Source organism: Stomoxys calcitrans, chromosome 2, assembly GCF_963082655.1.
Source record: "Stomoxys calcitrans chromosome 2, idStoCalc2.1, whole genome shotgun sequence".
Lineage (NCBI taxonomy): Eukaryota > Metazoa > Arthropoda > Insecta > Diptera > Muscidae > Stomoxys > Stomoxys calcitrans.
Window position 1 is genome coordinate 25,292,052 of NC_081553.1, and position 115,000 is coordinate 25,407,051.

General features: G+C 38.4%; 5 protein-coding genes across 5 annotated transcripts; 4 read left to right on the top strand and 1 right to left on the bottom strand.

The window, feature by feature from the left end:
- Positions 1–23,424: 23,424 nt before the first annotated feature.
- Positions 23,425–25,083, bottom strand: LOC106091795 (UDP-glucosyltransferase 2). Its single transcript, XM_013258457.2, has 2 exons — positions 24,810–25,083; positions 23,425–24,737 (listed from the first exon to the last, which is right to left on the bottom strand). The coding sequence occupies exons 1-2, from the start codon at positions 25,048–25,050 to the stop codon at positions 23,425–23,427; spliced, it is 1,554 nt and encodes a 517-aa protein (XP_013113911.2). The 5' UTR covers positions 25,051–25,083.
- Positions 25,084–32,542: 7,459 nt separating this feature from the next.
- Positions 32,543–34,228, top strand: LOC106091794 (UDP-glucosyltransferase 2). Its single transcript, XM_013258456.2, is given in 3 exon segments — positions 32,543–32,828; positions 32,881–32,974; positions 32,977–34,228. Coding segments are annotated over 3 exon segments (1,560 nt in total). The 5' UTR covers positions 32,543–32,575; the 3' UTR covers positions 34,190–34,228.
- Positions 34,229–39,350: 5,122 nt separating this feature from the next.
- Positions 39,351–45,837, top strand: LOC106091792 (UDP-glucosyltransferase 2). Its single transcript, XM_013258454.2, has 2 exons — positions 39,351–39,602; positions 44,510–45,837. Exons 1-2 carry the CDS (start codon positions 39,353–39,355, stop codon positions 45,835–45,837), a joined length of 1,578 nt encoding a protein of 525 aa, XP_013113908.2. The 5' UTR covers positions 39,351–39,352.
- A 575-nt stretch (positions 45,838–46,412) lies between these two features.
- On the top strand, positions 46,413–50,581 carry LOC106091796 (UDP-glucosyltransferase 2-like). The gene is made up of 2 exons (XM_013258458.2): positions 46,413–46,662; positions 49,254–50,581. The coding sequence occupies exons 1-2, from the start codon at positions 46,413–46,415 to the stop codon at positions 50,579–50,581; spliced, it is 1,578 nt and encodes a 525-aa protein (XP_013113912.2).
- A 22,504-nt stretch (positions 50,582–73,085) lies between these two features.
- On the top strand, positions 73,086–75,659 carry LOC106091793 (glycerol-3-phosphate dehydrogenase [NAD(+)], cytoplasmic-like). The gene is made up of 6 exons (XM_059362471.1): positions 73,086–73,182; positions 73,244–73,628; positions 73,695–73,883; positions 74,733–75,070; positions 75,139–75,231; positions 75,553–75,659. The coding sequence occupies exons 1-6, from the start codon at positions 73,142–73,144 to the stop codon at positions 75,581–75,583; spliced, it is 1,077 nt and encodes a 358-aa protein (XP_059218454.1). The 5' UTR covers positions 73,086–73,141; the 3' UTR covers positions 75,584–75,659.
- Positions 75,660–115,000: the final 39,341 nt, after the last annotated feature.

The following is a 115,000-nucleotide window of genomic DNA, read 5'->3' on the forward strand; positions in this document are numbered from 1 at the left end:
TTCGCCGACAGTGAGTTGTGCTAGACCCTTTGTTGGAATGGAATTGGTCCAAATCGAAACATTTTTCGATATAGCTGCTATGGGGCATAAGGTATGCATTTTCCCCCGGATTTTGATGAAAGGTGGTTTACACATATACCCGAAGTGGTGGGTATCCAAAGTTCGCCCCGGTCGAACTTAACGCCTTTTTACTTATTTAATCTTGATGAGTTTGAGTTCGCCAACAGTAGCCGGTTGTGATTATCCAAATATAATGCAATCATACTTTAACGCCTGAACTCAATAATGGATAATTTTATTTTTAAAGCAATTGCCTTTGGTGGATTGTAAACAATATAATAAGCTATCAATAAAACAAACAGCATGTAGATGTCATTTCTTGCTTTACCGATATACTAGTGTGAACTTAGTAACACTTCGTGACAGCTACCGTGACACTTTGTACGGTTTCCGATCTTTATTTTTAAGTGTTTCGAATGGAATGACTAGATTTGCATTGCACCCATAAAAATATACAGCCATAACAAAAGTATAAAAATAAGTTGCTTTTCCCTTTTATACCCTCCACTTTAGTATGGGGGTATACCAATTTCGTCATTCTGTTTGTAACACATCGAAATATGCGTCCGAGACCCCATAAAGTATATATTCTTGATCGTCATGTCATTTTAAGTCGATCTAGCTATGTCCGTTGGTCCGTCCGTCTGCCCGTCCGTCCGTCTGTCTGTCGAAAGCACGCTAACTTCAGAAGAAGTAAAGCTACCCCCTTGAAATTTTGCACAAATATATTTTATTAGTGATTGTGATTGGTTGGGATTGTAAATGGGCTAAATCAATCCATGTTTTGATAAAGCTGCTTTATAAACCGATCTTGTGTCTTGCTTTTTTGAGCCTCTAGAGGGCGGAATTCTAGTTTGATTTGTCTGAAATTTTGCACGTGGTGTTTTGGTATCACTTCCAACAACTGCGCTTATATATGTTTCAAATCGGTCCATGTTTTGATATAGCTGCCATATAAACTGATCTTGGGTCTTGACTTTTTGAGCCTCTAGAGGGCGCAATTCTTTTCCGATTTGACTGAAATTTCGCACATGGTGTTTTGGTAGCACTTCCAACAACTGTGCTTAATATGGCGCTTATCGGTGCATAACCTGATATAGCTGCCATATAAACCGATCTGGGATCTTGACATCTTTAGCCTCTAGAGGCGCACTTCTCATCCGCTTCGACAGAAATTTTGTACAACGGCTTCTCTAATGACCTTCAACATAGATGTTTAGTCTGAATCCATCAATAGCTTGATACAACTCCCATTTAAACCTATCTCCCGATTTTGCGTCTTGAGCCCCTACAAGGCGCAATTCTCATCCGATTAAACTGAAATTTTACACAATGACTTCTGCTATGTTCGGCATTCATTTATGGTCCGAATCGGAATATAACGTAATATAGCTCCAATGGCATAACAGTTCTTATTCAATATTCTTTGTTTGCCTAAAAAGAGATACCGTGCATTGAAATCGACAAATGCGATCCATGGTGGAGGGTATATAAGATTCGTCCCCGCCGAACTTAGCATGGTCTGTTTTGTTAAAAATTGTTTTGTTTATTCAAGTTTTATGGCTGTCAGTATGTCATGACCTCTTTCGTATATGGAACTAACAAGGATGTGCCTTCTATAAATCATTTTGTGAGGCAATTCTTTTTTGTGCATATTTTACTATTGGTCATGTGTTTTTGTAATATACATAATATATCCCAATTGTAAATAAAGAACGTATACACAAAAATATTCTATTTTGTAACGATGAAAGAAAAGGTCAAAGTTCGATAGGATTTTGTAACAATTTACTGTTATGCAATTATTCAATGTGAAATTATTGAAATTGAATAAAGTATTCAATAACTCAAATTGCAGAAGCAGATGATTGAAATGTTTCAAACATGTCAACAACAACAAAAAACTGCAACAGAATCAATGAAATTTTGCACTTTAAAAGTATTTAAAGCCTACATATGAAAAAAAATTTGATTATGTCAAAGGCAAATTAATGGGCATCGAGAAACTTGATAAATCTTTATACCCATCGCCGAAGGATGGGGGCTATATTCAGTTAGTCTTTCCGTTTGCAACACATCGACATATCAATTTCCGACCCCACAAAGTATATATATTTAGGATCGTCGTAAAATTCTAAGACGATTTAACGATGTCCGCATGTCTGTCCGTCCGTCTGTTGCAATCACTCTACCGCCTTCAAAAATTGAGATATTGAGCCGAAATTTGGCATAGATACATCTCTTTGATGAACGCTGGTTCTTGAACGGGCCACATCGGACCATATTTGGATATAGCTGCTATATAGACCTATTTTTCGATAAAGGGTCTAATGCCCATAAAAAATTTGTTTTTCATCCGATTTTGCTGGAATTTGAAACAGTAAGTAGTTTGAGGCTTCCCGACACAACTGACCCAAATATGGTTCAGATCGGACTATATTTAGATATAGCTGCTATATGCACCGATATGCTGATAAAGGGTCTGAAGCCCATAAAAGCTCCATTTATTACCCGACTAGCTGGATCGGATCCGCTCCGCTGCGCCTTCTTTTACTTTATATGGAACAAAATTTCCTTGGATTAGTTGTTTTCGATAATTGCAAATTGCAAATTTTGCCCATGAACATTCCACTAAGGAACAGGGGCAAACTTCTCACATATCAATGAGTGCAGTCCGATTCAAATTTAAACTCAATGATACGGAGCCTACTTTTTATAGCCGAGTCCGAACGGCGTGTCGCAGTGCCACACCTCTTTGGAGAGAAGTTTTACATGGCATAGTACCTCACAAATGTTGCCAGCATTAGGAGGGGAAAATTTTCTTCTGATGGTCTCGCCAGGATTCGAAGCCAGGCGTTCAGCGTCATAGGCGGACATGCTAACCTCTGCGCTATGGTAGCCTTCTTTTTTCGATAATTAAAGAGCTTTTAGTGAAATACCATGCTGAGGTGTACTCCATTCTTAAAATACTTTATTTCAGCCCAATATTCTCGTGATGTCTGATTTAGGGGTGTTTTCGGGGGTGAGGTGGTCCCCCAGACACTTGGCTCTGAAAAAATATCAGCATCGTGCTCTTCTCTCAAATGCCATTTATTTAAACCCCATATTGCCACTGGCTTAAGAGGAGTTTACAGGATGAGGCGTCCCCCAAACACCTGGCCCCAAGACTGGTTATCAAACTCGTTTTCTAATCTCAAATACCTTTCTTTTGAGACACATATTGGCATGGTCGAAAAATGTTTATCCTGTGGGTTGTGTTTTGGGGAAGGGGTGATGCCTAAAATACATGGTGCTACATTTGAATATCAAATTCGTATTCTACTCCCAAATACCTTTATTTAAGCCCCATATTGCGATGGTCGCTAAAAAAATTGCTGTTGTGGGGTATTTTGGGAAAGGGGTGGATCCCCAGAAAATTGGTCCCAAAAGTGGGTAGCAATTCCAGCTCTGCCGCCAATACCATTCATTTAACATCACATTGACATGGTCCACGAATTTAAGTTTGGATGTAAGGTGTACTCCATTCTTCAAATACTTAATTTCAGCCCGATATTCTCATGATGTTTGATTTAGGGGTGTTTTCGGGAGAGGGGTGTTACCCCCAAACTAAAGGGTGATTTTTTTGAGGTTAGGATTTTCATGCATTAGTATTTGACAGATCACGTGGGATTTCAGGCATGGTGTCAAAGAGAAAGATGCTCAGTATGCTTTGACATTTCATCATGAATAGACTTACTAACGAGCAACGCTTGCAAATCATTGAATTTTATTACCAAAATCAGTGTTCGGTTCGAAATGTGTTCATTCACCGTTCAGCGATGAGGCTCATTTCTGGTTGAATGGCTACGTAAATAAGCAAAATTGCCGCATTTGGAGTGAAGAGCAACCAGAAGCCGTTCAAGAACTGCCCATGCATCCCGAAAAATGCACTGTTTGGTGTGGTTTGTACGCTGGTGGAATCATTGGACCGTATTTTTTCAAAGATGCTGTTGGACGCAACGTTACGGTGAATGAACACATTTCGAACCGAACACTGATTTTGGTAATAAAATTCAATGATTTGCAAGCGTTGCTCGTTAGTAAGTCTATTCATGATGAAATGTCAAAGCATACTGAGCATCTTTCTCTTTGACACCATGTCTGAAATCCCACGTGATCTGTCAAATACTAATGCATGAAAATCCTAACCCCACAAAAATCACCCTTTATAATCCCTGAAAATATATCAGCAACGTGCTCTATTCTCATATATTTGAACCACATATTGCCATTGGCCTCAAAATTAGATATCCCAAATACCATTCTCTTATGCCCCTCGTTGAAGAAGCCAGCAAATATGTTCGGTTTGGGGTATGGGCCCTAAAAACTATGAATATCGAGCTCCACTGTCCTGAAGACCCAAATTGTTTTGGTGAGCAAATACGTCCTACTTGGGGGTTCTTGTGGTGGTGGGACGTCCCCTAGGCAGTTGGTCCCGAATGTGGATTTCAGATTCATGGTCTACTCCCAAATACCCTTCATTTGAGCGCCATTTTTCCATAGTCGGCAAACATGACCGGTTTGGGGGGTGTTTTGTGGGATGGGACGGCAACTCAGTGACTTGGCTTTGAAAATATATATCGGATTCATGTTCCACTCTAAAAACCCTCTTATTTGAGCCTCATATTGCAAAAGTCAGCAAATACTTACTATTTGGGTATTGTTGTGGGGTGGCCCCATAGACACTTTTCCCGAATATTGATATCAGATTCGTGCTTTACTTCCAAAGACCATTCAGTAGAGTCCCATATTGCTATGGTCGTAAATTTTTATTCTTTGCGGTATGTTCTCGAGGATGGGCGGCCCCCCAAACACTTGGCCCCACATTTGGATATCAGATTCCTATTCTACACTCAAATACCTTTTATTTAAGCTCCATATTGCCATGGTCAGTAAATAAGTCATGTTTGGGTGGTGCTTTGGGAAAGGGGTGGACCCCAAGAACTTTGCCCAAATTTGGATATCAGATTCGTTTTGTACTCGCAAATATATTTCATTTAAGTCCCATATTGCCATGGCCGGTAAATATGTCCGATTTAGGGGTGTTTTGGGGGTCGGGGTGGTCCCCCAAACACTTGGCCCGACAATAGGATATCAGATACGTTTTCTAATCTAAAATACCTTTCATTAGAGTCAAATATTGTCGTGATTGGTGTATATATATATTTGGTAGGTTTTGGAGTGGGGCGCTCCCCCCCCCCTCCCCCAGGAACCCCATCCAAAATTTTAATACCAAATTTTTGTTTATAGGTAGCTTTAAGAGAGCACACAAAATTTCGCGTAAATCGCACCACCCATCTTCGAGATCTGGCGTTTCTGAAAATTAGGAAAAGGGGGAGGGTCCGCTCCCGCTTCAGATATAAAAAACTGTAGTACCCCATTTTCACCACGGGTTTATCATGACCATCAGTGAAAATTTCAAGAAGATCCGTTCAGCCGTTTCTGAGTCTATAAGGAACACACAAACAAATAAGTCTACAAACAAACACACATTGTTTTTATACCCTCCACCTTAGGATGGGGGTAAACTAATTTCGTCATTCTGTTTGTAACTACTCGAAATATTCGTCTGAGACCCCATAAAGAATATATATTCTTGGTCGTCGTGACATTTTAGGTCGATCTAGCCATGTCTGTCCCCCTGTCCGGCCGTCTGTCTGTCGAAATCACGCTAACTTTCGAAGGGGTAAAGCTAGCCGCTTGAAATTTTGCACAAATACTTCTTATTAGTGTAGGTCTGTTGGGATTGTAAATGGGCCATATCGGTCCATGTTTTGATGTAAACTTATCTTGGGACTTGACTTCTTGAGCCTCTAGATTGCGCAATTCTTATCCGATTGAAATTTTGCACAGCATGTTTTGTTATGATATCCAACAACTGTGCCAAGTATGGTTGAAATCGGTGCATAACCTGATATACCTGCCATATAAACCGATCTTGGGTCTTGACTTCTTGAGCCTCTAGAGGTCGCAATTATTATCCGACTTGGCAGAAATTTTGTACAACGGCTTTTCTCATGACCATCAACATACGTGTTTATTATGGTCTGAATCGGTCTATAGCCTGATACAGCTCCCATATAAGTCGGTCTCTCTATTTGACTTCTTGAGCCCCAAAGGGCCCAATTCTTATTCAAATTGGCTGACATTTTACACAGGTCTCCAACATATAATTTAATTGTGGTCCAAACCGGACCATATCTTGATATCGCTCTAATAGCAGAGCAAATCTTTTCTTTTAGCCTTTTTTGCCTGAGAAGAGATGCCGGGAAAAGAACTCGACAAATGCGATCCATGGTGGAGGGTATAAAAGTTTCGGCCCGGCCGAACTTAGCACGCTTTTACTTGTTTATATAGTTTAGTTTAGTTTTAGGTCACCAGACATCCGACCCGAACATGGTTCGGATAGGACTATATTTAGATATTGCTCACATATAGACCGATCTCCTGATAAAGGTTCAGACCCTTTTTTTCACCGCTTTCTTAAAAGCTTTATTTTTAACCGATTTCGATGAATTTTGAGACAGTGAGTATTTGTACGCTTTCCAACATCCGAGTCAAATATGGTTCAGATCGGACGGGAAGCTTATAAAATCGTTATGTTTTATCCGATTTTGTCGAAATTTGAAATGCAAAATTCAACAGTCACTTATATTTATTAGACCACTCAATGTCCGTGCCGAATTTGGGTACATAACTTATCCAATTTTTACCGGATTGTGATGAAAGGGGGTTTATGTATATACCCGAGGTGGTGGGTATCCAAAGTTTGGCCCGGCCGAACCTAATGCCTTTTTACTTAATTGGTTTAATGTTTTAAATAAGAGATAAATAACTTCAAATAAACCATTTGTTGACTGTTTTTTTCTTCTCTTGAGGGAAATGAAACATTAATCTTTTTTAATAAGAATTAATTATATTGAGAATGTTTTTTTTTACATTTTATTTATTTATCATTATATTTCCATACATAGTAACAGCCACACATTTTCCTTGCTTTCGATATGAAAAACGTTTCATGGCCATTCCTCTTGTATTCCCATTGCTAATGCTTCCTATCGCACATTATGATAGCCATAAATCATCCAATTGGCTTTATTTAGTCTGCCATTGAGTGGTTTATCGATTGTGTTGACCGAAAAAGTCATGCATGTAGATATTTGAAATGTAATTGTTAGTATACTACGAACAAAAGATTTTGATTTATGATTATAAGCCTATTCAATTCACATTAAATGCATTAGTTTGACTCTTTGTGATGAGATTTTAGGAAGATAATAAAATTCGGTGGAACTTGTTTGATACCCACCGCCATAGTATGAGATATGCTAATCTAGTTATTCCCCGTTTGTAGTATAAAGCGATCCCCCAACGTTGACGAACCACGCAAATGAAAAAAGGACCATGATATGTGGATCTGCACCTGGAATGACCGCACTCTTTATAGAGAAGGTGCAGTATACGCGATGGTGGATGTATTAGAGAAGTATGGGTTGCCCAAAAAGTAATTGCGGATTTTTCATATAGTCGGCGTTGACAAATTTTTTCACTTGTGACTCTGTAATTGCATTCTTTCTTCTGTCAGTTTTCAGCTGTTACTTTTAGCTTGCTTTAGAAAAAAAGTGTAAAAAAAGTATACTTGATTAAAGTTCATTCTAAGTTTTATTAAAAATGCATTTACTTTCTTTTAAAAAATCCGCAATTACTTTTTGGGCAACTCAATACAAGGCCGATATTACCGCCATACAGGAAGTACGATGGACTGGGAATGGCGTTACTACAATACCAAAAGGTGACGAACTTTACTATAGCTGCAATAACACGAGGTATGAATTTGGCTGTGGATTTGTGGTTAGTCGGAGACTAACACACCTTGTTTCAAGTTTTACTCCAGTGGATGAGAGGCTAGCCACAATCCGCATAAAAGCCAAATTCTTCAAATTTGTGTCTATGCCGCGACGGAAGACAAAGACGAGCAGACCAAGGATATTTTCTACGAGCGCCTAGAGAGAGAATATGACCGCTGCCCCGCCCATGATATTAAAATCGTTCTGGGAGATTTTAATGCGAAGATAGGGAAGGAAGACATATTTGGTCCAATAGTCGGAAAGTTTAGCCTCCACGAGATAACGTCCAATAATGGGTTAAGGCTGACAGATTTCGCCACGGCAAAAAACATGGTAGCACCAGATTTCAATATAAAAATGTTCACAAAGCCACATGGCTGTCACCCGATCAAAACACGAGGAACCAAATTGTTCACGTTGTCATAGATGGAAGGCATTCATGAAGCGTGTTAGATGTACGATCGATCCGTGGAGCGAATATAGATTCGGATCATTACCATGTTGCAGTAAAGGTTCGCACCCGTTTGAACATGGCGAGAAAAGTACGATTTGACACTGCACGGAAGCTGGACATTGAAAAGCTGTAAACACAACAGATGGCAACGGCATACTCCACTCGACTGACCCAACTGCACTCCTTATCCCCATGCAAAATGCCACTAAATCCGTACTTGGGTATCGGAAGCCTCCCCAAGAAAGCCTTGGTACGACCAAAAGTTTCGAGGTGATACCGAAGCCAAGATTGCGGCATACAAAGCAACCCTGCAATCAGTAGCAACGCGCCAAATGAAGGAGAAAGGTATCGGCAGAAGAGGAGAGAGTAAAAACGTCTATTCTGCAGAAAGTAAAAGTAAAAGTGTGCTAAGTTCTGCCGGGCCGAATCGTATATACCCTCCACCATGGATCGCATTTGTCGACTTCTTTTCCCGGCATCTCTTCTTAGGCAAAACAGGATATAAGAAAAGATTTGCTCTGCTATTAGAGCGATATCAAGATATGGTCCGGTTCGGACCACAATTAAATTATATGTTGGAGACCTGTGTAAAATGTCAGCCAATTCGAATGAAAATTGCGCCCTTTGTGGGCTCAAGATGTAAAATAGAGAGATCGATTTATATGGGAGCTGTATCGGCCTATAGACCGATTCAGACCATAATAAACACGTATGTTAATGGTCATGAGAGAATCCGTCGTACAAAATTTCACGCAAATCGGATAATAATTGCGACCTCTAGAGGCCGCAGAGCGATATCAAGATATGGTCCGGTTTGGACCACAATTAAATTATATGTTGGAGACCTGTGTAAAATGTCAGCCAATTCGAATAAGAATTGCGCCCTTTGTGGGCTCAAGATGTAAAATAGAGAGATCGATTTATATGGGAGCTGTATCGGCCTATAGACCGATTCAGACCTTAATAAACACGTATGTTTATGGTCATGAGAGAATCCGTCGTACAAAATTTCAGGCAAATCGGATAATAATTGCGACCTCTAGAAGTTCAAGAAGTCAAGTTCCCAGATCTGTTTATATGGCAGCTATATCAGGTTATGAACCGATTTGTACTTTATTTGACATAGTTGTTGAAAGTAACAATAAAAAACGTCTTGCGAAATTTCATTCAAATTGGATAAGAATTACGCCCTCTAGAGGCTCAAGAAGTCAAGACCCAAGATCGGTTTATATGACAGCTATATAAGGTTATGGACCGATTTCTACCTTACTTGGCACAGTTGTTGGATATCGTAACAAAACACGTAGACCGATTTAATCCATGCTTAGCACAGTTGTTGGATATAATAACAAAACACGTCGTGCGAAATTTCATCCCAATCGGATAAGAATTGCGCACTCTAGAGGCTCAAGAAGTCAAGACCCAAGATCGGTTTATATGGCAGCTATATCAGGTTATGGACCGATTTGAACCATACTTGGCACAATTGTTGGATATAATAACAAAACACGTCGTGCAAAATTTCATCCCAATCGGATAAGAATTGCGCACTTTAGAGGCTCAAGAAGTCAAGACCCAAGATCGGTTTATATGGCAGCTATATCAAAACATGGACCGATATGGCCCATTTACAATACCAACCGACCTACACTAATGAGAAGTATTTGTGCAAAATTTCAAGCGGCTAGCTTTACTCCTTCGGAAGTTAGCGTGCTTTCGACAGACAGACGGACGGACAGACGGACGGACATGGCTGGATCGAAATAAAATTTCACGACGATCAAGAATATATATACTTTATGGGGTCTCAGACGAATATTTCGAGTAGTTACAATCAGAATGACGATATTAGTATACCCCCCATCTTATGGTGGAGGGTATAATAAGGGACCTCCTTTTTATAGCCGAGTCCGTTCGGAATGCCATGGGGTATTCGACCAGCAGGTATAAAGAGAGTGGCTACTGCGTTAATGGTGTCTCGGAATTTCCACTCAGCAACTACCACATTTGAGGAAGTGTCAAAGAGTTGTTTTAAGTCTCCCGCCATCTGACCCAAATGTTGTAAAGATCGGATGATATTTAGATATAGCTGCCATATAGACCAATCTGCCAATTATAGGTATAAATCTGAATTTATTTTATTCTTAAAGCCTCCCGACATCCGACTCAGATATGGTCAGGTGATCAGATAATATAGATATGGTTGCCATATAGACCGATGTTTTGTCAATCCAACACATCGAAATATCCATTTCCGACCCTATAAAGTATATATATTCTTGATCAGCGTAAAAATCGAAGACGATCTAGCCATATCCGTCCGTCTGTATGTCCGTCTATCTCTTGAAATCACGCTACAGTCTTTAAAAATAGAGATATTGAGCTGAAATTTTGCACAGATTCTTTTTTTGTTCATAAGCAGGTTAAGTTCGAAGATGGGCTATATCGGACTATATCTTGATATAGCCCCCATAAAGACCGATCCGCCGATTTAGGGTCTTAGGCCCATAAAAGCCACATTTATTGTCCGTTTTCGCTGAAATTTGGGGCAGTGAGTTGTGTTCGGCTCTTCAATATCTTTCGGGAATTTGGCTCAGATCGGTCCAGATTTGGATATAGCTGCCATATAGACCGATCGTCCGATTTAGGGTCTAAGGTCCCATAAAAGCCACATTTATTATCCGATTTTGTTGAAATTTGGGACAGTGAGTTGTTTTAGGTCTCTCGATATCCTTCGTTAATTTGGCCCAGATCGGTGCAGATTTGGATATAGCTGTCACATAAACCGATTCTCCGATTGAGGGTCTTAGACCCATAAAACCCACATTTATTATCCGATTTTGCTGAATTTGGGACAGTGAGTTGCGTTAAGCCCTTCGACATCCTTCGTTAATTTGGCCCATATCGGTGCAGATTTGGATATAGCTGCCATATAGACTGATCCTCCGATTTTGGGTCTTAGGCCCATAAAAGCCACATTTATTATCCGATTTTGCTGAAATTTGGGACAGTGAGTTGTGTTAGGCCCTTTGAGATCCTCCTTAAATTTGGCCCAGATCGGTCTTGATTTGGATATAGCTGCCACATTGACCGATCCTCCGATTTAGGGTCTAAGACCCCATAAGAGCCACATTTATTATCCGATTTTGCTGAAATTTGGGACAGTGGGTTGTGTTAGGCCCTTCGACATCCTTCGTCAATTTGGTGCAGGTCGGTCCGGATTTGTATATAGCTGCCATATAGACCGGTCCTCCGATTGAGGGTCTTAGGCCCATAAAAGCCACATTTATTATCCGATTTTGCTGAAATTTGGGACAGTGAGTTGTGTTATGCTCTTCGACGTCCTTCGGCAATTTGGCTTAGATCGGTCCAGATTTGAATATAGCTGCCATATAGACCGATCTCTCGGTTTTTGGCCCATAAAAGGCGCATTTATTGTCCGATTTCGCCGAGATTTGGGAAAGTTCGTTATGTTAGGCTTTACGACATCCGTGTCGCATATGGTTCTGATCGGTTTATTTTTAGTTATAGCTTCTAAAAAGATAAATATTTTGGTCTAAATCGGAACATATTTCGATAAAACTGCAATTTACTCCGGATTTTGATGAAAGGTGGTTTCCATATATACCCGAGGTGGTGGGTATCCAAAGTTCGGCTCGGCCGAACTTAACGCCTTTTTACTTGTTTTCTTTTTTTTTTTTTGAATTTTATATGTTTGTTTTTGAAAAACTTTCCTATAGCTCTTAAAAAATCATTCAATATCCGAGCCAAATTAGATCAAGATTAGGTCATATTTCTATATAGCTGCCATATAGACCGATCTGCCGAATAGACCGTATAGACCGAATCTGGTCAGATACAAGGCTATGAAGTCGCCGGGGTCGGAGTCGAGGTTCAAACTGCACAACTCTCGTCAGATTTGGATATAGCTCCCATATATATGTTCATCCGATGTGGATTGATATTGCAATAATATGCCTATTTCTTAACTGATTTTCATGAAATTCGCCATGAAAAGATATTTTTGACTCTCGGCGTTGTTGTTGAAATCGGTTCACAATATCTTCTTTTATGACTTTTGCTATGTATACCGATTTCTGTCGAAATCACTTCAGATTTAGATATACCTTCCATTTATATTTTTGTCCGATTTTGATTTACACTGCAATAATTTGGGTGCTTGCAAGCGCAATATGTAGGAATTTTGGTCGAAATTCGTCATTTAAAATTTAAGTAAATTTGTATTTCAACGACATAACCTGCATATCAGATGTGGTGTAGAGTATCATAAGGTCGGCCTTGCCCGACTTCAGACCGTCCTTATTGGTTGTCACTGCGGTATCACAATGGCCCCGGGCTGTCCTCCAATAATAATTGATTTATTCCAATGAAAGAAAAGTTTATGTTGTTCACTCATCTCTTAGAACATCTTTTGACAACTCATTAAGGTTAAAGTTGACTTCAAATTGAAATATTTTCCATATCTGTACAAGCCTTTTATCTAAACTACTGCCCATATGCAAAGCACTCACTATTCCATTTTCAAAGAATTTTTTTGTATTTTGCCCACAACACACTTAATTATTTATTGGAATGTAAATAGCTTCACGTAATCGATTACATTGGGAAGAAGCTCCTTAATCACAACACCCACATCAAATGCCAAATATAAACTAGCATTATTAATATACTCTTCTTAATGGCCAATAGCCTTAACAACAATATGAAAAAATGCCAACTATATATTTTTTAAACACGATTACGATTTTATTGCACTAAATTCTTAAGTCATTAATTTGAGAATTCAGAAATCGTTTTTAATATTTTTTCTATTTTACAATTTTGTTTGTTATATGATTTTGCATTTTACCCAAGTTGTATATCAATGGACTCTAGCTAATTTATGTTAAAAGCAATTATTGACATTGGACGAAAACGGATACATTCTTAGCTAATTGAGTTCCTTTGCATGAATTTCGATGCTAACTAGCCAAACCCAGAACATTTTCCTGCTCATACAAAATGCCAACAACATAATGATTATAGTTAGCCTTTATAAGCTGAATGGCTATTGTGTCATGTCGACAATATTCCGGTTTACTTTTGTATTCTAGTTTTAACTACATAGCAAACGTTGTGCATACCCTTGACAATGATCACACTTTAAGTTGAGCCCTTCCACCTACCTGCTGGAATGATTCAGAGATATTACAACATTGTATTAAAGACAGTTTTTACTATAATTAATGTATTTGGGAAAGATTGTTTGGTTATTTTATTCATCGCATCAGTAGAGCGAAACAAGTAAGAACGTATAATGTTCTGCCGGGTCGAACTTTTGATACCCAACACCTCGGATATACATATTAATATCAAGTCAGGTGAAAAATACACCATTTATGAAACCTTTGGACCAAACTCGAAAGGAAAGTAGTGAGACCATAACAAGTAAGTGCGTGCTAAGTTCGGCCGGGCAGAATCTTACATACCCTCCACCACTGATCGCATTTGTCGAGTTCTATGCGCGGTATCTCTTTTTAGACAAATATAGAATATTGAATGAGAACTGTTATGCTATTGGAGCTAAATCAAGTTATAGTCCGATTCGGACCATAAATGAATGCCGAACATTGTAGAAGTCATTGTGTAATATTTCAGTTCATTCGGATAAGAATTGCGCCTTGTAGGGGCTCAAGAAGCAAAATCGGGAGATCGGTTTATATGGCAGCTGTATCAAGCAATTGATCGATTCAGACCATATAAGACACGTATATGAGAGAAGCCGTTGTACAAAATTTCAGCCAAATCGGATGAGAATTGTGCCCTCTAGAGGTTCAAGAAGTCAAGATCCCAGATCGGTTTATATGGCAGCTATATCAGGTTCTATATCGATTTGCGCCATACTTAGCACATTGGAAGTGATAACAAAACACCTCATGCAAAATTTCAGCCAAATCGGATGAAAATTGCGCGCTCAATTGGCTCAAGAAGTCAAGATCGAAGATCGGTTTATATGACAGCTGTACCCGATTATGAACTGATTTGAATCATACTTCGCACAGTTGTTGGAAGTCAAAACAAAACGCCACGTGCAAAATTTCATTTAAATTGGACGAGAATTGCGCACTCTAGAGGCTCAAGAAGTCAAGACCCAAGATCGGTTTATATGGCAGCTATACAGGTTATGGACCGATTTGAACCATACTTGGCACAATTGTTGGATATCATAACAATACACGTCAAAATTTCATTCCAATCGGATAAGATTTATGCAATAAGCTCAAGAAGTCAAGACCCCAGATCGGTTTATATGACAGCTATACCAGATTATGAACCGATTTGAATCATACTTCGCACAGTTGTTGGAAGTCAAAACAAAACGCCACGTGCAAAATTTCAATAAAATCGGATAAGAATTGCGCACTCTAGAGGCTCAAGAAGTCAAGACCCAAGATCGGTTTATATGGCAGCTACATCAGGTTATGGACCGATTTGAACCATACTAGACGCAGTTGTTGGACATCATAACAAAACACGTCGTGCAAAATTTCATTCAAAGCGGATAAGAATTGCCCCCTCTAGAGGCTCATTATAATGGGAGATCGGTTTATATGATAGCTTTATTCATATATAGACCCATCTGGATCATATGGGGCATGGAATTTGAAGAGCTTTACACATTTAACTGTGCAAATTTCAGCAAAATTATTCGAAATGCTGGGGTGACCAATTTTAGGGGCCTACCAAGAGGCTCCCGGACCACATAGGGCCTTGACATTTTGAACATGATTTCGATAGCACCTCAGACCAAATAACATATTTTTTACTAGTTTTTTTCGATTTTCTTCCACTGTGGGTACCCATAAAAACCCATCCCCGAAATTTGGTACCTAAGGCAAATGTATGCTTTCCAATTAATTTGGTTTGTATAAATTTGTTGCAGAGTCCATGGTGGTGGGTCTCTGGGATTCCTCCCGGCTGAACTTAGCACGTTCTTATACCCACTACCATAGAATAGTGGAATTATTCATTTAGTCATTCCGTAAAATTCGAAGATGATTTGACGATATCCGTATGTCTGTCAGTTGTAATCGCGCTACAGCGTTCAAAAACTGAGGTATTAAGCTGAAATTTTGCACGGATACGACTTTTTGTTGCACGCAGGTAAAGTTCTTGAATGTCCCCAATCGGATTATATTTGGGACATTCAAATCGGACTATATTTGGGACTATTCTATTGTCGATTGTCTGATTTTGCTGAAACTTGGTTCAGTGAGCTGCACTATGTCCTCGGATGTCTGAACCGAATATGGTCCATATCGGGTTGTATTTACATATAGCTGAAATATAGATCGATATGCCGATTCAGGATCTTAGCAGCCACATTTATTATACGATTTTATTGAAATTTGGACCAGTGAGTTTCACTAGGCTCCTCGGTATCCGAGGTTATTATGGTTCAGGACTAAGACTGTATCTAGATATATGTGCCATATAGACGGATCTGACGATTTAGGTTATTAGGTCCATAACATGCACAGTGTGTTGCACTATAGTCTCGGATATCCAAACCGAATATGGTCAAAACAGAACCATTTTTGGATATAATTGTCAAATGGGACGATCTGACTATTAAGGATCTTAAACTCATAAGTGAGGCTCTCATAGCCAAGTATGATCTCTTTCAGACAATATTTAGATATAGTGACATGTAGACCGATCGGCCGATTAAGGGTGACCTTACCAGGACGGTAAGGTCGCGAACAGTCTTGCAGTGTAAGAAGGAGATTAACGCCTTCTCTGAGGTGGGAAAAATCCGCATCGTTTGGGTGCCGGGCCATAACGGAGTAAGGGGAAATGAAAGGGCAGACGATTTGGCGGTGAAGGCCAGAGGACTGCCGTCAATAAACTTGGTTAACCCGAAGCCTTAGAAAGCTTATCTGATATCCAATTGTCAGACCGAGTGCTAGGGGGACCACCCCAAGCCGTAAAACACCCCAAAATCGGACATATTTACAGACAATGGCAATAAGGGACTCAAATGAAAGGTATTTGCGAGTAAAATACGAATTTGATATCCAAATGTGGGACCACGTTTCTGGGGTCCACCCCTTCCCCAAAACACCCCCCAAGCAGGACTTATTTACTGACCATAAAAGATATTTGAGTGCAGAATACAAATCTGATATCCAGATGTGGGAGCAAGTGTTTGGGAGGCCGCACATCCCCTGGAACATCCCCCAGAGAAGACAAATTTACGGTCATAGCAATATGGGGCTCAAATGAAAGGTCTTTGTAAGTGAAGCACGAATCTGATAGTCATATTCGGGAAAAGTGTCTATGGGGCCACCCCATCCCCATAACACCACCCAAATTGGAAGTATTTGCTGACCATTGCAATATGAAGCTCAAATAAGTGGTATTTTTGAGTAAAACACGAATCTGATATATATATTTAAAAAGCAAAGGCACTGAGTGGCCGCCCCATTCCCCGAAACACCCCCCAACCGGTCCTGTTTGCCGATTATGGAAAAATGGAGTAGACCATGAATCTGACATTAACATTCGGGACCAACTGTCTAGGGAACGTCGTACCATCACAACAACCACCCCCCCCATAGGACGTTTTTGCTCACCAAGATAATTTCGGTCTTCAAGACAGTGGAGCTCGATATTCATAGTTTTTGGGGCCCATACCCCAAACCGGACATATTTGTTGGCTTTAGCAATAAGAGATTTAAATGAATGGTATTTGAGATTACAAAATGAATTTGATATCCAATTTTGAGGCCAATGGCAATATGGGGTGCAAATAAATGATATATAGATATATGAGCATAGAGCACGTTTCTGATATATTTTCAGGCCTAAGTGTTTGGGGGACTACCCCACTCCCCAAAACACCCTTAAATCGCCCATATTACTGACCATGTCAATGTGGGGCTTAAATGAAAGGTATTGGGGGGTAGAGCAAGAATTGATACCCACTTTCGGGACCAATTTTCTGGGGGTCTGCCGCTTTCCCACTGAAGCGCAGAGGTTAGAATGTACGACGCTGAACGCCTGGGTTCGAATCCTGGCGAGACCATCAGAAAAAATATTCAGTGGTGGTTTTCCTCTCCTAATGCTGACAACAATTTTGAGGTACTATGCCATGTAAAACTTCTCTCCAAAAAGGTGTGGTGTCGCACTGCGGCACGCCGTTCGGTCTCGGTTATAAAAAGGAGGCCCCTTATCATTAAGCTTTAACTTGAATCGGACTGCACTCATTGATACGTGAGAAGTTTGTCCCTGTTCCTTAGTGGAATGTTCATGGGCAAAATTTTCGTAGCATGGTATTTCACTAAAAGCTCTTTAATTGTCGAAAATAAATATTCCAAGGAAAATTTTGTTCGCACTACCAGAAACAACTAAATCCATAATTAATTCATAAAGCCCTTCATTTAAATTAACATCATTAAGACATTTTGAATGCATTTAAGCAACCTTTGCAATGACCTTTAAAATAATCCATACACTCACAATCGGTCGTTTATCAGTTAACACACTTTCCTATGATTATATTTAAGACCAAGAGTCTTTGTTTCAATGTGTGTGTGTGTCATGAACCACTTTAATCCTTTCACCTGTATGCTAATTCCTAAATAGTCCAAATCCTTTGAAAACTATGCCATTCCGTAGAACTCACCCTCATCGACAGTGCACAGCAGATGCTAAGCACACATTTGAAATTTCTCTTTATCTTTATAATTGTTCATATCTGTTGCGGAAGCACCATTGTTTTGTAAAATTCTATCGAAATCATGAATCGTAGGGTTTTGTGGGCAAGTTTTCATTGTAAACTTCTGACAGCTGACCTAATTTATTGCACAAACTTTTTGTGGCTTAACCAAGATCACATGCAGATTATGAGAATGAAAAGAATGTGCTCGTCATATGGTTACATGGAAAACTTGAAATTAGGACTTAGAGAATGGTGAAAACAAGTATCAAGGAAAGGCTAAAGTCTGGCGGAGAATATATTGAATTGATTGCATATGTGTGCACATATATGGAAGCTATGTGTGAAACCAGCCAGATTTTGATTTTGCATAACTATTGAGATATCAATAAAATACTTGCACCAGAAGTGGGGCCTCAATCCAAGGATAGTTCACTGGCTCTAAAGCAGCGTGATTAGACCCACACTTACTTACGCCTCAGTAGTGAACTTTCTATGGAGAAAAAATGCAACATAAGGACCATAAAACAGGTTCAGAGAACCCGTTGTCTTGGCATAGGGGGATCGATGAGGACCAAGCCCACTTGGGCACTGGAGACTATTCTAGATATCCGGCCCATTGACGTGCAGATTAAATGTGAGGCAGCCACTACGGCTATGAGACTTAAGACGATGGGAGAATAGCTTGATGATGTTAGCGGCTTATACCATGGCCGCTTATACCATGGCGGCTTATACCATGGCGGCTTATACCATGGCGGTATATCGAGCCGAATACCTTACCTCGAGATCGGATACCTTAGACGACACTTGAGGTCGAGTGCGAGTCACTGCTGGCGAGTCATTGCCAGCGACACATTCTTGGACTGACGGAACCCTAGTATTCTCATCTAGAAGATCATGTGACACGGATGGATCAAAGCTAGAGGACAGAGTGAGCCTAAGGGTCTACATTGAGAACCCAAGATCTGTGACTGAGATCTGCTTTAGACTGCCTGACCATAATACAATCCTGCAGGCGAAGATCCGGGCGATCACGGAGTGCGTGAGGTGGTGTGGTGCAAACGCGAGGACATCGGGTGTGAACTTCTTTATGGACAGTAAACTGGGCAATAATTAACCAGGACGAACGGCGTGCCGCAATGCGACACCTCTTTGGAGTGAAGTTTTACATGTCATAGTACCCCACAAATGTTGCCAGCATGAGGAGGGGGAAACCACCGCTTAAAATTGTTTCTGATGGTCTCGCCAGGATTCGCACCCAGGCATTCAGCGTCATAAACGGACATGCTAACCTCTACGCTATGGTGGCATCCTCTGGACAACGCATTTCTGAATTCCATATTGCACATGTATGTTGAAGGCCATGGGAGAAGCCGTTGTACAAAATCTGTGCTAAATCGGATGGGAATTGCGACTTCTAAAAGCTCAAAAAGTCAAGACCCAAGATCGGTTTATATAGCAGCTATATCAGGTTATGGATCGATTTGAACCATACTTCGCACTGTTTTTGGAAGTGATATCAAAACACTATGTGCAAAATTTCAGTCAAATCGGATGAGAATTGCGCCCTCAAGAGGCTCAAGAAGTCAAGACCCAAGATCGGTTTATATGACTGCTATATCAGGTTATGGACCGATTTAAACCATACTCGGCACAGTTGTTGGATATCATAACAAAACACGTCGTGCAAAATTTCATTTCAATCGGATAAGAATTGCGCACTCTAGAGGCTCAAGAAGTCAAGACCCAAGATCGGTTTATGTGGCAGCTATATCGGGTTATTGACCCATTTGAACCATACTTGGCATAGTTGTTGGATATCATAACAAAACACGTCGTGCAAAATTTCATTCCAATGGGATAAGAATTGCGCACTCTAGAGGCTCGAGAAGTCAAGACCCAAGATCGGTTTACATGGCAGCTATATCAAAACATGGACCGATATGGCCCATTTACAATACCAACCGACCTACACTAATAAGAAGTATTTTTGGAAAATTTCAAGCGGCTAGCTTTACTCCTTCGGAAGTTAGCGTGCTTTCGACAGACAGACGGACGGACGGACAGACGGACGGACATGGCTAGATCGACATAAAATGTCGCAACGATCAAGAATGTATATACTTTATGGGGTCTCAGACGAATATTTCGAGTAGTTACAAACAGAATGACGAAATTAGTATACAACCCATCCTATGGTGGAGGGTATAAAAATAATTGGTCTTTTTGGTAGCTATTGGATTGCCCAAAAAGTAATTGCGGATTTTTCATATAGTCGGCGTTGACAAATTTTTTCACAGCTTGTGACTCTGTAATTCCATTCTTTCTTCTATCAGTTATCAGCTGTTACTTTTAGCTTGCTTTAGAAAACAAGTAAAAGCGTGCTAAGTTCGGCCGGGGCGAATTTTATATACCCTCCACCATGGATCGCATTTGTCTAGTTCTTTTCCCGGCATCTCTTCTTAGGCAAAAAAAAGGATATAAGAAAAGATTTGCTCTGCTATTAGAGCGATATCAAGATATGGTCCGGTTTGGACAACAATTAAATTATATGTTGGAGACCTGTGTAAAATGTCAGCCAATTCGAATAAGAATTGCGCTCTTTGTGGGCTCAAAAAGTAAAATATATGGGAGCTGTATCGGGCTATGGACCGATTCAGACCATAATAAACACGTATGTTGATGGTCATGAGAGGATCTGTTGTACAAAATTTCAGGTAAATCGGATAATAATTGCGACCTCTAGAGGCTCAAGAAGTCAAGATCCCAGATCGGTTTATATGGCAGCTATATCAGGTTATGAACCGATTTGAACCTTATTTGACACAGTTGTTGAAAGTAAAAATAAAATACGTCATGCAAAATTTCAGCCAAATCGGATAGGAATTGCGGCCTCTAGAAGCTCAAGAAGTTAAATCCCCAGATCTGTTGGTATGACATCTATATCAGGTTATGTACCGATTTCAACCATACTTGGCACAGTTGTTGGATATCATGACTAAATACTTCGTGCAAAAACTCATTCAAATCGGATAAGGATTGTGCCCTCTAAAGGCTCAAGAAGTCAAGACCCAAGATCGGTTTATATGGCAGCTATAACAGGCTATGAACCGATTTAAACCATACTTCGCACTGTTTTTGGGTATCATAACAAAACACGTCGTGCGAAATTCCATTCCATTCGGATAAGAATTGCGCACTCTAGAGGCTCAAGAAGTCAAGACCCAAGATCGGTTTATATGACAGCTATATCAGGTTATGGACCGATTTGAACCATACTTGGCACAGTTATTGGATATAACAACAAAACACGTCGTGCAAAATTTCATTCTGATGGGATAAGAATTGCGCACGCTATAGGCTCAAGAAGTCAAGACCCAAGATCGGTTTATATGGCAGCTATATCAGGTTATGGACCGATTTCAACCATACTTGGCACAGTTATTGGATATCATAAGAAAACACGTCGTGCAAAATTTCATTCCAATCGGATAAGAATTGCGCACTCTAGAGGCTCAAGAAGTCTAGACCCTAGATCGGTTTATATGGCAGCTATATCAAAACATGGACCGATATGGCCCATTTACAATACCAACCGACCTACACTAATAAGAAGTATTTGTGCAAAATTTCAAGCGGCTAGCTTTACTGCTTCGGAAGTAAGCGTGCTTTCGACAGACAGACGGACGGACGGACGGACGGACGGACGGACAGACGGACGGACATGGCTAGATCGACATAAAATGTCGCGACGATCAAGAATATATATACTTCATGGGGTCTCAGACGAATATTTCGAGTAGTTACAAACAGAATGACGAAATTAGTATACCCCCCATCTTATGGGGGGTATACTAAGTTCATTCTAAGTTTTATTAAAAATGCATTTACTTTTTTTTAAAAAAATCCGCAATTACTTTTTGGGCAACCCAATATATCCAAATATAGATTGATCTGAACCGTATAGCACACGGATGTCGATAAGTCACTGTGTCAAATTTCAGCGAAATCGGATTATAAATGCGTTTTTTATGGGGCCATGACTTTGAATCGAGAGATTGGTCTATAAGGCAGATATATCCAAATCTGGACCGATCTGGGCAAAGTTGAAGAGGGATGTTGAAGGGCCTAACATAACTCACTGTCCCAAATTTCGACGACATTGGACAAAAAATGCGCCTTTTATGGGCCCAAAACCTTAAATCGATAGATCGGTCTATATGGCAGCTATATCCAAATCTTGACCGATCTTTGTCATATTGCAGAAGTATGTCGATGGGCTTAACATAACTCACTGTCCCCAATTTCGGCGACATCGGACAATAAATAGGCCAAAATCCTAAACCGAGAGATCGGTCTATTAACGAAGGATATCGAAGGGCCTAATTAACTGTCCCAAATTTTGGTCAAATCGGACAATAAATGCGCCTTTTATGGGCCCAAGACCTTAAATCGAGAGATCGGTCTATATGGCAGCTATATCTAAATCTGGACCGATCTGGTCCAAATTGAAGAAGGATGCCGACTGGCCTAACACAACTCACAGTTTAAAATTTCAGTATATTCGGTCTATACGGTGGCTATATAAAAATATAGTCTGATATAGGCCATCTTCGAACTTAATCTGTTTATGGATTTCAAGAGGCAGAAGTGATTTCAACAGACAAACAGCAGAAGGACGGACGGACATGGTTAGATCGTCTTCGATTTTTACGACGATTTATACTTTATAAGGTCGGAAATGGATATTTCGATGTGTTGCAAACGGAATGACAAAATGAATATACCCCCATTCTTTGGTGGGGGGTATAAAAAAGGCATAGCAATGCGGATCCCGTTCAGCTGGTCTTATATAAACATGTAAAAACATGGTATAGACCAATTTGGCCAATACTTGCCACGGATATTAGAAATTATAACAAAACCCTTTGTGCAAAATTTCAACTACATCGGTTTACAATTGCGGCTTCTAGGGTCTCATGATGTCAGATCGGGAGATTGGTTTATATGGGAGCTATATTCAAATCTGAACCGTTATGGCCCATTGGCGACCCCCATGACCTACATGAATAACAAATATTTGTGAAAAATATCAACCGGACATCTTTATTCGTTCAACGGCCATCGAGATTTCCACAGACGGACGGACGGACATGGCTTGATCGACTTAGAATGTCATCAATATTTCGAGGTGTTATAAACGGAATGACCCCCCACCCCCCATCCTATGGTAGTGGGTATAATAATTTTTAAAAACTTGGCAATAATAATTTTGAAATTTTCTTAAAAAAAGTAGCATTTTAATTTTTCTTAACTTTCGATTTCTTTGGCTTAGATTTGCAGCACATATTTCTCAAGCACCTAACAAAACATGCCATTAAGGCTATGAGAAGGAACATGCCCATAGCTAAAAGCAAATAAACATCCAAATTATGATATTCCAAAAAGCTCAAATCCTGGCCGGCATTACGCATATAAGGTGCTCCTTCATTGCGTATGACATACTCCACCCAGTAGATGGCAGTCTCCAAAGGTGTTAAAGGCTGATCTCTGAATCTCTTCGACAAACGCTGAGCTGCTTCATAGTACTTGGGATTGTTCCATAGCTTCTCTATTGATTCCTTAAAGTTTTCTCTGGTCAAATCGTCCAAACGCAGCTGCAAAGCATATCCAGACTTTATGGCATTCTTTATGTTCATAAACTGATCAGCTATGACGGGGAGGCCCAATACAGGTTTCCCATGGAATATGGTCTCAGTTGTGCTCAAATAACCGCCATGGGATATAAAGAGCTTAACATTGGGATGGGCCAAAATGGAGGGTTGATTAAACCATTTTCTCACCAACACATTATCGGGTTTATTTGGCAGATTTTCATCTTCAAATTTCCACAAAACTTTCACTTTCAATTCGCGAAATACATCCAAAATTTTCTTCAGTGTTTGCGGAGGCAGATCTTTGCTTTTAATATTCGAGCCCATGGAAAAATAAATTGCACCCTCTTTGGCATTGTCGAGGAACTCTTGTAAATCCCTGGCCAAGGGATTAGGCTTTTGTTTTATATGTAGACCACCCACCTCCACCATATTGGGCACATAGGGTCTAGGTGCTCTCAGAGTGAAGTGATCATTGAGCAACACCAAGGAGACATTTCTGCGGGCCTCGTCAAACCCTATTTGGGCATTGGGAAAGTATTTCTTGTACAGCTGCTCTTGATGAGGTAACAAGAAGAAGTTGAAGCACAAACGATCAATAAATTCGGTGCCAAAATTTATGGTCCTTTCGATGAGTGACATATGATTGCCATATGACAAACTCATATAGGGAATGTAGGAGAGTGGCAAGGGATTGCCCACCAAATAGTCAATGAAATGTATGGTGCCAAAAGTGGCCACTGATACGATGGGGGCTTTGAAAACTTCTCCCAAGCCCAGCAAAGCATCGGTTCCCAAGACCTCGACGATGAGTAAATCAAAACTGGATTCTTGCACAAGTTGTTGCACTTGGGCATTTTCAAAAATATTCGATACCACCAAACTGCCAATTTTAGAAAATTGCATGATTTCTTCAAAATAGGATTTGGATTGACCCTCAGCAGCTTCAGTCATCATATCTGAAAATAAAGGATAAGAAAAAAAAATTATTTCTTTGTTAAAAAAAATAATCTCATCAAACACTTGCAAACCTTCAAAAACCTTGATATTCTCCATAATTGGCACATCTCGAAAGTTTTTCAAAGGCTCTTTTTGGGGGAATGTAGAAATTGAGGTGACTTCATGACCTCTTTCAGCCAAAGCCTTCAGTAGGGGTTCTATAAATATATACTGCGATGGTCCTGGATAGGGAAAGACAGACAGTATTCTTGCTCCTTCGATCGCAAGACTATTCAAAATGGCTGCACCAATGTAAAAGGCAGCAAATTTCATTTTGCTTTTGGCAGTGAACGAGTGTAGCGTTCGATAGGCAACACCAAACTGCCCTCAAATGCTGAATTTCTTGCTTTCAGTCTGTCTTTCTTATCTTTGGCAAACAGTTAACAGTTTTCAATGACTAAAGTGCATATTTCGATAGATTTTCTTTTCAAGGAAATTCAAAAGATAACGACCTCTCTTAAAGTTACAATGACTTGCAGGTATGCTTATCATGGGTATTACTAAAATGACCTATGAAAACTTATCTGCTTTGGCGGTTTTTGTATTTAGACGTTCAACAGCATAGTAACGTGCTGCGGTTTATTGGCCTTATCAGCAATAGTTTTTACTCAACTACTCATAAATGATATGAATGAAATGAGGAGTAACAAGTAAAAGCGTGCTAAGTTCGGCCGGGCCGAATCTTATATACCCTCCACCATGGATCGCATTTGGCGAGTTCTTTTCCCGGCAACTCTTCTTAGGCAAAAACAAGTAAAAAGGCGTTAAGTTCGGCCGGGCCGAAATTTGGATACCCACCACCTCGGATATATATGTGACCTTTCCTCAAAATCCGGTGCAAAATTCATACCTTATGCCCCATAGCAGCTACGTTCCGATTTGGACCAGATACTAATAAGTAAATGTTATTGTTGAATTGTATATAACAAAATATTGTCTTTTAAGTAGTTATATCTAAAAATAAACCAATCTGAACTATATACCACACGGATGTCGAAAAGCATAACATAAGTAAGTGTGTCAAATTTCAGTGCAATCGGATTAAAAATGCGCCTTTTATGGGGCCAAGACTTTAAATCGAGAGATCGATTTATATGGCAGCTATATGCAAATCTTAATCGATCTCGACCAAATTGTAGAAATATGTGGAGGGGCTTAACTTAACTCTTTGTCCCAAATTTCGGCAACATCGGACAATAAATGCGCTTTTTATGGCCCCAAAACCTAAAACCGAGAGATCAGTCTATATGGCAGCTATATCCAAATTTGGACCGATTTGAGCCAAATTGACGGAGGATGTTGAAGGGTCTAATATAACTCACTGTCCCAAAATTTCTCAAAATCGGATAATAAATGTGGCTTTTATGAGCCTAAGACCCTAAATTGGAGAATCGGTCTATATGGCAGCTATATCCAAATCTGAACCGATCTGAGCCATATTGACGGACGATGTCGAAGGGCCTAACACAACTCAATGTCTCAAATTTCAGCAAAATCGGATAATAAATGTAGCTTTTATGGGTCTATGACCCTAAATCGGAGGGTCCGTCTATATGGCAGCTATATCAAAATCTAAACCGATCTGAGCCATATTGACGGAAGATGTCGAAGGGCCTAACACAACTCACTGTCCCGAATTTCAGCAAAATTGGAAAATAAATGTGGCTTTTATGGGCCTAAGACCCTAAATTGGAGGATCGGTCTATATGGCAGCTATATCCAAATCTGGACCGATCTGGGCCAAATGGACGGAGGATGTCGAAGGGCCTAACACAACTCACTGTCCCAAATTTCAGCAAAATCGGATAATAAATGTGGCCTTTATTGGCCTAAGACCCTAAATCGGCTGATCGGTCTATATGGGGGCTATATCAAGATATAGTCCGATATAGCCCATCTTCGAACTTAACCTGCTTATGGGCAAAAAAAGAACCTGTGCTCATCATCAGCTCAATATCTCTATTTTTGAAGACTGTAGCGTGATTTCAACAGACAGACGGACAGACGTACGGACATGTCTAGATCGTCTTAGATTTTTACGCTGATCAAGAATATATATACTTTAAGGGATCGGAATTGGATATTTCGATGTGTTGCAAACGGAATGACAAAATGAATATACCCCCATCCGTCGGTGGTGGGTATAAAAAAAGATAACAAAAAGATTTATTCTGCTATCAGAGCGACACCACGATATGGTCTGACCACAATTCAATTATATCTTGGAGACCTGTGTAAAATGTCAGCCAATTCGAATAAGAATTGCGCCCTTTGGGGGATCAAGAAGTAAACTAGAGAGATCGATTTATATGGGAGCTGTATCGGGCTATAGACCGATTCAGACCATAATAAACACGTATGTCGATGGTCAAGAGAGGATCCGTCGTACAAAATTTCAGGCAAATCGGATCATAATTGCGACTTCTAGAGGCTCAAGAAGTCAAGCTCCCAGATCGGTTTATATTGCAGCTATATCAGGTTATGATCCGATTTGAACCATACTTGGCACAGTTGTTGGATATCATAACAAAACACGTTGTGCAAAATTTCATTCCAATCGGATAAGAATTGCGCACTCTAGAGGCTTAAGAAGTCAAGACCAAACATCGGTTCATATGGCAGCTATATCAGGTTATGAACCGATTTCAACCATACTTGGCACAATTGTTGGATATCATAAGAAAACACGTTGTGCGAAATTTCATTCCGATCGGATAAAAATTGCGTCCTCTAGAGGCTCCAGAAGTCAAGACCCAAGATTGGATTATATGGCACCTATATTAGGTTATTGACCAATTTGAACCATACATTGCAAAGTTGTTGGATATCATAGCAAAATACTTTGTGCAAAATTTCAGTCAAATCGGATAAGAATTGCGTCTTCTAGAGGCTAAAGAAGTCAAGACCCAAGATTGGATTATATGGCAGCTATATCAAGTTATGGACAGAATTGATCCATACTTAGCACAGTTGTTATAAGTGATACTAAAACACTATGTGCATAATTTCAGCCAAATCGGAAAGGAATTGCGCCCTCTAGAGGCTCAAGAAGTAAAATGGGGAGTTCGATTTACGTGGGAGCTGTATCAGGCTATAGACCGATTCGGACCGCATTTGACACGTACATTGGAGGTTATGGGAGAAGCCGTTGTTCAAAATTTCAGCCAAATTTCAAATTGGATTATAATTACGCCCTCTAGAGGCTCAAGAAGTCAAGACCCAAGATCGGTTTATATGGCAGCTGTATCAAAACATGAACCGAGTTGGCCCATTTACAATCCCAACCGACCTACACTAATAAAAAGTATTTGTGCAAAATTTCAAGCTGCTAGCTTTACTCCTTCGAAAGTTAGCGTGCTTTCGACAGACGGACGGACGGGCGGACAGACGGATGGACAGACAGACGGACGGACAGTCAGACGGACGGACATGGCTAGATCGACATAAAATGTGGCGACGATCAAGAATATATATATACTTTATGGGGTCTCAGACGAATATTTGGAGTAGTTACAAACAGAATGACGAAATTAGTATACTCCCCATCCTATGGTGGAGGGTTTAATTAGATACTTGCAAATGGAAGTTTTGGTAATCTTGGGGTTAATCTTTTGTCTAAACAGGCGGTATTTCATGAATTAACGAGTGAGCCTCATACTTGTTTACAAGTTGGCGACAAAAGTTATCAGAACAAGTTACCGTAGCTAGAGACACCAACAAGTATCACGGTCAATGAGTATGATTTTAAAAACAACCAGGCCCGGTGGCTACGCACATGGTTGTTAGCCAGCCAGCAACGACAGCGAACACACACACACGGTTGTTGGATAGGCAAATGCCTCTGTTTATGCGTTGATCAGCCCACAACTACCATGCACATGGCTTGGGTTAGGCAAGAGCCCCTTCAAACACTTTTGATAACTTTTGCCGAGCTTTCGTGCACCCCCTACATGCTCGTTTTTCCGCATTTCTCTGCTGCGAGCATACACACAGACACGAGCTATAAAAAGGGCAAACACTGGGTTTGGGGGCGGCTGCTGCCGTGGTGAGTTTGGCAGAGATGCCGTGATAGACTTAAAGATTGAAAGGAAGGGAGTTGTGGGCAAAAGAGGTTAGGAGTGGAGGTGTGCAAATGAATCGTGAGTATTCGTGTCACGCCAAATAACGCGTGAGTCACTTGATTCGTTAGTGAGATCCAATTCCAATCATGTGAGTAGAGCCAAAGTGTACAGTGACAAGGACGAGTGAAATTGTTTGCGAGAATAAATCGCCATTACCATTGACACCATCCAACGTTACATTCGTGAATAACCCGCGAACTTTCGCCAACAGTGCACTTTCGTAGTCACTGCACCGTACAATCCCCAAGAGTTATTGTTGTAGCAGTGTGTTGCGCTCTATTTTTCGTCTGTTAGGTTCTGCTATACATCGAGATCCAATAATTCTGCCACTAAGGTTGGATGTGTTCATAGGTTTCTTGCTCTGAGTCAAGTGGGTTAGTCAAAAATGTGTCGTATGCTGTGTGGGGGGCCAGGTCACAATCGATACACACATCCTGCAAGTTAGCATCAATCCTAGTTCTGTAGGAATTGAGGTGGCTGCATCTACTAAGTCGAAATTGAGCCAAAACTACTCTGGTTTTTCGGGGGAGGACAATTTCTTCAGGTGCAGTGGGTGGCGATCGTTCTACAAGGACCACATTCACACTGTAGCTATTGGCCGCATCTGCTACCGTATCTGCATGAATGTTGTCTAGACCCAATTGATCTAGAGGTTCTCTCTTATAGCGCTGAACTTCACGCTCTAGATCATGTAGATCCACTTTAAGGCTTTAAGGCTTCCACTATATGACGAAGTTCATGGTCCCTGCGATAAGGTTTACCAGAAGGTAAAGCTTTGACAGCATGCAAATATGTCTTCGCACGGTAGGATCTTTGCCTCCTGATGAAGGTGGTCCACATGAGAACTGAGGAGACAACCGGGGGTGGTCGATTTCTTTAGGTTTAATGGGTGGCCGTCATTCTCCTTTATACCGATTTCGCCGAAATTTGGGACAGTGAGTTATGTTATGCCCTTCGACATTTTTCTGAAGCCTTGCCCAAATCGGTCCAAATTTGGATATATCTACCATATAGACCGATATCTCGATTTAAAGTTTTGGCCCCATAAAAGACGCGAAATTTGACACGGTGACTTATGTTAGGCTTTTCGAATTCCGTGTCGTATATGGTTCAGATCGGTTTATTTTTATATGTAGATACTTAAAAAGACCAATATTTTGTTATACACAATTTAACAATGACTTGTACTTATAAATATTTGGTCCAAATCGGAACATATTTCGATGTGACTGCTATGGGGCATAAGGTATGCATTTTTCACCGGCTTTTGACGAAAGATGGTTTACATATATTACCCGAGATGGTGGGTATTCAAAGTACGTCTCGGCCGAACTTAACGCCTTTTTACTTGTTGAGTTGTAATAAAATGGGATAACTTATATATCCATAATATATCCGGGTACAGTCGAACTTTACATATTTTTACTTGTTTAGTTTCTCTGCCATGCCTTAGAGAAACCGTGCAGAGATTTTCACACATGCGATCCATGGTAGAGGGTACATAAGATTCGGCCTAGCCGAATACAGCACATTTTTACTTGTTATGTATCGAAAGAGACACCGGGTAAGCAAATTGACAAATGCGATCCATGGTGGAGGGTACATAAAGTTTGTCACTACCAAATCTAAAACGCTTTTACTAGTTCTAATATTTCTTTGTATGGTATCAAATTTTAATTAATTTTTTTTTTGTTGCATTTTGACATTGAAATGAATTTTGTGCGATAATAAAGTTTAACCAACATTTTTAATGGCCTAATCAAAACCAAAAGGTAAAGCAGTGATTATATTTCAAGGGTAACACCACGCTAATATGACCTAGAAATCGACAGACATTTTTTATAACTACGGATAAAACCGCATTTATTTTGGCAGGGCCGGCTTTTGAATACCCACCATCACGGATCTTTTTTAATTATTAACGATCAACTATTGGGTTGCCCAAAAATTAATTGCGGATTTTTTATATAGTCGGCGTTGACAAATTTTTTCACAGCTTGTGACTCTGTAGTTGCATTCTTTCTTCTGTCAGTTATCAGCTGTATCTTTTAGCTTGCTTTAGAAAAAAAAGTGTAAAAAAATACATATATTTAATTAAAGTTCGTTCTAAGTTTTATTAAAAACGCATTTACTTTCTTTAAAAAATTCGCAATTACTTTTTGGGCAACCCAATATATTCAGTTATCACAATAGTATTAAATCGGAACATATTTGGAAATAGTCTTTATATAGACCGATCTCTCGATTAAGGGTATGGGCCCCATTAAAGGAGCATTTGTTACCCAATTTTGGAAAATAAGATCTGTTCGACCTTTCGATATTTGTGCCGGGTATTGTTAAGATCGTAACATACTTAGATATGAGTAGCTGTCATATAGACTGATCTCCCGATTTAATGTATTTCACACATAAAAAGTGTGTGTGTGTGGGTCGGAATTCGTTTAAATTTGGATCACTCTATCATAATTTTTGCAGTATTGGTTCGAGGATGCGGTACATAGCATTATATATTGAAATAGCCCTCATATAGACCGATGTACCGACTTATGGTCCTCGTCCATAAATTGTTACAGTTTTATACCCACCACCGAAGGATGGGGGTATTTATTATACGATTTGGCAGAAGTTTGGGACAGTGAGTTGTGTTAGGCTCTTCGACATCCTTCTTCAATTTGGCTCAGTTCGTTTCAGTTTTCGATATAGCTGCCATACAGACCCATCCGCCGATTTAGGGTCCTAGGCCCATAAAAGCCACATTTATTGTCCGATTTTACTCATTCAATTTGGCCTAGATCGGTCCAGATTTGGATATAGCTGCCATATAGACTGATCCCTCGATTTAAGGTTTTGGGGCCATAAAAGGCGTATTTATTCTCCGATTTTGCCGAAATTTGTGACAGTGAGTTGTGTTAGCCTCTTCGAAATTTTTCTGAAACTCGGCCCACATCAGTCAAGATTAAGATATAGCTGTCATATAGACCGATATCTCGGTTTAAAGCCTTGGCCCCATTAAGGGCGCACATATAATCCGATTTCCCTGAAATTTGACACTGTGACTAATATGAGGCTTTTCGACATCCGCGTCGTATATGAGACCAATATTTTGTTATACACAATTGAACAATGACTTTTAGTTATAAGTATTTGATCCAAATTGGAACAGAGGGCGCATTTGGCACGTGCTGTTTTTGTATCAATTCCAACAACTGCGTTTAGCATGATTCAAATCGGTACATAACCTGATATAGCTGCCATATAAACCGATCTGCGATCTCGACTTCTTGAGCCTCTAGAGGTCGCAATTGTTAGCATAACAGTTCTTATTCAATATTTTTTGTTTGCCTGAAAAGAGGTACCGCGCATAGAACTCGACAAATGCGATCCATGGTGGAGGGTATATAAGATTCGACCCTTAGCACGCTCTTTCTTTTTTTTTAATTTTGGTAAAACAGTATGATAACATATTGTAGTTCTAAACACAACAAGCAAATATAAACAAGCAGTATCAACTTCCAAAGTGTAGGGGGGGGGGGGGGGGGGGGGGGGGGGGGGCTTAATAAAAATATACTATACTTGTATGCACAATCTAAATATTTGGCCATAAAAGCTGGTTAAAAGATAGAAATTCATTAAATTTCAGTTATTTTTCAGACACCGTCTCAATCAGTCAGAGCAGAATGAGATTTTTGACAATAGTACCTCTTTCCTTAATATTGGTGACATGGCCTTTAGGTGACTCAGTGCAAGGCTCAAAAATCCTATCTGTATTTCCCTTTCCAGGGAAATCTCAGTATATATTTATTTTGCCACTTTTACATAATTTGGCCGAGAAGGGTCATGAAGTCACTTCAATTTCGGTTTTTCCTCAAGACAAGCCAATGAAAAATTTTCGAGACATAATTATAAATGAAAATGCCAAAATATATGAAGGTAAGCTATAGAGATTATTTAAAGATATGATACACCACCCCATTTTTTCCAGGTTATACTGAAGAAGCTGCCCTAGGTCTCAACAAATCAATATTGGAGGAGCTTCTGGATTTTCTATCATGGGCGAGCAGGCGCTGTCAAATGTCTTTGAACACCCAAAAGTAAAGGAAATAATGAAAAGCGAAACTTTTGATCTTGTGATAATGGAAATAATTGGTACTGAAGCCCTATTGGGTTTGGGACAACACTTTCAGGCCCCAACTATAGCCGTATCCACTTTTCCCGCAATGCATTTTATAGACTACCTTGTGGGCAATCCTTCACCCTCTTCGTATATACCACACATAAGCATACCATATGGCAACCATATGTCCTTCAGGCAAAGAGTTGCCAATATTTTGGCAGAAATCCAAGACGTATTAAGCCACCGATACTATGTTCTGCCCAAGCAAAGAAATCTCTATGAAAAATATTTCCCCTCAGCTGAGCTAAATTTTGATGAGGCCCGCCGTAATGTCTCTTTGGTGTTGGTGAATGATCACTTTACGCTACGCCACCCTAGGCCTTGTGTGCCCAACATGATTGAGGTTGGAGGTCTGCACATAAAACAGCAGCCAAATAGTTTGTCACAAGAACTTCAAGAATTTCTCGACACTGCTACCGAAGGTGCCATCTACTTTTCTTTGGGTTCCAATGTGAAAAGCAAAGACCTGCCACAGGAAACCCAGCAAGCCATTCTTGAGAGTTTTCGTGATTTGAAAATCAAAGTTTTGTGGAAATTTGAGGGAGAGAATTTACCAAATAAACCAGCCAATGTTCTCATACGCAAATGGTTTGATCAGCAATCCGTTTTGGCCCACCCTAATGTTAAAATGTTCATTTCGCATGGTGGTTTCTTGAGTACTACTGAAACCATATTTCATGGCAAGCCAGTGCTGGCAATTCCCATATTGGGCGATCAACCAATGAATGCTAAAAATGCGGTAACTGCAGGTTTTGCATTATCGATGGAGTTGAGTGAAATCTCGAAAGAAAACTTTACCAAATCCATTAGAGAAGTCTGGACCAAGCCCAAGTATTCAGAAGCAGCCAAGCGACTATCTCAACGTTTTCGAGATAAACCAATGACACCTATGGATACGGCCTTGTACTGGGTTGAATATGTATTGCGCAACAAGGGAGCTCCGTATATGCGAAATGCTGGACAGGACTTAACATTTATGGAGTTTCACAATTTGGATGTTTACATTGTGATATCAGTCATAATACTGACTTCTTTTGTTATTGTAATTCAAGTTTTTTGTTTGTTGCAAAGATTGGTTTTAAGAACATTCAAACAGCCTAAAATAAAGAGAAATTAAAAGGTTTGCAAATGAAGGCTAATGAACCAATTAAAAAATTCAAACAATAGAAACTGGTTAACACTGGGGTGCACGGGACTGTATGGCAGCTTACAAATGGGCAGAAGCGAGATTAGCTATACATGTATATCTTCTTCTTCTTCTTCTTTCTTACATATACAAATGAATATGTGTTTGTTTGTTTCGTATAGACACAAAAACGGCTGAGCCGATTACCTTGAAATTGTCAAAGATTGTGTAGATGGGTCTGGAAGGAAACATAGGCTATATAATTTTTTGATACCAGAAGGGGAGGCGGACCCTCCCCCTCATCCCAAAAGTACTACCCAAAAATAAAAGTGTGCCGATCAAGACAATATGGGACTCAAATGAAAGGTATTCTGAGGTAGAGTACGAATTTCATACTAAAAACTGGGTCCAAGTAACTGGGGGGCCGCCCCAATTCCAAAACACCCTAAAATAGGATGATTGGACGAGCATGGCAATATGGGACTCAAATGAAATGTATACGGGAGTACATTACGAATATAGTCAGGAAGAAGAAATAGGCTTTATGATTTTTTGATATCGGAAGGGGCGGACCCTCCCCCGTTACCTCAAAAACACCACCCAAAATCAAAAGAGGACCTTTAAGGACAATATGGATATCAAATGAAAGGTATTGAAGAGTAGAATAAGAATATGGTATTAAAAATTGGGTCTTAGTACCCAGTAAGTCGTCCTAATGCCAAAACTTCTAAAAGCAGGCAAATTGAACGTTCATATCAATATGGGGTTCAAATGAAAGGTTTTCGGTAGTAGATTACGAATCTGGCATACAAAATCACAAACGAAGTGCAGCGGGTCACCTCACCCCCCTAAAACCCTTATCATGACTATATGGGACTCCGTTTGTTTGTTTGTACCGTAGAATCAAAATCGGCTGAACCGATTTTCTTAAAATGTTCACAGATTGTGTAGGGTTTTTTAGATGGAAACATAGGTTATATAATTTTTATACCCACCACCGAAGGATGGGGGTATATTCATTTTGTCATTGCGTTTGCAACACATCGAAATATTCATTTCCGACTCAATAAAGTATATATATTCTTGATCAGCATAAAAATCTAAGACCATGTAAACACGTCCGTCCGTCTGTCCGTTTGCCAATATGTCTATTGAAATCACTCTACAGTCTTAAAAAAGAGATATTGAGCTGAAACTTTGCCTAGATTCTTTTTTTGTCCATAAGCAGGTAATGTTCGAAGATGGGCTATATCGGACTATATCTTGATATAGCCCCCATTTAGACCGATCTGCTGATTTAGGGTCTTAGGCCAATAAAAGTCACATTTATTAACCGATTTTGCTGAATTTAAGGACGGTGGGCTGTGTTAAGCCACCCGACATTCTTCTTCAATTTTGCCCAGATCGGTTCACATTTGGATATATCCGCATATAGACCGATCCGCCGATTTAGCTGAAATTTGGGAGAGTAAGCTGTGTTAAGCCACCCGACATTCTTCTTTAATTTGGCCCAGTTCGGTCCAGATTTGGATATAGCTGCAATATAGACCGATCTCTCGATTTAAGATCTAAGGCCCATAAAAGACACATTTATTGTCCGATTTTGCCAAAATTTGGGACAATAGGTTGTGATAGATCCTTCAACATTCTTCATTAATTTGGCTCTGATCGGTCTAAATTTGGATATAGCTGCCATATAGACCAATCTACCGATTTAGGGTCTTAGGCCCATAAAAGGCATATTTATTGTCCGATTTTGCCAAAATTTGGGACAATAGGTTGTGATAGATTCTTCAATATTCTTCATTAATTTGGCTCTGATCTGATGGATATAGCTGCCATATAGACCAATCTGCCGATTTAGGGTCTTAGGCCCATAAAAGGCATATTTATTGTCCGAAGTCGCTGAAATTTGGGACAATGAGTTAAGCCCAGATCGGTCCAGATTTGAATATAGCTGTCATATAGACCGATCTCCCGATTAAAGGTCTTGGGCCCATAAAAGGCGAATTAATTGTCGAATTTCACCGAAATTTGGAACAGTGAGTTACATTAGGCTCTTCGACATCCCTTCTCAATTTGGCACAGATTGGTCCAGATTTGCAAATAGCTGCCATAAAGACCGATCTCTCGATTTAAGGTTTTGGGCTCATAAAAGACAAATTTATTGCCTGATATCGCCGAAATTTGAAACAGTAAGTTAAGTCCCTTAACATAATTCTGCAGTATGGCACAGATCGGCCCAGATTTAGATATAGCTGCCGTATAAACCGATCTCTCGATTTAAGGTTTTGAACCCATAAAAGGCATATTTGTTGTCCGAAGTCGCTGAAATTTAGGATAGTGAGTTAAGTTAGACCCCTCAGTATCTTTCTGCAATATGGCCCTGATCGGTCCAGATTAGGATATAGCTGCTATATAGGCCGATCTCTCGACTTAAGGTTTTGGGCTCATAAAAGGCGCATTTATTGTCCGATGTCGCCGACATTTGGGACAGTACCTTAAGTTAAGTCCCTAGACATAATTCTGCAATATGGCACAGATCGGCGCAGGTTTAGATATAGCTGCCATATAGACCGATCTCTCAATTTAAGGTTTTGAGCCTATAAAAGGCGAATTTATTGTCGAATTTCACCGTAATTTGGGACAGAGAGTTACATTAGTCTCTTCGACGTCCTTCATCAATTTGGCTTAGTTCGGTCCAGATTTGGATATAGCTGCCATATAGACCGATCCTCCGATTTAGGGTCTTAGGCCCTATGTATTATCCGATTGTGCTGAAATTTGGGACAATGGGTTGTGTTAGGGCCTTTGGCATCCTTCTTCATCCAGATCGGTCCAGATTTGGATATAGCTGCCCTATAGACCGATCTCTCGATTTAAGGTTTTGGGCCCATAAAAGGCGCATTTATTGTCCTATGTCGCTGAAATTTGTGACAGTGAGTTTAGTTGGGCTCTTCGACGACCTTCTTCAATTTGGCTCAGATCGGTCCAGATTTGGATATAGCTGTCATATAGACCGATCCTCCGATTTAGGGTCTTAGGCCCATAAAAGCCATATTTATTATCCGATTATGCTGAAATTTGGGACAGTGGGTTGTGTTAGGCCCTTCGGCATCCTTCTTCAATTTGGCCTAGATCGGCCTAGACTAGGATATATTAGCTGCCATATAGATCGATCCGCCTATTTAGGGTCTTAGGCTCATAAAAGCCACATTTAGTATCCGATTATGCTGAAATTTGGGACAGTGGGTTGTGTTAGGCTCTTCGACATCCTTCGTCAATTTGTCCCAGATCGGTTCAGATTTGTGTATAGCAGCAATATAGACCGATTTCTCGATTTAAGGTTTTGGGCCATAAAAGGCGCATTTATTGTCCGATGTCTCCAAAATTTGAGTTAAATTAAGCCCCTCGACATACTTCTGCAATATAGCACAGATCGGCCCACACTTAGATATAGCTGCTGTATAAACTGATCTCTCGATTTAAGGTTTTGGACCCATAAAAGGCGCATTTGTTGTCGAATTTCACCGAAATTCGGGAGAGTGAGTTACAGTAGGCTCTTCGACATCTTTCTTCAATTTGGCTCAGTTTGGTCCAGATTTGGATATAGCTGCCATATAGACCGATCTGCCGACTTAAGGTCTTAGGCCAATAAAATCCTCATTTATTATCCGATTTTGCTGAAATTTGAGACAGTGAGATGAATTAGACCACTCGAAATCCTTCTTCAATTCGGCCTGATCGGTTCAGATGTAGATATAGCAGCCATATAGACCGATCTCTTGATTTATGGTTTTGGGCCCATAAAAGCCACATTTATTGTCCGATTTCGTCGAAATTTGAGAGTGTGAGTTGTGTCACGCCCTTCGACATCTTTTTTTTCAATTTGGCCTAGATTGGTCCGGATTTGGATATGGCTTCCATATAGACCGATCGCTCGATTTAGGGTCTTGGGCCCATAAAAGGCACATTTATTGTCCGATTTTGCTGAAATTTGGGACAATATGGTGTATTAGGCCTCTCGATGCCCTTCGTGAAGATGGTCCAGATTTGGATATAGCTGCCAAATAGACCGATCTTTTGATTTTATGTCGTAGCCCCATACAAGCAGAATTTATTATCTGATTTCGCCAAAATTTGATACAGTGACTTATGTTAGGCTTTTCGGCATCCGTGTCCCATATGGTTCAGATCGTTCTATATTTGGCTATATCTACCAAAAAAGACAAATATTGAACTAAAATTGAAAAATGACTTGCATGTATTAGATAACTCAATGGCAGTTCCGAATTTGGTCCAAAGCTGAGCATATTTCAATATAGCTGCTATGGTGGCATACATAATTCATTTTTGAGCGGATAATAACATATATACCCGAAGTGTTGGGTATCCAAAGTTCGGCCCGGCGTTCTAAATGCCTTTTTAAATATTTGTTCAAAATATGTTGCATCTTTATAGAGGATATTTTCAGATCATTAGCAATCTGAAAGCCACCACGGCAGGGATTTCATTGAATTCGTTCCATCACTCGCCGAATCATTTCAGGAGTTGCTGCAGGTTTGTTTTTACTATTATCTGGTGTTTGGCAACGCTACCAGCATCATAAACAATGATGGTGTGATACACAAACATTTTGTTCACTTTGAAGTTTTTGAGTTCACCAACAATGGCCGTTTGTGATTTTCCAGACATATATAACGCAATCAAACTAACACGAATAACTTTCTTTTTAAATAAAATCAGTGTTGAGTTGTTATCTTTTTGCTCAGCTACCCTGTAAAATAAAGCAAATATCAAGTATCAATGTTTTTAAATTTGACAGACATAGCAGCCCCAACTTGCTAATATTTTCTATGAGCTGCCCTGTGTATGTATGTATGTTTGTCTCTAGTGCACACAAAATATAGCACCCTTGAATAACTATGCACTGATATGAAAACCATAAGATAAGAACAATTTCGTAATATTTCATCACACAGCTTGATGCTTATCTTTAAATTTAATAATGGCAATCTAGCAAAAAGAAATATTACTCTCATATAATCGATAGAGTTGAGTGAGATAAGAAATGTCCAATGAAAAAGAAATGCTTTGTTCTTCAAGTCAGTTGAGTGTAGGTCAGCAACAAACAAAGTAATAGCGGGTACTACAATGAAAATCGAAATTGTTTTAGCCTTGGCCCTGGTGATAAGCACCTCCCTCGTTGACTTTGGGCAAGGGGCAAAAATCTTATCAATTTTTCCTTATCCAGGACCATCACAGTATATCTATATATCGGCGCTATTAAAAGCCTTGGCGGAAAGGGGTCATGAGGTTACCTCAATATCAACATATCCTCAAAAGGAGAAATTAAAGAATTTTCGTGATGTTGCAGTAATGGAAAATATTCATTTGTTTGAAGGTAAATAATGAAATAGAGTTAAGATTTGGCATATTGCGAATCGACTTCAATCAAAATCGGTACGCATATAGGGTAGCTGACACGAAGTGTAACCTAGTTCAATGTGATATATATGTCAAATTAGATCTTTTTGCTACATGATATTTATTTTATTGACAGCTAATTGCATTGTCTACAAGCCACCAAAAGCAATTCCTTCTGAGTTTATTCAAAAAGAAATTTATTCGTAATGGAAACAGACATGCTTACTTTTAAGTTATGGTGGTTTCCAGGATGTGCGACTTATCATAGGGAAAACTTTTTGAAATGTGCTTTGGAGCCGTTCCTATACCATGGACATACCAACAATACTCTTTACCGTCCCAAAAGTAGGTGTGAATCAAGAATGGTTGAAACCTCATGTTTCCCACTTCACATAGTGGCTGTACGATTCGCCAAATGCTAATCCTATAGACTTTGCTATTTGGAACGAAAAAGTAAAAACATGTTAAGTTCGGCCGGGCTTAACTCTGGACACACACCACCATGGATAAATAAACTATCCTCTTTTATAACAACTTCACAACCATACCCATAGTAATATACAAATGGGGGCTCGTGTGGATCATATTTGATTCAGATCCCGAGAACTCTTATACAAAAATGACAGTTTCAGCTATATCGGGCAACAAATCCCCTTTTAATGGGTTTAAGATCCTAAATTGCAAGATCCGTCTATATGGCAGCTATATCTTAATACAATTTGATCTGGACCATATGCTGGTCGGATAGCGGGAGGCTTAATACAAGTCACGACATCAAATTCCAGCGAAATCGGGTTATAAATGAAGCATTTATGGGCTTAATACCCTTAATCGGTAGATCGGTCTATATGACAGCTGTATTTGAAACAATTAAGAGAGTGCAAAGTTCGGCCGGTCCGAATCTTATATACCCTCCACCATGGATCGCAATTGTCGAGTTCTTTGCGCGGTATCTCTTTTTAGGCAAACAAAGAATATCGAATAAGAACTGTTATGCTATTGGAGCCATATCAAGTTATAGAACGAATCGGACCATAAATGAATTGAATGCTGAACATTGTAGAAGTCATTGTGTCGTATTTCAGTCCATTCGGATAAGAATTGCGCCTTGTAGGGGCTCAAGAAAAAAAATCGGGAGATCGGTTTATAAGGGAGCTGTTACAAGCTATAGAGATCGATTTAGACCATTTTGGACACGTATATTGAAGGTCATGGGAGAAGTGGTTGTACAAATTTTCTGTCAAATCGGATAAGAATTGCGCCCTCTAGAGGCTCAAGAAGTTAGGATCCCAGATCGGTCTATATGGCAGCTATGCCAGGTTATGAACCGATTTGAAACATACTTAGCACTGTTCTTGAAAGTAAAAACAGAACACCTCATGCACAATTTCAGCCAAATCGGACAAGAATTGCGCCCTCTAGAGGCTCAAGAATTCAAGACCCCAGATCGGTTTATATGGGGTATATATCAAGTTATAAACTGATTTGAATCATACTTAGCACAGCTGTTGGAAATGATACCAAAACACCACATGCAAAATTTCAGTCAACTCAGATAAGAATTGAGCCCTCTAGAGGCTCAAGAAGTCAAGACCCCGTATTGGTTTATATGACCCTCTAGCGGCTCAAGAAGTCAAGATCCAAGATCGTTTTAAATGGCAGCTATTCCAGATTATGAACCAACTTGAATTATACTTAGTACAAATACCAAGTGCAAAATAAAATCCAAATCGGATATGAATTGCGCCCTCTAAAAGCTGAAGAAGTCAAGACCCCAGATCGGGTTATATGGAGGCTATGTCAAGTTATGAACTGATTTGAATCATACTTAGCACAGTTGTTGGAAGTGATACCAAAACACCTCGTGCGAAATTACAGCTAAATCGGATAAGCATTAAGCCCTCTAAAAGCTGAAGAATTCAAAACCTCAGATTTGTTTATATGGCGGCTATATCAGGTTATGAACCGTGAACCATACTTAGCACAGTTGTTAAAAGTGATACCAAAACACCATGTGTAAAACCTCAGTCAATGGATCGATTCGGCCCATTTACAATACCAACCGGCCTTCACTAATAAAAAAGTATTTATGCAAAAATTTTAAAATTGCATGCTTTCGACAGACGGACGGACGGACATGGCTAGATCGACTCTTAGATGCATATTTCGAAGTACTACAAACAGAGTGACGACATTAGTATACCCCCATGGTGGAGGGTATAAAAGGACCGATGTGAGCCATATTTTAGTCGGATACCGGAAGCTTTAATCAACTCACTTTTCAAATTTCAGCGAAATCGGACAATAATTGCGACTTTTATGGGATTAAGACCCTTAATCGGATGATCGGTCTATATGGGTCGGGTATAGGGGAGGTTTAAAACAACGCAATACTTGAAATTTTAGCGAAATCGGATAATATCTATGGCTCTTATGGGCTTAAGCCCCTCAATCGGCAGATAGGTCAATATGACAGCTATATCTATATTTTTCTCGATCTGGATCATATTTAAGTCGGATATTAGGAGGCTCAAAACATCTCACCATTTCTTATTGTATTTCATCGAAATTGGATAGTAAATGAGGCTATGGCACCTATATGTCAATATGGTGCGAACTAACACAACTTGCTGTTTAAGAGTTCAATATATACTTGATTATCCAAATATTGTCCGGTTTGGCCCATTCAAGAGTTTAACCAGCGTATAGAAGAAATACGAGTTTCTGCAAAATTTCAATTCAAAAACTAAGTTTTTAAGGACTGTACCGTGATTATAACTGATGGACGCAGGGACGGACAGACACACTGACATCGTAAAACCGGATTGTCGTAAAATGCTAAAGCCTTAGCCTTAGCATTTCTGAGCCCTATACGGTCACGTCAGGAAATAAGTCCTGTTTGGGGGTACTGGTGCGGCCTTTCAGATATTTCGCGCCAATGTGGATATTATATGGGTGCTCCTCTCCCAAATACCTTTCATTGGAGTCTTATATTGCTATAGTCGGTAAATATGTCCGGTATGAGGGTGTTTTTGGGGGTAAAGGGGAGCTCCATATATCTGATTCGTGCTCTGGTCTCAAATATCTTTCGTTCCAAATTGTAATTTTTGGTTTATATTTCAAACCAAAGATATCCCCTAGATATCCCAGTTATTAAAAACAAACTAAATTTCCTTAAATCGCCCCACCCATCTCCGAGATCTGGCGTTTTTGAAAATAGGGTATTGGAAGGGTCAGGCCATTGAAGTTTGGATGTCAGGTCCTCCTGTGTTCACTACTATCCTGATCCTTATATTCTATCATATATTATTTCATAATATTCATATATTATTCTTAATTCTTTTTTTTTTGGGAAGGATTGGGGGAGGGTGATTGCCCTCTGACACGTCCGGTCATCCTACATGACAGTTTGGGATTGCATTTATTGGGAGGAGTGGGTCGGGTTTTGGGGGTGGGGAGGGCCCCTTAGAGACCTAAAAATAATTTTTTTGTGTCAGATTTGTATTCTACTTTTAAATACCTTTCATTTGGTACCCATATTGCCCAAAGTGGTGAAAGTGTTCTCTTGGAGTTTTTTTGGGGGTTGGGGACTTCCCCGAAAATTAAGAGTGAAATGTGTATACCAAATTTGTACTCTACGCTTAAATACCTTTCATTTGATACCCATATTGTCCCAATCGGTAAACATGTCAGTTCGGGTGGCTTTTAGGACGGGGAGTCCCCCAGGTTATTTGACCCCAACATTTTTTACCAATTTCGTGTTTTGTGGTACCATAAGGTGGCATACAAAATTTCGCTTAAATCGGTGAACGAATCTACGAGATCTGGCGTTTTTTTTTTTAAATTGAGGTATGGGGGAGGGTCCGCCGATTTGGCTGAAATTTTACACGACGTGTTTCGTCATGACTTCCAACAACTGTGCCAAGTATGGGTGAAATTGGTCCAAAACCTGATATAGCTGCCATATAAACCGATCTGAAATCATGACTTCTTGAGCCGCAATTCTTTTCCGATTTGGCTGAAATTTTGAAAGAGGTGTTTTGTAATGATTTCCAATAACTGTGTTAAGTACGGGTGAAATCGATGCATAACCTAATATAGCGTCATATATCTGGGGTCTTGACTTCTTGAGCCTTTAGAGAGCGCAAATCCTTTCCGATTTCGCTAAAATTTTGAACTTTTGACTTTCAACCTGTACAAAGTATGGTTTATAGCTGCCATATAAACCGATCTGGGATCTTCACTTCTTGAGCCTCTATGGGGCGCAATTATTATTAGATTTGGGTAAAATTTTGTACAATTGCTTCTGTCATGACCTTCAACATAAGTGCCAAATATGGTGTGAATCGATATTTAACCTAATACAGCTCCCCTATAAAACGATCTCGATTTGGCTGAAATTTTACACAATGACTTCTACTATGGTCTCCAACATTCATTTTATTATGGTCCGAATCGGACCATAACTCGATATAGCTCCAATAGCTAGCAATTCTTTTCTTTTATCCCTTCATTTCCTTTGTTTGCCTAAAAAGAGACACAGGGAAAAGAACTCAAGAAATGCGATCCATGGTGAAGGGGAACATAAGATTCGGCCCGGTCGAACTTAGCACGCTTTTCTTTGTGAAAGACTGTAGCGTGATTTCAACAGACAGACGGACGGATGAAGAATATAAATAATTTACAGGGTCGGAAATGGATATTTCGGTGTGTTGCAAACGGAATGACAAAATGAATAAACCCCAACCTACGGTGGTGGGTATAATATATATTCTTACAAAAATATTGTGGCCAGCTTAAAGCTGGTAACAATCCATGTCAACTACCCTGTATACAACAACATTTAATTAAATTTATATCTAATCTAACTCTTTCTCTTTCCAGGTTTCATAGAAGAAGCTGCTTCTGGAGAGAAAAAATCATATATTCAAGAATTCCTTGAACTGGCTGAACCTGGCAAACTAGTGGTCACCAATGTTTTGGAGAATGCTGAAGTCAAGAAGATAATGAAGAATGAAAAGTTCGATTTAATCATATCAGAAGTTTTGGTATCAGAAGCATTGCTGGGCTTAGGGGAACATTTTAAGGCGCCCATAGTGGCTGTCTCCACCTTTGGTACCATTAACTTCATAGACTATCTGGTGGGCAACACTTCACCTCTATCCTATATACCACACATCAGTGTACCCTATGGCAATCATATGTCGCTTAAAGAGAGGGCGGCAAACTTGCTAATGGAAACTGTGGACCAATTGTGTTTTAACCATTTCGTATTGCCGCTTCAGGAGGAGATCTACAGGAAATACTTCCCCTCGGCCCAACTCAGTTTAGATCAAGCTCGTAAAAATGTTTCCTTGGTATTGTTGAATGATCATTTTACACTACGTTTCCCCAGACCCTATGTGCCCAACATGATTGAAGTTGGAGGATTGCATGTTAAGGCAAATCCAGACCCTTTAACTGAAGATCTGCAAGAATATTTGGATAAGGCTTCAGAAGGTGTGATATACTTTTCCTTGGGATCGAATATACAAAGTAAGGATCTTTCATCAAACTCCTTAAAAGTCCTGCTGGAGGGTTTTAGAGAATTGAAAATCAAAGTTTTGTGGAAATTTGAAGCCGAAGATTTGCCCGGCAAACCGGATAATGTTCTCATACGAAAATGGTTCAATCAACCAGCCATTTTGGCTCATCCCAATGTGAAGCTTTTCATTAGCCATGGTGGTTATATGAGCACAATTGAGACCATATTCCATGGCACGCCCGTGCTAGGATTACCGATTATTGCTGATCAATTTATGAATGTGAAGAATGCTGTTAAAGCTGGCTATGCTTTGGAATTACAATTGAATGAAATGACCAAGGATAGCTTTAAGAAGACCATAAAAGAGCTTTGGAGTAATCCCAAATATTCAGAAGCTGTTGGACGTTTATCGAAACGCTACAGAGATCAACCAATGACACCCTTGGAGACTGCCATCTATTGGGTTGAGTATGTGCTGCGCAATGAGGGAGCACCGTATATGCGGAATGCTGGACAGGATTTAAGTTTTATGGAATATCATAATCTCGATGTATTTCTGCTATTGGCGGCAGGAGTTATCCTGATATTTGTTGTTATTTTTTATGCTATTTGTTCATTGAAAAAAATGTGTTTCAAAGCGGGTAAAGTTTCTAAGAATTCTAAAAAAGACAAATTGAAGAAACGTTAAAAGAAAAAAAAATTTTTTTGAAGAGTAATCAGTCATTAACAAATATAACCTAAATTAATCGTTTATTCAATGATCACACTGAAGCTGTTTACTTGATTATTTCAATACCTGTATGGACGGAACCACAAAATTTTAGCCAAAGCTTATGAAGAAAGTTTCTACCATTGGCTTTATAATCACATATTCTGTATTTGCCCACCCAAGTAAGTAACTACTCTCTCTCTCCCTCATCATCAGTTGATTTCGCCAAATGGACTAACTAACATTTAATAACTATTTCAAGTATTTTGTTGTCATTGGAGCATACATAAGTCAACAACTTCAAATATTATGTTTTGATATGAAACGCATTAGATAAGAAACATTTGGTAAAATTTCATCAGACAATACGATTTTTATCTAGAATTTTAATTACAGTAATCTAATGACCAACATGTATTGCTTTCGCAAATTCTTGTAGAGTTTAGATAAGAAATGTCCGATGAATACAAAATTCGTTGTTCTTCAAGTCAGTTGTGTGTAGGTCAGCAACGAGTTTACTTGTTCCTTAATAGTTTTTATTGACGGGTAATAAAATGAAAATCGAAATTGTTTTGGCTTTGTCATTGGTGACAAGCACTACCCTAATTGACACTGTGCAAGGGGCTAAAATTTTATCGGTCTTTCCATATCCGGCACCCTCAAAGTACATCTTTATTTCGACGCTATTAAAAGCTTTGGCGGAAAGAGGTCATGAAGTCACATCGATATCAACATTCCCCCAAAAGGAGAAATTAAAGAATTTTCATGACATTGCAGTAATGGAAAATTTTCATTTATTTGAAGGTAAGAAGCAAAAACTATGCCGAGCAGAGTTTTGTATACCCTGCTCAACAAGTTTATCGTTTAAGTGTAGCGTTAAATTTATTACATATGTATCGACAGATTTCGCAGAGGCTCGTCGGGCTTCGAGAATTTATCACAGGATTTTATAATTGGTATAAAGAAAGAGAACAACAGGCATATTATTAGAACTTTCTACTGCAAGCGATTTTAACCCTTCGATACACGACATTTCGATTATCATTTCTATGCGATGAGGTCCCAGGGGACCTCAGTAGTTATAACGCCAAAACTTTTCATCTACTGCTCTGAGAGGTATAAAATGTTTTAGACATTTGTGGAGGAGAACATAGACTTTCCCTAAGTAACTGGCTTCACTAATACAGGGTGTAATACAGGTTGTCAATAGTGGCCAACTTTCAGCACTACAACATTCTGGGAGCTGTAACTTTTAAACTAATCAAACGCTTTTCGTGATTTCTTTGTAAAATTATATGAAAACAAGTGAAAAGGCGTTAAGTTCGGCCGGGCCGAACTTTGGATACACACCACCTCGGGTATATATGTAAACCACCTTTCGTCAAAATCCGGGGAAAAATGCATACTTTATACCCCATAGCAGCTATATCGAAATATGTACCGATTTGGACCAAATACTATTAAATACAAGTCATTGCTCAATTGTGTATAAAAAAATATTGGTCTTTTTAGCAGCTATATCTAAAACAAATAAACCGATCTGAACCACATACGAGACGGATGTCGAAAGCCTAATATAAGTCACTGTGTCACATTTCAGTGAAATCGCATTATAAATGAGCCTTTTATGAGGCCAAGACTTTAAATCGACATATCGGTCTACATGGCAGCTATATCCAAATCTGTACCGATTTTGGTCAAGTTGCAGAAAAATGTCGAAGAGCCTAACACAACGCACTGTCCCAAATTTCGGCGAAATCGGACAATGAATGCGCGTTGTATGGGCCCAAAACCTTAAGCCGAGATATCGGTCTATATGGCAGCTATATTCAAATCTGGACCAATCTGGGGCAAATTGAGGTAGGACGTCGAAGAGCCTAACACAACTTGCTGTCCCAAATTTCTGTGATATCGGATAATAAATGCGCCTTTTATGGCCCAAAAACATAAAATCTAACGATCGGTCCATATGGCAGCTATATCCGAATCTGAACCGATCTGGGCCAAATTGGCGGATGATGTCGAAGGGGCCTAACACTACTAACTGTCCCAAATTTCAGCAAAATCTGATAATAAATGTGACTTTTGCGGGATTAAGACCCTAAATCGGAGGATCGGTCTATATGGCAGCTATATCCAAATCCGAACCGATCTGAGCCAAATTGACGGATGATGCCGAAGGGCCTAACGCAACTCACTGTTATAAATTTCAGGAAAATCGTATAATAAATGTGGCTTCTATGGGCCTAAGACCCAAAATCGGCGGATCGATCTATATGGGGGCTTTATCAAGATACAGTCCGATATAGCCCATCTTCGAACTTACCCTGCTTATAGTCAAAAAAAAATGTGTGCAAAGTTTGAGCTCAGTATCTCTATTGTTAAAGACTGTAGCGTGATTTCAACAGACAGACGGACGGACATGTCTAGATCGTCTTAGATTTTTACGCTGATCAGGAATATATATACTTTATAGGGTCGGAAATGGATATTTCAATGTGATGCAAACGGAATGACAAAATTAATATACCCCCATCCTTTGGTGGTGGGTATAATAAGTAAGAGCGTACTAAGTTCGACCGGGCTAAATCTTTTATACCCCCCACTATGGATCGCATTTTCCGAATTCTTTGCGCGGTATCTCGGTTTATAGGTAAACAAAGAATAACGAATAAAAATTGTTATGCTATTGGAGCTATATCAAGTTATAGTCCGATTCGGACCATAAATGAATGAATTCGGTTTATATGGGAGTTGTATCAAGCTATAGATTGATTCAGATCATATTGGACACGTATGTTGAAGTTCGTGGGAGAAGCCGTTGTACAAATAGTCTACAAAATCGGATAAGAATTGCGCCCTCTGAAGTCTCAAAAAGTCAAGATCCCTGATTGGTTTATAAGATAGCTATATCAGGTTATGTACCGATTTCGGCCATACCCAGCACAGTTAATAGAAGTCATAACAAAACACTTCATGCAAAATTTCAGTCAAATCGGCCGAGAATTGCGCCCCCTAGAGGCTCATGAAGTCAAGACCCCAGATCAGTTTATATGACAGCTGTACCAGATTATGAACCGTTTTGAATCATATTTAACACAGTTGTTGGAAGTGGTACCAAAATACCACGTGCAAAATTTCAGTCAAATCGGACGAGAATTGCGCCCTCTTGAGGCTCAAGAAGTCAAGACCCAAGATCGGTTTACATGGCAGCTATATCAGGTTATGGACCGATTTGCGCCATACTTTGCACAGTTATTGGAAGTCACAACAAAACACCTCATGTGAAATTTCAGTCCTCTAGAGGCTCAAGAAGTCAAGAGCAATTGAAGGGTTTAGGGTATAAAAATGATATTTGCCTATGTTAATCATATCTAAAACATTTTTCTTTGCAGAGTACCTAGAAGAAGCTGCTTCGGGAGAGACCAAATCATATATCCAAGAATTTCTTGAGCTTGCCCAACCTGGAAAATTAATGGTCACCAATATTCTAGAAAATACTGAAGTCAAGAGAATTATGAAAAATGAAAAGTTTGATTTAATCATCTTAGATGTTATGGTAACAGAAGCTTTGCTGGGCTTTGGAGAACATTTCAAGGCTCCCATGGTGGCTGTCTCCGCCTTTGGCACCATTAACTTCATAGACTATCTGGTGGGCAATACTTCACCTCTATCCTATATACCACACATCAGTGTACCCTATGACAATCATATGTCGCTTAAGGAAAGAGTTGTAAATATGCTATCAGAAATTGTGGACCAATTGTGTTTTAACCATTACATATTACCGCTTCAGGAGGAAGTCTATAAAAAATACTTTCCCTCGGCCCAACTCAGTTTAGATCAAGCTCGTAAAAATGTCTCTTTGGTATTGCTGAATGATCATTTCACACTACGTTTCCCCAGACCCTATGTGCCCAACATGATTGAAGTTGGAGGTTTGCATGTTAAGGCAAATCCAGACCCTTTAACTGAAGATCTACAAGAATATTTGGATAAGGCTTCAGAAGGTGTGATATATTTTTCCTTGGGATCGAATGTCCAAAGCAAAGATCTTTCATCAAACACCTTAAAAGTCCTGCTGGAGGGTTTTAGAGAATTGAAAATCAAAGTTTTGTGGAAATTTGAAAACGAAGATTTGCCCGGCAAACCGGATAATGTTCTCATACGAAAATGGTTTAATCAACCTGCCATTTTGGCTCATCCCAATGTGAAGCTTTTTATAACACATGGCGGTTATTTGAGCACAATTGAGACTATATTCTATGGCACACCCATACTAGGAATACCCATTTTTGCCGACCAGTTTATGAATGTGAAGGATGCTGTCAAAGCCGGCTATGCTTTGGAATTACAATTGAATGAAATGACCAAGGATAGCTTTAAGAAGACTATAAAAGAGCTTTGGCGCAATCCCAAATACTCAGAAGCTGTTGGACGCTTATCGAAACGCTACAGAGATCAACCTATGACACCCTTGGAGACTGCCATCTATTGGGTTGAGTATGTGTTGCGCAATGAGGGAGCACCGTATATGCGGAATGCTGGACAGGATTTAAGTTTTATGGAATATCATAATCTCGATGTATTTCTGCTATTGGCGGCAGGAGTTACTTTGATTTTTGTTGTTATTTTTTATGCTATTTGTTCATTGAAGAAAATGTGTGGCAAAGCGAGTAAAACGTCTAAAAATTCTAAAAAAGATAAATTAAAGAAACATTAAAAGAAATGGTTTTATTAATGAGAAGACACTGAAGCAATTACAGGCTAAACCAGAGGCTCAAAAGTCACAACCAGAGGCTCAAAAAGTCACAACGGCAAGTCGGCTTATAAGGGAACTACCATAGATTATGGACCGCTAAAGACAAAACTCAACAAAGAGGTTGGGAGTCATAACAGAATAAAATTTGCAAAACGGTGCGGGCTCCATATGTTTGTACATTAGAGTGTCCCTAAAAAAAAAATTATTTTCTTTGACTTTTCTTTTCATCCCAAATAGCAAAACGCAAATTATTATTGCCATTGGATAAAATTGCCTGTGCTGCCACTGCATCCAAAGTTGGATATACTAGATAACTAGTTGGGGATTTTAGGCCCCAGCATGAAATACTATTGGGTTGCCCAAAAAGTAATTGCGGATTTTTCATATAGTCGGCGTTGACAAATTTTTTCACAGCTTGTGACTCTGTAATTGCATTCTTTCTTTTGTCAGTTATCAGATGTTACTTTAAGCTTGCTTTAGAAAAAAAAATGTAAAAAAAGTATATTTGATTAAAGTTCATTCTGAGTTTTATTAAAAATGCATTTACTTTCTTTTAAAAAATCCGCAATTACTTTTTGGGCAACCCAATACTTACTTTACTTTAATTGGCTATGATAGAACATTTGTTCCACTAGCCGAACGTAGAATAGCGTTCCAAGCACCTCCATCTTCTGCGCTCATTCTAAAATCTCTGACACCAAGTTTCGAGGTGTCTCCCACCACTTTCCATCGGGCTTTTGGTCTTCCCGGTTTGCGTGTACCACCGTGTTTGCCTTCAAAAGACATATTTGCTGGAGCTTCTTCATCCATTCTGACAACATGACCTAGCCAACGCAGCCGTTGTATTTTAATGCGTGTAACTATGCTATCGTTGTCATACAGCTCATACAGCTCGTGGTACATACGTCGCCTATATTCTCCATTAACGCAAACTGGTACATATATTTTACGAAGAATCTTTCTCTCAAATACTCCAAGCACTGCCTCATCTACTTTCACAAGTACCCATGCTTCAGAACCATATAACAGCACGGGTAGTATCAATGTCTTGTAAAGTGTAGTCTTCGTCTGTCGAAAGGTGGCCTTGTTTCTAAACTGCTTCCTTAGTCCAAAGTAGCATCTGTTTGCCAGTATTATTCTTCGCTTTATCTCAAAACTGGTGTCATTCGTTTCGGTTACGGCAGTGCCGAGGTCGATAAAGTTACTGACTGTCTCAAAGTTGTGGTTCCCAACTTTCTCCATATTCTTTATCTGCTCGGTTGTGCAAGGCTTTTTGGGAGTTCAAACCATCCATTTCGTCTTATCTCCATTTACAGCCCGAACCATTTTCACTGACTCTCTTTCGATTCTTTCAAAGGCTGCAGTTACTACTTCCGGTGACCGACCTATGATATCGATGTCGTCGTCATAGGCGAGTAGCATGTGTTCTCTTGTGATTAGTGTGCCATATCTATTCACATCTGCATCTCGTATAATCTTCTCCAGCAGGATATTAAAGAGATCACACGATAGACTGTCTCCTTGTCTGAAACCTCGTTTGGTATTAAATGGTTCGGAGAGATTCTTTTCTATTCTTACTGAGGAACGCGTATCAGCAAGTGTCATCCTGCAGAGTCTTATTAATTTTGCAGGGATACCAAACTCAGACATGGCTTGAAATACCTTTGAACGTAAAGGAGTATCGAAGGCGGCATTGTAATCAACAAAGAGATGATAGGTGTTGATTTGTCCTTCTCGGGTCTTTTCCAGGATTTGGCGCAGTGTGAATATCTGATCTAGGGTGGATTTACCAGGTCTAAAGCCACATTGAAAGGGGACCAATTATCTCATTTACTTGAGGTTTTAATCTTTCGCACAGTACGCTCGAGAGTATTTTGTATGCAATGGGGAGGAGATTTATTGCTCTGTAGTTGGCACATTCCATCTTGTCTCCTTTCTTGTGTACGGGACATAGTATATTGAGGTTCCAATCACACGGCTATGCCTTCTTCTAGCCAGATTGCGCAGATAGGCTGATGCATACGCCTTATCAGCGTGTCGCCTCCGGTCTTAAATAGTTCAGCGGGTAACCCGTCGGCTCCTGCTGCCTTGTTGTTCTTTAGTCGGGTCACTGCTATTTGGACCTCATTCTGACTAGGAGGTAAACATTCTATACCATCATCAGGGATTGGTTCTGCGGTATCCTTTTCGCCTCCAACATCGGACACAAGCAGTTGGGTAACACGACAAAGGGTCTGAAGCACATAAAAGCTTTATTTTTTAACCGATTTCGCTGAAATTTTAAACGGTGAGTAGTTTTAGGCCTCCCAGCATAGGATCCAAATATGGTGCAGATAGGACTATAGTATGATATGCCTGCCAGATAGACCGATCTCCTGATAAAGGGTCTGAAGCCCATAAAAGCTTTATTTATTACCCGATTTCGCTGAAATTTGAAACAGTTAGTTTTTTTGAGCCTCCCGATATCCGACCTTAATATGGTCGGACTGTATTTAGATATAGCTGCCATATAGACCGAAATTTTATTGCGCTTGGATAACCATAGGCTGTGCCGATACGACATCCAAAGTTCGATGTGGTACTTTCTAGTGAAACTATTGGGTTGCCCAAAAAGTAATTGCGGATTTTTTTAGAAGAAAGTAAATGCATTTTTAATAAAACTTAGAATGAACTTTAATCAAATATACTTTTTTTACACTTTTTTCTAAAGCAAGCTAAAATTAGCAGCTGATAACTGACAGAAGAAAGAATGCAATTGCAGAGTCACAAGCTGTGAAAAAATTTGTCAACACCGACTATATGAAAAATCCGCAATTACTTTTTGGGCAACCATAGTTGAGGATTTTAGGTCCTACCATGAAATACTTAAGCAAAGTAGACATTATTATAGAATGAATATGATGGGAACATTAAATGTACCCTGTGCCACTACTCTGACTGTATTGAAATTTACGGTGTGACTCAGAACTTTCGTTTTGATTCAGTTTTGCCATCTTAGTCCGTCTGTCGCTTTTTTGTATTCAAGCTGGCGATCACATATGTTGGAAAAAAAATTCTCCTTTATAGCGTGGGACGGTATAATGCACATGTGTTGTTTCATAGAAAGTCCCAAACAAATTATCGGCCCAGATAGTGCCTTAATGCTAACTCGCTTTCGTCAACTCACTTGTTGCTACAATTTTCGATAAGCTTCACAAATTGCCAATCCAAATGTATAATGAAGCCTCTATTAATTATGCCCAATACCATCTGCCAATTACGAGTGATGTTGACAATTACAATTGCCTTGAATTTGATAGTCCAGAAGGCGATCTGATGGTCTCCATCAAAAGTGATGTCGTTGTAATAAAACAGATATGGATGACAATGGAAATTAATTGCGTATTTCAGATTTAATGACTTCATCAGAATAATGGAATATTTTTATTATCAAAATAAAAATGGGGCATATCAGCACATTTGTGGGTGGATTTGATTGCCTGTTCAGAGAGCACAAAAAATGGCTGCTACTAAAAATGTTATGGATAAAAATCAAATTACAAGAAACAAAACTACGCTGATTGCAACCTAATCCAGTGCCATCAAACAAAATGGAGTAGTTATCAACTAAAATAGTCACAGAGTCTCCCCCACTCTGTGGGTGACTTGGACAAATTGATTATCTAGTCCAATTACTCAAAAAGTGTTTTCGCATTTAGTGGTAAGTAGCTGCTAACTACGCTTATAAATGAGTCCAGTAACACTCTACGTCACTTATAGCTCCAATTACAAACTAGACAAGCAAATTCAAACATGCCGAATTGTAAACACCCTGCACCTTGGATTGCTTTCAACAAGATCTTTCAATGCATTTTTAAAACAATAACAAGTAAAAGCGTGCTAAGTTCTGCCGAGCCGAATCTTATATACCCTCCACCATGGATCACACTTGTCGAATTCTTTTCCCGGCATCTCTTCTTAGGCAAAAAAGGATATACAAAAATATTTGCTCTGCTATTAGAGCGATATCAAGATATGGTCCGGTTTGGACCACAATTAAATTATATGTTGGAGACCTGTGTAAAATGTCAGCCAATTCGAATAAGAATTGCGCCCTTTGGGGGCTCAAGAAGTAAAAACGAGATAGAGATCGATCTATATGGGAGCTGTATCGGGCTATAGACCGATTCAGACCATAATAAACATGTATGTTGACGGTCAAGAGAGGATCCGTCGTACAAAATTTCAGGCAAATCGGATAATAATTGCGACATCTAGAGGCTCAAGCAGTCAAGTCCCCAGATCTGTTTATATGACAGCTATATCAGGTAATAGACCGATTTGAACCATACTCTGCACAGTTGTTGGATATCACAACAAAATACTTCGTGCAAAATTTCATTCCAATCGGATGAGAATTGCGCACTCTAGAGGCTCAAGAAGTCAAGACCCAAGATCGGTTTATATGGCAGCTATATCAAAACAAGGACCGATATGGCCAATTTAGAATACCAACCGACCTACACTAATTAGAAGCATTTGTGCAAAATTTCAAGCAGCTACCTTTACTCCTTTGGAAATTAGCGTGCTTTCGACAGACAGACGGACGGACATTGCTTGATCGACATAAAAAGTCGCGACGGTCAAGAATATATATATACTTTGTGGGGTCTCAGACGAATATTTCGAGTAGTTACAAACAAAATGACGAAATAAGTATACTCCCATCCTGTGGTGGAGGGTATAAAAATGGCTTATACTCGTATAGGAGCTATAGCAAGTTATGGATCAAGAAACTTAATTGGGAGATCGGTATATATGGGAGCTACATCAGGTCATGGATATGTTGAACAAATACTTCCTATAAGTGTAGGTCGAAGGGGGGTTGCAATTGGGCCATACCGGTCTATATTTTGAAATAGCTGCCATATAAACCGATATCGAATCTTGAATTCTTGAGCCTTCAGAGGGCGCATTAAATTTCCGATTTGGCTTGAATTTTGCCTGAAGCGTTTTGTTATAACTTTCAATGCCTACGCCAGGTATGGTCCAAATTGGTCCCTAAACTAATAACGATGCCTAAAACCCATCTTCAGATTAGACTTCTTGAGCTCTTGACAGTGCTATTACTACCCGATTTGCACGCTAACTTTCGAAGGAGTAAAGCTAGCCGCTTGAAATTTTGCACAAATACTTTTTATTATAGTAGGTCGGTTGGCATTGTAAATGGGTCCATGTTTTGATATAACTGTCATATAAACCGATCTTGGGTCTTGACTTCTTGAGCCTCTAGAAGGCGCAATTCTCGCCCGATTTAACTGAAATTTTACACGTAGTGTTTTGGTATTACTTCCAACAACTACGCTATGTATGGTTTACATCGGTCCATGTTTTGATATAACTGCTATATAAACCGATCTTGGGTCTTGACTTCTTGAGCCTCTAGAGGGCGCAATTCTCGTCCGATTTAACTGAAATTTCGCACGTAGTGTTGTGTTATGACTTCCAATAACTACGCTAAGTATGGTTGAAATCGGTCCATGTTTTGATATAGCTGCCATATAAACCGATCTTGGGTCTTGAATTTTTGAGCCTCTAGAGGGCGCAATTCTCGTCCGAATTAACTGAAATTTTGCACGTAGTGTTTTGGTATCACTTCCAACAACTACGTTAGGTATGGTTTACATTGGTCGATGTTTTGATATAACTGCCATATAAACCGATCTTGGGTCTTGACTTCTTGAGACTCTAGAAGGCGCAATTCTCATCCGATTTGACTGAAATTTTGCACGTAGTCTTTTGGTATCACTTTCAATAACTACGCTAAGTATGGTTGAAATCGGTTCATGTTTTGATATAGCTGCCATATAAACTGATCTTGGGTCTTGACTTCTTGAGCCTCTAGAGGGCGCAATTCTCGTCCGAATTAACTGAAATTTTGCACGTAGTATTTTGGTATCACTTCCAACAACTACGCTAGGTATGGTTTACATCGGTCGATGTTTTGATATAACTGCCATATAAACCGATCTGGGTCTTAACTTCTTGAGCCTCTAGAGGGCGCAATTCTCGACCGATTTTATTGAAATTTCGCACGTAGTGTTGTGTTATGACTTCCAATAACTACGCTAAGTATGGTTGAAATCGGTCCATGTTTTGATATAGCTGCCATATAAACCGATCTTGGGTCTTGACTTCTTGAGCCTCTAGAGGGCGCAATTCTCGTCCGAATTAACTGAAATTTTGCACGTAGTGTTTTGGTATCACTTCCAACAACTGTGCTAAATTTGACCCAAATCGGTTCATAATCTGATATGGCTGTCATATAAACCGATCTTGGATCTTGACTTCTTGAGCCAACAGAGCGCGCAATTCTCATCCAATTTGGCTAAAATTTTGCATGAGGTGTTTTGTTATGATTTTCAATAACTGCTTTAAGTATGGCGTAAATCGGTACATAACTTGATATAGCTGCCACATAAACCCATCTCGGATCTTGACTTTTTGAGCCACTAGAGGGCGCAATTCTCATCCGATTTGCCTGAAATTTTGTACAACGGCTTCTCTCATGACTTTCAACATACGTGTCTAGTATAGTCTGAATCGATCAATAGCTTAATACAGCTCCCTACAAGGCGCAATCCTTATCCGAATGAACTCAAATATTACACAATGACTTCTACAATGTTCAGCACTCATTTATGGTCCGAATCGGACTACAACTTGTTATAGCTCCAATAGCATTACAATTCTTATTCAATATTCTATGTTTATCTTAAAAGAGATACCGCGCATATAACTCGACGAATGCGATTCATGGTGAAGGGTATATAAGATTCGGCCCTGCCGAACATAGCACGCTTTTACTTTTTTGTGACTACCAAAAGCCGTGTCAAGTATGGGTCAAATCGGTTTATAACCTGATGCACACCCCACATAGACCAAGTACATGATTTGATGTCTTGAGCCTCTATATGGTATACGTACAATCACTAGCATAAGATGGGCAACTCCGTCATTCCGTTTGCAGCACATCAAAAATTGTGATCTAAGAACCAACAATGTATAAATATTCTTGATCGTCTTGACGTTTTATGACGATTTAGCCATGTCCGTCCAACTCTCTGTGCGAAGCACTTTAACTTTGGAAAGTGTAATGTTGGGTGGTTGACATTTTCCAAAACTACTTCCTATTAGTATAGATCGGATGGGATTGTAAATGGGCCACATCGGTCCGTGTGTTGATATAGCTCCCATATATACCGATCTTGGATCTTGACTTCTTAAGTCTCTAGGAGTCGTCCTTTTTACCCAACTTGCATGAAGAATTTTGTTTTGATTTCTAACAACTGTGCCAAGTATGATCCAAATCGGTTCATAACCTGGCATAGATGCCATATTCATCGATATTAAGATTTGACTTCTTGAGACTTTACACAGCGCAATCGCTATACTATTTGGTTAAAAATAAGATGGGGGCTTTCTAGTTTCGTCATTCTGTTTGTTCCTTTTCGAAATATTCGTCGAAGACCCCATGAAGTATATAAAGTCATGGTTGTCATGACATTTTAAGTCGATCTAGCCATGTCCATCCGTCCGTCTGTTGAAGGCACGCTAACTTTCGAAGGAGTAAAGGTAGGCGCTTGAAATTTTGCACGAATACTTGTAATTAGTGTAGGTCGGTAGGGGTTGTAAATGGGCTTTAACCGGTCTATAACCTGATATAGCTGCCATATAAACTGATCTGTAATCTTGACTTCTTGAGCCCCTAGAGGGCGCAATTTATATCCGCTTTGAGTGAAATTTCGTACAACGATTTCTCCCATGACCTTCAACATTCGTGTCAAATATGGTCTGAATTGACCTATAGCCTGATACAGCTCCCATATAAACCGATGTCCTGATTTTACTTCTTGGGCTTCTAAGGGGCGCAATTCTTATCGAATTGGCTGAAATTTGAAACAATGACTTCTACTGTGCCCTCCAACATCTAATTCAATAATAGTGCCAATCGGACCATAACTTGATATAGCTCCAATAGCATAGCAATTCTTTTCAGCTCATCCTTGGTTTGCCTTAATAGAGATGCCCGACAAAGAACTCGCCAAATGTGAACCATGGTGGAGAGTATATAAAATTCGGCACGGCCGAATTTAGCACGCTTTTACTTGTAACTTGTTTTAAATTATGTTAAAATTTAGCTGTTACAGCAAGGAAATTTAAGTCTACTGTCACTATTTACTAAAAAAATCATTGTTGCGTTTGTCCCTATTGAGACTAGTATTGAGAAAAGTTTGAACAGCATGCACTTCCCTTACTCTTTTCTGCAATGAAAACAATGTAGTGCAATGTATCGAGGTAGACAAAAAAACATAGGTAAAAAACATAAACACAATCTAACATATATGGGTCATTCATTGAAAATGATGTTGATATTTGAGTGTACCGAGAAAATTTCATAAAAATTTGTGTAGGGCCGAACATTGGATACTAACTGCCTCGGGTATATATATTAACGACATTTCGTCAAAGGAAGCCACATCGGAAAAATATTTGATCTGCACTAAATTTTCAAGAATGTGAAGGGAGCTGACACAACTCAATGGTATAAATTTCGGTGAAATCGTGTAATAAATGCGACTTTTATGGGTTCAAAACCGTAATTAGGACCATAGTCGGCACAAATATCGAAGGGGCATTAACATGTTTTTTGAGCGGAACCAAAAATTTAAATCTAGAAATCGATATTACGGCGAGAAATCGATATTACGATCTAACTATTTTTACAGACTGTAGCGTGATTAAAGTAAACAGATGGACAGGCATGGCTAGATCGTCGAAGATTTTTACGACGACCGATGATAATGTTGCTCCCACGAGTGGGTATACAATTATTTTTATACCCACCACCATAGGATAGGGAGGTTATTCACATAGTCATTCCATTTTCAACATATTGAAATATCCATTTCCCCCACAAATGTATATCTATTTCTGATCGTCGTATTATTCTAGAACGATTTAACGATGGCCGTGCATCCATCCGTGTGTATATCACTTGAAATCACATTACAGTCTTTAACAAGTAAAAGCGTGCTAAGTTCGGCCAGGCCGAATCTTATATACCCTCTACCATGGATCGCATTTGTCGAGCTCTATTCTCTTTTTAGGCAAACAAAGAATATTGAATAAGAACTTTTATGCTATTGGAGCTATATTAAGTTATAGTCCGATTCGGACCATAAATGAATGCTGAACATGGTAGAAGTCATTGTGTAATATTTCAGTTCATTTGGATATGAATTGCGCCTTGTAGGGGCTCAAGAAGCTAAATCGGGAGATAGGTTTATATGAGAGCTGTATTAAGTTACTGATGGATTCAGACACGCATGTTGAAAGTCATAAGAGAAGCCGTTGTACAAAATTTCTGCCAAATCGGATGACAATTGCGCCCTCTAGAGGCTCAAGAAGTCAACATCCCTGATCGGTTTATATGGCAGCTAGATCAAGTTGAAAGTCAGAACAAAACACCACATGCAGAATATTGGCTCAAGAAGTCAAGATCCAAGATCGGTTTATATGACAGCTATACCGGATTATGGACCGATTTGAATCATACTTAACACGTTTGTTGGAAGTGGCACCATAACACTACGTGCAAAATTTAAGTCAAATCGGATGAGAATTGCGCCCTCTAGAGGTTTAAGAAGTCAAGACCCAAGATCGGTTTACATGGGAGCTATATCAAAACATGGACCGATTTAAACCATACTTAGCGCACTTATTGGAAGTGGTACCAAAACATCACGTGCAAAATTTCAGTCAAATCGGACGAGAATTGCCTCCTCTAGAGGCTCAAAAAGTCAAGACCCAAGATGGGTTAAATGGCAGCTTTATCAAAACACGGACCGATTTCAACCATACTTACCGCAACTTTGGAAGTGGTTCCAAAACACAAATCGGATGAGAATTGCGCCCTCTAGAGGCTCAAGAAATCAAGACCCAAGATCGGTTTAAATGGCAGCTATATAAAAATAAGGACCGATTTCAACCATACTTACCGCAGTTATTGGAAGGGGTACCAAAATTTCAGTTTCAGTCAAATCGGATAACAATTGCGCCCTCTAGAGGATCAAGAAGTCAAGAACCAAGATCGGTTTAAATCTAGCCGCTTGAAATTTTGCACAAATACTTCTTTTTAGTAAAGGTCGGTTGGGATTGTAAATGGGCCATATCGGTCCATGTTTTAATATAGCTGCCATATAAAACGATCTTGTTTCTTGACTTCTTGAGCCACTAGAGGGCGCAATTCTTATCCGAATTGGCTGAAAAGTGGTATAACGAGTTTTATTATGCGACCCAATAACTGTATCAAATATGGTCCAAATCGGTCCGTAACCTGATATAGCTACCATATAAACCGTTCTGGGGTCTTGATTTATTGAGGCTCTAAAGGGCGCAATTATTATCCCATTGGCTGAAATTTTGCATGACGAGTTTTGTTACGACTTCCAACTGCTATGTTATGTATGGTTCAGATCGGTTCACAACCTTTTATAGCTGCCATATAAGCCGACCTTGAATCTTGTCTTCTTGAGCCACTAGAGGCCGCAATACTTATACGATTTGGCTGAAAATTTGTACGACGTGTTTTGTTATGACTTCCAATAACTGTATGAAATATGGTTCAAATCGGTCTATAACTTGATATTGCTGCCATATAAACCGATCTTGGTTCTTGACTTCTTGATTCTCTAGAGGGCGCAGTTCTTATTCGATTTGGCTGAAATTTTGCATGACGAATTTCGTTACGAATTTCAACTACTATGCTGGGTTTTGTCCGAATAGGCTGAAAATGGGTACGACGTGTTTTGTTACGACTTCTTATAACTGTGCCAAATATGGTTCAAATCGGTCCATAAACTGATATAGCTGTCATATAAGCCGATCTGAGGTCGTGACTTACTGAGCCTCTAGAGGGCGCAATACTGAAAATACGCTGAAAATTTGTACGACGTGTTTTGTTATGACTTCCAATAACTGTAGTAAAATATGGTTCAAATCGGGATCATGACTTCTTGAACATCTAGAGGGCGCAATTATTATCCGATTTGGCTGAAATTTTGTACAGCAGCTTCTCCCATGACCTGCAACATACGTGTCAAATATGTTTTGAATCGGTCTATAGCCTGATACAGCCCCCCTATAAACCGATCTCCCTATTTTACTTCTTGAGCCCCTAAAGTTCTTAATTCTTATTCGAATTGACTGAAGTTTTATACAATGACTTCTACTATGGTCTCCAACATTCAATTATGATCCGAATCGAACCATTACTTGATATAGCTTCAATAGCAAAGCAATTATTTTCTTCTATCCTTTATTGGCCTAAAAGGAGATACCGCGAAAAGATCTCGACAAATGCGATCCATGGTGGAGGGTATATAAGATTCGGCCCGACCGAACTAAGCACGCTTTTTCTTGGTTTTTTTTTGTCATGTTTTTATCGAAGCAAAAAAAAACTCACCCAGAGCAACGTGAGTTGCGTGTACCACAAGAAAAAGCACCAAAAACAATGATTTCATACTTATGAAAAATAAACGAATTGTCCCCAACATAGAGACATTTATACCGGTGTTTTCACCGGTTTATTCTGCAAATAGGAAAATACACCAAAGCCGCCACACAATGGCTGGTAATATTACTGGCAATTTGTTTCCATAGGGGTGAATTTACCCCAAACATCCTGCAGGGAACTTTCTTAAATCTGGCTGTGCAAAAATTTTTTTTTTTTTTTGGTCGCCCTATGAGATACACGTAGGACACATTAAATCTATTGGGTTGCCCAAAAAGTAATTGCGGATTTTTCATATAGTCGGCGTTGACAAATTTTTTCACAGCTTGTGACTCTGTAATTGCATTCTTTCTTCTGTCAGTTATCAGCTGTTACTTTTAGCTTGCTTTAGAAAAAAATGTAAAAAAAGTATATATGATTAAAGTTCATTCTAAGTTTTATTAAAAATGCATTTACTTTCTTTTAAAAAATCCGCAATTACTTTTTGGGCAACCCAATACTTGTGCAAAACTTTTTTTGGACTTACGTATTGTCCCATTTGTTTGCTTTTTCTGATATTTTGCCTTTTAACACAAGAACAAAAATCCATCTCGAGTGTTCAGTAAAGTAGGACAACAACTGTGCACAGGTATTTTCAAAAAGGGAAATGCCGCATAAGTACTTCATACCTACTTAATAGTAATATCGTTTATTTGCTGTGTATTGTTACAATTACAATGACATAAAACGCAACGCACATGCGCCTGTACTCGAAACTTTTTTACAAAGAGAGTGTGCCATAAACAGCTACAAAAAAAGGAAGGCATCAGTGTGAACAGTGCTGGTGTGAGACCGTAACCCTTTGGTCTCATTTTCTTTTCAAAAATATTCTGTTTTACTTATTTCTGCCAACAAACCCATTATAAATGAAGCAGCTGTGATTTTCAGAACTACTGCCGTAATAGCAGAACAACTGCTGTAATAGCAGAACTATTGCTGTAATAGCAGAACTACCGCTGCAATAGCAGCAAAATAAACTACTACCAGTCAGCAGACAATGTTTGCTATTTTCAACAGACTTTTTTCTATAAATGTACACTCTTCACAGAAGAGGTTTGTCCAGTTTTTTAAATGAGTTGTTCTTCAAAATTGGAAACCAAAAGTATATGACTGGTGGTCATAGCAGAAATTCAAACACAATGTTTTTACTTTCGACATTACAGAGGTAGAAGTTATGAAATATTGATCATATCATATTCACAATGCATGCAGCCACTTGATTACTTTCTCAAATGTTTCCCGATGATATGTCTGTGTAAAAGCCCTCACTTTGATGTTTCGCTCTTTGGTAAACTTTTCAAACTACATTAAGCTGTTCATATCTTTGAGACCACACGTACGTCCTTGAATTGTTTGCTGCACCACAGACTGAATTTCACGTCAACTGTGGCATATCCTATTTCACATTTTCTGTGACATTTGCCTTAAAATTTACCTTCATAGCGTACTCTAGCCGATTCTTATACATGTGTTTGTAGGTACACATACTCGTATGCATATCCGTGGTGTGCTTGAGAAGCATTAATACCAACATTCTTGAAAACGTGACAAGGTTAAATGTTGTTGTCGTACATGGCTCATGTCAACGGATGTATTTAGACCAACGTTTGTAAATTCCATTTCATATACTAAGCAAATATCAAACTAAATACAATGCGATCTCAAAACAGCTGAAATAAATGTACGTGGAATATTAATGTAGAATATGTTCATGATACCGGACGGAGTCACAGGAGAACAGTTAAAACATTGGCAAGCGTTATACGTTTCCATGCATTCAATGAGGCGATTTAAACAATTGGAAAAATCTAACCCAAACTCATTAAAACCCTTAGGAACTCAAAGTTTCTCAAAAATCTCTTTAAAAATCAGTTTTTATACAAAATTCTCAACTTATATAGAACAAGTAAAAAGGCGTTAAGTTCGGCCGGGCCGAACTTTGGACACCCACCACCTCGGGTATATATGTAAACCACCTTTCATCAAAATCCGGTATAAATTGCGAACCCTATGTCCCATAGGAGTTATATCGAAATATGTTCCGATTTGGACCAAATACTAATCGGTACAAGTTATTGATCAATTGTGTATAACAAAATATTGGTCTTTTTAGTAGCTGTATCTAAAAATAAACTGATCTGAACCATATACGTCACGGGTGTCGAAAAGCCTAACATAAGTCACTGTGTCAAATTTCAGTGAAATCGGAATATAAATGCGCCTTTTATGGCGCATTTATATTCCGAGATATCGGTCTATATGGCAGCTATATTCAAATCTGGACCGATCTGGGCCAAATTGAAGAAGGACGACGAAGAGCCTAACACAAATCACTGTCTCAAATTTCAGCAACATCGGATAATAAATGCGCCTTTTATGGCCCAAAACCTAAAACCGAGAGATCGGTCTATATGGCAGCTATATTCAAATCTGGGCCGATCTGGGCCAAATTGACGAAGGATGTCGAAGGACTTAACAGAACTTCCTGTCCCGAATTTCAGCAAAATCGGATAATAAATGTGGTTTTTATGGGCCTAAAACCCTAAATCGGAGGATCGGTCTATATGGCAGCTATATACAAATCTGGACCGATCTATGCCAAATTAACGAAGTATGTCGAAGGGTCCAAGACAACTCACTGTCCCAAATTTCAGCAAAATCGGATAATAAGTGTGGCTTTTATGGGCCTAAGACCCCAAATCTGAGCATATGGCAGCTATATCCAAATCTGGACCGATCTGGGCCAAATTGAAGGAGGGTCTCAAGGGGCCTAACACAACTGACTGTCCCAAATTTCAGCAAAATCGGATAATAAATGTGGATTTTATGGGCCTAAGACCCAAAATCGGAGGATCGGTCTATATGGCAGCTATATCCAAATCTGGACCGATCTGAGCCAAATTGATGGAGGATCTCAAAGGGCATTACACAACTCACTGTCCCAAATTTCAGCAAAATCGGATAATAAATGTGGCTTTTATGGGCCTAAGACCCAAAATCGGAGGATAGGTCTATATGGCAGCTATATCCAAATCTCAAACGATCTGAGCCAAATTGACAAAGGATATCGAGTGGCCTAACACAACTCACTTTCCCAAATTTTAGCAAAATCGGATAATAAATGTGAATTTTATGGGCCTAAGACCCATAATCGGAGGATCGGTCTACATGGCAGCTATAACCAAATCTGGACCGATCTGTGGCAAATTGAAGAAGGATGTCGACTGTTTTTACACAACTCACTGTCCCAAATTTTAGCAAAATCGGATAATAAATGTGGCTTTTATGGGTCTAAGACCCTAAATCAGCGGATCGGCTATATGAAGATACTAGCTGGACAGGGCCCGCTCCGCTGCGCCTTCTTTCACGTCAGGAAATAAGTCCTGGTTGGGAGTGCTGGTACAGCTTTTCAGATATTTCACGCCAATGTGGGTATTATTTTGGTGTTCTTCTCCCAAATACCTTTCATGGGAGCCTTATATTGCTATGGTCGGAAAATATGTCCGGTATGGGGGTGTTTTTGAGAGTGAGGCGGATCTCCATATATCAGATTCGTGCTCTGGTCTCAAATTCCTTTCATTTGAGTCCCACATTGTCATTATAGGTTTATATTCCATTTGGCTGGTGACGCGGCCCCCTAAATATCTCACCCATCTCAGAGATCAGGCGTTTTTGGACAAAGGGTAAAGACCAGGTCCACCCATTAAAGTTTGGATGTTAGACCTACTTCATTCTCTTGGGTTTGGTGGTGGATTGGAGTAGCCAAACTCTTAACCCCAAAAGTGGATATCCGATTCATACTTCACTCCCGAAAATAACATTGGAGCTACATATTGCTATAATCAGTATATATGTGTGGTTTATGAGGTGAGGCCTCCCTAAAACACTTGGCCATGAAACAGATACAGATTTTAGCCCCTTTTTGCAATAATCCACAAAAATGTCCAGTTTGAGGGGTATGCAGGGTGGGGCGGCCTCCCATGTACTTACAAACAACACAACAAATTTTGCCCATGAACATTCCACTAAGGAAAAGGGTCAAACTTCTCACACATCAATGAGTGCAGTTGGATTCAAGTTTTAAGCTCAATGATAATGGACCTTCTTTTATAGCCGAGTCCGAACGGCATGGCATCTTAAAGATCCGTGGATACTCCTGTATCCATCCCAATTTGAGGGTAAAAAGTGTACTCTCCTATGAAAAACCTTTTATTTCTGTCCTATTCTATACTGATCGGCCTTCATATATTATTTCATATTATTCATATATTATTCTTAATTCCTTGTTTTTGGGTAGGATAGGGGAAGGGGGATTGCCCTCTGACACGTCCGCTCATTGAGTGCAATATATTCTCGGTCATACTACATGACAGTTTGCCGTTCCATTTATTGGCTGAAGAGGGTCGGACCCCCCGACACTAAGAACCAAACGACAATTTATTTGAGTCTTTTATTGTCGAGATCTACTGGCCTGCGGAACGGTAGGACGTGAATCAGATACTTGAATCCTTATACCAACATTTGATTCGAAATATACTGTCATAGACCTTTCTTTAAATTGACATATTATCCCGATCGAATTATATGTTGTATTGAAGGGTATTTAGTGGGTGGGCCGGTCCCAGACTCTGTCCTAATTGTGCATGCCAGATTCGTAGTCAAGTCCCAATGAGTTTTCATTTGACACCCATTTTGGGACGTTGGACATTTATGCCCGTTTTGGGGGTTTTTTGGATTAGGGAGGCCCCCTAGACACCTTGGACCAAATTCTTACAACAGATGTGTACTCAGCTTCCAAATATCTTTCATTTGATACCCATATTGTTCCAATAGGTAAACATGTCCCGTTGAGTGGTTTTTGGTGGTGGGGAAGGGCCTCAGACACCAAGGAATAAATTTTTATATCAGCATTTTACTCTACCTTTAAATAGATTTTATTTGATAGACATATTTTCCTAATTGGTAAATTTGTCCTGCTGGGGGGTTTCGGATGGTGGGAAGGGCCCTCAGACACCATAAAATAATTTTTTATCTCAGATTTGTATTCTACTTTTAAATACCTTTTACTTGATACCCATATTACTCAAAACGGTAAAAGTTTCCTGTTGGGTGAAGTTCTTGGGGGTGGGGGGGGGGACGACACTTAGGGTAGCATTTTGATGCCATGTTCGTACTCTACTCCTAAATACCTTTCATTTGATATCCATATTGTCCCAATTAGTGCACATGCCCGTTCGTTGGGTTTTGGGATGGGGCGTCCCCCCGATAGATTGACCCCACAATTTTTTACCAATTTCGTGTTTTTGGGGTTTCATAAGTATCATCGATTTAAGCGAAATGTTGTTTGCCACAAATTTCGCTTAAATCGATACACGCATCTCCGAGATCTTTCGTTTTTGAAAATTGGGGTATGGGGGAGGAAACGCCCTCCCCCCCTTTCGGATATCAAAAAATTTTGTACCCTATTTTCACCGGAAATGCGCCTTTTATGGGCCTAAGAACCTAAATCGGAAGATAGGTCTATATGGTAGCTATATCCAAATCTGGACCGATCTGGGCGAAATTGACGAAGGAAGTCGAAGAGCCCAACACAAGTTACTGTCCCAAATTTCAGCAAAATCGAATAATAAATGTGGCTTTTATGGGCCTAAGACCCTAAATCGGCTGATCGGTCTATATGGGGGCTATATCAAGATATAGTCCGATATAGCCCATCTTCGAACTTATTTTGATTATGGACAAAAAAAGAATCTGTGCAAAGACAGTAGCGTGATTTCAACAGACAGACGGACGGACATGTCTAGATCGTCTTAGATTTTTACGCTGATCAAGAATATATACACTATTGGGTCGGAAATGGATATTTCGATGTAAACGGAATGACAAAGTGAATATACCCCATCCTTCGGTGGTAGGTAAAAAAATAGTTTTTTGAGTAATTTTTAAAGTGTAGACATTACTCTAAAATTCCCAATTAATTTTAATGATTTTGTAAAATTTAATTCAATGTCACTTCCTCTTTTTATATATATCAACCTTTTGCATTAATTGGGTATTTACAAGTAAAATTATCCCTTAACAAAAATGTTTTCGTTTAACAAACAACCAATTACTATTTTCCATTTATTTACAATATAGAAAACTTCCCTTTAAATTTAATTATTTGTAATTAGTAAACAATCAATTACTGCTTGAAAAGAGAGATATAAAATGAACTTGTGCAGTAGCAATGAATTTGTTGCAAAAATCGAAAACCTAACGAATGGGTGAATGCAGCACAGGGAGCAGCGCACACAAATATAAATACGATTAATGGTCAATTGTCAACGAACTGCAAACTATAGACAGACAGGCAGTCAACCAGAAGAACAGCAATTGAGTTTATTTATTCCGTCCTACAATTGAAGGATACGTTGAACAACTGCAATGTCAGTTTATTGTACGACATTATGTTGGGTAAATATTGAAAGGTGTTCTGGGTGCAGTACACAAAATCAAATAAAATCAAATGGAATGAAATGGAAAGAAATGGAATGAAATGGAATGAAATGGAATGAAATGGAATGAAATGGAATGAAATGGAATGAAATGGAATGAAATGGAATGAAATGGAATGAAATGGAATGGAATGGAATAGAATGAAATGGAATGAAATGAAATGGAATGAAAAGGAATGAAATGAAATGGAATGGCATGAAAAGGAATGGAATGAAATGAAATGAAATAATATAAAATAAAATAAAATAAAATAAAATAAAATAAAATAAAATAAAATAAATAAAATAAAATAAAATAAAATAAAATAAAATAAAATAAAATAAAATAAAATAAAATAAAATAAAATAAAATAAAATAAAATAAAATAAAATAAAATAAAATAAAATAAAATAAAATAAAATAAAATAAAATAAAATAAAATAAAATAAAATAAAATAAAATAAAATAAAATAAAATAAAATGAAATAAAATAAAATAAAATAAAATAAAATAAAATAAAATAAAATAAAATAAAATGAAATAAAATAAAATAAAATAAATAAAAATAATAAGAAATGAAATAAAAATAATAAGAAATGAAATAAAATTAACTGAATGAAATGATAAAATGAATGAAATGAATGAAATGAAAGAAATGAAAGAAATGAATGAAATGAATGAAATGAATGAAATGAATGAAATGAATGAAATGAATGAAATGAATGAAATGAATGAAATGAATGAAATGAATGAAATGAATGAAATGAATGAAATGAATGAAATGAATGAAATGAATGAAATGAATGAAATGAATGAAATGAATGAAATGAATGAAATGAATGAAATGAATGAAATGAATGAAATGAATGAAATGAATGAAATGAATGAAATGAATGAAATGAATGAAATGAATGAAATGAATGAAATGAATGAAATGAATGAAATGAATGAAATGAATGAAATGAATGAAATGAATGAAATGAATGAAATGAATGAAATGAATGAAATGAATGAAATGAATGAAATGAATGAAATGAATGAAATGAATGAAATGAATGAAATGAATGAAATGAATGAAATGAATGAAATGAATGAAATGAATGAAATGAATGAAATGAATGAAATGAATGAAATAAAATGAAATAAAATGAAATAAAATGAAATAAAATGAAATAAAATGAAATAAAATGAAATAAAATGAAATGAAATAAAATGAAATAAAATGAAATAAAATGAAATAAAATGAAATAAAATGAAATAAAATGAAATAAAATAAAATAAAATGAAATAAAATGAAATGAAATAAAATGAAATAAAATGAAATAAAATGAAATAAAATGAAATAAAATGAAATAAAATGAAATAAAATGAAATAAAATGAAATGAAATGAAATGAAATAAAATAAAATAAAATAAAATAAAATAAAATAAAATAAAATAAAATAAAATAAAATAAAATAAAATAAAATAAAATAAAATAAAATAAAATAAAATAAAATAAAATAAAATAAAATAAAATAAAATAAAATAAAATAAAATAAAATAAAATAAAATAAAATAAAATAAAATAAAATAAAATAAAATAAAATAAAATAAAATAAAATAAAATAAAATAAAATAAAATAAAATAAAATAAAATAAAATAAAATAAAATAAAATAAAATAAAATAAAATAAAATAAAATAAAATAAAATAAAATAAAATAAAATAAAATAAAATAAAATAAAATAAAATAAAATAAAATAAAATAAAATAAAATAAAATAAAATAAAATAAAATAAAATAAAATAAAATAAAATAAAATAAAATAAAATAAAATAAAATAAAATAAAATAAAATAAAATAAAATAAAATAAAATAAAATAAAATAAAATAAAATAAAATAAAATAAAATAAAATAAAATAAAATAAAATAAAATAAAATAAAATAAAATAAAATAAAATAAAATGAAATAAAATAAAATAAAATAAAATAAAATAAAATAAAATAAAATAAAATAAAATAAAATAAAATAAAATAAAATAAAATGAAATAAAATAAAATAAAATAAAATAAAATAAAATAAAATAAATAAAAATAATAAGAAATGAAATAAAAATAATAAGAAATGAAATAAAATGAAATAAAATTAACTGAATGAAATGATAAAATGAATGAAATGAATGAAATGAAAGAAATGAAAGAAATGAATGAAATGAATGAAATGAATGAAATGAATGAAATGAATGAAATGAATGAAATGAATGAAATGAATGAAATGAATGAAATGAATGAAATGAATGAAATGAATGAAATGAATGAAATGAATGAAATGAATGAAATGAATGAAATGAATGAAATGAATGAAATGAATGAAATGAATGAAATGAATGAAATGAATGAAATGAATGAAATGAATGAAATGAATGAAATGAATGAAATGAATGAAATGAATGAAATGAATGAAATGAATGAAATGAATGAAATGAATGAAATGAATGAAATGAATGAAATGAATGAAATGAATGAAATGAATGAAATGAATGAAATGAATGAAATGAATGAAATGAATGAAATGAATGAAATGAATGAAATGAATGAAATGAATGAAATGAATGAAATGAATGAAATGAATGAAATGAATGAAATGAATGAAATGAATGAAATGAATGAAATAAATGAAATGAATGAAATGAATGAAATGAATGAAATGAATGAAATGAATGAAATGAATGAAATGAATGAAATGAATGAAATGAATGAAATTAATGAAATGAATGTAATGAATGAAATTAATGAAATGGAATGAGTAAAATTAATGAAATTAATGAAGTGAATGAAATTAATGAAAATATTCAAATGAATGAAATGAATAAAATTAATGAAATTAATGAAATGAATGAAATTAATTAAATTAATGAAAATATTGAAATGAATTAAATTGATGAAATGAATGGAAGGAAATGAAATAAAATGAAACGAAATGAAACAAAATGGAATGAAGTGGAATGAAATGGAAAGGAATGGAATGAAATGGAAAGGAATGGAATGAAATGGAATGAAATGGAATGAAATAAAATGGAATAAAATTGAATAAAATGGAATGAAATAAAATGAAAAGGAAGGAAATGAAATGGAATGAAATATAATTGAATGGAATGGAATGAAATGAAATGGAATGGAATGGAATGAAATGAAATGGAATGGAATAGAATAGAGTGAAATGGAATGGAATGGAATGAAATGAAATGAAATGAAAAGAAATGAAGTGAAATGGAATGGAATGGAATGAAATGAAATGAAATGAAATGAAATGAAATGGAATGGAATGGAATGGAATGAAATGGAATGGAATGAAATGAAATGTAATGAAAGGAAATGAAATGGAAGGAAATGAAATGAAAAGAAATTAAATGAAATAAAATTATGTAAAATATAGTTAAATAAAGTAAAATGGAATAAAATAAATTATAATAAATAAATAATATACACTTTCTCATCCTATTCCACAGCTCACCACAAATACCCCCTGGCAAGTGTAGCGATGATTGAAAACAACTTATTTGTCGTAACTGCAAATAAACAGCAAGTCATAACCCGTAGACACCTACAACCCTTAAGTGCAAAGCCAGGTCATGGAGGTTCTAATGGACACTCAACAAAAATTGAGTAATGTTACAATGGCATGTTGGCGTATAGTTTAGCTACTTTGTTCAAAGTTTTCATGGCAACGAACCCATTTTTATTCAATTCAATTCGAATCATTATATTCGTTAACGCTCGAGTGAAGTTAAGAATTTGTTAACATTATAATATGGGAAAAAATGTACTGCTGGAGTGGATGAACTACTCAACTGAATATATTTTACATTATTGTAGATATTTTTTAAATATTTCACAGAATTTCTGTGTGTATGTGTGCGTGGCTATGCAAATTGATTAATAAATTTATTATTGCCTAAATTCGATTTAAGGCTGATGTTTCACAACAAGAGCACAAAATATAATCATAAAACTGGTATAATGGCCGGATTGAATTTTCAATCTGTTGGTTAGACAATATTTAGCTGCGTGTGTGTGTGCATAAAGCAAGAGACATAAGTACGTATTTTATGTGTACTCATAGTGAAAATATTTACTGTGGAAATATTATCTATGTTGTATTCCATTAATATGGGCAATGGCTTGATATTTAAAAGGTCATTCCAAAAATTGTTTGCAATTTAGCAAATATTTGCATTAATATGTACTTAAATTGCCTTAAAGACTGAAAAACAGGTGAAAGTGATGGCTTAACATCCGCAATAATAATTGTAGCCAACTCCCCAGAAGTTTTCGAAACTACATTGCTTTGACAAAATGATAGAAATACACTGTCATTTGTTTATTTCAGATTTTTTATCTATGTAATTGACAATACGTTTCTGAAACTTAAAAATTTGTTGTTGTATCTATTAACTAATAATAAAATATGGAAAAGATCCGCATTTGTGTTCTTGGCTCCGGGAATTTGTAAGCATTCCCATTTCATTTTCTGTCTATATAAATTGTTATTTATTTTGTTTATATATAGGGGCATAACTTTGGCTAAAATATTGGCCCTAAATGCTGCCATTTTGCCTGATGTCGAAAATCTTGTCCAAATGTTTGTTCAGGATGAGCTCTTTGAGGGAATGCGCCTCAACGCTATCATCAATAGTCATCATGTGAATGCAAAATATTTGCCAATGCTGGACTTACCCGCTAATTTGGTGGCCAGCACTGATTTGGTGGCTACAGCAAAATATGCTGATATCATAGTTTTTGTAATGCCTCAACAATGCGTTCGCGAAACCTGCAACATTCTATTGGGTAAAATTAAACCAAATGCCATGGCTATTTCAGTTGTCAAAGGATTTATGTTGACCGAAAATGGAGAAATTGAGTTGATTACTCAGGCAATTGAGAGGTTCCTAAAGGTTAAGCCATTTTTAACATTTATGTATATTATATAGATTCCCCTACTTCTATTTTCCTGAAAAAAGATTCCGTGTGCTGTTCTAGTGGGTGTTAACTTGGCCAGCGAAGTTACTCTGGACAACTATTGTGAGGCCACTTTGGGCTATCGTGATATGAAGCACATGAAATTGTTCAAGGATTTATTTAGCACTCCAAAATTCCGAGTAACCGTCATTGATGATGCCGATGGTGTGGAAGTTTGTGGATATTTAAAGGTAAGCAAATATCCAGATCAATATTCGAGGGAAGATAATTTTTCAAATCAGACAAGAGATAGAAAGAAACAAGTAAAGAAATGCAAAAGTCGGGCGGTGCCGACTATACAATACTCGACACCAGTGTAGGTAGTACTTTTTATATGTAGAACTTATCACGAAATCTAGTTAGACTTTAAATTGGATACCAATTGAAATAGCAATTTAGAACTGCGCTAAGTATGGTTCAAATCGGTCCATGTTTTGATATTGCTGCCATATAAACCGATCTTGGGTCTTGACTTCTTAGGCCTCTAGAGGGCGTAATTTTCGTCCGATTTGGAAAAAATTTTGTACAACGGCTTCTCTCATGACCTTCTACATTCGTGTCTGAAATGGTATGAATCGGTCTATAGCCTGATACAGCTTGAGCCTCTAGAGGGCGCAATTCCGTTCCGATTTGGCTGAAATTTTGCATGACTTCCAACAACTGTACTAAGTATGGTTCAAATTGGTTCATAACCTGATATAGCTGTCATATAAATCGATCTGGGATCTTCACTTCTTGAGCTTCTAGAGGGCGCAGTTATTATCCGATTTGGTTGAAATTTTGTACAACGGGTTCTTTCAACATACGTGTTAAATATGGTTTGACTCGGTCTATAGCCTGAAACAGCACAACAGAGATACCTCTGCAACCAAATTCGGCCCGGCCGAACGTTTTTAGATGTTTCTTTTTACATTCTAAAGTATTTGCAATTTTAGTTTTCATACATCGCAGCACAACCGCCTTCGATGTTTTATGCCACCTATTCCAATAGTCTTTCTGTAATGACTAATTATTCTTATAATTTTTTTTCCTTCATGCAGCACATCATTGCCTTCGCCTCGGGTTTGTTGGATGGTCTGGAGGCGAATGAAAATACCAAATCTGCTTGTCTACAGTTTGGTCTCATCGAAATGATGCGCTTCATTGACGTCTTTTATCCGGGATGTAAATTATCAACATTTTTTGAAAGTTGTGGCATCGCTGATGTCATGAGTGTCAGTTGCCGTAGCCGTAATCGACGTTTGGGTGAACTTGTGGTTAAAACTGGGCATACAGTTGAATATTTGGAGAGTAAGTTGATGGGCGGCGAAAAAGTTGTGGGACCGATAACAATAAAGGCAGTCAACACCATGTTGCAGCAAAAGGGACTACAAAAAAAGTAAACTGACATGTTATTAGGTGTTGGAAGTGTTTTGTATTGGAGAAAATATTTCAATTTCTTTAAAGATTTCCTTTATTTTCAATGCTGTATAAGATATGTACAAATGAATGCAAGCCCTATGATTTGCTGGAATGTATAGCTACCATGCCCAAAACCATGTAATTTTTTATAAAATTGTAATCCATAGACAATACACCGAACGAAAGTTTTATTCTAATGGAATTGATGGTAAATTAATACCAAAACAATACCATATGGTATGGATGATATAAAGCATTATAAATACCATAGGGTATTGTCTTGGTATTTATTGGTATTTAATCACGGTATTGCTTTTCTATTGATACCAGTGGTACCATACGGTATTTTTTTTTTTTTTCGGTGTACATATGTATATATAATTTTATATTAAGTACAAGTTCATTTGTAAGGATTTGGTATATTAGTTAATTATTTGCACTCTATTATTTTATTTTTAGCTATCACCCCACACAGTGGTTTCCTCTTTAGGAATTTTCGAGAAATTGTTATTAAATTAACAGCATTTGGTGTGAAATAAATATTTTCAAAACCCTCTTCAAATTAATCCTAATAGATTTTAATAGAATTTTGCAAAAGCAGGTATTAAACAACCAGTCTCATATTTTGTTTAGATTTGTAAAAGCGTTCTTAAGCGGAAATATTAATCCGTTCTACATTAAGTAAAAATCGGTCGAATGTCATGGTTGATAGGGCCATTTAAGTGTTTATCGAAATATATATGGGAGCTATGTCTAAATCTATCTGGAATTGTAAATGGGTCAAATTGGTTCGATATAGCTTCCATATAAACCGATTTCCCTATTTTCAATAACTGTGCCAAGTATGGTTTGAATCGGTTCATCACATGATATAGTTGCCATATAAACTGATCTCCCAAGTTAATTTCCTGAGAATCTGCAACACCAAATTATCACTCGATTTGGTTGAAATTTTTAGTAGCTATATCTAACAAGTAAAAGCGTGCTAAGTTCGGCCAGGCCGAATCTTATATACCCTTCACCATGGATCGCATTTGTTGAGTTCTTTTCCCGACATCACTTCTTAGGCAAAAAAGGATAAAAGAAAAGATTTGCTCTTCTATTAGAGCGATATGAAGATATGGTCCGGTTCGGACCACAATTAAATTATATGTTGGAGAACTGTGTACAATGTCAGACAATTCGAATAATAATTACGTCCTTTGGGGGCTCAAGAAGTAAAATAGAGAGATCGATTTATATGGGAGCTGTATCGGGCTATAGACCGATTCAGACCATAATAAACACGTATGTTGATGGTCAAATGGGAATCCGTCGTACAAAATGTCAGGGAAATAATTGCGACCTCTAGAGGCTCAAGAAGTTAAGATCCCAGATCGGTTTATATGGCAGCTATATCAGGTTATGAACTGATTTAAACCTTATTAGACACAGTTGTTGGAAGTAAGAATAAAATATGTCATGCAAAATTTCAGAAAAATCGGATAGGAATTGCGCACTCTAGAGGCTCAAGAACTCAACACCCAAGATCGGTTTATATGGCAGCTATACCAGGTTATAGACTGATTGGAACTATACTTAACACAGTTGTTAGATATCACAACAGAACACGTCGTGTAAAATTTCATTCCAATCGGATAAGAATTGAGCACTCTAAAGGCTCAAGAAGTCAAGACCCAAGATCGGTTTATATGGCAGCTATATCAAAACATGGACCGATATGGCCCATTTACAATCCCAACCGACCTAAACTAGTAAGAAGTATTTGTGCAAAATTTCAAGCGGCTAGCTTTACTCCTTCGAAAGTTAGCGTGCTTTGGACAGACAGAGAGACGGACATGGCTAGATCGACATAAAATGTCGCGACGATCAAGAATATATATACTTTATGGGGTCTCAGACGAATATTTCGGGTAGTTACAAACAGAATGACGAAATTAGTATAACCCTCATCCTATGGTAGAGGGTATAAAAAAGACAAGTAAAAGCGTGCTAAGGTCGGCCGGGCCGAATCTTATGTACCCTCCACCATAGATCGCATTTGTCGATATCGATATCTCTTTTTAGGAAAACAAAGGATAAAATTAAAAAAAATACTATAATATTGGAGCTATGTCAAGTTAGGGTCTGGTCTGAACTGAATGGTAGAGACCATAGTAGAGTCATTGTGCAAAATTTCAGCCAATTCGAGTAAGAATTGTGCTCTTTAGGGTCTAAAGAAGGTAATATAGAGAGATCGGTGTATATGGGAGCTATATCAGGCTATGGACCGATTCGGACCATATTTGACATGTATCTTGAAGGTCATGGGATAAGCCGTTGTACTAAATTTCGGCCAAATCGAAATATAATTACGCTCTTTGGAGGCTCAAGACGTCAAGATCCCAGATCGGTTTATATGGCAGCCAGAGCAGGCTATGGATCGATTTGAAACATATTTGGCATAGTAATTGGAAGTCAAAATAAAACACCTCGTGCAAAATTTCAGCCGAATCGGATAAGAATTGTTCCCTCTAGTGGCTCAAGAAGTCAAGACCCGATATCGGTTTATATGGCAGCTATATCAGGTTATGGACTGATTTCAACCATACTCAGCACAGTTATTGAAAATCATAATAAAACAAATCATGCTAAATTTCAGCCAAATCGGATAAAAATTGTGCCCTCTTGTGGCTCAAGAAGTCAAGACCCAAGATTGGTTTATATGACAGATATATCAAAACATGGACCGATCTCAGCCATACTCAGTTCGGTTGTTGGACGTCATAATAAAACACCTCGTGCAAAATTTCAGCCTAATCGGTTAAGAACTGCGCCCTCTAGTGGCACAAGAAGTCAAGACCCAAAATCGGTTCACATGGCAGCTATATCAGGTTATGAACCGATTTCATTCATACTCAGCACAGTTCTTGGAAGTCATAGTGAAACACCTCATGCGAAATTTCGGCCAAATCGGATAAGAATTGTGCACTCTAGTGGCCCAAGAAGTCAAGACCCAAGATCGGTTTATATGGCAGCTATACCAAAACATAGACCGATATAGCCCATTTACAAACCCAACTGACCTACATAAATAAGAAGTAATTGTGCAAATTTTCTAGCTTTTAACTTTACTCCTTCGAAAGTTAGTGTGCTTTCGACAGATAGACGGAGGACATTCTTCTACAATTTGGCCCAGATCGGCCCAGATTTAGATAAAGCTGTCATATAGATCTCTCGATATAAGGTTTTGAGCCCATAAAAGGCGCATTTATTGTCCGATTTTGCTGAAATTTGCGACAGTTAGTTGTATTAGGCCCTTCGTCATTCTTCATTAATTTGGCCCAGATTGGTTCAGATTTGGATATAGCTGCCATATAGGCCGATCCGCCGATTTAGGATCTTAGGCCCATAAAAGCCACATTTACTATTCCATTTTGCTAAAATATGGACAGTGAGTTGTGTTAGGCCCTCCGACATTCTTCTTCAATTTGGCCCTGGTCGGTCCAGATTTGGGTATAGCTGCCATATATAGACCGATCTCTCGTTTAAAGGTCTAGGGCCCATAAAAGGCGCATTGATTGTTCGATTTTGCTGAAATTTGCGACAGTGAGTTGCGTTGGGCCCTTCGTCATCCTTCTTCAATTTGTCCTCGATCGGTCCAGATTTGAATATAGCTTTCATATAGACCGATTTCTAGATATAAGGTTTTGGGCCCTTAAAAGGCGCATTGATTGTTCGATTTTGCTGAAATTTGGGACAGTGAGTTGCGTTAGGCCCTTCGTCATCCTTCTTCAATTTGGCCCCGATCGGTCCAGATTTGGATATAGCTTTCATATAGACCGATCTCTAGATATAAGGTTATGGGCCCATAAAAGACGCATTTATTGTCCGATGTCGCCGAAATTTGGGAAAGTGAGTTGTATAAGGACCTTCGACATCCTTCTTGAATTTGGACAAGATCGATCTAGATTTTAATATAGCTGCCATATAGACCGATATCTCGATTGAGAGTTTTGGCCACACAAAAGGCGCATTTATAATTCGATTTCACTGAAATTTGACAGAGTGACTTATATTGGGCTTTTCAACATCCATGTCGTATATGGTACAGATCGCTTTATTTTTAGATATACCTACTAAAATGATCAATATTTTGTTATACACAATTGAACAATGACTTGTACCGATTAGTATTTGGTCCAAATCGGAATATATTTCGATATAGCTGCTATGGGGCATAAGGTATGCATTTTTCACCGGATTTTGACGATAGGTGGTTTACATATATGCCCGAGGTGGTGGGTATCCAAAGTTCGGCCCGGCCATACTTAACGCCTTTTTACTTGTTTCGTATATAATATAGTACGGATGAAGCCAACTTCAGCTGTATTACCATATAAATTGAACCAAGATTTTTGTACATTCTATAGAGCTGTACTGATTGTAAACATAAATTTGGCCTCATATTTCATATCCTACGAAAAAATAACAATTCTGTTTAGCACTTATCAAATAATTCACACGTATTTGATTTTCATCAGAAATGCATGAAAAATCATAAAATGTGGCATTTCACAGTGACAGACTACTACGAAGATTATTTCATTGTTGTTAAAGGAAAATGTTGACAGGGTGGATGAAATACATCATAAGCAAAATGGGAAATAGAAAAAAAATTCAAATTCAAAACTCTCTTGTCGTTATAGAAAAATATTAATTTCCACAGACAGAAAATCTCAGAAAATTTCAAAAACTCATGAATACATTACGATACCCATATGTAGGTAGTACAAATAACACAATTCAAAGATTTTACATTTAAGGAAAATTGAAAAGTGTTTCAAAGTCCTTAAACCGTAAAAAAATCCATTCAAAGATAAATTCAAAAGACCGTATAATTTTTCCTCCTCTAAGTGCTCACCTTTTGTAGGCTTATATTCAAATATTAAATGCTCACAAATCCCTTGCCATTTCAACAATTTCAAAGTTAATTCTATTTATGTTTTTTCTTTGTTCTTCTTGCTTTTGCCCACCCAAAGACTTAATTAAATGCAAGCCACCTTACATGTTTGACAACAACTTTTACTTGCTCGCATACCATGTCAAAGTCGTCATACATCACAAAACAAATTTGATAGGGTTGGTTGTACCACGTTTACGCTGAGGCTTAATAAAGACAATCAACCGAAATTCCATTCACCCGGCCTTTAGCTTAAGTATTTCACTGCTGCAAATGCTGTTGTCTGTCCTTAGGCATTTTGAAAATTCCTATACCTTGATAATATGCTGCTCCTAAATGACTTTTAGCTTAAATTTAAGATTACATTTGGCTTTAAAATGAAAACGGTGTAAATTTGTCACTTATAAGCGGGCTGGTGTGAAATGGTAACAGCTACTACTTAAAGTTTCCAAATGCTTTCCGAAAAATGTCTAAAAATTTTTAAAATTTGTTTTCAATATTATTTTTGTTGATATCTAAACTAGCTGGACAGGGCCCACTCCGCTGTGCCTTCCTTAACTCGTTTATATCATTTTAGGGTTGGGACACTTCGCCTTGAATGTGTATATCGAATTCGTGCCACTGTAGCCTATGTCCGCCTATAACGACGGACCCCTGCGTTCAAATCCTGGCAATAACATCGAACAAAATTTAAAGCAGTGGTGATCCCCTCTTATGCTGGCGACATTTGCCATGCACGGTCATGTAAAAATTTTCCTCAAAGAGATGTCGCACTGCGGCACGTCATTCGGACTCGGTTATAAATATCATTGAGTTTAAACTTGAATCCCTTATCATTGAGTTTAAACTTGAATCGAAAAGCATTCATTGATGTCTGAGAAGTGTTCCCCTTCTCGGTTTCTGATGAAATTTTTACTACACTCCCAAATACCTTTCTTTTGAGTCCTTTTCCTTATCGTATTAGTAAATATTTCCGGTTTAGAGACGATTGGCCATTTTTTTAAAAGCGCCAGCTAGACTTGAAGACAATATTTAATGTCATATATGTAATCTACTCCAAAATACCTTTCATTTGAGTCCCATATAGACATGTTCGGCTTATATGCCCATTTGGGGGTACTTGGAGGTGGGGCGACCTGCCATTACTTGGACCTAATTTTGTATGCCATATTTGTTATCTCCTGTCGATTACTCTTCATTTGGGGCCTATATAGACATGAACGTCGAATATATCTGTTTAGAGGAGTTTTTGGGTTGGGGAGGCCCGCTGGGTACTTGGACCCAAATAATTAATACGATATTCATTTAATAGCCTTTTTGTGACATCGGTCCACTTTTGATTTTGGATGGCGTTGTTGGGGTGGGGGGAATTGACCGCCCCATCCGATATCTAAAAATTATACAACCTATGTTTCCTTGCAGACAAACTTGCACTATCAGTAAAAATTTTAAGAACATCGTTTCAGCCGTTTTTGATTCTACGGAAGAAACAAAAAAACCAAGGCCCATATAGTATTGATGGGTTACATGTCCATTTAAGGCGTTTTTGGGGGGTAGGGTTACCCCCTATACATCGATCTGATTATGTATGCCAGATTCGTAATCTACTCCCGAATACCTTTTATTTAAGGCCCATATTGACATGAACGCCCAATATGTCAGTTTGGGGGATTTTAGTGGTTCGGGCGGCCCAATGGGTACTTAGACCCAAATTTTAATACCATATTCGTATTCTATTTTCCAATACCTTTCATTTGGTACCCTTATTGTCCCGATCGGTCCACTTTTGATTTTGGGTTGTGTTTTTGGGTAAAGGGGGAGGGTCCGCCCCTTTCGAAATCGACGAATTGTAAAACTTATTTCTCCTTCCCGACTGTATTCGCAATCTACTCACGAATACCTTTCATTTGAGTCCCATATTGTCATGGTCATCGAAAAAAACCTATTTTAGGGGGTTTGGAGTTGGGTCGGCCCCCCAGTTGCTTGGACCTAATTTTTAATATGATTCGAATTCTACTTCTGAAAACCTTTTATTTGAGTCCCATATTGTCCCGATCGATCCACTTTTATTTTTAGGTAGTACTTTTGGGGTAAGGGGGAGGGTCCGCCCCCTTCCGATATTAAAAAATTTTATAGCCTATGTTTCCATCCAGACCAACCTACACAATCTGTGAAAATTTCAAGGTAATCGGTTCAGCCATTTTTGAGTCTATACGGAACAAAAAAAAAACAAACCGACAAACAAACAAACAAACAAGCAGAGGTACGTTCGCAAGTTCACCCAGATCGATGAAGAATCGGCTCCCCAGAAAGTAGAGCCTGTGTCCCTTCAACAAATCTCAGAAGATCTCCCAGAGACACGTTCGCAAGTTCACCCAGATCGATGATGAATCGGCACTCCAAAAAGGTGTCCCTGTAGACCCGGACATGAACATAGCAGATTCTCAATAGTCTCCTTTTCATGAACATAGCAGATTCTCAATAGTTTCTTTCTCATCCTCGTCAAGCCAACTCCTGCAGCGGCCATTATGCGCTATTCCCGTACGCACCGCTATGCCGCAAGGCACAGTGTCAGTTTATGACCCCTGTTAAGGTAGTCATCTACCTCTTGTCGAACGCCAGCAACTCCCTTGTGCTCCTTCGGTCTATGACAAGACCAGAGCACCCTAGCGGTCCAGCAACCATCCGCCGAGTCCCATCTCGGCACCAACGCCGCCTTGTCCATCTCTTTTACTGTGTTCAGTAGCTTGACAAATGGCACGTAGGCAAGACCGGTAGCTGGTTCGCCAGGCGCAGACTAACACCTACTGGAGTCCTCAGCCGTCCCCTCATTCCCAGGAATTCCCTGATGTCCGGGAACCAATGTCAGCTATACATCTTAGACTCAGAGCCTATCCAGGGACTCCAAAAATCCACCACGCACCTCAACCTCACCGTCCTCGACCCCAAGACCGTGAGCGCCGCCATACTGCCTACATAAATGCTGAGTTTTGAGGCTGGTAAATCCCTTACCAGACTTTCCTTGCGGCTGCTATAATGACACAAACCTCAGCCTTAAAAACCGTGCACTCGTCCGGTGTAGACCCCCAATCCCTGACTCCATCTTTGAGCCATTGTTGAAGATCCAGATCTCATCCTCCTCAAATACAGCATTCGCCTTCCATTCATTCCTCACTGGAAAACGAATCCTCAAAGCTTTTATCCAAAATTTTACTTGTTACAAATAAAATCTTGAAATTATCGAGGTCAATGAAAGGTCAAATCTTTTGCCATTGTAAAAAATATCCTTACTTCGAATTATATCTTCAAAACATGTTTTGTTGGAATCTCTATCTCAATGTGGGAAATTCATTGATAATGGAGCTTCGCATACATACGAGAACATTAGAAGACAAATGTGTAATTCAACACACACACACACACACTCACACACACCAAAGTTGATGAGCCTTTAAAAAGCTAGGCCGCTGCAAATTTTTATCAAATTTTAAGCAGATTATCCCAATGAAAATGGTAATTTATGCGTATCCCAAAAAATTACACAACACATTGCAAAAGTCAAAATGCCAAGAAAAGGGTAAAGAAGGTATAAAATATCCTGGGAAATTCCTTTGTGTTATGTTAAAGGCTATAATTATGTCTAAGAATGTGCTGATGAAGGCTGGCAGGATGTGGCAAAAAAGCTGCTCCAAATTGATTTTGAATGTCTACAAATGTGGAACAAGCTACAAATGCCACATGCTTACAATGGATTTAAAGACAAGGAAAATTAAAGATTTTCGTTCCGTTAGAACAAAATTTTAATGAAGGGTAATAATAATTAATGATATGAGAATTGTAATGGAAATAATGGCATTTTTTTATGGACTTACATATCTGGGTGACATTTGGTGCAAATGCCGGGTGAGTGTACTTCACATGCCAAATATCATCCAAATTGACAGAAACTTAACCTTTTAGGTAAATTAATTTATTCCTTCTTCAAATACCCACCAAATTCTTTAATCTGTATTTAAGCATGTTTATGGCAATTACAAAAAAGGACACAGTCTGCTTATCCCAAAAAAAAAACCAAAATGGTTTATCATTTTCAATATTCGTTGGGCAAACAGCTTTCAGGCTATCTATCACCTGCACAGCAGCATCTCGGTAAAAATACAAACAGGCAAGGCCTGCAAGGCAATTTGTCTGGAGTTTGTTAACGTCACGATAAGCAAAGGATACAACTTTTTCCTTTGCATTTGCTTATAACAGTTTTCGTTATTTTCTTTCTTTTTTCGTTGGGTTCTCTTGCCAGGCAACGTGAATATTTGGTCGCGTGCAAAGTAAATTGAAGTTTGTAATTTTTCTTGTTTGCAACCACATGTGGCTTTTGAACTCGAAAGTGTTCTTCGTTTAACCTCTGCCAACATTATGGGGAATATTAATCAGGCTGATGTCAAAGTGTTTCTGCTGATCATAATCATATACAAAGAGTATAATTTGTCTTTTCTTAAAATTTATCACTGTTAATAAACTTTTCTTGTCGAATCATTGCATGCGAAAGGCTAGGGATTGGCATGGTTAGGGATTTTTTGAGAGAAACTTTTGCCAAAATGTGCATAAAGCACAGTTTTCATAGGAGGTCGTTTTGAATTTTAAAGAGCAACATTTTTCGTTACTTAGTTGATTGATTAGAAAAGTGTATTATAACAAAAATGCTTCAATTTAGGTTAGACCAAAGCTTGAATACCCAACACCACACTGATAGAAAAAATACGTTGGAATATCGAACACCATAGGCGTTGCCTGCTGCCAGGGGATTGATGTTATTATGATGAACAGTTGTTGTTGAAGATATTGTCAACATGTGAACGCATGTTGTTGATTTCATGCACCAACTATTATGAACATCATCCCTGCGAAATGTGTATGTACATGAACCTTAAAATGTTGTTGTTGTATCGGGTTGTACACGGAGGTGGCAGCCGTTGACTGCTGCCATGGGATTGATGTTATTATGATAAACAGTTGTTGTTGAAGATATTGTCAACATGCGGGCATGATTATGTGAACGCATGTTGTTGATTTCATGCACCAACTGTTATGAACATCATCCCTACAAAAAGTGTATGTACATAAATCTTAAGATGTTGTTGTTGTAGCGGCTTTTTGTACACTGCCTGCTGCCATGGGATTGATGTTATTATGATGAACAGTAGTTGTTGAAGATATTGTCAACATGCGCGGATGATTTTGTGAATCCATGTTGTTGGTTTCATGCACCGACTGTTACAAACGACATCCCTACAAAATGTGTATGCACACAAACCGTAGGTTTAAATGACTCTTCATATGTACACAAGTAACTGTAGTGCACTAATAGGCAGTATTCGTGCAAAATTTAAAGCGCCTGGCTTTATCCTTTCGAAAGTTAGCGTGCTTTAGACAGACGGACGAGCAGGGAATTATCGACTTAGAATGTCAAGAATATATGTACTTTGTTTGGTCTCAGATCAATATTTCGACGTGTTACAAACCGAATGAAGAAATTAGTATACCCCACATCCTATGGTGGAGTGTATACAAATTGTATACAAATCCTTCTATATGCGATATTATCCACAAATAACCCGTTATGAAACTTATTTGGCGGGGATGCTGAGATTTGTAATATAATTCACTGAACCGAATTTCAGTCAAACAGGAAGATAAAAGCCCTTTTATTGAGCATATGACCCTAAATTGGAAGATGGTTGTTTGTTACTGCAATAGTTAAATTTAATCCGATCTCAATCATATTTGATACAAGTGTCAAGTAATGCAAATCAAACCACTGCACTTTAGGTCACATCCACTACAATAATCGAAGCAACGAAATAGCCAATATCAGACAACGCTGAGTACGAATATTCTTATATATATCCTTACTGATGTACTTACCGCGGTTTCCTGCCAACCCTGTAGAAGTCTTGCACGTCCTTACTGAAGTACCTACCACGGTTTTCTGTCAACCCTGTAGAATCCTTGTACGTCTTTACGGAAGTACTTACCACGGTTTCCTGCCAACCCCGTAGAATCTTTGCATTTCCTTATTGGAGTACTTACCACGGTCTCCTGCCTATCCTTTAGAATCCTTGCATTTCCTTATTGGAGTACTTACCACGGTCTCCTGCCTATCCTGTATAATCCTAGCATATCCTTTCTGGTGTACTTATCACGGTCTCCTGGCTAGCCTGTAGAACCCTAGCATTTCCTTATTGGAGTACTTACCACGGTCTGCTGCCTATCCTGTAGAATCCTCGCATACCCTTACTGAAGTACTTTTCACTGTCTCCTGCCTATCCTGTAGAATCCTCGCATACCCTTACTGAAGTACTTTTCACGGTCTCCTGCCAACCCCGTAGAATCCTTGCATATCCTTATTGGAGTACTTACCACGGTCTCCTGCCAATTCTGTAGAATCCTTACATATCCTTATTGGAGTACTTACCACGGTCTCCTGCCAATTCTGTAGAATCCTTGCATATCCTTATTGGAGTACTTACCACGGTCTCCTGCCAATTCTGTAGAATCCTTACATATTCTTATTGGAGTACCCACCACGGTCTACAGCCTATCATGTAGCATCCTGGCGTATCCTTACTGGAGTACTTACCACGGTCTCTTTCCTATCTTGTAGAATCCTTCCATATCCTATATGCCACGGTCTCCTGTCTACTGGCTATTCTGTAGAATCCTAGCATATCCTTTCTGGAGTACTTACCATGGTCTACTGGCTACTCTGTAGAGTCCTCGCATATCCTTATGGGAGTACTTACCACGGTCTCCTGCCTATCCTGTAGAATCCTCGCATACCCTTACTGAAGTACTTTTCACGGTCTCCTGCCAATCCCGTAGAATCCTTACATATCCTTATTGGAGTACCCACCACGGTCTACTGCCTATCATGTAGCATCCTGGCGTATCCTTACTGGAGTACTTACCACGGTCTCTTTCCTAACTTGTAGAATCCTTCCATATCCTATATGCCACGGTCTCCTGTCTACTGGCTATTCTGTAGAATCCTAGCATATCCTTTCTGGAGTACTTACCATGGTCTACTGGCTACTCTGTAGAGTCCTCGCATATCCTTATGAGAGTACTTGACACGGTCTCCTGCCTATCCTGTAGAATCCTCGCATACCCTTACTGAAGTACTTTTCACGGTCTCCTGCCTATCCTGTAGAATCCTTACATATCCTTATTGGAGTACTTACCACGGTCTCCTGCCAATTCTGAAGAATCCTTACATATCCTTATTGACGGTCTCCTGCCTATTCTGTAGAATCCTTACATATCCTTATTGGAGTACTTGCCACGGTTTCCCGCCTATCCTGTAGAATCCTGTCCTATTCTTACTAGAGTACTTAACACGGTCTCCTTGCTATCCTGTAGAAACCTTGTTCTTGTTTGAGTACTAACTAAGCTCTCTTGTCGTAGTTATACTCCTCGTCCTTGCTTGAGTATCTACTAAAGTCTCCTGCAGTTTTTTCCTCCGCGTCCTTGCTTGAATATTTAAAATGGTCTCCGGCTTTCCGGTAGCATCCTGGGATATCCTTACAATAGTACTTACCAAGGTCTCCCTGCTCTCCTGTAGAATCCTTGTCCTTGCTTGAGTACTAACTAAGAGATGTTGCCGTACTTTGCCCCCCTCATCCTTGCTTGAGTACTTACTAATATATTTTGCCCCCCTCATCGTTGTTTGAGTACTTGCTAAGATCTCTTGCAGTGGTTCTCCCCCTTGTCAGTGCCAAGGTACTTACTAAGGTATCTTACCGTAGATTTCCCCCTTGTCCTTCCTTGAGTTTTTACTAAGGTCTCATGTCATAGTTTTTCTCCTTGTCCTTGCTTGAGTACTTACTAAGGTCTCTTGCCTAAGATTTCCCCCTTGTTATTGCTTGAGAACTTACTAAGGTCTCTTGCCGTAGTGTGCCCCCCTCATGGTTGCTTGGGAGCCGTGCGTAGATTTACTTCCAGTCCTTGCATCAGTACATATTTAGATCACGTATATGTACTGATGCAAGAGCGACCACACGTCCTCATCCCCTCCTTGAGTTGACAATCGCCGTGCATTGGAACCCCGCTCCCTATTCGAGTCCTCACCTAGAAGACCCCTTCGCCGACTATAGAACTTACCATGGTCTCTATTCTCGAGAATACCACTGTGAACCCAACAGGAGAGGCCCTCCGCAGGTTAGATGACTTACCAATATCTGTATCATCAATCTTAGGAGATCCCAAGAAGGCCCACCTTCCCACTGACCTCGGAAGCCCTGTCAAAGTTGTCTTTAGTCATTTTAGACAAATAAAGATAAGCCCTCTCTGGTCCTCCTCTTTTTGTCTCAAAATCAATAAATCTCTATAATGAACCCTCGGCCTCGGCGATCTTACCCCAGTGGACAGGGTAACCTATCGTTACACTACATACGCTATGACTTGCCGGACCTATTTTCCATAAGTGAGCTTGTAGTCATCTGTGTCTTGATAGTCGTTAAAATTTAAGACAATCTTGCCATGTCCTTCGGTCTGTCTGTTGAAATCACGCTACAGTCTTTAAAAATAGAGATATTGAGTTGAAACTTAGCACAGATTCTTCTTTTGTCCATAAGCAGGTTAAATTCGAAAATGGGGTATATCGTTAGGCCACTGGACATTTTTCTTTAGTTTGGTTCAGATTGGTCCAGATTTGGATATAGCTGCCATAAAGACCGATCTTTCGATTTAAGGTCTTGGGCCCTTTAAAGGCACATTTATTGTCCGATTTCGCTGGAATTTGGGACAGCGAGCTGTGTTAGGCCCTTCGATATCCTTCTTCAATTTTGCTCAGCTCGGTCCAGTTCTTCTGAACTAGTTGCGCAACAGTCGTCGCTAAGTGTTACCAAAACTTCCGAACTCGCAATGGATTGCCCAATGATATCCCAGAAGAATGTTTCGCGACTCATACGGACGATTAAAACGCAATGAGTTACAAGAGAATCGTCTCGAAGAGTTTTTAAAACGTTGGCGTTGTCTCAGAAATAGACTTCAATGTGTTACAAACGGAATGGCAAAATTAATATACTTTCCATCCTATGGTGGTGGGTAACCCAAACCCACACATTTGAAATATTACACTGTGGGTTTATCTAAAAGGGGAAGCGTGCAATTTCCTCTCTCTTGGAAAACATTACAAATATTCCGTTTAATATTCCTATTTATTATTGCATGTACATAAAATCTTTAAGATTACTGCCACGTCTGTATTTTTGAAAGCCACCTCAATTCAGCCTCCTAAATAAAAATTGCAAACGAAATCATCCACATACTCTTTTTATACTTCTCAACATTTTATACATGAAAATCATTTATCAAATTCAATCATTTATTACACTTAGCTATTTATTCCACAAGTATCCGGAAAATGCTTTGTGTGTAAAAATATATTCCAACAAGTTCCGAGAACGACAGGAAGCAACCTCATGTAAGCAACTTTCAATACGACCCACACTGATTTGAATTTAAAAGCCCTTCAATAATGTTTTATGACTCCGCTAATGGAGGGTGTAATGGCTAAAAATCGACCCCCACCTCACTGCTGATAAGTGCTATCCATTCAACAGTTCCCTCCATGGTAATTACCCCATGTAGTTTCAAATAAGCGCCAAGCGTTAGCGGTGAATAGCACCCAAAACAATATCATCATCTTCACACCGTAACAATAATGCAGCCCTGTTGTCTGTCTAGCTGTTAACAAAAATAACTCAAATATGCCTCTGAAACAGAAGCTCCCCCATAGGTGCCCTCCTTGGGTAGATAAGAAGAGATTTGTGGATGCCACAAAATGCTTGTTCATATTGTTTTTTTTTTGCCAAAAAGATATGATATATCTGTCAGTATCTTAATAGCTCTGCTCACCGAAGTAGCTTTTAATGTCGTGCTTATACGCACACACACATGCACACACCCACATGCGGAGACAGATGGACGCATCCCACTCACCATTGTTGTTTTTCTTTGCGTGCAAAGAAACAAATAATAAAATCAACAAATAAGTGTTAATGTTGACACCCATGTGCATGTGTAAGTGAGTTCTTTCTTATTTCGATAACCACACACCATTTAGAAAATATGAAATAAATAGGGGGTGGCTAATGGTGGGGTAGAGGGAGAGACAAAAAAATCACAATAGTAAACACGTGCTGCAGTTTTGTTTACGAATATTGAATGAAAACAAGGAATTAAGAACAATGAGAGTAAGCTATTTAGGGCGCATGTCCATTGGGGAGCTCTGTTATTAAAATTTCAGATAACAGCAAATGAGAGTAGACTTTCGACGGGGGAAAGTAACATTTCAATAACATGTTTTGTTTATCATGTTAAGGCATGGGTGTATATACATATGTATGTAGCTGGATATCCACATTAAATGCTAATTTTGTAAAACAGTTCACATGCCGGAAAGATAAGTGACAGTATTTTTCATATAACAGTATGTCATATATATCATATATATTCATTTTATCATTCCATTTGCAACACTCTAAAATATCCATTTGCAACCTTACAAAGAATGTACAGAAAAATCTATTTTAGACGCGGTATACCTTCCTAGGAAATTCGGGTAAAAAACTACACAGATCGTTTGTAAATTTGCCGATATGTTCCATTAAAAATCCTGATAAATTAATGCACGTATAAGCGCGCCAAATCCGGCCGGGCAGGGTCTCGAGTACCCTCCAGCAAGGATTCCGCTAAAAATACCCTTATACCCTTATTAACTGAGTTTGTATTTGAATTATTTTAGTCTCAAGAAGTCATATCAGGAAATCGTTTGGGGGGAGTCTAAATATATCACCATATTGACCGATTCGAATAAAACTTGGCACTGATGTTGTAGGACATCTGCGCCAAATCTGGTGAAAATTAAGGCTTCTAAGGGCTGCAGAAGTCAAACACGGCTTTCAATTTATATGGGTGCTATATGCGATATGGCCCATTTGCAATCTATAACGACCTCCATCACTAAGAAGTATCTGCAAATTTCAGTAAAATCTGACTTAACACAGTTGTTGGAAGTCATAACGGAACACCACATGTAAAATTTCAGCAAAATCGGACAAAAATTGCGGCTTGCAAGAGCTCAAGAAGTCATATTGAGAGATCGGTTTATATGGGAGCTATATCAAGATATATATATAGATTTTTATCGTACTTAATATAGTTATGGGAAGTTATGGGAATACAATCTGCAAAATTTCAACCAAATCGGACGAAAATAGCGGATTCCAAGGACTCCAGAAATCAAGTCAGGAGATCGGTTTATATGGCAGCCATAACAGGATATAAACCGATTTGGACCGTACTTGGCACAGTTGTTGGAAGTCATAACAGAACACCTTTTGCGAAATTTAACCAAATCGGACAAAAATTGTGGCTTCCAGGGGCCCAAGAAGTCGAGAGAAAGGTTTATTTGGGAGCTATATAAGGTTGTAGACCGATTTGGACCGTACTAGGCATAATTGTTTGAAGTAGTAGCAGAACACTACGCGCAAAATTTCGACATACAGACGGACGGACGGACATGGCTAAATCTACTCTGAACGTCGAGACTATCAAGAATATTTATACCTTATGGGGTCTTAGACGAATATTTGGAGGTGTTACAAATAGAATGACTAGATTAGTATATCCTATGACGGTGGGTATAAAAATTTGGCCAACATATGTGGGCATAGATGTCAAATAACATGTATTAAAATTTGTGCATGCAATTTTAAGGCCATTTACACTGCTCTTTAAATCCGATTTTAATGGCTCCATCATCTGTTTTCCCTTTGTAAAATTATCTGACGAGAGCCTTAAATTCGGATTTAATGAGCAGTGTCAACGGGGTTTTTATAAATAATTGATTTAAATTTTATTTTACTGTTCACAATAGAGAATTGCTGCTATGGGAAATGTGTAGCCAATGGCCTTGAATATACCGGTAAACTGGAGAATTAGTTACCTGTCACAGGACAGAAAGAACAGTTTCAACTGTCATAACTTATGATTCTTAATAATTTTTTTAAAAAATCGCTTAATTATTATTAAAAGTTTGCTTATCCGTTAAATATATTTGCTAACTAATGTCATCTCCCTTAAAAATATATGCAAGGTATACTCATCCTTTTCGAACTGTCCCAGGACCTATCCCACGGTGTTAGAATGGTGGCAATTCGTCACTTCTAGCGACATGTAAGGGCACGAAAACTGGGACCGTTCCCTATCACCAGAGGACCTATCCCGTGACATATTTGCGACCTGTCCCATTCCCGTAAGGTATTTATTTGTCAAAAACATGTCTGTCAAAAACACACAAAAAGAATTTTAAATTCGTGTTATTTTTATACCCTCCACCATAAGATGGGGGGTATACTAATTTCGTCATTCTGTTTGTAACTACTCGAAATATTCGTCTGAGACCCCATAAAGTATACATATTCTTGATCGTCGTGACATTTTATGTCGATCTAGCCATGTCCGTCCGTCCGTCCGTCTGTCCGTCCGTCCGTCCGTCTGTCTGTCGAAAGCACGCTAACTTCCGAAGGAGTAAAGCTAGCCGCTTGAAATTCTGCACAAATACTTCTTATTAGTGTAGGTCGGTTGGTATTGTAAATGGGCCATATCGGTCCATGTTTTGATATAGCTGGTCTTGACTTCTTGAGCCTTAGGGTGCGCAATTCTTTTCCGATTGGAATGAAATTTTGCACGACGTGTTTTGTTATTATATCCAACAACTGTGCCAAGTATGGTTCAAATCGGTCCATAACCTGATATAGCTGCCATATAAATCGACCTTGGGTCTTGACTTCTTGAGCCTCTAGAGGGCACAATTCTTTTCCGATTTGAATGAGTTTTTGCACGAAGTATTTCGTTATGATATCCAACAACTGTGCCAAGTATGGTTGAAATCGGTCCATAATCTGATATAGCTGTCATATAAACAGATCTGGGGATTTGACTTCTTGAGCTTTTAGAGGGCGCAATTCCTATCCGATTTGGCTGAAATTTTGCATGACGTATTTTATTTTTACTTTCAAAAACTGTGTCAAATAAGGTTCAAATCGGTTCATAACATGTCATAGCTGGTCATGAGCCCCAATGGGTCCAATTTACTTCGTGAGCCCCAATGGGCCCAATTCTTATACTAATTGGCTGAAATTTTACACAGGTCTCCAACATATAATTTAATTGTGGTCCGAACCGGACCATATCTTGATATCGTTTTAATAGCAGAGCAACTCTTTTCTTATATCCTTTTTTGCCTAAGAAGAGATGCCGGGAAAAGAACTCGACAAATGCGATCCATGGTGGAGGGTATATAAGATTCGGCCCGGCCGAACTTAGCACGCTTTTACTTGTTTTAGTTTTCACACTAAGCAAAAAAATAAGTGTAAAAAATCAAAGTTTTCTTCTTTCGATTATTTCAAGATCTTATAAAAAAATATTCATGATCGTCGGAAAAATCTAAGGCGATCTAGTCATGCCCACCCGTCCCACAGTGGGAGAAAATCGAAAAAAAACTAGTATAAAATATGCCATGTGAGACAACATTTCAAGGCCCCTCTTGGCAGTCCACTAAATTTGGCCGACATTTCGAAAAGTTGTTCGGGCTGCCAAATGTTCATTTGTGGTCTGATTTTAAATTTTTTATACCCTCCACCATAGGAAGGGGGTATACTAATTTCATGTTTGTAACACCTCGAATCTAGTCGATCTAGTCATTTCCGTCCGTCTGTCTGTCGAAAGCATGCTAACTTTCAAAGGAGTAAAGCTAGTGTAGGTCGGGGGTCTTGACTTCTTTAGCCCCTAAAGGGCGCAAATCTCATCCGATTTGACTTAAATTTTGCACGTGGTGTTTTGGTGTCACTTCTAACAACTGCGCTAAGTATGATTCAAATCGGTTAATAATCTAGTATAGTTGTCATATAAACCGATCTTGGATCTTGACTTCTTGAGCCAATAAAGCGCGCAATTCTTATCTAATTTTGTTGCAATTTTACACAAGGTGTTTCGTTATGACTTACAATAACTGTGCTAAGCAAATCGGCACATAACTTGATATAGGTATGGTTCAAATCGGTCCATAACCTTATATAGCTGTCATATAAACCGATCTTGGGACTTGACTTCTTGAGCCTCAAGAGGGCGCAATTCTTATCCAATTTGAATGAATTTTGGCACGTAGTATTTTGTTATGATATCCAACAACTGTGCCAAATATGGTTCAAATCGGTTCATAACCTGATTTAGCTGTCATATAAACAGATTTGGGGACTTGACTTCTTGAGCTTCTAGAGGGCGCAATTCCTATCCGATTTGGCTGAAATTTCGCAAGACGTTTTTTATTGTTACTTTCAACAACTATGCCAAATAAAGTACAAGTCGGTTCATAGCCTGATTTAGCTGCCATATAAACCGATCTGGGATCTTGACTTCTTGAGCCTCTAGAGGTCGCAATTATTATCCGATTTGCCTGAAATTTTGTACGATGTATTCTCTCATGACCATTAACATACGTGTTTATTATGGTCTGAATCGGTTTATAGCCCGATACAGCTCCCATATAAATCGATCTCTCTATTTTACTTCTTGATCCCACAAAGAGCGCAATTCTTATTCGAATTGGCTGAAATTTTACACAGGTCTCCAACATAAATATAATTTAATTGTGGTCCAAACAGGACCATATCTTAATATCGCTCTAATCGCAGAGCAAATCTTTTCTTATATCCTTTTTTTTGCCTAAGAAGAGATGCCGGGAAAAGAACTCGACAAATGCGATCCATGGTGGAGGGTATATAAGATTCGGCCCGGCCGAACTTAGCACGCTTTTACTTGTTTCTTTTAAAAAAATAAAATTTCAAAATACTTTTGTAACTGAACATTTTGTAACTTGGCGTAATATCTCATTCGAAAATAAATTTTGAATAAAAATAAATATGAAGTTTTAAATTTGAACATTTATGACTACTTTAAGTCATATTGGGAAAATTTAATTTTATTTTAAAAAATTTCTTAGAAAATTATTTAGTCAAAATACTTATACCGATGACTGTATGCATTAAATTTTTTCTTGAAATTTACACGTTTATTTTAAAATATTACTATTAGTAACTTAGGTCTGGGATGAACATTGTATCCAAGCAATTGCTCCGCATTCTCCATTATCATTTCACAACGATCAAAAACACAATTTTCAAGCAACTAGAAAAAATGTATTTGCATATAACATAATTGCCCATCAATGTTGTCGATCATAGGCTTTGCTTGATGACCCCGTTAACTGACGTTGTTTACTGGTTGCTAAAGTGAATTTGTACGGTATCTGTTGAATCATATTGGACTAGTTTGACAGCTTCGATAAAAGTGTAGGCAAATACCATTTCGATGAGAACAGCAACAAAAGAAATTAGGCCGATCATAGAACACACAGTAGTTTCAGATCAGATGAGGATTAGATGTTCAACGACTCAAATGAAACAAGTAAAAGCGTGCTGAGATCGGCCGGGACGACTCTTGGGAAGCCACCACCATGGATTCTGCTAAAATATGGGAGATACATCAGGTTATAAACCGTATTTGGCGCAGTTGTTGGAGGTCGTAAGAGAACTCTATTTGCAAAATTTCAGTCACATGGGAAGTCGTAACAGAACCCACAAGCAAAATTTCAGCCAAATCGGGCAAACATTGAGCCTGTCAGGACCCAAAAAGTCAAATCGGGAGAACGATTTATATTGGAGCTGTATCATGTTATTGACCGATATGAACCATTCTTAGCATAGTTATTGGAAGTCTTAACAGAACACCGCATGTAAAATTTTAGCAAAATCGGACAAAGATTGTGGGCTCAAGAAGTCAAATCGGGAGATCGGCTTATAAGGGAGCTATATCAGGTTTTTGACCGATTTGTACCGTACTTGGCACAGTTGTTGGAAGTCATAACAGAACATTATATACAAAATTTCAGCCAAATCGAATAAAAATTGGGGCTCCCAGGGTCTCAAGAGTCAAATCGTAAGATCGGTTTATATGGGAGCTATATCAGGTTATTTATATGGGAGCTATATCAGGTTATTTACCGACTTGTACCGTACTTAGCACATAACAGAACATCACATGCAAAAAAATTTCATCCAAATCGGACAAAAATTGCGGCATCCAGGGGTTTAAGAAGTCAAATCGGGAGATCGGTTTATATGGGAGATATATCAGGTCGTAACCTGATTTAGATCGTACTGGGCATATTTGTTGAAAGTCATAACAGAGAACTAGACCAAAATTTCAGTCAAATTGGACAAAAATTGAAAATTGGGACAATTTTTGTACCCAACACTGAAGGTGGTTCCGATTTCCGACCCTTTAAGGTATATTTTATTTTTGATCGTCGTAAAAATCTAAGACGATCTAACCATGCCTGTCCGTCTGTCTGTTGAAATCAGGCTACAGTCTTTAAAAATAGAGATATAGAGCTGAAACTTTGAATACATTCTTTTTTTGCCCATAGGCAGGTTAAGTTCGAAGATGGGCTATATCTTGATATAGGCCCCATATACACCGATCCGCCGATTTAAGGTCTCAGGGCCATTAAAGCCACACTTTTTATCTGACTTTGTTTAACTTTGGGATAGTGAGATGTGTTAGGTCGGGCGACATCTTTCTGCAATTTGGCCCACATCGGTCCAGATTTGAACATAGCTGCAATGTAGACCTATCTAAGGTTTTAAGGATTTGGGCCCACAAAAAGCGCATTTATTGTCCGATTTTGCCCAAAATTTGGGACAGTGAGTTGTATTAGGCACCTCGACATCTTTCAGCAATTTGGCTCAGATCGGTCCAGATTTGGATATAGCTGCCATATAGACAGATCTCTCGATTACAAGTTTTGGGTCCATAAAAGAAGCATTTATTGTCCGATGTTGCCGAAATCTTTCACAGTGAGTTGTGATAGGCTTTATGAAATCTTTCTGCGATTTGGTACAGATTTAAATATAGCTGCCATATAGATCAATCTCTCGATTTAAGGTTTTGGGAAAATAAAAGGCGAATTTATTGTCCGATGTCGCCGAAATATGGGACAGTGAGTTGTGTTATGTCCTTTAACATCCCTCTTCAATTTGGCCCAGATCGGTTCAGATTTGGATATAGCTGCCATATAGACCGATCTCTCAATATATGGTTTTGGACCCATAAGGTGCATTTATAATCTGATTTTGCCGAAATTTGGGACAGTGAGTGGTGCTTGGCACTTCGACATCGGTCCTGATTTGGATATAGCTGCCATACAGACCGATGTCTCGATTTAAGATCTTGGACCCATAAAAGGCGCATTTATTGTCCGATTTCGCTAAAATTTGTAACAGTGAATTGTGTTAGGCCCCTCGACATTCCACTTCAATTTGTCCGACCTTAAACGCTTTTTACTTGTTAGGCGAATCAGGTATAAAAGAAAAGAATGGCAATGCTATTGGAGCTATATCAAGTTATGGTCCGATTCGGATCATAATTGAACTGAATGTTGGAGACCATAGTATAAGTGATTGTGTAAAACTTCAGCCAAATCGAATAAGGATTGCGCCCTTTAGGGCCTCAAGAAGTAAAATAGGAGATCGGTTTATAGGGGAGCTGGATCAGGCTATAAACCGATTCAGACCATCTTTGATACGTATATTGAAGGTCGTGGGAAAGGCCGTTCTACCAAATTTCAGCCGAATCGGTTAACACTTATGCCCTTTAGTGGCTCAAGAAGTCAAGACCCCAGATCGGTTTATATGACAACTGTATCAGGTTATAGACCGATTTAAACCATATTTGGCACAGTTGTTGGAAGTCATATCGGATAAGAATTGCCAAATCAGATAAGAATTGTGCTCTCTAGTGGCACAAGGAGTCAAGATAAATATCGGTTTATATGGCAGCTATATCAGGTTATAGACCGATTTAAGCCATACTAAGCACAGTTGTTGGCAGCAATATCAGGTTACAGGCCAATTTTAACCATTTTTCGCAAGTTGTTGAAAGTCATTGCAAAACACGTCTTGCAAAATCTTAGCCATTTCGAATAAGAATTGCACCCTCTAGAGGCTCAAGAAGTCAAGATTCAAGATTGGTTTATATGACAGCTGTATCTGGTTATAGACCGATTTAAACCATATTTGGCACAGTTGTTGGTAGTCATAACAAAACACGTCGTGCAATATTTCTGCCAAATCGAATAGGAATTGCGCCCCTATTGGTGCAAAAAATCAATATTCAAGATCGTCTTGTATGGCAACTATATCAGGTTATAGATCGATTTGAACCATACTTAGCAAAGTTGTTGGAAAGCATAACGAAACACCTCGTGCAAAATTGCAGCCAAATCGGATAGGAATTGCGCCCTCTAAAGGCTCAAGAAATCAAAACCCCAGATCGGTGAGCCTCTAGAGGGCGCAATTCTTGTCCGATTGAAATGAAATTTTGCACAACGTATTTCGTCATAATGTTCAACAACTGTGCAAAGAATGGTTCAAATCAATCCATAACCTGATATAGCTGCCATATAAACCGATCTTGGGTCTTGACTTCTTGAGCCTCTAGAGGGCGCAATTCTTATCCGATTGGAATGAAATTTTGCATAACGTATTTTGTCGTGATATGCAACAACTGTGCTAAGTAAGGTTAAAATCGGTAAATAACCAGATATAGCTGCCATATAAACCAATGGTGGGTCTTGATTTCTTGAGCCTCTAGAGGGCGCAATTCTTGTGCGATTGGAATGAAATTTTGCATAACGTGTTTTTTGTTAAATCGGTCCATAACCTGATATAGCTGCCATATAAACCGATCGTGGGCCTTGACTTCTTGAGCCTTTAGAGGGCGCAATTCTTATCCGATTAAAATGAAATTTTGCACAACGTATTTTGTTATGATATTCAACAACTGTGCCAAGTATGGTTCAAATCGGTCTATAACTTGATATAGCTGCCATATAAACCGATCTTGGGTCTTGACTTCTTGAGCCTATAGAAGGCGCAATTCTTGTGCGATTGGAATGATATTTTAAACAACGATATCTTACAACTGTGTTAAATATGATTGAAATCGGTTCATAACCTGATATAGCTGCCATGTAAACCGATCGTGGGTCTTGACTTCTTGAGCCTCTAGAGGTCGCAATTATTATCCGATTCGCCTGAAATTTTGTACAACATATCCTTTCATCCACCATCCACATACGTGTTTATTATGGTCTGAATCGGTCTATTGCCTGATACAGCTCCCATATAAATCGATCTCTCTATTTTACTTCTTTAGCCCCTAAAGTGCTAAATTCTTATTCGAATTGGCTGACCCTTTACACAGGTCTCCAACATATAATTTAATTGTGGTCCAAGCTGGACCATATCTTGATGCCGCCCTAACAGCAGAGCAAATCTTTTCTGTTATCCTTTTTTTGCCTAAGAAGAGATGCCGGGAAAAGAACTCGACAAATGCGATCCATGGTGGAGGGTATATAAGATTCGGCCCGGCCGAACTTAGCACGCTGTTACTTGTTTTACTCTTTTGAAAGTTAGCGTGTTTTCAGCAGACAGACGGATAGACGGACAGACGGACGCACATGACCAGATCGACTTAAAATATCATGACGATCAAGAATATTTATACTCTATGTAATTTTAGAAGAATATTTCGAGGGGTTACAAACAGAATGACGAAATTTGTACACCCTCATCCTATAATGGATGTTATAAAAATATCCCAAATTGAGAACGGATAGAGATATCTCTTTGAAATTTGAAATGGTTAGAGCTGAGATGTTAACGAGATCGTGTGCAATATTTGAAAATTTCCTAGGTTGTCCTGGTGCTTCTTGGCAGGCCCTTAAATTTGGTCACCTCGGCATTTCGAACCACTAAGGAAAGGCAAAAGTCGGGCGGTGCCGACTGTAAAATACCCTAAACCTACCCTATATGTACAATGTGGGTGCTATATCTAATTCTGAACCAATTTTGATGGACCTCGATTAGCAAATATGTTCAAACTGTAATAACTACGGGTGACAAATGACAACATTATTGAAAATTGCCCAAAATCTGACGAACATATATATATATATGGGAGCTATATCCAAATCTGAACCGATTTTTATGAAATTCTCCTGTAATGTCGGGAGTCATAAGAAAATTCTTCGTTCTTGTCAAATTTCGAGAAAATCAGTTAACAAATGACCATTTTTTTGCAGTATTAATGCAAATCGGTCGAACATATATATGGGAGCTATATCCAAATCTGAACCGATTTCGAGCAAATTTCTCAGATAATGTGGTAGTCGTCGAGGAAAGCGTTGTGCAAAATTTTGGCAAGATTGCACAAACAATGCACTTGCAGTAGCTATTGTGTGGAAAATTTCAAAATTTCCTAGGTTGTCCGGGTGCTTCTTGGCAGGCCCTAAATTTCGTGACCTCAGCATTTCGAAAAATTGTTGAAGCTGTCAAGTCTTCATTTTTGGTGCGTATATCTCTACAGTCTACCAAATCAACCTACGTTTTCTTTTTTGGTATGAACGGTCCGTTGGATTCTTCTGCTCGAATTTGTTTCTAAAACTCTTACTATACTCAAATAGTTTATTCATTTCTTGAATAAATACTGGGAAATTCTTTTGCTTGACATAATGCTAAGCCTTCCCTCGAATGTAACAAAAGACTGTTAAACGCATTGTGCTACATGTAACAGTCTTCAGTAACAATTGAAGGCGCCAATGCATGCCCAAAGTAACACCATTACTGTCATTGCTGTGCGGTATGCGTACCACTGTTAAGCTAACATACGCTAGCAAACACCATCAGAACCATTGCCAGTCGCTACGAAAGAATTTATCAAAGAAATCATAATCAGTTGGTCGGGTATCATCAAACGCAACGGTTGCGATTTTCCAAGTAAACGGCAAGTGGTAACGTTTCTGTCTTATCTAGCTTTGCCAACGGCAATATAGTGATGTGAAAAAAAAAATTTAAATAAATATTTAGAAAAAAATTTAAAAAAAAAATTTTGCTGAATGGAAAAACGGCCAGCGGAGAAAGAGAAAAAAAGCAAACAAATAAATTAATAAAACAAAACAATAACAAATCAAATGTAAACAATTCAACCAGGTTGGTTGGTGTGATGTGTTGATGTTTTTCACTCGGTGGCCTGGCTATTGGCCACAAGTTGTTGGAAAACCATGATGCTTAGGGCGTTCGCTGTTTTTGTTAGCGGCTAATAAACGTCCAAACCATGACGGCCTACATAGCGCACCACCACCGTCATCTTCGACGATAGTAAAACTTGTGAGGGCAGAAAAAAATCATAAAAAATCTTCTCCGTATATATTTCAAGTGAAAATCTTGCAGTCATGTGAAAATCGAAGAAATCATGCAAAGATTATGTGAAAAAACGAACTTAAGAAATTTTGTGCGTTTGAAATTATGAAATGTCCTCACTTCTCTTTCGTGGAATTCTCAATAAAATTCTGAGGGTTTCACTTGATTTTTGTTAATTTTTCCTTTGCATGGAATGGCAGTCAAATTATTGTTGATAGGTGAAAAATAAAAAACAATAAAACCCAAATAAATGAATTGTTTATGGGGTAGCTCACGAGAATTCTGTTTATAAAGGTGAATGATGAAAAATTTATTTCACCCACAGTTGTAAACATGGTCATTTAGAAAATTATTTAAAGCAAAAAATAAAACAAAATACAATACAATAAGGAAAAAATAAACACAAATTAAAAAGTCATTAAAAAATTGGCTGGAAAGAATTTTAAACCCCAAAAAACCAAAAAAAAAAAAATAAGGTGGGGTATTTTAAATAAAAACAATTGCTACAGTGCTTAAGTAAACAACAGCAAAAACAAAAACAAGTATGAAATAAGCCAAATACTTTTTAATAATTTATGTGCGAAGGTGCAAAAACAAAAAACACTAAAATTCAAAAATCGATAAAATAACAAAAAAAAAAAAAAAAGTTTAACCAAAAATTGTTTATAGCCAACAAATGCTAAATGATTTTCATTAACCAAGCATTCGTTGGAAAAATTTATGCCGAAAATGCATAATTAACTCAACCAAATATTGAAATTTGTAAAAATTTGCAAAAATTTTGTGTTTCAAAAATTTGAGTGTGCTAAAATTGGCATGTGTTTTAAATACTGATGTGATTTTTGAAAATATGCAAAAAACAGATTAACAGTGATTTATCGAGTGTCAAGGTAAGTTAAGCCACATGAGTAATAGGGTCAATATGACTATTGTTTTCTCTGATCTTTAAGTATGTACAGCAAAATAGAAATTTTAAAATCTTCACATTTATAAAAACAAGTAAAAAGGCGTTAAGTTCGGAGAGGGCCGAAGTTTAGACCCACCACCTCGACTATATATGTAAACCACCTTTCGTCAAAATCCGGTGGAAAATTCATAACTTATGCCCCATAGCAGCTATATCGAAATATATTCCGATTTGTACCAAATACTAATCGGTAAAGTCATTGTTCAACTGTGTATAACAAAATATTGGTCTTTTTAGAAGCTATATCTAAAAAAAAACTGATATGAATCATATACGACTCGGATGTCGAAAAGCCTAACACTAGTCACTATGTCAAATGTCAGTGAAATCGGATTATAAATGCGCCTTTTAAGGGGCCAAAACCTTAAATCGAGACATCGGTCTATATGGCAGCTATATCCAAATCTGGACCGATCTGGGCCATATTGCAAAAGTATGTCGAAGGGCCTAACACAACTCACTGTCCCAAATTTCGGCAACATCGGACAATAAATGCGCCTTTTATGGGCCCAAGACCTTAAATTGAGAAATCGGTCTATATGGCAGCTATATCCAAATCTGGACCGATCTGGGCCAAATTAAAGAAGGATGTTGAGTGGCCTAACACAACTCACTGTCCCAAATTTCGGCAATATCGCACAATAAATGCGACTTTTATGGGACCAAGCCTTGAATCGGCGAATCAGTCTATATGTCAGCTATATCCAAATCTGGACCGATCGGGGCCAAATCGCAGAAAGATGTGAAGGGGCGATACAAATCTCACTGTCCAAATTTCGGCAAATTCGGTTAATAAATGTGGCTTTTATAGGCCTGAGACCCTAAATCGGCGGATCGGTCTATATAGGGGCTATATCAAGATATATTCCGATATAGCTCATCTATGAACTTAACCTGCTTATGGACAAACAAAAAGAATCTGTGCAAAGTTTCAGCTCAATATCTCCATTTTTAAAGACTGTAGCGTGATTTCAACAGACAGACGGACGGACATGGCTAGATCGTCCTAGATTTTTACGATGATCCGAAATATATATACTTTATAGGGTTAAAAATTGTTATTTCGATTTGTTTCAAACGGAATGACAAAGTGAATATAACTCCATCCTTCGGTGGAGGGTATCAAAATGCGATGAAGTTAAAAAAAAATCCCGTCATTTAAGGTTATGTTTTGAGGGAACTTGGCTTGTCAAAAGTCGGCAATGTTCTATAGCTCAAAATTCTTAGGAGTAAGATTTCTGGAAAACCCAACACTAACACACTTTCTGTATAAAGAACCAGTAAAGAAGAAAGTCGGTGCCGACTATTTAATACCCTACACCTAGCCTATAAGTCCAATATGGAGCCATATCCAATTCTGAACCAAATTTAATGGATCTCGGGGGATGTTAACACATGGGTTATTTAACAACCTGATATAATGACCATATAAACCAATCTCCTGATCCACTATAAGGCGCAAATCGGCTTGGCTGAAATTTAGCATGACGTCTTTTGTTATGACTTTCAACAACTGTGCCAAGTATGGTTCAAATCGGTCTATAACCTGATATAGCTGCCATATAAACCGATCTTGGATCTAGACTTCTTGAGCCTCTAGAGAGCGCAATTCTTTTCCAATTTGGCTGAAATTTTGCATGAGGTGTTTTGTTATGACTTTCAACAACTATGCTAAATATGGTTCAAATCGATCCATAACCTAATATAGCTGTCATATAAACCGATCTGGGATCTAGACTTCTTAAGCCTAAAAAGGGCTTACTTATAATCCAATTTGTACCACGGCTTCTCGCATTACCTTCAACATACGTGTCAAAAGTGGTCCGAATCAGTCTATAGCCTGTTACAGCTCGAATATAAACCGATCTCCCATATTTACTTCTTGAGCCCCTAGAGGTCGCAATTTTTATTCGAATTGGCTGAAATTTTACACAATGAATTCTAGTATTGTCTCCAACATTCAATTCACATTCTGATTCGGACCATAACTTTATATAGCTCCAATAGCATACCATTTCTTATCTAATTCTTATCCTTTGTTTGAATGAAAATAAATACCGCGAAAAGAACTCGATAATGCATTCAGCCCGGTCGAACTTAGCACGCTTTAACTTGTTATTCCCACCACTATAGGTTTCGTTTTCGTTTGTAACTTCTCGAAATATTCTTCTAAGATCACATAAAGTATACATATTTTTGATCGTTTTGACATTCTGAGTCGATCTAGCCATGTCCGTCCGTTCGTCTGTCTAAATCACGATTGCGATGGAATGTGTGAAGCTAGCCGCTTGAAATTTATCACAGATACTCAATATAGATGTAGGTCGTTGGGGATTGCGAATGGGTCACATCGGTCCAGATTTTGATATAGCTCCCAGATAATATATATCTCCCGATTATATTTCTTGAGCCCCTAGAAGCCACAATTTTTGTCCGATTTGACTGAAAATGTGCTAGTAGTGTGCTGTTATGACTTCCAACAAAAGAGCCCAATATGGTCCAAATCGATCTATAACCTGATATAGCTCCCATGTAAACCGGTCTCTCGATCGATTTTGCTGGTTAGACAGAAGTTTGGTATTTGGAATAAAATTTTGTCCTACAACTTCATTTATTTTGTATAAATTTTTATCAGAATAGATGGCGGTGCATTCCCAATATTCGGCCCTGCCGAACTTAGCAATCTTTTACTGGTTTTTTATGCCCTACACCACCACTGTGGAACAGGGTATTATAGATTTGTGCATTTGTTTGCAACGCTTAGAAGGTGAAGAGCTAGACCCATCGATAAGTATACCGATCGACTTAGAATCACTTTCTGATTCGATTTAACCATATCCGTCTGTCCGTCTATGAATCCAAGTGTTCTTCTAATCCAAGTGCAAGTCGTATTTGTTGTCCGATTGTCATGAAATTTTTATACCCACCACCGAAAGATGGGGGTATATTAATTTTGTCATTCCGTTTGCAACACATCGAAATATCCATTTCCGACCCTATAAATTATATATATTCTTGATCAGCGTAAAAATCTAAGACGATCTAGCCATGTCCGTCCGTCTGTCTGTTGAAATCACGCTACAGTCTTTAAAAATTGAGATATTGAGCTGAAATTTTGCACAGATTCTTTTTTTGTCCATAAGCAGTTTATGTTCGAAGATGGGCTATAACGGACTATATCTTGATATAGCCCCCATATAGACCGATCCGCCGATTAAGGGTCTTTGGCCCACAAAAGCCAAATTTATTATCCGATTTTGATGAAATTCGGGACAGTGAATTGTGTTAGGCCCATCGACATCCTTCGTCAATTTGGATCAGATCGGTCCAGATTTGGATATAGCTGCCATATAGATCGATCCTCCGATTTAGGGTCTTAGGCCCATAAAAGCCACATATATTATCCGATTTTGATGAAATTCGAGACAGTGAATTGTGTTAGGCCCTTCGATTTCCTTCGTTAATTTTGCCTAGATCGGTTCAGATTTGGATATAGCTGCCATATAGACCGATTCTCCGATTTCGCGTCTTAGGCCCACAAAAGTCATATTTATTATCCGATTTTGATGAAATTCGAGACAGTGAGTTGTGTTAGGCACATCGACATCCTTCGTCAATTTGGCCCAGATCGGTACAGATTTGGATATAGCTGCCATATAGATCGATCCTTCGATTTAGGGTCTTAAGCCCATAAAAGCCACATTTATTATCCGATTTTGCTGAAGTTTGGGACAGTGAGTTGTCTTAGGCCCTTCGACATCTGTCTTCAATTTGGCCCAGATCAGTTCAGATTTGGATATAGCTGCCATATAGACCGATTTCCTGATTTAAGGTTTTGGGCCCATAAAATGCTCATTTATTCTCCGATGTCGCCGAAATTCGGGACAGTGAGTTAAATTAAGCCCCTAGACATACTTTTGCAATATCGCACAGATCGGTTCAGATTTGGATATAGCTGCCATATAGACCGATATCTAGGTTTTAAGTTTTGGGGCCATAGAAGACGCATTTATTGGCTGATGTCGCTAAAATTTGAGACAGTGAGTTTAGTTAGGCTCTTCGACGTCCTTCTTAAATTTTGCCCAGATCGGTCTAGATTTGAATATATTTGTAGCTGCCATACCGATCTCTCGATTTAAGGTTTTGGGCTCATTAAAGAGGCATTTATTGTCTAATTTCGCTTAAATTTGGGACAGTGCTTTAAGTTAGGCTCTTGGCCCCATAAAATTCGCATTTATAATACTATATCGCTGAAATTTGACAAAGTCTTATGTTAGGCTTTTCGACATCCGTGTCGTATATGGTTCAGATCGGTTCATTTTTAGATATATCTACTGTACTTATTAGTATTTGGACCAAAATCGGAACATATTTTAATATAACTGATATGGGACATAAGTTATGAATTTTTCACCGAATTTTGATGAAAGGCGGTTTACTTATATACCCGAGGTGGTGGGTATCCAAAGTTCGGCCCGGCCGAACTTAATGCCTTTTTACCTGTTTCTGATGGTTTCGCCAGGATTCGAACCCAGGCTTTCAGCGTCATGGGCGAATATGCTAACATTTGCGCTACGGTGGCCTCCTCTTTTTCCGCCTAGGAAAAACTTACAAAGTTCTAAATTGCGATTTCAATTGGTATCCAAATAAAAGTCTGACTAGATTTCGAGATAAGTTCTACACTAGGTGGTGTAGGGTATTATATAGTCGGCACCGCCCGACTTTTGCCTTTCCTTACTGGTTTTTTTTTTCAACATTTATCTACGTTTAGGGAAACCTTTTAGTTACAAATTGTAATAAAGAAAACATTAGATTTTTCTTGAAGGAGTTATTTTTAATTTACTCATTTCTATTGCGTCTTTGCTGAAGCTGTATTTGGCTTTCAAATAACCTCCAAAGAATTATTTCCTATTTTTAAATGCAAAAAAAAAATCTATTGACATTTTAGAATATCTTCAGCAAAACCGGGATAGGGATAAAACAAAGAATGCTCTATGATGAATTTTTGTTGTTGTTTATTGACATGAATTAAATGAGAAACCTAAATGTGATGCATACATACATACACACATGCCATAAAGATGATGGAAATTGACATATTTCGTTCACACTTTTGGCATCTGGGTTCATGTTTCCCATTAACGGTTTAGTTTGATTCCTGCCTTTTCCATTTGCCACCCACTCTCAAATGCAGCCAAGAAATGTAATTTAATAGCATTGGTAGAATGTCGGGCAAAAAAAAAAACGAAAGCTATTCCTATGTGAAAATCTATCTATGGTATAATGTGATGTGGAATAAATTTCCTACCAATACCACAAGGATATTATTTACTTTCGCAATGTTTGCATTAGCATAAAAATATTGATTTTTTCGTTTTCACCCACTCACTCACATTCTTGTGAGTGAGTGGCCCAACATCTTTTGCTATGACATCATGACTGTTGAAGCAAAATTTCAATCAAATATCTCAAATATTGTAAATTTAATGGTTTCAGTGGAATGCAGTAATAAAAAACCCTACAACACAGATTCTTGAGGGGTTTTATTACTGCTGTATTAGGCTCGTGCTAAAGTTTGTACACGTGCAGTTTACAGATAATTATCGATTCCCTCACTGCTCTGCCAAACGTTGGGGGTTTTGTTTCTTGCATATCAGTGTCAATACTGAAGTAAAATAAAAACAAGTAAAAGCGTGCTAAGTTCGGCCGGGCCGAATCTTATATACCCCCCACCATGGATCGCATTTGTCGAGTTCTTTTCCTTGCATCTCTTCTTAGGCGAAACAAGTAAAAGCGTGCTAAGTTCGGCCGGGCCGAATCTCTTATACTCTCCACCATGGATTGCATTTGTCGAATTCTATGCGCGCTATCTTTTTTTAGGTAAACAAAGAATATTGAATAAGAACTATTGGAGCTATATCAACTTATAGTCTGATTCGGACCATAAATACATGCTGAACATGGTAGAGGTCCTTGGTCCTCAAGAAGCTAAATCGGGAGATAGGTTTATATGGGAGCTGTATCAAGCTATTGATCAATTCAGAAAATATAAGACACGTATGGTGAAGGTCATGAGAGAAGCCGTTGTACAAAATTTCTGCCAAATCAGATGAGAATTGCGCCCTCTAGAGCCTCAAGAAGTCAAGATCCCAGATCGGTTTATATGGCAGCTATATCGAAACATGGACCGATTTCAACCATACTTAGCGCAGTTATTGAAAGTGGTACCAAAACACCACGTGCAAAATTTCAGACAAATCGGATGAGAATTGAGCCCTCTAGAGGCTCAAGAATTCAAGACCCAAGATCGGTTTATATGGCAGCTATATCAAAACATGGACCGATTTCTACCATACTAACCACGGTTATTGGAAGTAGTATTAAAACACTATGTGCAAAATTTCAGTCAAATCGCATAAGAATTGCGCCCCCTAGAGGCTCAAAAAGTCAAGACCCCAGATCGTTTTATATAGCATCTATATCAAAACAGGGACCGATTTAAACCATACTTGGCGCAGTTATTGAAAGTGATACCAAAAGACTACGTGCAAAATTTTAGTCAAATCGGATGAGAATTGCGCCCTCTAGAGGCTCAAGAAGTCAAGACCCAAGATCGGTTTATATGCCAGCTATACCAGATTATCAACCGATTTGAATCATACTTAATACGGTTGTTGCAAGTGGTATTAAAACACCACGTGCAAAATTTCAGTCAAATCGGATGAGAATTGCCCCCTCTAGAGGCTCAAGAAGTCAAGACCCAAGATCGGTTTTTATAGCAGCTATATCGAAACATGGACCGATTTTAACCATACTTAGCGCAGTTATTTAAAGTGGTACCAAAACACCACGTGCAAAATTTCAGTCAAATCGAACGAGAATTGCGCCCTCTAGAGGCTCAAGAAGACAAGACCCAAGATCGGTTTATATGGCTATATCGAAACATGGGCCGATTTCAACCATACTTAGCTCCGTTATTGGAGCTAACACCACGTGCAAAATTTCAGTCAAATCGAACCAAGTCAAGACCCCAGATCGGTTTATATGGCAGCTATATCAAAACATGGTCGGATTTCAACCATACTTAGCTCCGTTATTGGAAGTGGTACCAAAACACCACCTGCAAAATTTTAGTCAAATCGGACGAGAATTGCGCCCTCTAGAGGCTTAAGTAGTCAAGACCCAAGATCGGTTTACACGGCAGCTATATCGAAACATGGACCGATTTCAACCATACTTAGCGCAGTTATTGAAAGTGGTACCAAAACACCATGAGCAAAATTTCAGTCATATCGGATGAGAATTGCGCCCTCTAGAGGCTCAAGAAGTCAAGACCCCAGATCGGTTCATATGACAGCTATATCAAAACATGGGCCGATATGGCCTATTTACTATCCCAACCGACCTACACTAATAGGAAGTATTTGTGCAAAATTTCAAGCGGCTAGCTTTACTCCTTCGAAAGTTTGCGTGCTTTCGACAGACAGGCGGACGGACGGACGAACGGACGGACGCACAGACGGACATGGCTAGATCGACCTAAAATGTCACGACGATCAAGAATATATATCCTTTATGGGGTCTCTGACGCATTTGGAGGTGTTACAAACAGAATGACGAAATTAGTATACCCCCATCCTATGGTGAAGGGTAAAAAAATAATTAAAATTGAATATACTTTATTTTATAGGTTTTATCCTATATTCTGTTTCTGTAAAATCTTTGCAATCTTGTGTATTTTAATTAACTGTTACGACTTGTGTTACAAAAATTGTGAGCGCCTTCCTTTTATTAAATAATACCATGTTCGCTTGCCACAAACGCATTTCAGTCATTTGTAAAAATTGTTTATCTCTCTTTGTCTAGTTTTCAACTACAAGTGTTTCGCAAATATTTTGAATATGTTGACTATTTTAAAATGCTTTGAAATAATTCCTCCCGCTACAAAAATAGACATTTTCAAAGCATTGAGTCAATTTGTTACGATTGCAATTTACTTCGGGGAAAAAGAAATTTTCAATTTGTAAAATTTTGAAGTGTTTACCCACTTAAATTATTCCATACTGTTTTACTTCAATGGCTGCAAGTCTATTCAAATATCTCTGCTGTACTCGAAAAATTTCGCTTTATCTGCATATGGTTTTATACGCTGGAAATTTTGACATTACTGCAAATCAATTTTATAAAAAAAATATATGGTAGCCAGATAGAGGAATGAGTTTGCACGATTTGATATATTTACAATCCTAACCGAAATAAAGCTAATTTTGCAGCATTTTGATAGCCTATCCAAACACAAACTTGTCTTTGTATTAAAATAAAAAAAAAAAAAAACAAGAAAAAAGGTGTTATGTCCGGCCGGGCCGAACTTGGAATACCCACCACCTCGGGTATATATGTAAACCACTTTTCGTCAAAATCCGATGAAAATTGCATACCTTATGCCCCATAGCAGTCACATGGAAATATGATCTTATTTGGACCAAATACTAATAAGTTCAAGTCATTGTTCAATTGTGTTAAACAAAATAATCGTCTTTTTAGGAGCTATATCTAAAAATAAACCGATCTGAACCATATACGGCATGGATGTCGAAAAGCCTAACATAAATCACAGTATCAAATTTCAGTGAAATCGGATTATAAATGCGATTTTAAATCGATATATCGTTGTACATGGCAGCTATATCCAAATCTAAACCGATTTGGCCCAAATTGCAGAAACATGTCGAGGGGCTTTGTTTAACTCAAATTAAATTAAATTACGGCGGCCAAATTACGGCGAGATCGGACTATAAATGCGCCTTTTATGGGCCCAAAACCTTGAATCAAGAGATCGGTCTATATGGCAGCTATATCCAAATCTTGACCGATCTGAGCCAAATTGAGGAAGGATGTCGAAGAGTCTAACACAACTCACTATCCCAAATTTCAGCGACATCGGATAATAAATGTAGTTTTTATGGGCCTAGGACCCTAAGTCGGAGAATCGGTATATATGGCAGCTATATCCAAATCTTTACCAATCTAGTCCGAATTGACGAAGGATATCGAGGGGCCTAACACAACTCACTGTTCCAAATTTCAGCAAAATCGGATAATAAATGTGACTTTTATGTGCCTAAGACACTAAATCGAAGGATCGGTCTATATCGCAGCTATATCCTAATTTGGATCGATCTGGGCCAAATTGAAGAAAGATGTCGAAGGGCCTAACGCAACTCACTGTTCCAAATTTCGGTGAGATCGGACAATAAATGCGCCTTTTATGGGCCTAAGACCCTGAATCGACGGATCGGACTTTATGAGGGCTATATCAAGATGTAGTCCATGTTGTAGTCCAATATAGCCCATCTTAATCTGCTTATGGACAAAAAAAGAATCTGTGCAAAGTTTCAGCTCAATATCTCTATTTTTAAAGACTGTAGCGTGATTTTAACAGACAGACGGACGTACAGACAGACGGACGGGCAGACAGATGGACAGACAGACAGACAGATGGACAGACGGATGGTCAGACGAACGGACGGATAGACGGACGGACCGACGGACGGACCGACGGACGGACAGATGGATAGATGGACGGACCGACGGACGGACAGACGTACAGACAGACAGACGTACAGACGGACAGACGTACAGACGGACGGACAGACGGATGGTCTTCATGGGGGCTATATCAAGATATAGTCCGATATAGCCCATCTTCAAACTTAGCCTGTTTATGGAGAAAAAAAATCTGTGCAAAGTTTCAGCTCAATACTCAACAGACGGACAGACGGACGGACTGACAGACGGATGGACCGACGGATGGACAGACGGATGGACAGACGGACCGACAAACGGACGGACAGACGGACGGACAGACGGACGGACAGACGGACGGACAGACGGACGGACAGACGGACGGACAGACGGACGGACAGACGGACGGACAGACGGACGGACAGACGGACGGACAGACGGACGGACAGACGGACGGACAGACGGACGGACAGACGGACGGACAGACGGACGGACAGACGGACGGACAGACGGACGGACGGACAGACGGACGGACAGACGGACGGACAGACGGACGGACAGACGGACGGACAGACGGACGGACAGACGGACGGACAGACGGACGGACAGACGGACGGACAGACGGACGGACAGACGGACGGACAGACGGACGGACAGACGGACGGACAGACGGACGGACAGACGGACGGACAGACGGACGGACAGACGGACATACGGACGGACAGACGGACGGACAGACGGACGTACAGACAGACGGACGGACGGACGGACGGGCAGACGGATAGACGGACAGACGGACGAACATCTCTCTGACGTTTCTGAAAAGTAGAGCCTGGGAGAGAGACTGACCCCCTCCTCCCCTTTGAGTTTTAAAAATATATAGTACCCTATTTTAACCACGTAGGGGAAAATTTCAAGAAGATCGGTTCAGCCGTTTTTATGCCCTTAAGGAACACACAAACAAACTAACCGAGAAACTAGCACAAATTGCTTTTTCTAACTTCCACTATAGGATGGGGCTATACTTATTTCGTCATTCCGTTTATAACATCTCAAAATATTCGCCTTAGACCCCCTTCAAATATATATATATTCCATTCCAGCCATGAAGGCCATGACATTTCAAGTCAATTTATCCATGTCCGTCCGTCTGTGGAAAGCACCCTAAATTTCGAAGGAGGCGCTTGAAAGCTAGGCGCTTGAAATTTTGCACAAAAACTTTTCCCATATAAACCGATCTTGGGTCTTTACTTCTTGAGCTTCTAGAGGGCGCAATTCATAACCAAATTGGCTGAAATTTTGAACATATGGGTTTGGCATGTCTTCTAAAAACTATGATAAGTAAGGTTTAAGTCGGTTCATAACCAGATACAGCTGCCATATAAACGGATCTCCAGATTAGACTTTTTGAGAAATGCCTGAATTTTTGGATTTCGTTTTTCCCATTAGTCCTCGCAGCCATGATAGGTACGGTCCATATGGGTTAATAACTTGATAGAGCTCATATATATTTGAAAAAGGCATTGAAAGAACTTGACAAATGCGATTCATGATGGAGGCTTATTAGATTCGAACCGGCCGAACTTAGCACGCATTTACTTTTTATATTGATACAAGTAAAAGCGTGCTAAGTTCGGCCGGGTCGAATCTCGGGAACCCACCACCATGGATTCTACTAAAGTATGAGATTTATATATGGTTATAGACAGATTTGAACCGTACTTTGCAGAGTTGTTGGAAGTCATAACAGAACACTTTGAGCAAAATTATATAGAGCTCAAGAAGTCAAATCGGGAGATCGGTTTGTATGAGAGCAATATCAGGTTATAGACTGATTAGAACCGTACTTGGCAAAGTTGTTGGAAGCCATAACAAAAGACCGCATGCAAAATTTCACCCATATCGGTTAAAAATTGTGCCTTCCAGGTGCTCAAAAAATCAAATTGGGAGATTGGTTTATATGGTAGCTACTATATCAGGTCCTTGACCGATTTCGACCGTACCGTTGGAAGTCGCAACAGAATACTACGTGCAAAATTGCAGCCAACTCGGACAAAAATTGCGGCTTCCAGGGGCTTAAGAATTCAAATCGTGAGATCGGTTTGTATGGAAACTATATCTTAATCTGATCCGATACGGCCCATTTGTAATACCCAATGGACCTACATCAATATTTAGCATCTTTGCAAAATTTCAAACTGCTAGCTTTACATGTTCGACCGCTATCGTGATTTCGACAGACTGATGGATATGGCTAGATCGACTCAAAACGTCGGGACGATCAAGAATACATACTTTATGGCGTCTAGATTACTATAGTGACTATATAAGAATACCCCCATTCTGGATGGTGGGTATTAAAACATTTGCCATGATCATATTTAACACAACACCATATGGCTACATGAGACCATTCAATATTTTACCATTGCTTAGGTCAAGTTGCAGCCAAATAAAAAAGCCATGCTAAAAACTTTCAATATTTAGTGCTTTCGTTCCACTCTACTAAACTAAATTATCATAATCTTGTGATTTCGATAAGATCATAATCTTTACGAATTGTATATTAACTTTTATCAAAAGAAAGTCAAGTTGAGAAGAAACTTCATTTTGAAAATGTTTATCATCTTTTTCCTTTCATTGAATGAAGCCAATAAAGATTTTATTTATGGTGGCCAAAAACATATGTGTGCGTCATAAACATATAAGCACGTGCTTTAAATTCAATGACAGAAATTTAATTTACAATAAAAACAAACACAAGAAAGTTTGCAGTCTTCGGAAAACTTCCTAAATTCCAAAGAAAATTTATTTAAATACATAAAAAAGATGTTCCACGTTATTTCCTTGGGAAATGTGATTGACATTTTTGGTATATAGCAAATATTTTATATACAGCGGTCAAAAAAAGTATTCATCATTCAATGTTTTTTTTTTAATAAGTCTACAAAAGACAATTGGAATAAAAACATATTAAACTAATGATGCAGTAGTGCTTGTGTGATATATATGTACACAATTTCATTGTTTTTAAAGAAAAAAATAGTATTTATTGGAACAAAAAGGGCCATTTTACAGCTGAACACAAAA

Coding starts and splice junctions, on each gene's coding strand:
- LOC106091792 (XM_013258454.2), top strand. CDS start 39,353: ATGAAAATCGAAATTGTTTTAGCCTTGGCCCTGGTGATAAGCACCTCC. Junction 39,603..44,509: donor AAATATTCATTTGTTTGAAG/GTAAATAATGAA, acceptor TTCTCTTTCCAG/GTTTCATAGAAGAAGCTGCT.
- LOC106091795 (XM_013258457.2), bottom strand. CDS start 25,050: ATGAAATTTGCTGCCTTTTACATTGGTGCAGCCATTTTGAATAGTCTT. Junction 24,738..24,809: donor GAATATCAAGGTTTTTGAAG/GTTTGCAAGTGT, acceptor CTTTATTTTCAG/ATATGATGACTGAAGCTGCT.
- LOC106091796 (XM_013258458.2), top strand. CDS start 46,413: ATGAAAATCGAAATTGTTTTGGCTTTGTCATTGGTGACAAGCACTACC. Junction 46,663..49,253: donor AAATTTTCATTTATTTGAAG/GTAAGAAGCAAA, acceptor TTTTCTTTGCAG/AGTACCTAGAAGAAGCTGCT.
- LOC106091793 (XM_059362471.1), top strand. CDS start 73,142: ATGGAAAAGATCCGCATTTGTGTTCTTGGCTCCGGGAATTT. Junction 73,183..73,243: donor GTTCTTGGCTCCGGGAATTT/GTAAGCATTCCC, acceptor GTTTATATATAG/GGGCATAACTTTGGCTAAAA. Junction 73,629..73,694: donor CAATTGAGAGGTTCCTAAAG/GTTAAGCCATTT, acceptor TCCTGAAAAAAG/ATTCCGTGTGCTGTTCTAGT.